This window comes from Netta rufina (genome assembly GCF_964035555.1).
Source record: "Netta rufina genome assembly, chromosome: 10".
In the NCBI taxonomy this organism is placed as follows: domain Eukaryota; kingdom Metazoa; phylum Chordata; class Aves; order Anseriformes; family Anatidae; genus Netta; species Netta rufina.
This window is the reverse complement of record NC_140133.1, coordinates 22,509,920-22,637,139: the sequence shown is the minus strand read 5'-3', so window position 1 is coordinate 22,637,139 and position 127,220 is coordinate 22,509,920. Positions and strand designations below refer to the sequence as shown.

The following is a 127,220-nucleotide window of genomic DNA, read 5'->3' as shown; positions in this document are numbered from 1 at the left end:
GATGTCACTTAGATAGTGAGAAAGGAAAACACAAACACATTAGAAGTACTGACTTGAGTCAGGATCAGGACTCTCAAACAGCACTGTTGTCTTTCTGGAAATTACCGGGTAATTACAAGACTTTTTCTGTATGTAGAAAAAGCACGGTCATCAGCACGGCTGCGGCTGGCACCACGCTGTGTGGCTGTTACCTGCAGTCAGTACAAATTTCGGCGTCGTTTATTCCCTCCAGCTCAGTGCTGTGTGAGACCCTTTCTGTTCCCGACAGGCCACAGATGCGCTGTTTTCCAGCTGACTCGCTGCCGGAGGGCAGAGGAGAGGACCCTGGAGCTGGGACTTGCCCAGTTTCCTTGCTTGAATCACTTCTGATTAACCCAGGTATGGTGATCAAAGGCCTTGTTGTTATGGCAGCATGAAGGCTCCGTAAAAAGGCCTTGCACATGGTTTTCTGACCTCTGGATCGTTTGTCTTTTTTTCTCTGATTGTTGCTGTTGGAGGTATCCTGAACGACTGTCTTAGGGTTAGAGAACTGAGTCCTGTCCTTACCTCCCTGTCACTGCTTCTCTCCTGGCACTGGGTGGCTGTTAACGCACATCTCTGGGGGCTGTCGGTGGCTGTGATGGCCCAGTGACCGAGTGCCTTTAGGAACAAGCTGGCTTTTGTCATTGCTCCTGCTCCTGCTGCAATAGTACCAAAGTGGTCAGGCATCTGCCTTTGGGTTTAAGCATACACACTGAGAAGTGAAATCCACTGTTTGCTCTTCCCAAAGCTTATGAGCTGTACAGAAAGTGTTTCGGTGAATAATGTGCGTGGGGGTGTTGGGCTCTTCCCTTCTGACACCTCTTGAAGAAAGCACAGCTCTCAGAGGGCCGGGTGATGGTTTTACCACTTCCTCTTCAAATGCTGCTCGTGTGGCACGCGCTTCAGTACCGTTTGTAATCCCTCTCCTGCTGATCTTCACTGCTGCACAGAAAGCTCCTGCAGATTTAACACAGAAGTCAGGGTTGGGGCTGCGTTTCAGGATTTTTGTAGGCAACCTTGTAACCTACAAGCACCTGCTAACTAACCCGCAGTCAGGCTTACTTCAAGATACCTTTGTAAACGGGTGCTTCTTACACGGACATACGGGAATAAAACAAGGCAGGGGTGGAGGAAGTAGTTCACGATTCCAGATTCTTCGTGGTGTGTTAACTTCAGCCCGCGCTGGTGGCGGTGCCTGAATGCAGTGCCAGGCAGCCCATGGTGTACGCTGCCGGGCAGCCGGACGGGCCTAAAGGGCTGGAGACCTGCGTGCTGTGTTGGCAGCCCGTGTGGGGAAAAGGAGAGGTGGCGGAGCTCAGGGGCACGTGTGGCTCCAGCCTGGGGTACAGCTTCAGGGCTGGGAGCCCACGTGGACAGGCAGAAAGTCGAGATGTGTCAGAATGCCTGCTGAGCTGGAGGAGTGGCATGCACAGCCGTGGTTCTCGTGGTAGGACACCCTGTGGCAGCGCCTTTGAGTAAACAGGGTCACCCATCTCCCACCTTTCGCAGCCCAAGGCAGGTTTGTGCACTGCTCAGCCCGTCTGCTGCTGAAGCTGCCTTCCCCAGAAGTGACTGAGGCAGCGCGGGAGTCCCTCTGCATAAATTACCATAAAGCAAACCCTCAGTCCTGCGAGCAGAGGGGATGGCCACATCACTGCAGCGCGTTGCTGTGCCGCTCTCAGGACTTGCCTGTGTCTGTAGGATGTCTCTCGTTAGCGCTCCCCTCCTGTGGTGCCCCGGCTCATGGGGCCGCGTCCCAGCTCGGCCAATCCTGCCCGCGGCCGAGGGCTCTCATTTCGGTCAGCACTGCCAACCCAGCGGGCTGTGTCTGTGGGCCTCAATTAATGTGGCGTGATCAGGGACACCACGCGAGGGCTGCAGCATGAGACCACTGCCGTGGACTGGGGATCATTGAAAGGCAGCTGCAATAACGGAATCTGAAATGGAGACGTGCTCGCCCCAGTTAATGCTGTACCCGTTGCCCCTGGCCGTGCTGAGGAGCGCACCGTCACAGGGTCTGCACCTTCCTGAAGCTGAAATCTCTGGAGATTTTTCATGAGGCAACCTTTTAAGGCCAAACATTGCCAGTTGGTCTGATTGTAGCACTAGTGGGAGGAGAGGGGAATACACAGCTCGTGGAAACCTTTTGTTTTGAGGTGTTTCCCCCAGCTGCACCTGCTCCTGTCCTCCAGTAACAGAAATTCTGCCCGACCCACGTGCTCAGAGCCCCGTCTTCGTGCCAGCCTGCCCTCCCCAGGCGTGCCGGCCGAGTGACAGCACAGCCAGACCACCGAGCCGGCTGGAGGAGGTTGGTGTGCAGGAGGGGGGTGAGAAGGTTTGGGGAGAAAAGCCGTTCCCTGGGCATAGCAGCATTGGTACAAATGGTTGGTGCCGGCGGTGGGTCAGCTGGAGATTCTTAAAAAAATGGGGAAGTGGTGCAAGGCAAAGACTGTTCCCCACGCTGCAAGCACCCCATGGCACACGTCGCTGGGTTTTCTGTTCGCACGCGGTGTTTGAGCAGTTCCAGCAGGGTACCGGTGCTACAGGGATATACAGCCTCTGTGTGAGACCACAAATGCCGAAGAGCATCTTCATAGCTTGCACCTGCGTCTTACTAATACCTTTCATGTGAATCTTTGTTTTCTTAACAGCTCATTTATTAGCAAGTAAATTGCAGCTTGCATATTAAAAGACCTGCCAAATGTCACCTGGGGGCCAGAACAGACTAATAGACTTATAAAGTCTCTCTCTCTCTCTCTTCTTTCCTTCAGAAAAACAAAATCTTACAAAGTCTTACTAAGCCTTTTATTTATTCTCTGGGATGGACTCTTACGAGGTCCATAACACATGATAATATCAAACAATTCCTATGAACTTACCCGCTGTTAAACTCTCCGTGACCCTGCTCTGGCAGGACAGAGCGAGAAGCTGAGACGTCCTTGGCTTGGTGTAAGCACTGCTCTGCAACAATTAAAACATCGGGGTGTTATCAGCACTCTTCCCATCCTAAGCCAAAACACAGCACCCTGCCAGCTGCTAGGAGGAAAAGGAGCTCTGTCCCAGCCAAAACCAGGACACACCGGCTGATGGAGTCTCCAGCTCAGCCCCGCACTGCCGCAGGGTCGGAAGCGCGGTGCAGGGAGCAGCAGGATGACAAAGAGCAATGTGTGCACGCTGCATTTCTGCCGTTTGCTCCCCTTCCAAAGAGCAGTTCTGAGCTCCTGGGACTCGCCCTCGCACACAGCGAGCTGCGGGCAGTGCATGTGCCCCGTTTCTGTGCTGCGCTGACTTCCCTCGTCTCGGGAAAGACGTGAGCCCAGACAGCAGGTATGCTGGCTGCTGCACCTCCGTGCTGAATCATTTTTAAAAGATCTCAGAGCCACGGAAGCGCCCTGCTGTTGGCTGCAAGGGGCCTCGTCCCAAACCTACAGCCACCCTTACAGGCTCAGCACCACTGCTCTGTCTGAATTCTTTACACGTCCCTGAGCTTTTCTAAGGCCAGAAACACCCCCCCTGCATGTTCTGCTCTGCATGTTGTGACAAACTCTCTTTTTAAAGAGGTGTCTGCATTGTTACAAGTGCTTACGATTCTAGAGCTGTGTGTTTTCAGGAGGGCACTGGAGAGGCTTTCTGCGTTAGGTGCCGTTGGACTCGGTGAAAGCCACGGTGGGGAAGCTGGACTTGCCCCGAGCCCAGTTACTTGGCGCTAAATGGTGACGGTATTTCAAGGTGAGGCTGGGAACGCTGTGCATTTCCACGGGGAGCAGAGTCTAGGAGGAACCTCACAGGAGGGCATGCAGGCGTCTGTATTTCTGGTGACCTGGGTCTCCTTTTAGACCTGGGTGCTTTGTGACCCGCCGCTGTTTTGGACGCAAAGTGATGGTGGAGGGAGCGAGGAGCAAAAACTCCTTCCCCATGTAGGAAACGTAACTCAATTTCAAACCTGAACCACATCTGTGTGAAAGGCAGTTATAGATCAGTCTGTTTGGTGCAGAGTAGGTCAGAGCAGAAGCCCTGAGGGGTTGGTGCGGAGTTTGGGGAACCTTTAAAGCCCATTTGCAGTCGAGTGGCTGCAGTGTCCTGCGTGCTGCTCTATGGCCTGGCCCAAGTCTGCTGGTTATGAAACCAGTGACACTGCTGATTTTCTCAGGAAATAGCGCTCCCTCTGTCCTGGCCCGGGCCTGTGCTCATACAGCATATTCTCTATTAGGCTGCAGCAGGCTCTGATGCTGGTGTCAGCTCAATTTCCTCCTCTTAAGTGCATGCCAAGGACTAGCTGCCAAAGGCTGGCAAGGAAACAGCTCAGAAGAACCTAGACCAGGAATGAAAGAGGACATGGGAAGGATGCCAAGGCTTAAAGAAATAAGATAATGCAGCCATCGGGATGGTGACTGGGGAAGAAGTGCATCTCCCAGCACCGTTTCCCTTAGCCTTGCAGAAGAGAAAGGAACTGTTAATGCTAGGCACAACTTTTTGTGCAAGTATTCGATGGTTCCTTGACTATTTCTGGGCTATCTGCACATCTGTGTGGGGGAAAACAAACAACAACAACACCAAAACCACTAAAATCCCAGACGAAACCTCTGTGAAAACACCCAGTTCCACGGGTACATCAAGTGAACAAAGACCAGACTCAGGGTTGGTGATGCTGTGTGATGGCTGCAGGAGGGCAGTGGGGCTGCTCACAGGGTGGCGAGGACGCGCTAAGCACCTGCAGAGCTGGGGTCCGTGCTGCCTGCAGACAGCTTGCTCAGAGAGCAAAAGCACCAGTGCTGTGGAGCAGTTGCCCCATAGCACAGGGCCGTGTCCTTGCTGACAGGAGGTGTGATTTTGCAGAGCTGCTGAGCCCTGCGGTGCTGCGACGTCCCGGAGCAGAAGGCACCGCTCGCTCCTGAGCTCCCTGCAGTTGGCCAGGGCTGCTCCATATTTCCCAGCAGTGGAATTAATTTAAACATCCACCTGCTGCCTGTGAAGTTGAAAGCTACAACAAGTAAGCTACGTTTCTGCTCCGCCTTCGGAGGCAGCTAGCTCCAGCTTTTGGCCCTGGGTGTCGGGGAGGTCAGTGCCGTGCTGTGCCCGTGCTGCCAGGGAGCCCCTGCAGACGGAGGTTCCCGAGGTGCTGCCCCTCTGCGCCTGCTGCTTCGGGCAGGGCTCGGCCACGGGGCGCGGGGGAGAGGTGGGAAGGTGCCACAGGCTGCCCTCGCCCCTCAGCCCCCAGCAGGGATTTGCCTGTGGGCATCCCCTTTCTTCTGGCAGGGAACAGGCGGTGGTGCCCTGGGGCCGGTGGTGCCCTGGGGCCGCTGCTCCTGCACCCGGCTGATCACCAGGGCAGGTCTGACTCGGCTTTTCATTCCCCGGGGACTGCTGCTCTGAGCATCGTGTTGCTTGCCTTGGAGGCTGGTCTTTTTCCTTGAGATGGATAACTACAGATACTCAAAATGCACGCTCATTTTTCCCTAGTACTGTTAAGCCAGAAGCTTTTCTCACGCCGTACATGTTTTATTGTCTTATGACAAAATATCTTTTGTCCTCCTTCTCTTTTCCTCCTCGAGGCATTGTATCAAAATAGGTTTAAGCATCTATGAATCTATATGGATTTAAATAATAGCAAATGGATACGCCACAGTCACTATAAAACAGATTTTTCTTAGTGATTAGGCGGATGGTAGGGAGGAAATGTATCACAATAATTGGCACATGGGAAGTGAGTGCCAAATCGGTGCCAACACAAGTTTGTGCAGCTTTTTCTCTGGAAAGCAGTCCTGGCTATACTTAGCACATGCTGGGACTTTCCTGATCTGGGCTAGGATGACAGCCTCGTATGAGCCTCATCGAATGGCACCACCGAGGACCGACCCCTTCTGCGCCCCGGGGCTGCAGCGTGCGCCGCTCCTGGGGGCGATGCAGCTCACTGCAGGTGACTGCGGGGACAGGCCTGGGCTGACAAACAGGAGCTCAGTTCCTCTGCCCACCTTCATGTTTCACAGAACTGCAAAAGAAGCACAGTCGGTCGACACATGATGAGTTTAAAAAAAGGGAGAAAAGAAACCAAACATCAGGGTGTAACTGAGCAACAGCGGGGCTGCTATTTCTGACGGGAGGCTTTGAGCCGTCCTGACCCAGTCCCACGCACTTGCAGCATCCCCAGCAAACGCAGCGTGTCCTCTGCAGAGTTCAGCTCCCCAACCAGAATAACCTGCTCAAATAAAATTGGTTTTGGGCTATAGCTATAAGTCCTCCCTGCGTCTCTGGGCTGTGAGAGCTTCCTCAGCCTATCGATGGACTATCTGTCGGGTGACACTTGCCTTCATGCTGGAGCCCACCACACCGGGCCTGCCCCTAGCTGCAGTGGGGCAGGATGCCGGGGTTAACCGGGCTGTGTTGGAAGCGGGGCACCCCGGGGAGACCTGGGCTTTGCGGTCCTGCCGCAGTGCCCTCAGCAGAGGCTGTGACTGAGTGGTGCGGGAACACCAGCAGCGCCTGCCGTAGTTTCTCCGTGTGGGGCGAGGGCCTGGCTTTGCTTCAGCCAAACCCAGTGCTTTGGGTTGTGAGAGCTTATTAGCTTCTTGAGGGCCCTCCCAGAAATGTGCCTGAAGCTGCCCCAAGGCCAGCTGGAGTCAGCGGGAGGTGATCTATGGACTTCCATGGCTTTGGATCCAGCCTCCAGCGATGCCCTGAAGCACGTTGTCTCTGCAGGACTGCCCTGCTGCCGCCTGTGAAGGCACCGAGGCACGGCACGGTGCTGGCTGCGCGTCCAGCTGCTGCCCGAGCCTTTGCCCAGAACCTCTCCGTGTTTTCCAATCCAGTTTAGCGGCTGCTGGCTGAGGAACAGGAGCTGGAGGAGAATCAGAGGGGTTCTCCAGGGCTCACACAGATCTGTTTGGGGATGATCAATCCGCAGCTGCCGTTGATCAAGCAATGTAATTACTGCTGCCCAGCCTCCATTGCTCACCGTGTTTCCTTTGTGCTTCTCCACTGGTTCTGGGGGAGTTCCACCTCTCCCGCAGCTTGTTCCCGCTGCCTTCCCTCATCAGAGCAGCAGCTTCAGCTCTAGGTAACTGGGAAGGGAGCCCGTGTTCGGGCAGCGCTGAGGAGGGATGGGATCACCACCACGGGCTGCACCGGCCCTTGCCCAGCCCTCGCTCAGATGCCCCAGAGCAGCCCACGGAGCCGGCCCAGCCCCAGGTGGCTCGGTGCTGCCTGGCGGGGCTGTGCCACCCCCGAGCAGCCACGTCCCTCGCCACGGGGCAGAGCGTGCCTGCAAGCCCCCCGGGCACTCCAAGGGTTCCAGGTTCCGCTAACCTCGAGATTTCTGCAAACACCCCACTGCACAAAGGCACCTCCGGCACCGCACTGCCTGCCACGAGCACGAGAAGTGAGCACAGGCGGACACGGGCACACCCGTGGTGTGCTGCCCGGTGCCACAGGGAGCGTGCCAGGAGCTGGGGCAGAGCCTCGTGGCACTGCTGGTGGCAGCACGCGTGTGTCCCGGCCCGGAGTGGCGCTCGTCGGCATGACGACACGGGCATTGCCCATTTTGAGCTCTTTCTTTGCTGCACTTTTCTTTCTCATGTTTTCCTCTTTGTGAAGGCTTTTCATTGTCCTAAGCAGCAGAGCAAATTTTAACAGGAAGAGAGTCTCCTCTGCCAGGTGAAATTGAGCTTGGACAGATAAGCGAGATCCTCTGTGATCAACCTTTCTCCGAGAAGAGATTAAAAAAAAAAAAAAAAAGAAAGAAAAGGGCAAAAGCCCTGACCGCTTTCCTTCCCCTCCTTTTGCACATTTGGAGCGCTGTGTGGCTGAGCCATGAAAGGGAGGAAGGGCTTCCTCCTCAGGCGTGTTGTACTGAGAAGGGGTGCTTCAAAAAACACCCAAAGCTTTCCACTCTCATTTCAGGAAATGACACTGTCGTGCTGGAATTTACAATGAAGCTGTGAATGTAGCTGGAGCCCTGGGCTTCGCCGGGAGAAGGCCCCTTTGGCTGGCTGTATTCAGCTCTAATGAGAGCGCCGAATTCTCCCTGAAAGCCGTGCTTTCCATTTGGCCCCTTGCTCCATCAATTGCTGTCACCCTGAACAGAAGGCCCTGCGTGCCGCTTCCCCTCACCGTGCGCCTCGCGGCGCCGCGCTCCGCAGAGGACAGCCCGGCCTCCTGGGGCGCAGCTCTGGGCTCACAATAGCGCTTTGTTGGCCGAAACACTGACCCCGCAGTTTCCCAGGCTTTCCCTTTCTCCGCTCCCGCTGGAAGCCCCCGGCGATGCGGAGCAGCGTGGCCGGGCGCCGAACAAAGGGGTGAAGGCTCGGGGAGCCCCGAGCACCGGGGCCTGGCTGTGGGTGCCCGCGGGGCTGCTGTGGGGCCGTGGGGCCGCTGCCGGCCAGGCCTCCAGCCACGGCCATCCCCGCAGCGCTGCCCAGGGCGGCTGGCAAAGCTGGAGCGAGAGGTGACGGGGTGGTTGGAAAAAAAGACAAATGTGGGGCAGCCCCTGTTTCTGTGCACTGCTGGCAGTGCTGCCAAGCACAGTACTGCGCTGTGCTCCCAGCGGGTTTGGGTGCAGGGAGCAGGAGCGTGGCACCGCGCGGCCCCACCAGCTGCAGGGGGCTGCTCCCGCTGGAGGGGCTGCGGGGGGCACAGGGCTGCGGGAGGCTGTGTTGTACGTTATGGATCCCAAGGCGCTTCAAAATACACTAGTAAGTTTGCATTCCAGATGGAAAGATAGAGGTGATGTGGGACTAAATGAATTGCAGTCAATAAACAGCAGTGACCCAGCTGGCAGAAAGCAAGTCCGTGCCCCACAGCCGCTGACACGTGAGAGCATCTCTTTGGCTGCGGCCGGCCTCTGAGGCAAACCATTTTGAAAGGTCTGCTGGCAGGATGAGCCCAGGAACTGCTGCCGTCTGCCTTCCATGCCTTGCTTTCATGAGCTACCATGCTGGCTGCATCAGCCAGAAAGAAAGTGGTAGGAAAAGCTGTTTCTTATTTATAGGATGCATAGTCACAGGCAGTCCTAATCTGCAAGGTGCAGAGCCAGTGGTGATGTAAATGGATCAAGGAATAGCTGCATCTTGCGTGTGCTGAAAACGGGCTCAGTGCTACAAAAGAAAATTGCTATCGTACAACCTGCAGAAAGCAGCTGGAAACACGGCTCTTTGTATGATAGGCTTCATGTCTGCGGGACATGGCCTTGTATCTGTAGTCATTGATACTGCTAAATGTGATTGATTGTTCATAAACAGTAATTCAGGGATGATAAAAAGACATTGTTAAAAGAGCAGCAAGCTCCTCCTCTCCTGCAAGTTCTTTTTTTGGTCTGTTGCTACAGCAACTCTGTACTAAGAACAAAGATGACAGCAAGATATTAAATTTTGCAGCAACTCAATTGACTCTTGATTTGCCTTCTTTTTGCCTTCAGTAACTGAATCCTACTCCACTAATTGTGTTAGATTGCAGATAGAAATCATGCCTTCCTGTGGCAAGAATTCCTCTGTTGCCTTTTCTTCCTTCCCCTTAGAAACCAATTAAACTGAATTAACTTATTTAAATCCAGTGGGTGATTATAAATGCTCGATTTCTCGGATTTGTTTCTTTTACATGTGGCCATCACGTATTTTAAGCCACAACTCATGTTCTTTACCCAAACCTCCAAAGCCTTACTGTTTGTACAGAGAGACAAGCAGCTCCTGGCACGTCTGTTTTTGTCAAAGCGCAGCTCACGCCAGTGGCACAGATCACAGCCGTATACTCAGAATCGCTGTAACGGAGCTCATCTGACTTTGTGAATGTTAAAATCGCCTTTAAAGGAATAGCGCGGTTTTGTTCCAGTCCCCTACCCCCCAGTCTCAGTTTCTTTTAGGGCAGACCCTGAGAAGGTCGTTCCCTGTGTGTTCCTGGGTTCGCTCCTGCCCGTGTGAAATCACCAAATCCTGGTACGAGGCAGTCTGCAGGGGAACTGCCGTCTGCAGAGCCCCAGCCCTCGGCTGTCCGAGGCCAAGCACCTTAAATGTAACAGATTTACTTAACTATTAATTAGGTAAATTATTAATAACCATATAGCTCTGGCATCCTCAGATTCGTTGTGCTGTGCAGAGCAGTGACTGGCGCAGGCAGAGGTCTGTGCCACTGGAACAGGTGGGGTTAGCACGAGAATAGATCTAAGGAAGTAGAGCAGCAGAATGAACCAGAAACAAGGTTCCTCTGTCTTTTCCTTGAAAGTTGGTGTGCAAAAGCACTTAGTTGTAGGGTTAAATAGTACAGGAAAAAGGACTCCGACCTGTCCTATGTGCAGGACCTAAATAGCCTCGCGGATTTCAAGTGCACACCTTGGATATTAATTTGCAAATGACTGCTGGACAGACGATGCCCTTCCTAGAGAGGCTGAGGCAAGCAATGGTCTCATCTTTCACTGGGCCGCCTCTGAGCATGCCGCCAGGGAGGGGTTCCGGGCTTGTTCCCACACGAGGGGAGCAGATCTTCGGGCACCTCTCGCTGCCGCCTGCCCCCTCTGCGCTCCGTGCGCCTGCTCCCTGAGGAATAAACTCTGCATTGCCAGCAGAATCTGCAGAGCGCAGCAGAGAAACGAGGTGCAGCTTTGACCGCACGGTCTCTGTAATCTCCCTGAGGAAATGCGAGGTAACAGATCTTCTGCAGGAAACTGTTAGCAAGAGACCTTTCACAACGGCTTAAGCAACATGCAAGGCAACTTTGGCCTTGTAGAGTTACGCCAAATTCTGTGTAATGACTCAAATACCTTTTACAGGAGAATTGTAGCTACTGGGAAGAATTGCTCTTGGCAAGTTGTTTATCATAACACCTCACGCTTTTAGTCACAAATAAATATTCTCCATTTCTTAGTGGTTTGAATTACTGAGCAGTGCAATGCTAAATTCTACTGTTACTACAAAGGCTTAAAAATGGTAACAGTGAAAAGCACAGCTACACAGACGGGCTCATTTTGGAGTTCTGGTTTGCTTCTCTGGATATTAACAGTTTTGAAGATGCTACACTCATGTATTTGAAGATATCCTACTTCTGATTGAACTGTTGGAAGCCCAAAGGAAAACAAAACAAAACAAAACAAAAACAAAAACAAGCTTCTGGGATGCTTTACCTGAAGAACATACTGGCTCCCAACTTACATCCTCCTACACAAGCTGTTTGGAAGGCACAGAAGCCCTGCGTAGGGCCCCTAGTATAAACAGGCTTGTTACCAATGCACGTTAGTGAAGGTAAAACGCAAATCATCTGGAGAAGAGATGGTGCTAGCTGCTTGCAATGCTCTGCTGCAAGAAGTCTTGCTTGGTGCTGTCCACAGAAGGGTTCCCAGTGCTGTGTAGGCTCGCGGCTGTCGCAGGGCACAGAACTCCAGGACAGGCCGGCCTCTGACGGGACCACCAGCCCTGTTAGCATGGCTTGTGCTGAGCGTTGTGCTCAGGACAGCTCGTGGGTCTGTGCTGGAACAGCTGTAAGAAAGGCCATGGATGGAAATGGCAGCAATTGGCTTCTGGTTCCTGTTTTGTTTTGTTCCCCCCTCATCTGAGCATCTCAAATGGCTGCAGAATGTCTAACGCCTTGCAGCCTCCCGGAGTTTTCAGGTGGAGAACCTAAGGCCTGTAGAAATCGGGATTTTCTGCTTTTTTTTTCTTTTGTACGCAGTTATTTTGGGTGCAAAGGCAGGATACATCCATACAGCTACGTCAGTGCCAAGCTGTGATGGCACTTTACTACACAGATAAAAAAGGGCACGGAGGGAGGACTGGTTCTCTTGTTAACACGACAAGATAACAGAACTTTGCTGGCAGAAAACAGTACATAAGAGTCTCAAAACCAAAGGTGATGTCGTGTGGTGCAAACAGCTTCCATGCTGCCTGCCTCCAACTGGTTTATTTTTACACCGGGAAATTTATACGGATTTTTTTCCAGTGCTATTGCCCTGCAGATATACGCGGAGCAGAGAACCACCAGGGCTGGATTCTGGTTCCCTACTCAACATTTTGCAGATTTTGTTCCACGGAGGATCCCACTGACACCGTGAGGGCAGCCTGGGCTGCTCTCAAGCATGGGAGCCCAAGGACGAGCCCCAGCTCCTAACCTGGCAGAGCTGCGGCTGCCGAGCCGGGGCCCACAGCAGCCTTCCAGACGGGTCGCGAAGGGTCCTGCAGCACATGGGAGGTGGGGGCCGGCCCCTGCCCAAGCTGCCCCACACCGCGGACGGGGCCGTGGCAGCGCATTCTGCCTCCCGGACACCTCAGGGGGCAGGGAGAGCAAGGAAGCCGTGGGGCCATGCGGCGCGGCCGCCACGCTCTGGGGCAGAGAGCTGGTGGCAAGGAGCAGCTGATAGTGTGTGCACAGCACCGGGAGGGCTTCACAGCCACGGTTCTGTCTGTGGCAGCGCAGGCCTGGCGTGCCCTGCCCGATCAGCCTCCTCACGGCCAGGCAGGGCCGCGTCCCGGGGGCAGCCATCGCCTGCGGGCTGAGGCTGCCGTGCACGCGGGGAGCGCCTCGCCAAACACCCGCAGTCCGGAGCTGGAAACAAAGAGTGCAAGGAGCTTCTGCCTCAAGAATTTTCCTTAAATTAGGAATTGCTTTAAGCAAACATTACCTCTGCTTCCTGAGCACACACAAGGCTACTGCCCTGGAAATAATCTGCATTAGCCGTACTGGAGTGGCCACGTTGCCATAGTTACCGTTGGTTTCTCTGTACCTCGAGCCTGAAGTATTTACTGTGATTAAAGCCCATCCCATTCTTCCTCTAAAAATTGTGCTGAAAGTGTCACAAAGTGAATTATAATCTAACCCTTCCTTTCAGAAAGCCGTTGTAAGGATTCCAGGAACAATCTCAGGCTGGTGTGTGGCAGAGATCACTGACCTCTGGCTGGACTATCTCTCTTCAGACATTGCTGCTGCTTTATTTGTAGTGATATCTGAATAACAGAAAATCCTGACTAACCTCATTTCAGCTTTGCTTTTTTGCCTTGCACCTTTGTGTTGCAGGTTACTTAGACGAAAGATGTTTAAGGTCCTCGATAGGGCCATAAGCTCGGACTAACCTGGCAAGAAAATCAGAGCCTGCCCGGTGGCATAGCTGGGTAGTAGGGAACGTTGCTGCTCACTCGCCTAGTAACTGTGAGTGTTGCAGGGAAGAGCAACTGGCACAGGGATGGGTATTTAGAAACGGCCCAGCCTTCTCTTTTGCTGCGGGGTTGTTTTTTGGAGGGGGGAGAGGCAGCAGACAGGCCCGGCCGTGCCCCGGCAGCGGCGGCGCCCCCCGCGCACAGCCCCGCACAGCCCCCGGGGGCGGGGCCGCAGGGGCGGGAGGGGCGGGGCCAAGCGCTCGGCCCCGCCCCCTTCGGTTCCCCTCTCCGCCCTGCCGCTGAGGGCGGGGCCGGCAGGCGGAGGAGGGGCGTGTCCGCGCCCCGCCCCGGCCCCGCCCCCTCCCTCGCCCCGCCCCCTCACCCCGCCCCTCTCCGGGCCGGCGGCGCCGCTGCGGGCAGCGGGCAGGGGCCGGGGCCGGGGCCGGGGCCGTGCGGGGGCCGCAAGATGTCCTCGCAGGGCAGGTTCAAGAAGGACAAGGAGATCATCGCCGACTACGAGGCGCAAGTCAAGGGTGAGCGGCGCCGCCACGGCCGGCTTTGTGTGCGGGGCGGCCACCGGGAACGGGAACGGCACCGGGAGCGGGAATGGGAACGGGGCTGGGGCTGGGGGCTGCAGCGGGCGGCGCGCTCCCGGCCGGGCAGGGGCCGGACCCGTCCCGCCCGGTCCCGTCCCGTCCCCGGCAGGTGCCCGTGGGGGTGGCGGGGCCGCGGCTCGGTGCTCCCGGTGCTCCCGGTGCGTCGCCGCCGCCCCCCGCCCCGCCCCGCCCCGCCCTGCTCGGGGGGATGGCGGCACCGGGGCCGCACCGCGAGGCCCCCGCGCCCCGAGCCGGGCCCCGAGCCCACCCGCGGAGCGGAGCGGAGCAGCGCGGGGCTCCCCGGGGGCTGCGGGGCTCCATCAGCAGCCAGCCCGCAGCTGCAGCCGCCGGGCAGCCCCGGAGCCCACGGCGAGCCCCGCGCTGCAGCCGGTGTGTGGCCCAGCGGGAGGCAGCCCAGCCCAGCCCAGCCCAGCCCAGCCCAGCCCAGCCCAGCCCAGCCCAGCCCCGCTGCCCGCTCGCAGCCCCCCGCTGCCCCGTGCCCCGCGGCTCCCCGCGCTGCGAGGAGGGGGCTCCCTTCGGGCCGGTCGCTCCACAAAGGCACTGCTGTGTGAAGCCTCTCCTTGAGACCGAATTAATGCCAATTAGGACGTGGCTTTTCTGAAAATCGGCCTGTGTGTGTGTGTAAGCTCAGCCCCGGTTTCTCTGGAGCTCACTGAGCATGCTGGGTCTGGAGCTGTGTTCGGCGATGCCTTGTCTGGTCTCCACACACCCCGCTCTGGGGCCGCAGCTGCGTAAATCCTGCAGCGCGGTGCCAGATGGAAGGGGTCTGGGGAAGGGGCTGGCTCTTGGTTTTGTGCCATTGTTTACTTCCTTGCGTTTCAGGCTTTTGTAGTTGGCTTTGAGGAATGATGTAACAGTCACAACACGCGCTGCTCGGTGCCAATTACCTTTCTGCTTGTGTATAATTTGGGCAAATTGATGTTATTGCACCCTGCAGTTAAGCAGATGAAATATTCCTGTAGGCTGCGGTGCCGCTCCGTGCTGTGGGAGGGGAGGGGAGGGAGGGAGGGAGGGAGGGAGGGAGGGAGGGAGGGAGGGAGGGAGGTCGCCGTCACCCCCCGCACAGCCCCACCGGGCCCGGGGTGCTCCCCGCTGCAGCGGGACGGGGCCTGGTGTGCGCTGAGAAGTCGCTGCAGACACCGCTGATGGTTTTTGTCTCGGCGTTTATAGCTGGAATACTCATTTGCCGTGATCATTCTTGGCCTGACATCTGTCGTGGCCTCCTGGTTTCCATATGGCAGATCACTGATGCTGTAAGCGTGGCTTATTGCACCGCGGCCATCGCATTTTGGGCCGCGTCTCTGGGCAGCCGTAACGCAGGCAGTTTGCTGGTGGGATCGTAATCGTTGTGTCGATGCTGTCTGTGACTGACTGCATCTCCAGAAACATCCACGGCTCAGGGCACCCGCTCTGCGTTTCCATCTGGGTAGCTCTGCCGGAGGCTGCGCTTCCTCCTCGAGGAGGCAGGCAGAGCTGGGCAGAAACGCAGAGCAGGGCACCTCTGTCGGGCTGCTGCAGGGCCCGAGGAGTGGGGTTCCCTGCGGGGCCGCGTGCCGTGAGCGTGGCACTGCTGTCGGCTGTCGGCTGCCGGCGGTGTCGGCGGGGCTGGCGCAGGGCTGCTGGGCCTCCAGCCTCACGGTGCCCCGGGTCGCTGCCCTTCTCCTGGCTCGGCCTGGGGATTCCCCATGGGTCGCCCCGCTGTCCCAGCTGCCCTGTTTGGTTGCCCGGGGGTTTAGTCCCTTACAGTCCCTGTTCTGCTCTTACCTAAGCCCGTAGTGCCCTGGTGAAGAGTCGTGGACACCCAAATCTCCTGAGATCGTCTAAAAAGGAAAAGAAATGGGGGAGGGGGAGGAGTGAGAGTGAAGGAGGCCAGCGGAAACAAGATGTTGGCACAGAACAACTGACAGATGAAGATGATAAAAGCTGAACACTTGAGGAAGTGGTGTCTTGTGATGGGGGTCGGGGCTGGGATCCCGGCACGGCGCTGCTCCCCATGGCACGGCCGGGCGAAAGGCAGGGGGAAAGCTGGAAAACCCCAGCCATGAACCGCGGGGAGTGTGTCTGCGTGGGTGCAGGTGAAAGCAGCTCACGGTGCTGCAGCCTTTAAAAGGTGTCAGAGAGAGAAACGGCTGCGTCCTGGCCAGCACACCCTGCAGGGCACACTGCAAGGTGTCACCAGTGTGCGGGGGCCTCGCGGGGCTGTAACCACCCAGCAGTGCCTGAAGCGCCTAAAAACTGGGCTCTGCAGCTAAAGACCTGACAGGCAACTGGGCATAACATGGCAAAAAATGTAGATGTTTAATGTAAATATATATATATATTGCTTAGACTGATTTTTCGGGAAGTTGTGCTGAAAGCCTTCCTGCTCGGGCTGTTGAAGAGCAGAGCAAAGGCCCCGGGCGGGCAGAGCACATTGATAAGAGCGTGGAGCCGAGCCCTGCCCCGACCTCCTGCGCTCCGGGGCGCTGCGGGGCCGGCGAAAATCGATGAGTCCACAGTTTGTGTGGGGAGCGCGATTGGCGTAAGTGGAATTTAACTGGTGAATAATCGTCGTGCGCAGGGGTGATTTATCAGCCATGATGACTCTGTATCTGCTTTCCCTCTCTGGAGAATCCTATCTGCTTTCCTCACGGCGGGAAAGAGTCATCCCGAAAGTGCTTAGGGCAGATAAGGGCACGGGGTGTGTGTGTGTGCGCCTACACGTGCACAGGGGTCGGCCCGGTGGGGATCAGTGCCTGCCGAGCACACCGCTGGGGGCTGGTAGCGCGGGCACGGCTGCGCGTGGCACGGGGCGAGGCACGGCGCCCGAGGCTTTGGGCTGCTGCCTCTTCGTTTTGGGAGCGGAAATACCCAATCCGTGCTGCCCGTGGGGCCTGCTGCAGGCTGCCCGTCCCGTTGGCTCTCTGCAGCGGGTGCCATCTGTCCGCGCGTGGGGACCTGACTCCGCTCCCTGCTGCCAGGCACGGCCCCGCGGTGCGCTCCCTCCTGCCCCTTGGGTCCCTGCTGTCCTGCTGCTGCTGCTCGGCGTCCTGCTGCAGCTCTCAGATGAGAGGGCTGGCAGCAGGTGCTTGTGTGACGAGACAAGACAGAAGGTACTTGTATTGAGGGTACCTTTTAGGAGGCAGGTTTTCTTATTTGTCTGTCTTGGATTCGTGGACAGGAATGGTTGCATTAAAAATAAATGCTAATAAAGCTGTGGCCACATATTTACAGCCACCACCTTGAAGCTGCTTGTGGAGTATTGAGTACAGGAGATCCTCAGACGCGTGCTTTCAGACATACAATTTTAATTGGTCTATCTGGGCAGAGTGATAAACAAATGTCGTTTCTTCCTCATTACTGTCAAATGCATGATTTGTTGCTTTAAATACAGCAAAACGAACCAGTCTTAATTACGTAGATGGAACCAGCTATGGTAGAGCATAATAAATCTTGCAGAAAATGGAGCATCCTGTTGAATGTCTCTTAAATTTCATACTGCCTCCTGAAGCTATTCCTTTAACCCCAGCAGAATTCAGGTCATTGTGTGATCTGTTGGGTTATGTGGGCAGGAAGGCCGCTGTGATTCAGTAGCATCTCGTTCTGTGCGTCGGGCAGGTGCAGAGCATCCATGGTGATCCTCCAGGCTGCAGGCTTCGAATGCTGCGTCTGGCTGCAAAGTGGTGAAGAGAGTTTCTTGTACGTTAAGGACTCAGTTGTTTGAGTTGGGAATAGATCTAGCGTCTTGATGGATTTAGCATGCAAAAATATCAAAAAGGTTTACAGACCTGGGGCCAAAGAGAACCAAAGTGTTTTTTTTCCCCATTTTCACAGGAGAACTGCAGGTTAGGTTAATTTATCATTGCTCGTTAGCTTCATTGTATTTTTCTATTGCAGCTGCCGCATCCTTTCTTTTTTGTCTCTTCTCATTTCCTGCCTAATGGCCTCTTTCCATCTTGCTCAGAGAATTTTGGGAAAACTTCCATACCAGGCTGTTTTCTGGGATTATGGCTTGCTTAGGTGGAAAGCTTGGCTGCGCTTGGAGGAGGCATCGAGGCTTGAAACTCGACAGCCCAGATAACACAGCAGCTCTGTGCAAAGAGGGGTGAGTTCCGCCCTCTGGACTGTCCCGTACGTAACTGCTGGACATTCGTGGAGCCTCGCTTGTGGAGCCACGTGCAACAGACAGGAACGAGATCCGATTCCCTACAGCCAGCCCCTGGGCTTCAGAACACCCCTCAGCGGTGCTCCTCGTTCAGCTGGCTGCGGTGTGGGTTTGCCCCTTGTTACCGGCCATTTACCTTTGTGTTTCCTCGCTGGGGTCTGGTGGGGTGGTGCTGCCAGATGGATTTTACACGGGACCCCCACCCGCCAGGGCTGGGAAGGCCACGTCTGGAGGAGAGCAGAGGCGATCATCTGTGCAATTCGTGATAAAGATTAATTGGTGGTCTCTAATGGAAACAAATGGGATCCATCGGAGATGTTTCCTGCCATGCTAACGTCCAGCGTGCATCGGCAGAGGCTGGGGCGGTGCAGCTGAAGGCAGGCTCCTGCCGGAGGCTGCAGCTGGCAGCGCTGTGCCTCTGCCTTGCCCAAAGGCGGGGGGCTTGGGCCTCTTCTGTGCTTAGAGGGGAGAAAGAGCCAGCGGCTCGCGGGGCCTGGTTGTGTGTGTGTGTATATGTGGATGCCTCGTATCTGTGTGCCTGTCTGCATGAGGCCCGGTGCTGCCAGCTCAGAGTGGGGATGGTACTGGGTTAATTGGTTTTAAAGGAAAGGATTGGCATCACTAACATGTATTTTCCTTATAGCACAGAGCTCTTCAGCACTAGCAGCTTTTGAAGCTCTTTCAGCAAATGCTGCAGAGTGCCCCTGGCAGGGTGAACCGGGGAAGCCCTGCTCTTGTTTTGCAGATGGAGGAGCTGGGGAAGGGGCAGGCCGTGGGTCCAGGGCCTGAGCTGTGCTGCGGGGCTGCGCTTCCTCTGCCCGCACCTCGTCACTCCTGCCAGGTTATCAGCCAGGTTACGTGTGCTGGGCTTCTCCTCGCCACGTCCTGAGCTGGAGGGGGAAGCTGAAGCACTGGACTAAAGCTCTGTGGTGTGGTCTGACCCCTCGCAGCAGGGCAGGAGTGGTGTTAGCAGCGGGACTGCTGGGGGCCTCCGAGGGGCTCTGGGGGCAGGTGGGGCTGTGGGGTGAGGCTGGGCGCTGCCCCCACAGCCCTGCAGGCTGCGCTCCCTTCAGCCTCCTTGTCACTGACTTTCTTCTGAAGCATGGGAAAAGTGAAATCCAGCCGTGCTTGGAACCACGCTGTGGTGAAGAGAGCTCCCTTGGGCTTTATCCTGTTAGGAGGCCTGCTTCATGTCCTTGAGCCCCTGCCTCGGGCTCAGGGCGTCGCGGGGAGCCGGGGTGGGCGCACACACACCTGGAGCACCCTCGGCAGCTCCTGTGGGGTGAGCGTGTCCTTGGGAAGGTGTCTGCGCTGCGAGCCTCTGCCCCAGCGCTGCCTCTGCTCAGAGCCGTGCTCCAGCAGAAAGCGAGGGTGTTCCGAGCTTGTCAACCCAGTCACTTTCTGTTTGAGCAGCTGATGGGTGTCTGGGTGTAGTGGGTGTCACTTATCAGCCTGCCCTTCTTGTGGTGGTAATGGAAACCTTGCTGCCCTGCCTCGTGGCCTGCAGCTAGTCCTGCTTGCAGGCGAGGAGTTTTACGGGCTGTAACTGCAGCACCGAGTGTGCTCCGGGCACTGACAGCACCTGTAAGCCTCTGCAGGGGCTGTGTTTGCATTGCTGTGTGCATGCGTTCAGCCTCTGTTGCGAGCAGGGTTTACTCCCATTCTGCTGGCCCACTGAAAGTGGGGAAAAAACCCAACCCTTTGAGCTCTTACATTTTTGTTGCCTGGCTTTGGCCTTGTGTCAGTAGCTGTTCTGCAGCCCACCACCCGCAGCAGCATCACTCGCTCTCTGAAATGTGTGCACCGACCTCAGAGGCGTTCGTGGTCCTGACGCGGTCAGCGGCTGCACTGGGGGGCAGCGGGGTGGGCACTGCCCTCCTCCAGCACATGCAGTGTCATCTCCCCTCCTCACAACCTGGATGGCAATTTGATCCTGAATGTTCATTTAATCCCAGAAGGCTTTTGCTGCGCTGCCAGCAAAGCTTCCTCTTTAACGAAGATGAGTGTTTCTTACTAACAAGCATTGTGCTGCTTGCCCCACCTCTGTGTATTTTATTGGTATGTATCATAGCAGCAAGGGAGGACATAGAAACGAATAAACAGCACGAGCCCACGCAATGACAGTGGTAATAATAGTTTATGCCTATCACTGATGACCTCCTTCGGGTTTCCAGGCTTCTCCCAGTGCGCCTGCTTTGTGCCTGCAGTTGCTGGATGCACTTTAAGCTGTTCACATCTCCAAGAGCTCGTAAGCTGTTCTCTGGAAAACTGGCCCGAGCTGACTAATTTTGATGTCCCTTTTCTCACCTCTGGAAGGCAGCTGCAGGGGTTTGGGAGAGGCAGCTCTGAGCAGCATGTTGCAACATGGTTTTAGGAGAGGAAGCGGAGCATCGAAGTCAAATTGCTGGGGCAATCACAGGGTGGTAGCACTACTCCCCAGTCTGGGATGGAGTTGGTGTGATCAGAGGAGTGTGCTTCTGAGTGCCACAGTGCTGTGAGGTTGTGTGTGATGGTGAGCGCTCAGCACCTTGGGTTTAGAGTTCGTGTGAAGAATGGCACCAACAGCACAGCATCCCTCACGTGCCCGGCCAGGGAATATACAGCCTCGTTATTTACCCCAGCATTGTCGTTACTCAGTGAGCAGGCAGCTGTTAGGATCCCGTCCATGGCAGGGAGGGAGTTTTAAATCACCCTCTTTGTTTTAAATCATACACTTTCTGTTAAATCATCCTCTTTAATTTAAGTCTTAGCCTTTGTTTTAAAAACAAAGATACGAAAAGAGGTGTAGTGTTATAGTTCCAGTGTGGAAATTGATGCTTCTGTGGCCGTGCTTTCTGGAGGGCTGGTCCCCAGGTTTACCTCTGCGGGTGCTGCCTCGTTGGAGGGGAGCAGCAGCCGCAGGGCAGCTTTGCCTGTGCATGCAGGCGCTGGTGCTGGCGGGTTTGTTGGGACGTGGCTGTGCAGTGGTGTCTGTCTGTCCTGACGTGACTTCCACAGTTCAGGAGCCCCTGCTACAGGACCAGTGAGGAGGCTCAGGGATCTGGGTGCTGGGAGAAGGGTATGGCTGTGGGATTCTTTTGCTTATGCATCTTGTGCTGCGGTGCTGGCTCAAACCAACGTGCCACCCGAAATGGTGGTCGCTAGCGACAGAAGAGTTCCTGTGAACTTTACTGATGGCCTCCGAGTGCTGAAGCCGTGCTGACGTGCAGGGGAGGCGCTCCCTGACAACACCAGCGCTGCAGGCTGCTGGTCCGGGCGCCGGAAAGTTTAGGAAAATTGCACAGCCTCTGAGTCCAACAGCCCCAGGGAAGAATCTGCATTAGTGTCTGTTACTCTTCTTTCCTTTGGAGCTAAGGAATTGCTTTGAAGAGGGAGCGAAGAAAAAAAGGTTTTACTCTTTTACCTAGGCCTCTGGGAGGATCTGCCGTGTGTGCAGGGATTGCAGTCGCTGTGCACCTTGCTTAAAGAGGCTCAGTAACACACTGCTCCGTCTCGTAGGCAGTCCGACTCTGCAGGGGTTCTAACAGAAAGTGTCGGAGCTTCTGTGTGCTCCCCATCGCCACAGCTCCTTGTGTCCTCGTTGGACAGGCACAGAGGAGAGGGGGTTGCTCCTTAGCAGAATCTTGTTGATTTTTAGGTTTGTTCCAGTGCCCCAGCCTCTGAGCATCGGGGCCTGTGCACAAAACAAATGTCAAAGAGGGGATGTGGCTGCCTGGATGGCCACGAACACTGCTGCTCCTGGGACCGCTCAGGGCTGCGGCTCTTTAGGGCAAGGATTTTATCTGGGAAGCTCTTGGTTTGGTCATAATCTAGACAGCAAAGCTGGCGGGAGTGGTGAGGTGAGAGTCAGTGTTGTTTTACTGTCTGGTAAGACTAAATGCTCGAAAAGAAAGCGGAACACAAAGCCATGTACATGCACTGGAGTCCCCGCTTTCTGCTTTTCTTTCTTCAAGGACATTTAGCTCTGGTGCTATAATTTAATCACTGACGTTCGAGAACAACTTGTAACAGGGTGAGAACCGAGGGTGAAGCTGGTGGTGCTGCGGGTTCACGCCGGGGCTGCAGCGTGGACGCGCGGTGGCTGTGGAGCGGGGTCGGGTGGGGACCCCTGCTCTGCCCTGGCCCCGGGTGCTCAGACCACTTGGCCTCAGGGGCGGAGGACACGCTGATAGCTGGGGACACATCAGGCCCCCCAGGAAAGCATTACTGCAGGCAGCCATTTCTGCCCCTGTGCCCTTGGGAGGCTGTGCTATCTCCTCCGGGACACAGCGTGCCCGAGGTGACAGCGTACGGGTGGGCACGTCCCGCTCTTGTGTAGGGCTGTCTGGGAGGGACTCGGCTGCTGCTGAGCACAGCTCCTCCCGGAGGGCTTGGGGCGAGGCCCCCCGAAGGGCTGAGATGCCTCCATCAGTGCTGGCACGTGCTGCTCCGTGCCCTTGGTGCTGTGCCAGCATCCTTGCTGGCAGGAGGAGGCAGGCCGTGTACACTGCGAGGCTCGGAAACAGTGGCAGTGAATCCTTCTCCTTGCTGCTTGTACCACGGCCACTGAAACGTCGGCCCCGGCCTCCACAAAGCAAGAGGGGAGGCTGGCAGGGGTCCCCTCCGTGCTGCTCTTGTGGTGGAAAGCCTCGCTGGCTGCCACGGGGAGCAGTGCTCCAGGGGCAGCGTGCAGGAGTGCTGATCTCTCGCTGGGAGACTGTTGGTGTTGCTGCTCAGCAGGGTTAAAATCTGCCGAGTGTAGGCTGGAGCATTGTGATGTGGTTTTGCACTGCGGCCCAATGATTGTTTCTTTTTGGAGACGGGCACATTTTTAAAGGGCTGAGTACTTTTGCAGTCGATATTATGTACAGTTAAGCATGCTGAAGTCAGCACAATCAAACATCATGCTTCAGGGCTGAATGTGATTGCTGGAGAGATCAGGAAACAATTTCTGCTCCCGTGTAGAGCATTACACAACTGGCTGGGTACGTTATAGCTTCCCCTGCAGCATCGGAGTGCTGCTCTGAGAGAGGCCGCTGGATCAAGTAACACCGGCGTCTCTGTAAATACCCATGGAATTGTTTCCAAATACGTGAGAGCACCAAAGGCTTGGTTCCCCTGCTTTGAGAGGCAGGGGCAGCGCTGTGTTCAGCAGCTCCAGGCGGCAGCGCGGGGTGGCAGGAGCAGGAGCTGGCTCCTTGAGCCTTGTGTCCGAGGGACGGAGGCTGCTCGGGTGCCGGCGGGTTGCTTCCATCGGATGTGTCCTCTGTGGTGCCCCAGCGGCCAGGTGCTGTGTGTGCTGTGTGATCTGCCTTCAGCCTGCTGCTCGGCTGCCGGTGAGGTCCCACAGCCCCGGGCTGCTGGCAGTGGTAGGGCTCCCGGCACCCCGCTGCCCTCCCCGCCGAGCCGAGCGCTCCCCAGCCACTGCTTCCTGCTGCGGGGCCAGGGGCAGGGACGGGTCCTTGTCTCCGCCACCCCGGGGACCTGTCCCCAGCCGCGTGCTCCGGCTTTGCTGCAGCCTGGGCTTAGACCTGGCACGGGTGGGGAGACGTGAGTCCTGTGGGTGTTGTGGCGACACCCCGGTAACTCGGGACAGCCAGCCTCGCTCTGCTGGAAACTAGAGCTCTTCACACCCCAGGGCAGCCGGAGGGCGTTTTGTGGCTGGGGCTGTCTGTGTGCATCCGCCAGAGACACGGCGAAGGGGGTGCTTGCGTTGGCTTTCTGCAGCACGTGGCTGCCGAGTGTGCTGTGCAGGTGGCAGCACCTCCCGTGTGCCCAGGGAGGCTGGGGCTGTTGTCAGCCCAGTCTCACGTCTCTGTTTGGGAACTCTGAAATGGCCGTAGCAGAGTTAAATAACTCTATATAAGAGAAACTCTGCAAGGCCAACCTTTTACTGTGCTGCATTTTCCTTAAACCACTCTTTATTTTACTTTGCACTGAATACAGCCCATGTTTTGTAGGGACTTTATATTGCCCGTTCGTTTTACTACTAGAGTGAATGGAACTTCTACTGCTGGAATAAATGGAACTGGGAATTACAACGGAGATTCTACGTGTATTTTGGGGTAGTTGAGGATAAACCCGAGGAGGTATGGTAAAAACTGAAGAAAAATAGAATAGCAGCGTTGAAGCCTTTTTAACTTAGAGCACACCAAGTGAATTGGGAATCACGGTCTCAGCAGCAGGTTCTTACAAAGCCTTTTCGTTTCTTTTAACACTCTTTACATGATGGCATTCCAAGTGATTCATGTTTTAAAAGCAGTTTTTTCTGTGCAGCGCTTCTCTGCTCTTGACCTACTCTTGCTAAAATCTCTAAAGAGACAATAAGCAAACATGCTGTAAGTGAGAATGTCATATTTATAAACCCCTGGAAGTGAAACCATAACAAAGAAAGTATTTACGCAGCCATTGTTCTTGTGGGCTGGCAGCTCGAGGTACTCTGCTTCATCTGGTCAGATCAAAACTAAGGGCGAGGAGAAGAAAAACACCCGCACCTTCTTTGCCTCTCCTATCACACGACAAGTTCCCGTCCATCTCGGGCTGTGCTGTTGATGTGGTTCCCTGCATTGCTGCGGAAAGGGGCACGCAGATGTGTCACTGCCTCGTAGGTGCTTCTGGATGCAGCGAGCTGACTCCGTGGCAGGCAGGAGAGGGCTTGCAGACGGCTTGCCTCTCCCGAGGGCTGGGGGCAGGAGACAGTTCTGCAGGTCACAAAAGCAGAGGAGAACTTCTTTAGGAATAAACTTTCATTGGGAATTTAAGAAAAATGTTCAGGAGGCCTTCTTGGGGATTACTCCACACAAGTTCATAGATAGGAGTGTTTGGCTGCTGTTCTGGAGCACCCGGAGAACGAGGTTAGCGATGCTGGCTTTTTGGAAGAGAGGTTTCCTGAAGGGGGTAGGTCGTGCTTTGAGGGTTTAAGGCGTTGTATTGACGATGAGGCACGCCAGCAGCACTGGTTCCTTGGGTGAAAGGTGGTGAAATAGGGCTGTTTTCTCAGCCACAGCGAGCTCTTGTGGAGGTTGTCCAGTTGCTCTGACCACTGGTTTGTGCAACGCAGCGGAGATGAGCTCCGTCCGAGGGCAGCTGCCGGTTGTGGCAGTAGCCATGGGATTCCCTCGGGTCCTGCCGTGGGGTCAGAGCACCGAGGGGTGGCCCAGCTGGTTCCCGGAGCACTGAGCATGGCCAGCATGCCAGGGCCTTATCTGCAGGCTGGTCACGGCACCGGTGGGAGTGGTTGCTGCAGCATCCTTCTGCATGGTGTAGTTTGTGATGACAATTAAAAAAAAACACAGAAGGCATTTATGGCCCCCAACCTAACCCCTAAGCCTGCAGAAACTCCCGATAGTAATATGCCTTTGAAAGAAAGAAAAATCTCCGGTGAACACTTCCTCAGCTTTTTTGGGGCTTCACCAGCCTGCATGTGTGCAGAACTCTCTGGAAGGAGCTCAGCTCCTCGCCCCCAGCCCCATCCTTGTGTTTAAGCCTGCCCCCAGGTCACTCGGTACCTGCCCCTTGGCAGGCTCTGCATGCCCAACGTCTTTGCTGTGGCCCTGTGGCGACTTGGGTGGGCGTGAGGCATCTGGGAGGGGGCAGAGGCCGTGCTCCGCTCCGTGGGCACTCTGATGGCACGGCCGGCTCTTCCTGGCTCTTCCCTCCTGGATGGCTCTGTCCAGGCTGCCCTGGTGTGGAACCACGCGTGTGCCATCGGTGCTGCTCCTGGTGCCCTCCTCGGCTCTTGGCCTTGCCGTAAAACCCGTTCAGACGCTGGCTGGGGGAGCTCTGCGCTCTTTAATTGTTGTTTGTCGTTGTGGGAATTGCTTGTTCTAAAACCAATTACAACCTGACAAAACTGATCTGTCTTATTTACAAATACATCCATCTGGTCGCGGGCTGCCTGCTAGCGCTGCCAGGACAGTGCGGGGTAACAGCGGGCTGCCGAGCTGCTGGAGGGGGCGCTGCCACCGCCCCGAGCCGCACCGGGGCCTGTGTGCGTGGGGGTTGTGGGGTAGGGGGAGTTAATTTCTAAACTGATAATAAATTCCGTGTGAAATGAATGTGGAGAGAACCTAGAGTGCTGGAGCTCATCGTCAGCTGGGGTGTGTGATATGGCCGGGGCTGCTGATGCTGAAGGCAGCTCCCAGCTCCTCTGGGTGCCGGTACTGGGTGCGGGGCCCCTGTGCAGAGCTGCGGGCCCCAGGGCAGCGTGTGCTGAGGGCTGGCTGGGCTTTGCTCCGTGCTGAGGGCCGCGAGCTGCTGCTGGAGCCAGGCTGCCTGCGTGGGACACGCTCCGTTTGGGCCTTGTTTTCCAGAAACCTGCTCGGTGATCGACGCAGGGCACCAGTCCTGCCTGCAGCCTCCTGATGGGCTTCGAGCAGAGCATGGGCAAGGGAAGCAGGCAGAAGTGTGAGGAGTGAGACTCCTGTGTCTGTCTGTGTGTGTGTCTCCGTGTTCTTGGAAATCAATTTTGCAAAGGCTCAAAAAAAGGAAAGAAACGGATGACTGGTGTCAGGAAGTTGGAACTTAAAAACCATCACCACTGGTAGCCAGCGCAGTTTCCGGCTATTTCATTTTTTCCATGGATGTTCGGTTACAGCTGCAGAGAGAGGCGAGGCGCTGCGAACCCCCCCGGTCTCACCTCCGGCCAGCCCCCAGCTGGGCACGGCGAAGCTCAGAGGCGTTCCCTGAGCTGCTGCCCCTTGGTCGCTGTGCGCTGCCCACGGAGGGCAGGAAGCAGGCTGATGGATGCAAACACGTGTGGCAGGAGGGGAAGAGGGAAGAGTTGCCCCCTAAATTAAGTAATTACAATTAGCACAATGAGGTTGGAGGTTAGTTATTGTGAACAACGTAGGCCTGACAACCTCGGGCCTATTTTCGTTTGTGATGCATCTGAGGACGAACTTCAGCGCTGGTACTTACACGCCCGTTTCTGCCGAGTGGTGAATCAGCGCGAGCTGCAATCCTCAGCCCTAAATCTGCCTGTGGGAGCCCGTCTCCAGAGCTGGGTTTTTCTCCATCACCATGGCAACCCAGCGAGCTCTGCAGCAGCCGCTCCTCGCACTGCAGGGCCCTGGTGGTGGCCTGAGGCGGGGTGCTCTGGGGAGATGGGGTGCTCCAGGGAGATGGGGTGCTCTGGGGAGATGGGGTGCTCTGGGTGCCCACCTGGCACCGTCAGCCCTGGGGTGCGTCACTGCCCGGGGCCAGTGCTTGGGGTGGCACTTTGCTGCTCACCCCTTGGCAGGGGTACAGGGTGCAGCCCCCAGCTTCTCTTGGCTCCTTTGGAGATTTATGTCGGATAAGGACGTACCGCTGGGTGCAGAGGAGGACGCGGGGTACCATTGGGGAAGGGGAACTTGCCAGCAGCTCTCGCAAGGCCAGCTCTCAGCTCCGTCAGGGCTCAGCTCTTGTGGCTGAATAGTACTGCGTTTCTGTTCCTTCTCTTCATGCAGAGCTGTGCATCCGGGGTGGCTGTGTCCCACGGGGTGGGTGACACCCCCGGCTGGTCACGACGCTTGTGGCTGCCCTGCTGTGTCTCTGCAGCGGGTGTTAGCCCCGGCTGAGTCACTGCAGCCCTGCAGCCGAGTGCGTCTGCTTCAGCTCCTCCAAGCAGGCAGAAGCGTGGAGGTACTCGGAATGAGAGGTTCTGCACTTCAGCATTGGGGGTTAAATTTATTCACTAGTGTTAAATCTACATGGAAAACCATTTTCTTTGAAACATAATTATATCTCTGTATAATACAGCTGTTCTTCATCCAGTAGTTACTAAAATATCCTAGCTGGAGGCACCGTTTTGGACACTAACTTATGTGTAAAGGGATCTCGTGACATTTTTTGGAGGGAGCGAAAATAATCTATTAATGTTTACAGTAAAACTGTTACGGTAAAATCCAGATATTAAGAAAAAAGTGACTTTGCTTATAATTATTAATACATTCTATGGCTAAATTTGCTTATGACTTGGCTGGACAGTTTCCCTACCCTGTTTATATTCAGCTTGTGTTTGAGTCACAAGACTCGAGTCAAAGGCTTCTGAAGCTAAGGGGAGATTTTTGACTGGATTCAAGGGTTTGGAATCAATCCCTAAGAAGTTGGACACACAACATTTATATGTCTGTTATTGCAGGGAAACATTGATGCAGGACCTTCCACCTCTTCACTACCGTGACAGCACTGTTATTCATAACTTACATTTTAAAAACTTTTGAGAAAAGTCTCAATCTCCGTTGTGATCTCGAAATGCCTTGAGCGGCGCTGGGCCAGCCCGGCAGCCCGCAGGGCTCTCAGCTGTTTTCTTCCCCGCACCTTGCCTCCCCCAGGTTCTGTCCCTACCCTGCCGCCTCCCCCGGCTGCAGCATATTCGACTTAATGAGCTCCCCGAAGGCCATTATGCGCTGTTTTGCCCAAAAAGGGAAGGAGCACAAGGCCATCAAAATGATAAAGACCTTGAGGCCGCTCCGGCTGTTGTGTGGCATTACCATGTGAATGGGCGCCCGCTGCTCCCCGTGTGTGGGGCTGGCTGGGGGCTTCTCCCCACCCGGCCCCCCATCCCAGCCGCTCTGTGCCCAGCGCGTAACGGGCCAGACCAGGCAGCCTGGCTCCATGCGTTTCCCTGAGTGCTCATGAAAAGCAGTTGGCTGGCCCTCACAGAGCAGCGCTCCCTGTGCCTTACTTCTGCCCTGCCCTTCCAACGAGCACAACTTTCCTCTTGGAAGGAGGCCGTGAGCACTGGAGCTGTGTTTTTAGCACGCTTTACTTTTACCAGCTAGGTAGGCCATGGATCCAAGCCAAGCATGTTTTATTCCTCCTGTAATTCAGATTGATGTGTGCTGAACAGAACAGACATCCTCTGGGAGAAGAGAAACACAGCGCACACACACAAAAGCAGATAGCTACATGGGTTGAAATGTTGTTCCTCTGATATTCAAAGAATTAAAAGGCGGTATAAATCTCCTTTTATGCTCGTTACTATTCTGTGACCGAGGGGGGGAAATATGAGTTGTTTTTGCTGGACCAGATGAGTTGGTTTCGCTGAGATGGATGACGGGCGATGCCTTCACAACTCATCATTCATGGAGGTGCACAAATGGCAAGGCGGGAGTGCCTTGGTTCATCAGCATGTGCATTTATCATCTAGTTTAAAGCAGCATCATTAGTTGCATTGGCTGTTGTGCACTGTGTGCTCTGGTGACTTGGTAAGAAGTGAAACGTGGCCTGGCCTCCGTGCTGGAAACTACACGGTAATGAAACACGAGCAGCTTTTGGAGTGAGCCTGCACTTGGAGACAAAGGGCAGCACGGGGAAGCACTGTGCCCCAAGGCGAAAACCCCTTCAGAGAGACCATTAAGCAGTTATTAGAGTCCCGTTATATCCTAGGTGAAGCGAGCAAATAGTTATGGTGATCCTCTACCTGAAATGTCCGACTGACACGTTGAAGGCTTCATGTTCCTGAGCAGGGGCAGTGATAGACCAGCCGGTGCTGCTGGTCAGAGGGAGCTCACCCCTGGAGAAATGGGCCAGCAGGAGTCCTGTGGTGCTCAGCAAAGGGAAGCCCCGTGGCATGCCTGAGGGGAGGAACAACCCCAGGCACCAGCACAGGCCAAGACCTGCTGGAAGACAGCCCCCGAGAGAAGGACCCTGGGGCCGTGGTGGACGGGAGGTTGACCAGGAGCCAGCAGGTGATGGCAGAGCAGGCCGGCAGCACCCTGGGCTGCGTTAGGGAGGGCTCATCGGGCAGGCTGAGGGAGGTGGTCGCGGTCCCTTCCCTCTGCTCAGCACGGTTTTAGATGGTGATTGAACAGCAGGGTGGCTGCCAGGAGGGGTTGTCAGGTCCCCATCCTCGGGGACTGGGCCGGAGGGTCTGCAGGGATCCTCTGGTGCTCCTGGCTGAGACCAGAACTCGTCGGTGTGCAGGTAGGCAGGAGGACACGGGGCTGAGCGGCTGCTTGGCTCCCCTGCCGCCTGTTTTCTGCGGATGTGGGGGACGTTTCCCCCAGGGCCCGCAGGCTCCCCGGCCGGCGCTGTGCCTCCCTGCGCTGAGCCGCGGCCAGGATCAGCTGCTAGGTGCTGCCTGGCACTGCTGCAGCCCTTCCCTCTGCGGTGTGCAGCCTCTGGGCAGCCCGCTCCAGCGTCGGATCGTCGTTTGGAAACAGAAAACCACCAAGCTTTGTGGTGGAGCAACCGTGGCACGCTGCTGGCTGCCATCCCCCTGCGCCCCTTCGCCTTGTCCCCCAGCACACGCCGCAGCGGGGGGCTGTCGGCAGCCTCGGGCCCGCCTCGCCGTGCTGGGGGAGATAGATAGGGCAGGATGATGTTGCTAAATACTCGTGAAGTACTGTAATGCAGCTTGGAGGACTCGTGCTTGAAAAAAAGTCATGTGCCAAGAGTACCTTTGAACAAAATAAAAACAGAAGCGTTAAATCTGAGCGAGTGTGCTCCAGAATTGGTTCAGGATGCAGGGAGGATGAGAGGTGGGTCTCCCAGTGTAGCAGGAAACTCTTTATGCCCGCCACTGATGATCAGTTGTTCTTTCCTTAAGAAAATAACTACAGATTACAAATGTAAACAATGCGGAAATTGGTTTCCTGCTTGCTTATTTAAAGCGTGATTGAAATGGTCAGTTCCAATCAGCCCGCTCAGACCCAGACGGGAACGTGGCCGCTCGCAGCCTTGTGGCTGAGGGCGTGTTGGGAGGAGATGGTTTTGGGATTGGGCCTTGGTAGGTTGGTGCCTGTTCCAGGCAGCTGCTGGGAGCTGAGGCTTAGAGAGCGGGGTAGGCCTGGCTCTTAGCTGTTAGGTGTGGGGGAACCGTGTGGGGAACGGGGGTGGTTTTACGTGCTTAGGAACAGACAGAAAGAACAACAGCAGGGAGCATGATCTGAGGGTGCTTCAGCCTCTAATAGACTTAGTGAATAGTGTCTGATGAAAATTCACAAACTTGAGTCTCTTTCTCCATCCTGCTTCCTGACAAGCTGACTTCCTGAACCGTATTTATAATCCTCTTTGGAAGGAGATGTGCCAAGGCAGTGCAAATGTGAAGGTTGTGCGTGGCTTTGGTTTTTTCTTTTTTTTCCAAAGACAGAGGCAAAAGTCCTTTCAGATTCATTATACCTTTATATGCTAAACTTTTTAACAAGTGCACTAATAAAATGGTGACGGGCTGGGTTCCATCTGCGTTTAAAATACTTCACAGAATTCACTCGTGTCTTTCCTATCGTGATGCCAGAACATGTGTCACGACTTTGGGGAGGCAGCAGCTGCAGTCTGGAGGGAGTGCCAAGCAAGAGTCCCACATCTGTGCGTTGAATGAGATCTTCACTGGTGGAGCTCCCTACCCTTGCTAAGAAGGCACTGAAGCATCTCTTCTTCTTCTTTTGTGTCATTAAATCCAACCAGTGTGCTGCAGCTCCCTCTAAAATAAAATCTGACAGAGGTTGCAGACGTTCAGCTCTCGGTTGTGGCTGTGCCGTGCTGGGGCAGTGTGTGCGGGGCTTGGCCTGTGGCTCGAGCTCCTTCAGGCAGCTCCCGTGGACACTGCGCTCCGTGGGCTGGACGAGGGAAGCTCCCCGGAGACCCTCTCCCCCAGCTGCTGCAGGGCCTCTGGCTTCGTGCAGCTTCGGGCTGGCTCTTAGGAAAGGCAGGCCTGGGCCAGGAATCGTGGCCTGCAGCAGCAGGAGCTTGTCTCGCTGCTGTGCTGCTTGTGCTCCGAAGTGGTAACCCCGTGTCAGACTGCAGGGACTGGAGAATGCAACCCACACACGCCTTGTGCTGCTGCTGCTGGCGCCTGGTCACACCGGCCGCGTGCTGAGCAGCACCCGGGGACACCGGGGGCTTGGAGAGGTGCTGACGGGTGTCTGCACCACTGCAACCTTCCCTCTTCTTCCTCTGCTTGGGAATAGCCTCTTCTTCTTGGGGATGTCTGCTTCATTTTCTCGGTAATACCTTCTTCCTCTTTTTTTGGTAATACGATGTATTTTTAACAATCCCTATTCCTACAGCGTTTTGCTAAGAGAAAGCAGTATTTCGCTGGCCACTGTAAGACTGTGCTTCAGACAAGGAAGTGAGGACTGTGCTTCTGCCATCCTCTGCCACATGGAGGAATTCTTCACACTTGCAGTAAGGACGCAGCTGTCCTCCGTGTTTCTTTGCCAGTGCTCAGTAGATGCTCTTTTAGCAGAGAGGGTGTCATGAGGAGGAACTGTTAGTGGCAGTAAAACTTAGCATTTTGTCCTATTTTGCATTTATTAGCATGCACTAATTATTCATAGAGATAATTACCCTTTACCAGTTCACATTAATTTAGAGCGCTTCTGAAAAGCAATCAAGAGGAGCGGGGAATGATAATACATCAAAGTGAATAAGAATATGGCACAAAGGAAATATGGTGCATTTTAATGTAGGAGACCACATCAAGTCACTGTCAGCCTTTTCCTTCAAACTGTAATTATTTGAGCTCAGTTTGATGGTCGGTGCTAAAGGCCACCAGTTAAAGGCATTCCCTGTTCCTGAAGTCCATCATGCTCTTCATCTCACGTGTCTCTTCAACAGGGAAAAATGTTATCTTACGGGGCCACGGTATGGGGTGGGACAAAGATGTGATGGGTCGTTCTGCCATTCAGACGCTGCTTGCCTGGCCCCGAGCAGGTAGGTTGGATTTCCGAGTTGCTTTTGTTGTCAGGAGCATCTGAAACTTGTCAGTAACTCCGAAGAAATCCCCATTCGGGAGCAGCTGTGGGTGCGCTGGGTGCCCGCCTGCCCTGCCCTGCTGGGATGGCAGCCCGGCTTGTCCCACATAACGCAGCGGTGCGGGGCGGCTGTGGGACCGGGCAGTGCCTGCTGCTGCGGTTCATTAGCAGGCGGCAGCACGTCCCACCTGCATTACTGGTCTCTGAATAAGGAAGCAGCATCGGGTATTGGTTCACTGCCTCATCTCTGTGCTGTCAATGCAAATAAGGGTGCTGTCTGGAGTGCCGTGCTGTATCCGGAGATGTGCCGATCGTTCCACCAGAGGCTGGTGCTGAGGGAAAATCACAGTTATTGTGCGATTACAGTCGTCTGTTTATTCCCAGCCTTGATGGCAGGATGTAATCATAAAATTAGGAATTCGTGTGAGGAACGCTCAGGGCATGTTTTCATCTAGGTACAAAATCTTACATTAAAACAACAAATATCTATACACAGCATAAGGACACGAGGGACCTTGGGTGACCTTCACGTAAAGGCTTTCTCTTCAGCTCCCGCCGTGGTCTCCTCAGCCTTCCAGACTTCACCTTCCCAGCTCTGCACCGCAGCAGCAGCAGCCTGCAGGCCGGGGGCTCGCTGATCACACTGAGCTGCTCGGGGCTGCTCCGGGAGCGGACAGGAGGGGCTGCGGGGCCGGGGGCTGCGGGGCCGGGGGCTGCGGGGCCGGGGGCTGCGGGGCTCTGCGCCGTGTGTGCCAGACGGAGACACCACGGCGGGCAGAGCGCTGTGGCGGAGGGAGGAGGGCACGCTCCTGCGCTGGGAGCTGGGGGGACGGAGAGCAGATGGTGCAGGGGCGGGGAGGAAGCGTCCGCAGCTCGTGTGCTAAAATAACTCGCTGCGATGACGAGCCTGTGCTGCGTCCTGATCCCACCAGCACCCAGCCCGCTCTGTGTCCCAGTCCCACCAGCACCCAGCCCGCTCTGTGTCCCAGTCCCACCGGCACTGCGCTGCCCGGGTCCAGCTCCCCGCTGCCGGAGAGGTGTCTGTACAGCAGCCGTGTGGGCCCAGGGCTTAGCCCTTAGGGCAGGCCAAGCTGTGGGGGGGAGAGATGGCACCACACAAATCTCAGTGGCGCAGATTTGGGCTAGTCGATGCGTGGAAGAGCAGGAATTACACACAGAGCAAAGCAAGGAGGTGCTGGCCCAGCGAGGAGCGGGAGGATGCCTGTTCCTTGAGAGCTGGTCCAGGCTGGGGGTGATCAGGCTCTCAAGGGCAGGGGGGCACGGTGCTATGGAGCGAGCAGATGTGCCTGCTGTGAGAAGCGGGGTGAAGCCTGCTGTGATGCGGCTCGCCGGAGTAAAAGGTGGTGAAGTGATGTGCACAGAGAACTCGGGCTCCGGGAAGGAGAAGGGAGATGAGGTGGAGCCTGCTGGTGAGCTGGAGAGGGGTGCTCACAAAGGAGGTCTTGCACCGAATTGTGCAGTTTTAGGATGGGTAATGTTGTGGCTGATCCTTCAGAACAACAACCAGCTAGCGCAGGAAAGATAACGTGTTTGGAACTGGAAGTCTAATCTGAATAAATAAAAAGGAATTTGGAGTCTTTTAATTATTCCTGACAAATAGATGAGGTAAGTGGGATAGATGTCAGAGAAGCCTGTGCTGGATTCCAGCAAACGCTGTTTGCTCAGCTTGACCCATGTGCTGGAGCAGCAGTGCTTGCAACAGAAGAGCTGGGCGTTGGGAAACCGAGGAGAAGGCAGGGGGGAGCGGGGTGCCAAACGGGGTGCTGGGGAGGGAGCTGGGAGGGCTGACCCGTGGGCTCAGCGGGGCAGAGCCAGGGACCGGGTCTGGTATTGACCCTTTGCATTGCACTGCCCTGAGCGCCCCGGGGCTGCCCGTGCGAGCAAAGGTTGCGGGATGGAGCATTGCCATCGCTGGCCTCTGCTGCAGGGCTGCTGTGAGAAACGCATCTCAGAGCTCGCCTCTGCTCCCCGGGCACGTGGCCAGCGCGGTGCCCTGCGGCCAGCACAGCAGTGATGGGAAACGTGCACATGGAAAGGGAGCAGAAGCCGTGAAAAATAAATAATAAAAAGAGTCCTGAAGCTGGGGAGAGGACTGGGAGATCCCTGAAAGCAATCTTCAAAGTAAAGCACGGAGCAAAGCGAGGAAGTACAGCGAGCCTTAGATAAATGGGAATATTTTGACTAATCCTCAAGGCTTGGAATTTGTGCTCGCACCAAGAAGGAGCGGGGGAGAAAGGAAGAGAGCTGTCTGCTCTCCTGAAACAACTCATCAGGGAAGCTGGAGGCTGGGGATAAGGCATGGTACTGCTGTGATGTGTTTTGCAGCTGTCTCGGAGGTTGGAGCGCTGCCTTTGGGGACAGCTCAGATTTCCTGCTGTAGCTGGCTGGGGAGGCACATGAATGCCGAAATGTGGGCTTGTTTTCTGAAAGCGTTGCCTGGTCTTAAAAACAGTAACGCGTAGGGTCCCAGCAGCTACAGACGCGCTGATACTTGCCAGGATTGTGGCAGCAGTGGTTTAAGGCTAAGTGGTCTGCTGGGGAGATCGCTCTGGGGAGGGCAGTGGTGTGGTGAGCGCGGCTGATGCGTGCCTGGAGAGCGTGGTGCTCCCTTGTGTGCCCGGTGCTGGAATTTCTAAGAACTTGTCCAGGGGAAGCACTTGCCTTTTTGTTACCCCTGAGTAACTTCAGGGCTTTTCTTTGCGGTGAAAGCATCTGCATCGCTTATTCTTTCTTTGTTGAGCTTTCACTGGCCTATGTAAGTGCTGACGGCAGGGCTGCCTTGTCTCAGTGCCCGGGCAGGCGGGCAGGGCACCCAGCCCAGGTGTGCCCACACCTCCTGGCCATGGCACTGCCCTGCTGAGTGCCCGAGTCCAGTGTGTCGGTCACCTCAGCCACACGTACAGCCACCCTTGTGCTGCCTGTGCACGTGCTGTGTGCTCATAAGGAAGGCGTTCGGGCGGCTACCTCTGCAGTCGCTCTCGCTGAAGGAGCAGTGTGCAGGTGTGGCCACGTGTGTGTTGTGTGAGGCAGGTAACTTGGCGATGAGGGGCTTCCCGACTTCACGCGTGGGTTTCTCCTGGCCTGATGTGGTGGTAGGTTTCTGTTCGATGGGAGGATGTGGCGTTTAATGGCTGGAAACCAGCTCAGTCCTCCTGCAGGGAGGTAAATGGAGGAATTGGTGTTCCTGTGTTTGGAAGCGGAGATGGCTGGCAGGGATTTTGGAGCAGTGTGCCTTCGTGCTAAGTGGTGGGTGTGCGTTGAGGTTGTCACAGTCACAGCTGACAATTCAGGAAGATAAAGGGAAAACTGTGTTTTGATCTGCTTTTGCTATGGAAGAGTATCTGGCGATACAGGCATGAGATGTGCTGTGTGAGGGGTTTGTTTGCAGCGAGGTTTGTGTCCATAACCACGCCTGCTGCTCGGTGCCACCGTCTGCAGCTGCAACCTGCAGCACGAGGCTCAGCCCCGCGGCACGCTGCTCGCTTTCCCTGCGGGGCCGTGCCACCGCCGAGCCTCCCCGTGCTGCCCCAGCCTGCTCTCGGCGATGCGGGTTCCTGCGCGTCCTTCTAGTCTTCACTTCCAGCACTGCTCTACCCTCCATAAAACCCGTGGCTTTGCAGAGAGCAGTGCCCGTGTGCCCCTGCAGCCTGCCAGCACATCACAGGGACCAGGGGCGCTGCTTGGGGCGTGGGACGGGGCGGCAGCAGAGCCATGGGTGCTCAGAGCCCCCACAACACCAGCTGACACAAGCCAGGGGTGTTGTGCCGCATGCAGGGCGCAGCCAATTTGGCATCAGCGTGGGGTTCCTCCCCGTGCTCCCTGACCTCGCTGGGTGCTCGAGGTTCCTGTGGACGCGGGGCCGCACCGCGCTGCGAGGTGTCCGTGTGGGGCTGGCCCCGGTGTGCGGCAGGAGCCGTGCCCGCGTGCTGCGCCTTGCTGGAGCTCCAGGTGGGCGGGCAGTTCATCAGTCCTCCTGCAGCATCTATGCAGATTGCAGTCTGAGCTTATTTTAGAAGAGCAGAAATCAGGAGCAATTAGCAATCTGCTTCGGGAGGAATTTATAAAAAGCAGACAGCAGCTACACCGCACGCAGCGCGCGGGGCTCCTTGCTGACTGCCAGGCCCCGTGGCCTGTGGGGCTGCACGAGCCGAGGCCGAACGGCATCTGTGTGCCAGCCGCTCTGCTGACAGCCCGCAGCTCACACAAAGCAGCTGCAAATGACTAACACGGGAGCTCCTGGGCTTGCTTTTTCTCTCGTGTGTTTTAGCTGCAAGGTGCAGTTTCGCAGCCTGAGGTACAAGGAGGGAGCTCTGGCAGCAGTGCTGTCAGCTGTGTGCGGCCCGGGGTTCAAACAAGGCTGCAGGAAGCTGAAGGGCAGGGACTGCTGCGGGCTGTGCTGCGGGGCTGGCCCCGCGCTGCCCGGCACGGCTCGGGTGGGTGCCAGCTCCCAGGGGGGGTCAGGCAGTGGGAGTTCGGGCTGGCACTGGGCAGGGTGTTTGAACGAAGGTCAGATCTGCTTCCAGGTGGTTAGTGTGCAAAGAATCAAACTGAAATCTTTATTTGCTTCACCCTGCTAGGATGGCACATTCTTTTTTTTTTCCTCTTTAAAGGCAATGTTATTTGATTTGTACCTCAGTCAGCCCAAAAGCCCCGTATTTTTTGCTTTGCATGAAGGGATGTGAATTCAGAGAACCTGAGAATTCTGCACATCTGAGTGTGAGCGGAAAAGAAGGAAGGTATTTGCTGTTTTTCTGCAGTGCTTCAGCAGAAGGAATGCTTACATCCAAACCTTGTCTTCCTTGCAAGTGCGATGAAAGGACAGCATGGCAGGAGAGCCCTCCAGAGACAGCACTGCAGACCTTCTGGCTATGTGCATACCAAGTGGATGCAGTAAAATATTTGTGGGATTATTTTCTAGGGGTGGCAGACACCTGCAGAGCCAGCTGACCTTAGCCAGAGCTGTAGCTGCTGGGAGCACGCCTTGGTCCGTGGTCCTTCGGGGAAAGCCACGCGTCTTGGTGCACATCGCCTGCATTTGCCTGCTGCCTCTCTGCCTCTCGTCAGCTGCCCTATTACCTTTGGAGCTTTAGTGCCCTTTGGTATTTTAGTGCCCTTTGGTATTTTCTGGGTGGGAATTTAATGCTTTCCTTTCGCTGCTGGCCCAGGGAGGGGTCCGCGGGAGCGTGCCCATGCCTTGCAGTAGCTCGGGGGTCTCTGCACAGTGAGGCGGTGCCAGGAGAAGGAAATGGGTGAAGGGTGAGCACAGAAGAACCAGTGTGGTCTGGGGACAAAAGTACAGTGTGCACCCGTGCCATCCCGCTGGCAAAGACAAGCGCAGCACGAGGCTGACCTGGCGCTGGGGCCAGCAGGAGCTGAGCTGGGCTGGGTGTGGAGGCGCCTGCCCTGCTGCAGTCGGTGCCGGCCCCTCCTCTGCTTGCTCTCGAGGATGCATTGTCTGGGAGGAGGAAGAGCTCTGTACCGACAGGATATTTCTGTGTTTTCATTCGTATTGTTTATCCATCTCCAGCTGGTTCTGTGCCCACTAATAAATAAAGCCTGGGATGCTGGGGAAGATGGTGAGAGGAGGCAATATGCTTTATGCTGATCTTCCTGGGGGAAGGAAGTAACGGGATCGCTCCGTGCCACAGGAGCTGAAGGCTCGTACAGAAACGAAGCGCTGAGGGTGATTCTCCCTCTGCTTTGTGGGCGGCAGCTGCACAAGCCAGTGATCCCAGTGCAGGGCATATTGTTAGCCTCCAGCTGAGCTGTCTGCAGCCTGAAATGTACTCAAGGTCTGTGGTGGATGATGAACTCGTCATGGAACAGTGCAGTGTGTGTTTGGGATCCTGTCTGGCATGGAAAGCCCTTTAGAGAGGCTCTGCACCTCGTGGTTTCTCCGTGCACACTCTTTGCCTTCTGAATGTCCGCGCAGTCCTGCAGTACCGCAGTGTGTCCGATATCTCAGGGAGTTTTTCTCAGCTGTTCCATTCAGCTGAAGCTGACCGTGCAGGTGCTAGGGAAGGGCTGTGCCGGCTCCCTCCTCTCACAGAAAGGCACCGAGGATGGAATTCCTCCTTATCTTCCTGCTTCCTTCCTGCAGTTTCCAAGCTGGCTGGGCCTGCGGACAGTGTTCTTTTATTGGCCATGGCATGGGTTTCTCTTACTTCTTCCAACGTGAGGCTTTTTCCAGGAAAGGAGGAGGAGTGCAGAGCAGTGTCAGCCTCGGCCTGACGTCTGGCTGAGGCAGCAGCAGGAGGAGGAGGAGGAGGAGGAGGAGGAGGCACCGTCGGTTCCCCAGATGACTGCGCGTGGTCGCGTGTGCCGCAGGGAGGTCGAGGGGCAGATCCCGGCAGCAGGCAGTGTGCGATGCGGGTTCTGCTGGAATCACACGGTGGGGATAATTCACCAGGAGGACATGGAGCCTTTCTAGGTGGTTAGGACATGCTCCAAGTGAGGTACCCTCAGCCCCTGGTGGTGCACAGGACGTTTTGGAGCGGGGGCACGATCATCTGCAGGGGTCACTCCGTGCCGCCTGGCTTCCCCTCCGTGGGGTCGGTGCTCAGCAGTTGCACTGCCTGGCCATTTGCTTTAATGCTCTTCCCGAAAGATGTGCCCGTTTCTTGCATTTCCAGCGCGTGTGCCTTACAAGCCTTCCTGCTCAGCGCTTTGCTCGGAGGTTTCACAGGGAGGATGCTCTGATCCCCTTGCCCATGCAGGGCGCACAGGCAGCGGCTCTGCTCGATGGCCCGGCCGTCCCCACCTTGGCAGCTTCCCCGTGCCCCCAGCCTTGGGCAGCGGCTGTTGTCAGACACGCCGAGTTCTTCGTGCTCCCGAACTGGAGACTGCTGTTCTGCACTTTGTTTTTACTTGTCATTTTCTGCGGCCTTCCCAGGCTGTGAGCCGTTTGGCCTTGGCGCAAAGCACGAGCGCATTTGCACGGCAGAATGGCACAGCCGGGGGCAGGAACGGCGAAGAGTGAGGAAACAATTTATTCCTGATCTGTAAAATTGGCCTAGCAATCCCTTCCTCCTCCTCAGAGGCTGGGTGAGGTTTGCAGTGCTGCAGTTTGCAAGTTGCTTTGAGATGCTAGACGAAAAGTTCTGCAAGGAATGATTGCACCTTACTCGTGTACAGACACAGAGGGGCAAGGCACCTGCCTGCACGAGGCTCCTTGCGGTGGGTTTGTGGCCGCCCAGACCCCTCGGCTGCCGCGGGGTGACCCGCACAGAGCTGGGGCTGTGCTGGGGGTGCTCTGCCGAGGGCTGGCAGCGCCCTGCCCGCAGGTACCCGCGGTGGCTGCAGCAGCCTCTGCCCCTGCAGCTGTGCAGCTTTCCCTGCCTGGAGTAAGGGGCGCGAGGTGCTGGAATGAACCACTTAATGATCTTCTTCTTCATTCCCTTTCGGTGGCTCGGGGTGCGATTCACATTCTTGTACAGCTCCCTTTCTTTCTCCAAGTTTAAATAGACTCTCTTTTGCATTTTAATAGCCCAAAGCAGAGAGTTCTGGTGACGTCAGCGGGGGCATTCAGCGCCTGAAAGGCTTCCTCCATCCGAGCTGGCAGGGACAATGCCCCTGGGCTGAATGCGCTGGTTTCTCAGCCGGGAAGGGGCCTCAGAGCTGCTGCACCCCCGAGCCCTGCGCAGAACGCCCTTCTCCCCAGGGAAAGGCACGCCATCTGCTTTCGTGGCACTTCCTTTTGTTCTTCTTAAATCTTGAGCAAACACAACAACTGGGCTCTTTGGCTCCTTCTTTCTAACGCTTTAACCGGCTCTTATGGATGTCTTGCTTCTTTCTTGTGTTCCTACCAAGCAAAGGCAGCGGTGCAGCAGCCAGCTGCCGGCCGTTCGGCTTTCCACCTCCCCTTCACGCTCCCGTTCCTGCATCCCTCACCCGGGAAAGCGCCTGACTTCGTAACCTGGCCTGCCTCCTGTCCAGCAAACCGAGCTGCTCGTGTCCTCTGAAAGCTGACGGGTCTGGTTTTGGCTCTGTTTCTTTTGTCAGACTTGCAGAGCAGCACAGCAACCTGCGTGCTGAAAAGCTGTGGGTGGCTGCTGCATGCCCCTAGCCCAGCACAGAGCTGGGACTGTTCTTTGTGAAGGGCTTTGCAATTCTCTTCTGAACGTTTCAGCCGGACCTGCTCTGACTCCTTCTCTGCCCCTTTGTAAACTCCACCAGTTTTTCCAAGGTGGTCAGAGAAATGTTTTCCTGTAGCTTAGGCCAGATCCGAATCAAGCATTCGTGCTGCTGGATGTCTCCTCCTGGCTGTGTTTAGTGAGGGATCGGCCTAACCCAGTCCGGGCAGTGTTTGCCTCGCCTCCTCTGTTGCGTTTATTTCCTTTTGTGTGTGCAGATGTGCGTTCTGTTCAGGTGCTGTGTAGTCACTACATCAGCACGCTTACAGCTGGCTGCGGGGCGCTGCGGGACGGGGCCTCTGAGGAGAGGCAGGGGATGCTCAGGAGGGTCCACGGGATGGGGGCTCGGAGCTGGCTGCTTCCCCGGGGTGGTGTCTGTGGGCTGGTGGCAGTTCGGCTCGTTGGAAACCAAGACAAGCCAAACCAGGAGCCACGTCTCGCATTGCTAAGTGCTTCCTTGGGCTCGTTCCATCCCCAGTCCCATAAATCGCAGCCCCCGGTACCTCAGTGCAATCAGTGCGGGGCAGCGTAGCCCAGACAACAAAGTGCACGGGGAGTAAATGAGATTTACGTCCCCTGTGTCGCTCACGGTCAGACAAAAGTGGAGGCAGATGCAGGCAGTTCAGCCTGTGGGGAACTGGGCTGTAGGTCACAGAGGTACTGGGGCTGCCCACGGTGTGCCCTGCAGCTGCTCAGCGCAGTGCCCCTCGCTGCCAGGGGATGCTGTTCTCCTTCACAGCTCTTGTGCTGTGTCCTCACTGCTGTCCCTAGGAGAAGAAGGAAAGGAAAGGTGGAGGCAGTGGGTGGTTACGGGGATGGTTAAATAAAGGAAGGACGTGTCCAAGCCACGCAGGGGAGGTGAGGGGGTGCTTGGAACGGGGCAGTCTCGTGGCTGGCAGCAGCAGGGCACTTGCTCAGCGTGCTGGCGTGTCAAGGTGTGACCCAGCTGTGGCAGCCTGTCCCCAGGCAGTGGGGCTTGGTCTTTGCTGTCCGTGCTCACCTGAACTCTGCTGGCCGTGTAACAGCAGACCCGTTTCCTAAACACTGCTTATCTCTGCGTTCAGGGAGATGGTATGTTCTTGCTCCTGCTTGCTTTAAAAAATAATTATAAAACATAATCTGCAAGTCCTGTTCTTTGCCGAGCTCCCACATTCATCTCCTGGGCTTGGTGTCAGGGTCTGAGGTCCTTGTGCTCCTTTTTACATTTTACATTTGTGTGAGCTGTGGCTGTGCTCTGCGAGGTACCAGACTAATCCTCCTGCTGGCTGGTCTCCTTACAAAGCAGGAGAAAACTTGAAAGTATAGAATCATAGAATCATAGAATCATAGAATATCCTGAGCTGGAAGGGACCCTTAAGGATCATCAAGTCCAACTCTTGACACCGCACAGGTCTACCCAAAAGTTCAGACCATGTGACTAAGTGCACAGTCCAATCTCTTCTTAAATTCAGACAGGCTCGGTGCAGTGACCACTTCCCTGGGGAGCCTGTTCCAGTGTGCAACCACCCTCTCTGTGAAGAACCCCCTCCTGACGTCCAGCCTAAATTTCCCCTGCCTCAGCTTAACCCCGTTCCCGCAGGTCCTGTCACTGGTGTTAATGGAGAAAAGGTCTCCTGCCTCTCGACACCCCCTTACGAGGAAGTTGTAGACTGTGATGAGGTCTCCCCTCAGTCTCCTCTTCTCCAGGCTGAACAGGCCCAGTGACCTCAGCCGTTCCTCGTACGTCTTCCCCTCCAGGCCTTTCACCATCTTCGTAGCCCTCCTCTGGACACTTTCCAACAGTTTCATGTCCTTTTTATACTGTGGTGCCCAGAACTGCACACAGTACTCGAGGTGAGGCCGCACCAGCGCAGAGTAGAGCGGGACAATCACCTCCCTTGACCTACTAGCGATGCCGTGCTTGATGCACCCCAGGACACGGTTGGCCCTCCTGGCTGCCAGGGCACACTGCTGGCTCATATTCAACTTGCTGTCTACCACGACCCCCAGATCCCTCTCTTCCAGGCTGCTCTCCAGCGTCTCATCGCCCAGTCTGTACATGCAGCCAGGGTTTCCCCGTCCCAGGTGCAGGACCGGCACTTGCTCTTATTGAACTTCATGCGGTTGGTGATCGCCCAGCTCTCCAACCTGTCCAGATCCCTCTGTAAGGCCTTTACGCCCTCATTTGAGTCCACAACTCCTCCAAGTTTGGTGAAGTATGTGCTTTGGCTGCCTAGATTTAGCCCCCAGAGCTTGTCTGGTCTCGGCAGCAGCTCGTGGTAAACCACAGCTTGGAAGTGAGGGTCAGCCGCAGCTCCAGCATCCCCCCCGGGGCCGTGGGTGACGACCTGCCGAAGGGGCTCTGCGTGTGCACGTTTCTCTTCCTGCAGAGAGGAAGGGAGAAGATCCGATTCAGGTTAATTTTTTAGTTTTCTGTGGAATGCAGTGAAATAAACCAGACCCTACTCCGAATGGGGGCAGCCTCAGGAGTTACCCAGGCTGGGTCTGAGGAGGCCGGCCCCGTGCCAATAGCGGGGTAAGGGTGATGCTCTGGTGAAGAATCGCAGCGCACACAGCTTCTCCTCTGCTGCAGATGTTTCTGGCCGCAGCCTCCCCAGCCCTGGGTCCCCTCCCACCACGATCCAGGGCTGTCACGGTGCCTCCCGGCCATCCCGCGGCGTGAGCAGCCCGCGTGTCCTGGCGGATCCCGGAGCTGCTGTGTGAGCGCTGGCTTTGACTCCTCGCTGGGTTCCTCTGTGCTTTTGTCTGGTCCCATTTAAACGGTTGCATTGGCACTACTGTATGTCCCGTATAGCTCAGGGGCTGCTGTAAGAAGTAGCTGTATTCTAAGATCTGTTTAAACATCCTCTTGCTGTAGTCCTTTTGGGCCAGGCCCCACCTTCAGCAATCCTGGGCTACTCCTGGAGTAACACTGCTGCTGCCCAAAGCCTCGGCCCCTGCCAGTGGCCCCAGGGCTTGCAGTGCCCAGGTTGTGCAGGGAATGACGGCAGGGCATCGATCCCACTGGGCAAGGAGGTGTTACGGGGTGTACAGAGGTGTTACGCACCGAGGTGGCACCTTTCTCTGCAAGAGTAAAGACTCATGGCTTTAAATGGATATTGCTGGCTTCATCCGCTGCCGCGGGCGTTGTGTGTTTTGAACCCAGAGCACCGCTGGCATCCCTTCTCCTCTGGAGGAGGGGGCCTGGCTGCTGGCTGCTCCCTGCTGTGTCCCCCTTCGCCCTTCCCCACCATGTTCCCAACGTGCTGCCGGCCCTGCTCCCGGCGGGGCGTTGTGAGCCCTGTCCTGACCGACCCATTCAGTGCCTGTGCTTCAGCTCCATTCTGCTCTGCGTGCTCCGCAGGGGTCGGACGTCTGGGCTTCTGGCTGCCCCCAGCAGGACGTGCACACCCGCGAGGACACGCACAGCTGCACATGCACGACTCCTCTGCTGCTGGCTGCATGACCGCCCGCTGTGGTTGGAGGTGTGCTGTGTGTGCAGGAGGCTGCTGCAAGATCCTGGGTCAGTTCTGACTGACAAGGCAATTATTGTGAAGAGAGAAGGAAAATTACTCTCCAGAAAGAATTACTGACTACAGGAGGGAGGCTGTCATACGGCTGGCTTTTCTGGACAGCTCACAGTTTAGGCCAAGGCTTGTTGGAGACTGAAGTCAAAGAAAACTTCTCTATGGCGAAGGTGAACTCGATATTGTACAGACTGAAAACTGGACCTCTGAGAGCTGGCGGCAGCCGGGCCATGAAGCAGGGGTTTGCTGCTCTGCCCCAGTTCGTAGGTGGGACTGAGCTCGCCGGGATGGCGCTCTGAGGAGTGACTCCCTGCTGGGGGAGGACAGCAAAAGCCTCTCCTGAGGGACTAACGAAAACTGCAGGATGCCGCCGATGTCTCTCAAAACAGCTCTGATCCCTGAGTGCTTCTGGTGGGAAGTTTGGAGCCAGGTTTGTGGAGCTGGCTCCTCTTGGCATCAGGCCCTCCTGCCTCATCTTCCGATGGAAATGTCTGCAGTTACCTTGACACAGCATGGGTGTTTCTTCAGTTATTGGAAGAAAAGGTATAAAATGACTAAATTCTGCTTTATGTTTTTCCTCTCTTCTCTAATAATGCTGAACATCTTGCCAAGTTCTTTAGAAAACAGTGCAGTCATCAGCGCATTGAATTCATTAGGGGCTGGCATTTAGGCGCTCAGTATGTGAGAGCTGCTGACGCCCCACGGAAAAATCTGCAGTCCGTTCACTTGAGGACCAGTTTTGCTTATGGATTTATCTGGGTGTTTTTTTGTCTATGCTTGAATTCATTTGGAAATTTGAAATTCTGTTTCTGTTTTTAAATCAAACATAATTGCAACACACCATCACATTTGTTGTCAGACAGTCCTGATCCGTGGAAAGTTTTGGTCCTGAGGCTATTAATATTAATACTATTTTTTTTCCCAGTTGCTGTCCAAGGAAAGCAGGCTTTCCAAGCAGGGAGAAGTTGCGTGCATTTGGGAGCGCTGCATGCTGATGGAAGAAAACGGGCTGCTTTGCTTCACCCAAAGCTTGTCCTGCATTTCTGCTGCACAGTGCCTTTCCAGCGCGAGCAAGTCTGCTTGCAGCTGATGGTGTGTGAGGAAAGCAAGCAGTCGGTGGCTTCTGCAGGTGCAGCCTGCAGCAGCCCCTGCCAAACGCCACCTCCCCGCCGGCCGAGCAAGCGCTGCCGCGTACGTGGCTCGCAAGCAGAGCGGGCTGTGAGCAGCAGCCTGTGAGATCCTCGGCTGTGGTCCTTCTCCGTGGGAGAGGTTTGACTGGTTCAAGTGCTTGACCAGCTTAATGACTTCAAGCCTCCATTGTCGCCACCTCAGCTTTGATCCGTGTTCCAGGGAGCTGTCTGGGAGCTGCCCGGCTCTGCCTTTGTTCTGCACATGGGCCGGGCGGTGCTGCGCAGAGCCTCTCCCCGGCTGCGGAGGGGCTGAACGCCACCAGCCTGTGCCAGCATTGGTGGCGTTGGTAGGGGCACAGAGCCCTCCCCGCTGGGGAGGAGAGGCTGCTGGAGTCCTGTTGTACCTGAGGATTTCTTCCCTCCTGCTACGTGGGAGCAGTGTGCTGGGGCATCTCCAGGGGCTCCGACAAGGCCGCTCGGTGGGTAAAGGCCTGTCAGAACAGTGCGACCCTGGGTGTGCTGTGACTGTCCCAGCACCCTGTTTTGAGCAAAACCGTGGTTTTTTAGGACTGTTCCTACATCCCCAGTGATAGTGTTCTGGACACGTTCTGCTGTCAGTTGTCTCCTGTTAGTACTTTAATTCATAAAATCATAATGGTATTTAGGTCCTGACAGGGGCTTTATGGAAGGGAAAGTGCAGAGCTTCAACTCTCACTTCAGCTCTGCCTTGTCAGAGACACCTGGAGTGACGAGGACTTGCCCAGCCCTGACCCCAAACTCCCCTTTTAAAAAAATTATTTTACAAAGCTTTCTTCAAGCCAGCAGTTTTTGTGTGCTCTGGTAGGAGTGCTTTGGTTTGAGGCTGCCAGTGGCTGCAGACCAAATGTGATGCTTTTTGCACGTACAAAGCAGGAAAAGGATGATTTTATTTTTTTTTCCTCCAGGATCCTCTCTTGCTGGCAGCCTTTGCAGCAAGCTCAGCCAAACCTCTCCTTCCTGAAGCAATGCCATAAATCGGGGCTGGCATTTGTCTTTCTAACACTACCGTTGCAGAACACAGACACTGCAACGCATCTGCTGCGTGCGGGGGAGTGTTCGTTAGGAGGCTGACTAACGAGGTGCATCTCTGAAGCAGGAAGGACACAGTTGTACTGGGGCACTGGTGTTAGTTGCAAGAAGGTGTTACAGGCAAGGCGGTGTTAAATATGCTTCTGAGCAGGAGGCCAGGAACAGCCCTGCGGCTCACTGCCATTCCCTTGTCACTTGAGCTTGTATGTAAAAAAATAGATTTCTCTTTGTTCATCATTTGTTGTGCGTATTTCCTTTCTGACCTATAAAGAAGGCTAGTAGACGTGCTAGTGCAAACTGCTCTGAAATTCTTTGAAGGAAGAAACAATGATGAGAAAGAGATGTTTTTCGTAAGATAAGGCGAACGTGAAGTTTCTTTTAACCAGAAAGAAACGAACGCAGTTTCCTGGAAGCTGTGTCTGCCAAAGCAGCGTGATGCCGCTTTGTCTGTAGGAACAGTGACAATCACAGGTGGCTTTTACAAAATAAATCACTTTTTGCCCCAGATCTGTTCCCACCAACTTTTCTTTGGCGTAGAGCACTCCTGTCTGGCGTCCTGCATGCCTGCAGATGGCCTTGGCTCGCGTGCTGTTAGGCGCAGAGCCCGTGGCCTGGAGGGGAGTGGGAAGTGAGGTGGCTGCAGGCAACTGCTCTGGAGCTTCCTCGGCTCCGACTATTTCTCTGGATCGCTGTGCTGATTGCAGCTCTGGTCTCTCAGGATGCCTGGTCTAGTTTCTGCAGGCTGGAGAGGAGGGGATAGGAAGAGAAGGCTGCCATGGCTGGCAGGGCTTTCTCTGCATGTGGCATTCCCTGTTACGGTGCCGCTGCCCGCGGGCTGGAAGGTTGCTCAGGCAGACCTTGGGCTTGTGTCGCTTTGCAGAAGGCTGCTGCTTGCTGCCCCAGTGCAGAGGCATTGGCGTCTCGGTCGGGGAAGGCACAAACGTCTCCCTGCACCCTTCTGACCAGTGGTTGCGTGTGGGTGTGCAGGACCTGTCTGTACTGGGATGGAGGAGCAAACACATCTCATGAAAATAAGACTCCAAAGAGCAGGCCGTGCTACGCACGCTTGTACACTGATGTCTGTGTGCATCTGTCAGCAGGGCTGCTGCTCCAGGAAGTGTGGCCGGTGGGAAAGAGCTGAGCTGGTTTATTTATCCGCTGGGTTTTCTGCGGAGGCGTTAGCTTTGCAGGGGAGTCTCATTAGAAACAAACCCGGCAGGTAACTGCAGAGAATGGGGAGGAAGACGGCCCGTGAGCAGCAGCTGGAGAGCCACAGTCATGTTTCTTATGCTGGGAAGCCGTGGCCCAGGGCACTCCTCATGGTGCTCCTCGTGGCTGCGGCCTGGGCTGGGGACACGCTGCTCCCGGCCTCCCCGCGCCCTGCGGGGCCTGCAGGGCAGGGAGTTTCTTCTGAGGAGGAAACTACTCAATTTAAGATCTAGTTTCACATGTTTTCACTTCCTTTTTCAGCAGTTACAAGCCAGGAGGTTACCTCAGAGCCCAGCACATGGTGCCCTAAGAGCCCACGTGGGCAAGAAGGCCCAGCCCGGCGGTGTGGTGTGGTGTGGTGTGATGGAGCCCCCCGGCCTGTCTCCTGCCGCACCCGGCTAAACTGGGGGTTAAAAAAATGCACGAAAAAAGTTGAATGAAAGAAAGCCAATGCTATAGGATCAGGGTTTGGACTTGAGCAGTGTTTTTCTTCCCTATTTTTTAATTATTTTCTGAAATCTGAAACTTCCAGCTTTGGATTAAAGGCTTGTCTCTGTGTTGCTAAGAGCCAAATACCTTGTCTGCTTCTGGACAGGATTGCCAATAGCAGCACGTGTGAGGAGGGAGACATGGTTACTCGCCGTGAGCCATTTGCTCTGCTCCTTCCCTGGGTCTCTCAAGCACCTCTGCCACCAGGGGTGCTCCGCGGGCAGTGCTTTGCTCCAGGTGCTCCCGTCTGTGTAGCTCCAGTGGCCCCACTGGCATTTTAATTCTGAACCAGGCCCAGCGCTGTGTTGGATGGTGTACATGTATGCAAGGGCTCTGCCGAGGGGAACGGTGCATATGGTTGAAAAACAGGATGGCAAAGTGCTAGAAAATACATAAGAGGCAGTTCTGCTGGAAGAGGGTTGGGTGTTTAGTGAAAGAAAAACGTGCTCAGTCTGGAGGAGAAAATAAAAGAAGCTTGGAGTCAAGTAGCCCTTGCAGTGTATTCCATATTTGTAGAAGAACTGGATTCTCCTTTGAGTCCAACTTGCCATATTATATTTGCAATAAACTATTGGGTCTAATCCCAGTTGTGAGGAAAATAATGGGTTTTGTTGCCAAGCATATTTTCTCACTTGTCACGAATCAGTGGGGTGAAACATATGTTACAGGAACAGCTCTCCTAGACTGTCCATTTTGGAGATCAGCTGAAGACATTGTTCTCCTGGACAGAGAGTTCAGCATCTTCTCAGGCACTAGGTTTCCTTCAAAATCACCTGTGTTCTTTGTGTGTATTGTTCAGGGCAGTAAATGCCGCAGTTCTTGTTGATCTCTGAGCCTTAGAGGCGATTCTATTTTATGGTGTTTAAAAATAACATTGTAGGTATCTTCTTTTTTTTTTAATGCATTTCTGAGTTTTTTTGCAAGCAACCTGTCTCAGCTCTGGGCTGCAGAGGTGCGGTGCAGGCCAGAGGAGGCCCAATGCCACTGCTGCTCCGCTCCGCGGCCAGGCCCAGGCCTGCTCCTGCCACCCCATGGGCGCTGAGCCCCTCAGCTTGGTCCCACTGTGCAGAGGCAGCCGGGGCAGGAGGAGGTTCCTGGCAGCCTTCATCGCGCCCCGTTGCCAGAGAAACCCTGCTTTTGTCCGTGGCATCCGAGCAGCTGCCCGACGCCGAGCCTGGCGCTGGCGGGGCCCTGCGGCGGGGGCCTGCCGACAATGGGACCTCCTGGGGAAGGAGCGTGCTCGGCCTGGCGAGACCAACCCTGCCAGGAGGCCCCGCGGGGCGAGGACAGAGTCACACAACTGTAGGGCTTGGAAGGGCCCTCCAGAGATCCTTGGGTCCAACCCCTGAAGGATGGGCAGGTCGCGTCGGCTGCAGCACCGCTGCATGGCGGGGACCGTGCTGCTGGCCCCAGGCTTCCCTCCTGGCTTGTGCTGCCCTGCTGTGACTCTCAGTTTCAGTACAGGCTACCGACCCTCACGAGCTTTAACTTTCAGGCTTCTTCCACTGCAATTTTTTTACCTGCTTTTCCCTGTGTAGGATTGGTTTTGCTTCATAAGCCTGTCCAAAACTTGCGATATGATGCTCATTTGTGGACTTTGTAACAGGTCTGTTTTATTTCAGATAAATTCTGAGTTACTACCTTACTCAAATTAGAAACTTTCCTCATTAGAAACTTTGCTTAGTAGATAAACAGTGAGAAATGCCTTCTTATGGCATTTCTGAGCCAGCAAGTGGTCTCCAGAACAGACAGGACTATTCAGGTATGATAACTCCTGCCGAACATAAAGCAGTTCTGGAAGGTGAGGTGACCTGCCAGCACATGCCGGTAGCAGTTCACGTCTGGGGGGATTATTGCTTTTTTTTTTTTTGTTCACTTTTCTGCAGATGAAAGTTGCTCAGCCGCTGTGGAGGAGGGAGTGGTGTTTCTCCGCTTGGTGAGTCCATCACCAAGGTTGCCTTGGTTGGAATTTCCCTTGTTCTGCCCTTTGCAAATGCCCTAAGCCTTACTCAGGGGTGTTTCCTTCTGTGTTTCTTATTACCTCATCTCCCCATGAGACCAATTTTTTTTTTTAACCCTGGATTCCTAAAGAAGCCAAGCACAGGCTGTTGCTCTGCGTTCATGTGCAACACCCGCCAGTAGCTTTGGTGGCCAGAACCAGGGTTCTCGTGTCTGTCTTATGTATGGCATATTCATGAGAAAATATGGCTGGGGAGGAAAAAAATATCTCAACTTCCTCCACAAAATAGCAGCAGGAAAATCTCCCCCAGGAGCTCACTCCTTACTAGACACCAGAGAGCTCGTATGGGTCAGAACAACCTTGAGTGCCCCGGCCAGGGACAACTCCAGCGGGCACCCTCTGGTGGGGCTGGTCCTGCTGCAGTGCCCGTGCTGCTCTCTTTGGGCAGCAGGCTCTGGCGGGATCTGCCTGAATTTGTCACACTGGGGCAAATACACAGATTGATATAAAGGTTGGCAGGTTGTGAGCTTCGTGTTACAGGTATGACAACAGAAAGCGCTGCTATTCGTTATCAGGTTGTTTGCCCTCAGATGCGATGAGGAAAGGTGCAATTACCAACAGTGATTCTGCTGTTTAGCTTGCAGTTGTTTCACTCAGACTTACTTTGATTTTTTGTTCAAGATTTTACTGTTTATGAAGAAAGTAATTGTTAGAGTAGATGTACATGGCAAAGTAGGGTGCCAATCAGCTTACAACCATAGCATCATTTAGGTTGGAAAAGACCCATAACATCATCAGGTCCACCCTGGATTTTGTGGGTGTGTGTTTGTTTCCATTGTGGTTGATGCCAGTTAAGGAGCCTGGCCTTTATCAGCATTTGAGGTAAGAAGTATTGGAGCCAGGGGTTACTGGAAGAGGGAGAGACTTGCAGTATAACTTCTGGAGAATGTGGTTGTCTCATTTACTGCATTTGCTAGGATGAAATCCTAGCTCCATTGAAGTTGGTGGGAGTTTTGCCACAGTTTCATCCATGGCCAGGATTTCAACATCGTGTTTGTGAGTTTCTGAAACTCAGAGTTTCTCTTGCCCAGGAGAATATATGAAATATATGAGGACACAGTAAGGGAATAATAAAAACAGACACCACTGGTAAAAGTTGCATTAAACTAGCAGCATTCATCTGGGGGTTTCATTGTTAGATTAAAAAAAAAAAAAAAAAGAAAAAAAAGAAGGAAAATAACCTTCAGTAAACTGAGGGCGGACCCGGTGGAAGTAGCAACACGTTAATAATGACCTGGAACTGAGCGTACTGTATTCATCTTGACCTCTCCACACAAGCATGTTACTTCTCATTTGAATGCTCAAATTGGCCACAGTTAGCCCCAAAGAATTCTGTTCTTTGTAAAGCACTGCATCAGCTGTGTTGTCAGAGGTATGTTATTTGAACGCGTGTAATCACACTGTCTCTGTGCATCCTGCCAATATTGTCCTCACTGGGGAAGGGATGAGATGAGCAGTCTAGGATAGGAAAAAATGAGATTTAACCTGATCTACTGGCCAGCACGTCAGCATCAACCCAAGCAGCACTGTTCCAGAGCCTTGAAAAACCTAGAGAAAGTGCCTGTTTTCATTGGCACGCCTGTGGATGCCAGTTTCCAGCCCGAATGCAGCGCTCCCTGAAGATGGGAGGGTTGGTCTTGCTGTGGTGTAGTCACACTGGCTCCAGGATTTCTGAAGGTCCGTGTCTGAAGTCAAACACCAGTACCTCAGGTTCAGTTGGTTCCATTGCTGGTGCGAGCTGCCCTCACCCCGGGCTGCCGCAGTAAGAGTGGGGCTCAGCCGTTGTCGTGCTGCCAGCCCCGTGTGCTGTAGCCAGAGAGAGCACTTTGGAGAAGGTCTGTGTCAAGAAAACGATGACAAAAACACTTTTCCCTGGAGATCTTTCTCCCACTTTGTGCAACCGACCTCTCTGTTGACACTGGTTGAGCTCTGCCGCTGCGCGCGGGCATCGCGGCGGCTGCTGCCTGATAGATGTCTGAGCAGCTGCAAATCCTCGTGTGGCAGCGTGGGAGCAGTGCCTGGTGTTACAAAGGCCGCATCAGAAAGGATTGCTTCCTCTCTGTAGCTCTTTGCCATTGTCTGTATTAGCCCAGTGTTTTGTTGCGAGTCATGCACAAGATTTCAGCCGGGTTCAGTTTTGTAACTGGGTTGTAACAATCGCAATGTCAAAATACAGCTCCCCTGAGCCCACGCCTCCTTCCACCGGCGTGTAGGGCCGCCGAGGAGCTGCCACCCAGACATCCAGCCCAGCTGGCCACGAGCAGCTCCATGTCCCCAGCACGGTGTCATCAGCTGCCATCCTCAGCGCAGCGACGTCGCGTCACACGCCTCCGGCTGCCTGGCCCAGGACACTACAGTTTTTTGATTTCTCACCTGACTTTCTTCATGGCCCGTCTGCTCATCTCATGCTAGTACTGATTTAAATCATTGCTTTCTTGGGGCTGTTTCCACTTTGGGGCTGTTTCCACTCCCCTTCCTATATTTGTACCCAACAACTGCATACCCACTCAGCTCTCAGTTTTCTGAAAGGTTTTGAATAACTCCAAGTTTCTGGGTTGTGGATTTTTTTTTTGATTGCAATTTTTACTGTTGCCATTCATTTATAAACCCACCGTAGCTTAGATGTCTGAGGTTTTTCTCGTAATAAGATTTTCTGGTAATCTTGGATTGACCGTGGGATCTGTCATCCAGGCTCTGCAAGGGCCGTAGGCTCCTGCCTGGGGAGATTTGAAAGTCTTGGAGGCTGAGGTTTTGCCCGGCTAATATTGGGTGTGAAGACACCAGAGCTCTGTGCTGCCTGGTGGGGTGTCCCGTCCCGTCCCGTCCCGTCCCATCGTGTCCCGTCCCGCTGGCTGCCCTGCCAGCCTGTCCTCGGGGAGGGCTGCGGGGCTGCCCTGCGTCCCCCCTGACAACCCCGTCCCTGCTGGCATCTCCCCTGGCCGGGTGCGTGGCCTGGTAGTAACGAGCAGTCAGTGGGTGCGGGGTGGGGTAATTAATTTGAAAATAGTTAGCAAAGCCAGCTCCCCAGGACTTCTGAGTGCAGATGTTCCGTGTCTCGGCTGGATTAGCAGTCCTGCCGTTTGTCCGGAGCGTTGTTGCTGTCCCTTCATTTGCCAAGGAATTTTGTTTTCTCCGATATCCCTGCCATTGTATTTCAGAAGAGCTGAGGAAATAATTTGTCTTGCTTTTGCTGCCTCTGATTCTGCATTTTAAGTGGCAGGACTGCTCACACTGCAAATTGCTTTCTTACAAACAGAGCCAAACAAACTGGGGGAAGAAGCAGCAAACGTGGAGAGCCGGTCGTTCGGCGGAGTTCAGGGAACTCGGGGGGCTTTCTAGCACACTTGTTGGGAGAACAGCTCATTTTGGCCTTCTTACTTGGCCCTGTTTGTGGTTTCATATATTGTGTATGGAACTGTGGGATTATTTCACACGAACGGGTGTGGAAATGTGACCAGCCACACGACTTTCTTCATGCTTTGCTTTCTGCTTTTTGGCAAATGCTTTTAGCTCGTCCTAAAGCAAACGTTCCTGCAAATTTCATGTTCAACAACACAAACTGTGAGGCAGCTATACTCCTGGTGGACTTGTGGTGTTTGTGTTTACGTCCTAATGGTGATGGATAAAAGCCAGAGCTGGAGAGTTTTTCTAGTGAGGTTTGCTTGTCATGGCAAGGAGCCTTTTTTTGTCCTAGCAATGAAAGCCATAAGCGTGGGGTTTAAAAATAAATAAATAAGAATATCATTTTGGAACCAAGACAGAGTCCAGGCAGGGCTTGGGCTATGTCATTGAGACATGTTTAGCACCGTTTAGACGGCCAGGCAGGGCACGGGCAGGAGGGGTGCTGTCATGGCGAGCCACGGGGTGGAGGGGACGGTCCCTGAGTGATGGTGAGCACCCGGTGGGCTGCCAGCACCTCGGCTCCTGCTTGTGGCCTTCGCTGTGCCTCCAGAGAGCGTGAGCTGTCCTGTGCCCAGCTGCCTGTGCTTTGGGCTTGTCTTACTCAGGTCTCTCCTGAGAAGCATTTCTCCGTGAGGTGAGTCGGCCGAGTCGAGCCAGGCAGTGTGAGGCCTGCACGCTGGGCTGGCGCCCATCATGGCACCCGGGGTGCTGGTTGTGCCCTCCTCCTGTCCTGCCTGGCTGCCAGCCCCGAGGGAGGCCGCAGGGCACCGGGCGCTGTCGGCGGGGCTGGGCCCCAGCTCCACCTCGAGGCAGGACATACGGGTGTCCTCTGAGTGCGCCGTGTTCCCTAGGCAGCAGGCAGGAAGGGTGGAAAAAGGCTTTTCTGCCGGCCTGGATTGTTCATTATTTTCTGAAAAGCCTACTTAAGAGCAAGTGCATTTTAATTGAAACGAGGGTGCCTCTTGCATGCAGCAGAGCAGTAACTATGGGAGCGGGGAGCAGCGAGGAAGGCTCTGTCAGGTGCCGCGCTCGTGAGTGACTGACTCACGGAGCCCTCTGGAGCTCAGAAGAACGTCGTTTTCTGTGTTATTGCTGCTGCCTGCTGCATCAATGATGCCAGTAACCCTTAATTTTGTTTTCAATTGCAACCCTTCTCCGTTTAAAATGCACCATGAGTCCTAAGGGTGAGTGGCCGTCTCCACCTGCCTGTGTGGCAGCTCGGCGCCCAGTGGCTGCGGGGTCGCTGCTAATGGGCTCTGGGTCTGCGGGGGCCGCTCGCTGCCGCGGTGTCCTCAGGTGCTGCTGGCCCCAGTGAACTTGTGCAGGGGAGCTTGGAAATGTCACAGCAGTGCCTCACAGGCAAAAATTCTGCTGAAGACAGTCAAAATGTGCCTCTCCTGGTGCCCGGCTGACCAAGAGCACCCTTGCTGCAGCCTTGCTGAGGTGCTGCGTGTCGCTGGTGGCTGAGCTGCCTTGAGTGACCACTGCCAGAGATGAGGAGACATTGTGTCAGACACGAAGATCAAATGGGCAGCAGAAGCTCAGATCTGGGAAAAAATAGGGAGATTTTGGAAACTGAAAAGATTGGAGAAGCATTATTGATATTCTTTGTATTTCTGTGCATTGCCACAATTGTTAAGAGCTGTTCTAGAAACCACCTCAGGCTGTAATCCTCTATGACGAGGGAACTAGAGACCAAATTTGTGTTAAAAAAAAAAAAAAATCTATATCAAACTTGCTCAGCAGAGCAGAGAGCTGTAAAGCAAGTCCTGTGTTGGCACCAGCAGGAGTGGGAATGTAAAATCCATATGGGATGTAATGAAATTTTCACTGACCTTGTGTGGGAAGGAAACTCTTGTCAGCAGGGGAATGTGAAGGTTTTAAAAATGTTTTGTTACGAAACCGGTACCTTTGTATCCTGGAGGAACGTAGCAGAGATGTTTAGGAGGCTTAATCCACAGGCAGCTCCCCTTTCCCCCCGAGCTCCGGTGAATGCCACCGCTCGCTGCCCAGGGCTTGGCGGCGCGGAGCAGCGCCGTGCAACCATCGTGCTGCCCCAGGGGAGCCGTCTCCGAGGAGCTCTGCGGATGACAGCGCCAGCTGGCCATCTCGCATCCCGTCCCTGCTCGGCTGCAAAGCTGGGGGCTGCAGGAAGCCACGGCTGCGTAGGTGGCCGTGAGGTGTCACCGCTCAGAGCAGGCTTTCTGATGACAGCAGAGCTGCAGTGCTGCGTACACGAGACCTTTCTGAAAAGCCTGGGCTGTTTTTCAGCAGCAATTGCAGTCCCAGCTACCAGGGACGGGACCAGCCTTCAGGCGTGACGCCTGACTTCTGCAATGTGGAAGCTTCTCCGGGCGTTGTGGTCCATGTCTGTAGCAAAACCAGGGTTACTATTGCCCCGTGGTGTTAAAGCATCCTTGCCCCCACGTAGCAGAAGCAGCAGTGAAGCGCTCCGGGTGCCCCTGTGCGGCTCCTGCAGAGGAACCCTGCAGCACCACAAGCTGCGTGTGGGCCAGGCTGTGGGGCAAATCCCAAAGAGGTCAGCGTGTCCTCAGTGCTGGCTCTGTGCGGGTGCCCAGGGGGATCCCGCGGCAGGTGACTGATTAAATTTGGAGTTACCTTTTTGTTTTCAGCACGCTCATTATTTCCAAGGAGCTTTTGCTTTTAGGTGACCTTCATGCAGCCTGCAGCCTCCGGTCCCGTTCCTGCCCTTGCCAAATGACCCAGTAATGAGGTTGCTGCGGGTGCCCTTGTTCCTGCAGCTCTCTGAGCTCACCTGTCAGGCTCGGAGGGGCTCGCTGTTTGGTATGTGAAGGGATGTTGAAGAAGAACACATCCTCACCACAGCAGTTTTAACCTCCTCCACGTGGGATCCTTGCAAATTTAAAGAGCTCGGAATTGTCCATAAATGGTTTATGATTTCAGTCAGTGCTCTGCATGACTGTTATGTAAAACCTTGCCAGTTCAGCAGCCAGCACGGAGCAATGACTGCTGATGTGCCACTGCAGCCACCAGCTCTGCAGGGCAGGGGGTGAGGAGTGCCTCTATAGCGCCGGCTTTCTGCAGTTCCTTGTCAGCTCCTCTGCAGGTGTTCAGGTGACAGGGGAGCAAACAGCGAGTTGGTTTGTAAGTGAAGAATTCAGAATTTCAGGTGGTAATAGACAAATTGAAGCATCGTTGTCTAGTTTCAAGTAGGCGGTTGAACAGCTCTGAGGGTCTGTGTACTTATGCAGCTGTTTATGTTGACAAAGAACAAGGTTTTAATATGAGGCTGGTGAATGAAATTCTTCAGCTCTCACTTGGAAAAAAAATCTGTTGACTTTAATAAGCCTTGGATTAAATCTCAGGCGCGTGAGGGAGCCTGCTCTAGCAATGCCTGTGAGATTTCCTCTATGACAAGACAGACAACCCTCCTGTGAGTGTTTGTTGCTTACGCTGTGTTTTCTTTTCCTCTTGTGTGCATTCAGAGATCCGCACTCAGCTGGTGGAGCAGTTCAAATGCCTGGAGCAGCAGTCGGAGTCGCGCCTGCAGCTGCTGCAGGACCTGCAGGAGTTCTTCCGCAGGAAGGCTGAGATAGAGCTGGAGTACTCCCGGAGCCTGGAGAAGCTGGCTGAGCGGTTCTCCTCCAAGATACGCAGCTCCAGAGAGCACCAGTTCAAGTAAGCAGCGTTTGCAGGAGCAGGGGGGTGCAAAACCAAGGGTCAGAAACTGGTTCAAGTGCTAGGTGTGAGAGCTTTTCAGGACTTCTGCTGCAGCAATACTGAGCTGTGCTGCTGGAGTTGGGCTTCCTAGGTACTTCTTTGAGCAGTAGAATAAAAAATATGGATTGGGGGCTTGGAAAGAGTCATGGCCCTTGTATTTTTTTTTTAAAGGCTTGAATTCGGTCACTGATTTGATTGTGTGAATAATGGTAGGCCCATTTCATAAACCCTGGTTTCTGTGTGCAGCCCAATCTTTCAGTGTCAGAACGCTTCCCATTGCTCATAGATCTGCTTACAGGCTCAGACTTGGAAGCAGCTGCTGGAAATCTAATTTATTACAGTTTTTTTGAAAATGAAATATGTATGCTTTCCATGTAAATATTTTAAAACAAAGCTTTGAAATGGGACGTATGAGTTGGATCTGGAATAGTGTGAAACTCAAACTGATGATGAAAATTACAAAATCCCTGAATGTGTGAACGTGTGCAAGTTTTCAAAAGCAGTCTCTTCAGTGTAACCACACTTTCAAGCTTGCCTAAAACGAGAGATCCAAAAAAAGGAAGCTCGAGGCAGGATCTGAGCCTGGAGGTGAGCGGGTTTTGCAGCCAGGATCTGGAGTCAGTGCTGCTGGTGGCTGGGACTCCCAGGCTCCTGGCCACGCCGCGGTCCTCTCGGAGGAGCTGCTCCCTGGTCTCCTGCACCCCGCAGGTGTGCTCCCTGTGGCCTGTTGGGGACGGCAGGCTGGGGTCTGCAGGACAAGGCTCTGTGAGCACATGTGCAATTCAGCAGCCGCCGAGCTCATCGTCGGAGCTGCTGGCCGTGTTCCTCACAAGGACCAGAGAGAGAGGGAGCCAGGACCAGCCCTCCCTGGCTCCTCTTGGGGCACGGGGCTCCTGCTGGCAGCGCGAGCGGTGCCCCCGTGCCCTGGCCGTTGGGGTCTGGGTGCTGGCACCACGCAGCAGCACTGCAGCACGGAGGCTGGTGCTCCCCGTGGCTGGTTCCCCTGCAGCGCTTTGAAACTCCCGGCCTTTGTCTCCCCACTGGCTGCATCCGTAAAATATTCTTTCATCAGGGAGCGTGTCCTTTGCTGGAGATGAAGCTGGTGTAATTGGCCAACAACTACAGCCACTTTCCTAGAAAACAGGTCTTTGCCTGCCGGATGCACTTAGCTTGCTAGCCCCTGGCACTTTGTGATCTTTCTGACCTCCCGTGATTATTTTTCCCCATTTCAGCCGCAGCAGCAGCAATTTCTGCTGTTTCATTACCGAATCCTATTTATTCCATATTACTAAATCCCATTTAATCTGTTTACTCGGTCTCTCCAGTGAGCAAGGATTTGCTGTTGTCTTATGCATAAGGCTGCTCAACACGAGCTGCCGTTCAGGTTCTCTCTGTCCTTTCTGCAGCTGGCTGCTGCTTGCCAGCTGTGCGCTGCTGTCTCGTATGTCAGGGATAACGATCCTGGGGAAGGAGCTGTTGGGTTTGGGCTCACAAAGTTGTTCTTGGAAAGATGGGCACCTGCGAAGGCCGCCTGTGTGTGTGCCTCCTGTCAGCTGAGAGCCGCATCAGGGCACTTCTGAGAGAGCTGGGGGCATTGCTTATCTTATGTAAGATGCCAGGAAGGCGCTCTGTACTGTACAGTGTCTGCAGGTGACTGATTCTCTGCTTCTGTAAAACACCCAGGCCGCAGGGCCCAGTGCTTTGCAGGGTATTGGCAGCGTTCATAGGGTCAGCTGGATTTGTGCACGCTTCTGCCCAGTCCTCGGATGCCTCGCTCCGTCTCAAGAGAGGGACACCAATGTTTTCTGTCCAAACCTCTTTGTCCCTGCCTGTTGGTAGGTTCATGTGCAGCGTGTTCATTGCAGAGGAAGGCAGTGCAATGCCACGGCACGTGCTCACTGGTCTCGGAGCCCAGCCCCAGCACAGCACGGCGGTGTGACCAGAGGAAGTGGTGTAGGTGAAGTGCTGGCAATGAATCGTTTCAGCTGCCTTGTTCAGAGGGTCTCAGCGTGTGGCTGTCACACAGGGGTGTTCTGCTTTGCGTGTATCATTTTTGAAAATTTTGATTTGGTTTAATACTAAATGCAATGCGTGGGAAAACAGCGCAGGCTGGTTTTCGTGTTGTTGAAACGGAATGTGTCAAGATTACTCGCTCTCATTATGTGTGAAATACTCACAGAAATTTCCCTCAGAGGAGAGTTTTTCTGACCCCCTCTGGCTTCCAGGCGGGTTGGGGGCTCGGATGCCCCTCGGCTGCTGTCCCGGCAGAGCCAGGCGTGGACGTGCTCGCTCTCGTGGCTCTCTGGCTCCGGGGCACTTCTGGGTTTCCCAACCCGCCATGTGCTGCAGTTCACGGGAGCCTTTGTTGTCTGCAGCGTGGGCTGGATTAACGCGGCGGTAAATATTCAGCATACATGAATATTTTCATGTTGTGCACAGACACTTCGTGTTAACATTGGATTTAAAACGTTTTCTCCAGCACTGTTTAGCGGACTAAATGCGATGCAACAGATTGCGTGGCAAATGGGCTCTGTTCTGAGAGGAAAGTGACAGCTGTATTAATAGCACGAAGCGGAAAGAAGCAGCAAAACTCCCCTCCCTGGCAGAGCCTCGAAGGGATTGCTGCCTCCCTGACCTCACTGCTTCATCGTAGGGAAGAGGCAGGTTTCCCATCTCATCCAGACCAGTGGATGGCGAGGAAGGGCGCGCTCCTGAATTACCAGCCAGCTCTGCCGGGCTGTGGTTGCCCTCCAAGAGCCCTCCCTCTCCTTGTGGCCACCAAGTGGCCATGTCTTCCCCCTGTGCAGGGCTCTGGGGCTGCTGGCCATGCAGGGCAGCTCCACGGGCTGGCAGAGGGCACGTCCCAGGCCATTTCTTCTGGAGCCCTACCAAAACTGGGGGCAGTTCCAGCTACACCCGCCTCAGCAGCTGAGTTACAAGGTGCGGGCATTGCTACAGCTCAGAGCTGACCTGGGCAGACGCAGCAGTGATGGGGAGACGTAAGGGTGAGCAGGAATTGCCCTTCAGCAAGGGCCAGCGTGAGTCACTGGCGCTGGGGCAGGGGAGGGTTGGCTGGAGCCAGTTATGCTGCAAGTCGTTATGCCAGGGTAATTAATTCACCTGTGTCTGGTGCCATATCAGCATTGTGCTTGGGACAAGTCCAGTGCTCAAAATAAAACCTGTCAAAGCACTGCAGATAAGCGGGTGGCTGTCGTCTTACTTGTCTGGGATTCCAAAGGTTGGGGAAATTGTGGAACCGCTCTCAGACTTTGCTTTCTCCCTAACAAGTAGGGCAAGATCTGGCCCCCTGGTTTAGTGGCAGAGAGTGGGGCTGCAGCCCTGCGGGGTGGGTGCTGGCGGAGAGCTGGTGCCTGCGAGGCGCTGGGCTGAGTTCTGGGGCTGGCAGCTGCGCCCTGCAGCCTGTGCCGCGGGGAGCCGAGGGGCTGGCAGGCAGCACGCGGGGCTCGGGTGGGGACACGGGGCTGCACCTTGCCGGTGTCACCTCCACTTTGCCGCGTGGTTTCTTTCTCTGCAGGGATGAACATGAGACTCGTGGTGCTGTTTTCTCATGAAAACTGCTTCTCTGCGATGTTTGTATCTGGGGGATGGAGCTCGCAGAAGAACAAGATGTCCTGGGCCGTGCAGTAGGGTCGGTGGCCGGCAGCGCGGTGAGGGACAGCACGCAGCAGTGTGGTGGTGTTGGAGGGGGATCAGCTCTGATCTGACCAAATCTGAATGAACACAATGAGACGAGAGTTACCACCTTTCCCCCCGGTACATATTTAGATGGTGGCTGTTACAATAAACCCCTGATACCACCAAAATACCGAGCAGTGAGCTCAGTGATCCGAGCTAGTGGTGTCTAAAGCAGAAGGGCTGGAGGAGCTGGCATTGTGGCTGCTGCAGGGTCAGGTGCTTGGCCGTGTGCTGCAGTGTTTCTGTGTGAGGAGACGAGAGCAGCTCATGCTTTTCTCTGGGGGCATGGTGAATTCTGGCAGCTCTGTGCTGTTGAAGGAGGCAATGTTAATATGCTAACAGCATTCATTTGAAAATCGTGTGCCTTCTTGACTTGTCCCCTTGACATTTTTGCTTCTTTCCAAATTTCCCTAGGAAAGATCAGCACCTGCTTTCCCCTGTGAACTGCTGGTACCTGGTTCTGACACAGACCCGCCGAGAGAGCAGAGATCATGCCACCCTGAATGACATCTTCATGAACAATGTCATCGTCCGGCTGTCGCAGATCAGTGAGGATGTCATCAGGCTCTTTAAAAAGGTAACCCCCGCTGTGTTGGAGAGCCCTGCACAGGCAGAATGTGTCCTTATGACTTAGTGTGTTTTGTTTTTGTTTTTTAAAGAAGTCTTATGTGGACTTCTACACAAGTTGGAAACTTTTTTTGAAGATGGAAAATGAATTTACTTACTGGGCATTTGAATTTTTGAGACTGCTTTTTGCCCTGTTTTTGGCATGGGAGTGTTTAACATTATAAAACACTTGGAGACGCCCTAGAGAAAAGCCAGACTTGAAATCAGTTGGAGAATAGCTGGTTTTTGATCGTGGTCCAGCAAGGCAGAGGGGACAGAGTCCACAGAGATGGAGTCAAAGTTGCACCCAAAGCTGCAGCCAGCAGTGCTGGTGTCTGGGCACAGCCTGTCCCCTCTGCCCAACAATGGTGTAAGTGGGTGTAAGAAAGCCAGCGTTGCTGAAAAGCAGAGAAGGGTAACGAGACTTTTTAAGAAGTGTAGGTCACCTCTGGTTTTCTCACTGAGACAGGAGCTTGAACTCTGTAATGTGACGGTGTAAAGCCATAGGACGGCAGGCCAAGTAAAATTCTCAGAGGCAACTTGCTGAAGAGATGGAGCAGGGCGAGCCCTGCGGGATGGCTGACTGCACAGGAGAGGAGCTCTGAACTCAGTGGTTATCTTGAAATTTTAGCCACATTTTTAAATGTGATATTTTTTTTGTGGCTAGTTTCTTCTAGTTTATGGATCTAACCTGGAAATTAAACTGCAGGGGCAGGCTTGGACTTCCTGTTGTGATCTGGGATGTCATCCCTTTTCCTGTCCTGGTTAGTTCTATGTTGGTCTCAATCTCCCTCCCATTTGCACTTTACTCTGAACCCAGTTTTGAGACGTATATCAAGACTATCCTTCCACTTCATAAGACTGTGGTAGTATTTATTGTTTTAATCTGTAGGACAAATCCAGTCATCACTTAAACAAGGGCGTAAAATGAAGTATTTTGACTGTGGTAAGTCAATCCTCTCCCATGTGACGGTGAAAGTATTTCATCCATTCAGCAGGATTGTTTATTTGGTTTTCCTCAGTCCTCTCCATTCTTCCTCTTTTTGGATTTTAACTTTTAAGACACAACACTTACATTGCATGAAGTTGTTGCTCCTTTTTCATCCCTCCCCCATCCTCTGCCAAGTGAGGTGAAGTAGCACCGACTTCATCTGCAGCCTGCACAAGCCAGCCCCTGTTTTAATCAAAGGGAGGCTTTGCAGTTGGGTTGTGGGGATCTGTGATTTCACTGGCATTTGTCCCTTGAGGCTTGAATTGTAGCAGGACTCACATGTCCCCAGGAATAATGATCAGCTAAATCACTGAAAAGGCCTATTTTGTGTCATCGTTTGCCCTTGATGTGGGTAGGAAGGTTGACGTTTTTGGGGATACTCAGGTTATTTTTTTAACCTATTGCACACTGTGCCCAAAGTGGCATCGGGCAGCACTTTGCAGCAGTGCTTGGTGAGAAACGTGTGTGGAAATCAGAGCATCCTGATAAAAGGTTGCTTTAGATACGCAGTCCAGCCTTGCAGCTGGTGTTAGACTGCTCAGAGCAGGCGTCTTTCAGTATTTTACCCACTCTGCCTTTGAGTATAATGGCCAAAGCTCCTCAAGCACTCCTCCTGGGGAGACCGTGCCGCACAGGGCTGACAGGCAAATAAACCAACACCAGAAGGGTTAAAGGCATCCGCATCGTGGTTCAGCTGTTTGGTTTGGTCGCAGATTGCTTTTTGATGGTAAATTAGGGTAACATTTTTTTCCAGAGATGTCACTCTAAATTCCTCCCATCTAGAATTTATTAATGGGTTGTGACATGCTGCGGGAACGTGGAGGGACGGGCAGGTTTTGTGCATTGTGCTTCCATTATGTCAATGTAAACAATGGCAGCAAAGCAGCAGCTCCGTACTCTCTGGGCTTTGAGGACGGGCATAATTGAGAAGCAATCGATCATCGCAGCGGTAATTTGCCAACAAAGGTGCTGAGCGCTGCGATGCCTCTCCCCGTGACTTCCCCCGCTCTGCTCAGTGCTGGTGTGGGCCGTTCGTTACTAAATGGGGGCTCTGTGTTTTGTGCAGCTCCACTCAAGTGTTGTGCCCTCCCCGTGACCTGCAGCGTTTGCTCCCTTCCCTTCCCCTCGTCCTGGCGTTCGCCATTCATCGGCTGGACGCGCGTTTCGTGGTGAGAGCCAGAAAGCCTTCTGGAGTGACCCAAATCCAGGAGAGGAAGAAGTATGAGCTGCTGGGCTTGGGTTTGCAGCGTGTGAGTGGGGGCTGGCGCAGCCAGGTGTCTGCAGGGCTGAGCTCACTTCAGCTCAGGTCACTGCTGGCTGTGCTGGCTGCCGCTGGCCTTGCAGAAGGTGTAAGGTGATTACCAAACGCCAGAGGAGAAGGTGGTGGCTTACAGCGCTCGGATCACTGGTACATCACTGGGACATCACTGGTACATCACTGGGACATCACTGGTACATCACTGGTAAATCCGCTCTTGCAGGCTGTGGCTGTGGCTGGCCAGCTGTGCAGGTTGTGTGGCTGCAGGGCCACCTCCGAGTTGCAGTGGTAGTGGCTTTGCCCAGAAGGGAAGCTGCGTTCCCTCCAACGCTGAGAGGAGCTCGCTGCCCTGGTGCTGGATGAACCGAGGGCTGTGGGTTTCTTCTGCGGAGGTTCAGCTCGGGCTGGTGGTGCTGGCAGCAGGGAGTCTGCCCGCTGCGTCCCTGCCATGCTCTCCACTTCCTTCTTGGCTTAGTGAGGGACAACTTGGTTAGCTTTGAAAGTGAGGAGGAAGCCTTGTAGGGAAAAATGCAACCCCTCCTCTCATTGTTCGTTTCTTTTTAATATCACAGAGTGTTGTGAAATAGAGGGAAAAAAAAGAAAAGAAGACTACAGCCCCTGGGGGATCAAGTTAGACTGCAAGCTGGAGAAGTCCGTGGAGGACTCAGCAAGGGCTGGTTTTTCAGGACAGTGATGAGCTTTAGGGTTTTGATGAGGTTTGGTGGGGTGGAACATGAGTGTTTGTCTGCAGCCAGAGTTTGAAAGTGCTCCTCCCTGAGCATTTTTATACAGAGTCAAAGAGAAATTATAAAACCAGATGTCATGCTGGTAAATCAGGGTACATCGCTGAAATCAATGGACCCACTTTGTCCATGGGCACTGCAGGCAGTATATATCCTGTGTTGTGGCTTTAAAGCATAGATGTGTTTAAGTTGTTAGTAAGGTGGTCCTGATATGTAGAAATAGCTTTTATTATTATTATTTTAATTTTATTTAGGTTTGGCTCATCCTTTGAGCTCACGTCATGCAGCTGAACCCCTGCAGACTGAAGCGTAGCGAGTAGCAGCTCGCTTGGGCAAACGTCCTTGGAGCTTCCAGTCCGAGCTGCGCTGCTGGGGCAGGAGGGGATGATTAAGGCAAATATTAGCATAGCAATCGGCAGGCAATAAATGGAGGTGCCAAGGCACAGAACTGCAGAGATCCAATTGAGTTCCTCGCTGGGCTGCATCGTGTCCCCTCGAGGCCTTGCAGCACTCCTCCTGGCGAGCCCTGGGCACGGGATGTGCTGCGGGGCCGGGCAGGCGTCCCCCCCTCTGCCTCCCCCTGCGGCTGCTGCTTCCCGGCACAGGACAGAACTCACACTGCAGACAGCATTGCTCTGTCCGAAATAACTGTGCCGCGGCATTCCCCAGCGAGAGGTTTAATTACGTGCCGTGACAGTGGATTTAATTATGTCCCGTACTGCCGTGCCCTGGATGGGGATTTAATGAAGAAGCGGTGTCTGTCTGGAAGGGAGAGCTTTTCTTCTTCTTTAACCAAGTGTTCTTTGTTGTCCGTGCTCATGGTGCTTCTTCCTGTCCCCGTGTCTGCAGCAGCAGGGATTTTAACAGACCTGCTAACTGAAGGAGGCTGTTCCACTAAGCAGCCGTGTTTTTAGTGGGAATGGCAGGCATGAAGCAAACAGCTAGGTTGGAGTTTGGGTTCGGTGAATGGTGCCAGGGGGTTTGAGTGTGCTGCAGGACGTTCTGGCTTTGTCTCGTGAATATACAAACGCAATCTGCCTGTTACAAAGAGGGCGGGCAGCAAGCTAGGAGGAGAGGTGAGGCTGTCAGCTTCTACCTGCCGGAGGTCGGGACGAGGCTGGGTGCTGCTCTGCTGGGAGGCTTCTGGCAGTGCTGCAGGTCCCTGTGGTCCCCATCGGCGCCTTCAGAGGCTGGTTTGCAGTGTCTGTAAGCAAACAGGCCCTGAAACGTAGTGCATGTACACACCTGTGGTCCCTCAGTGGCAACGTGACTCATGTGAACGCCAACTGAGCCAGTTTTGTTGCTCTATTTAAGAGTCCAAAATTAGGTTTGAAAATTACAGCTTCGTGGACGTCCCCCGGTCGCACAGGAAAGCTGGGGCAGAGGCAGAAGCTGCAGCTGCCTCTGGGCCCTGGCTCTGCCCACAGGCCTGTCCTCCGGCTTGGGGAAGGGCTTGGTTCAGGCCCTGGGGGCTTAGGTTTGTGCAGGGGGGTCAGCGGAAGGGTTAGATGTGATTGCTCTGATCCCTTACAGCCGTGGGGTCTTTGGGGTCCGAGAGCCCGCTCTCTACAGCCCCTGACTGAACAAGCCCCGTCCTGGAGGTGCCCCCTGCCCGGGGTGCTGCACGCCTCCAGCAGTGCTGCTGCTTGTGAGCGAGCCACCAGAGAGATCCTGGAGACGAGGCGGTGAATGCTGGCTCTGGTGGCAGGGGAGAGGGGCTGGGGTTTCCTAGCAGATGAGGTTTCCAGATGGCTGGGGGTACTTAGCACCTCCTGCTAATTGGCATCTTCTTGGCACCTCACGGGAGTGTGAATGGGAGCAGCATGCATCGGTCCTCTGACTCTTCCAAGTGCTCTGACACTAATTCACAGATAAACTATAATTACTGCATAATTCACCGAATGCAGAGCGCTTCTAATCCTTAGCTTCCTCACTTCCCTCTCTGCATTAAATGCTAACTTTTAATAGTCTAGGATTAAACTTGTACTGTGTGTGGGTTGGCCAGGCCTCTGGGCCATCACCCACCCAACAAGCCAAGCAGACCATGCACAAAGATGTTTGAGCTTAGCTGAGAGAAATCTGAAAGGAACTATTTTTTCTAACTTTGTTTGGTGTTTTGGTGGGGATCTATACTTAGTTTAAACACATCTTCCAGTTCCAATTAGCATTTCCTAGCCAGGCAAGTTCCACGGAGAGATGTGGGGTATAATTAGGAGGGAGGGCAGGAAGGCAGTGCATGCACATCTGCAGCAGCATCCTGAGTGCTGAGGAGGAGCTGGCCTGACCCGCAGCCAAGCTTTAGCGAGACGGGGGCACCGGGGGCTGCTCCGTCCTGCAGGGAGCGAGGGGGAAGCGCAGGGAGGCGAAGGGATTTCCACAGAGAAGGGGGCGGGGGGAGGAGGATGCCAACCTCACAGTCAGCTTTATCCTGAGCCTGCTGAACTTTGGCTGTCGCAGTTGGGAAATTGGAAACTCCATTATATAACCGTGGTGTGGGCATTTCGTAACCGTGTCCTGCCTGAGACAGCCTTTGGGCTGCTCTGGTCAGATCAGTGAAAATGAGCTACTGAGGACAAATAGAAGAGGGAGGTTAGGTCATGGCCGAGGTGAAAGGAAAAGGAAATATTCAGGCTGGGAAGCCCTGATAATCTTCACTCTGAAATACCAGAGGTGGTGGGAAATTGCAAGTCCAGCAGCAGGTGTCCTTAATAAACCTATCACAGCAAGCTGGATTGGCAGGTGGTGCTGGGTGGCTGGAGACTGAACTGAAGTGATTAGCGTGCCCACGGGTGTTTATGGTATGATTTATTATACAGGAGAGTCCGTCCAGTGCTAACGCAGCCAGCTCTGCCAGGAGAATGCAGCAGCCACGTAACCACGCTCAGGAGCGCAGCTTTTGTTGGGAAGTCGGCAAAGGCAGGCGGGAACACACTCCTCTGGCAGGAGACAAGGCTCTGCTTCTGTGCATGCTGCCAGTCTGCGTGAAACAGGTCACCAGAAGGGAGGAGAGGGCACGTGCTAGAGCCACACGGGGGCTGACTGTGGACTGGAGATAAATTTTGCCAATGGAAGGGAAAACCAAGATTGCTGGTAATTCCTGCTTCATCCCTGTGTGCTGGCAGGAGAAATAAATGACACCGTGTGTGAGGTTCTGCATTGGGCTCGGAAGCCCAGGCTGGGCGATGCATGGACAAACACGGACCAGAAGTGAAAATGCAGCAATTCAAATAGCACGAGGGCTTGCTGTGCTGCGTGTATTCCTGATGGTAATTCTGCGTTTTATTTTGTAAAGGGTTTGTAGGAAATTAAAGGAAATCAAAATGCTGGTTTATTTCTAAACTTCACTGTCACAGGCAGATTGGAAGAGGAGGCCATCTGTATTTTGGTTTTAATGTTTAGAAATGGAAAAAACAGCCCAGATGTGGGTTGGCAGCCCTATTGATGCTGTCTTTTCAGCTTCTGGAGCAGGAAGGATATTAGACAGGATTTGTGAAGTGTCGTAAATAAGGCCCCTGGGGCATTTCTCATGCTGCAGGGCTGTTTCATTAAAAAAAAAAATGTCTGTAATTAAAATGTGCATAGTTTAGTTAACTCCAGTGCAGGGCAAGGAGCAGGCAAGTCGTGTGTCTGGCAGGGGAGCCAGGAGAGGGCAGGTCTCGGAGGGGCAGGAGGCATTTAAGGCAGGCATTACCAGAGCCCAGCTGTGCTGCCAAGGTCCACCCACTGCACTGTAAACTGAAAGAAGGAAAGAAAAACCCTACAGGCATGAAAGCAATGTGAAAAATGCAGCTAGATAGTGGCGGCATAAATATGTTGCTGTGTTTTTGTTCTCTGTGGGATGGGTGTGAACGCATTTGCTGGGGATTACCAGGATTCTCTTGGACGCAGGAGCTGGCGGGGCTTGGAACAAACCCTGCTCGCTGCACAGGGATCGGCTTCGCCCTCGGTTTGTGAAAGTCAGGGGAAAACAATTCCCTGCTTCCTGCTGGCCAGCCTGGCAGTGTTCACGGGCTGTCTGCCTGCTGCTGGTGCCCCGAGGTGCCCCGAGGTGCCCCGAGGTGCCCTGAGGTGCCCCGAGGTGCCGCGGTGCCGCACCAGCGCCCTGCCAGCGCTCCGAGCCTCCCGCACGCCTCTGCCCAGCTCCTCAGAAGTCTGTGACCTTGCTGCCTCCCAGCCTGAGCCGCACGTTTGTGTGGTTTCCCTTCCCCCTCTGTGTGTCTTCTGCCTGCCTCCGCAGTTTGTTCTGGTGCCCCTCACGTGAAGTCCTCTGGGCCGCGGGGTGCTGGGGCCGTGGGCCCGTTGCAGAGTGCCCGAGCTGCGTGGGGCCGGGGAGCTCCTGAGCGGGGTGAGGGCCCGTGGGGTCGGGCTGGCACAGCGGGGTGGTGCTTGGGAACTGTGCCAGGGGAATGGGATGGACAGAGGTGTGTGGAATGGTTGGCAGTCCTGGAGTCTTACTGCCTGCTCCAAAGCGTGTTTTCCTTCCCCAAATGCATGTTGTGAGCATAAGAGTCTCAACCTTTGCTCTTTTTGTCTTCCAGAGCAAGGAAATCGGCTTACAGATGCATGAAGAGCTCTTGAAAGTCACCAACGAGCTTTACACGGTAAGTGATGAACTCATCCTGCTCACGGCTAACCTGTGCAGCGAGGGGGGCTCAGGAGACTGGTTTGTGAGAACAAAATGTCTGTTAAGCATTAGTTACCTTAGGAGTCTCTCTCACCCTCATGCCATCACGCAGTACAACACACTTGCTAGAAACATTTTGCTCTTGGCTGGTTTTGATGGAAGCAGGGAAGAAATTCCCAGCTGTCCTGCAGGAAAGAGCTTCCATGTCTTCATCAGGCAGTGGATCCTGCCATCTAACTGTGCCACCTGAGCACAAATAGAGATGTCTTGGGCATGATCCAGGACGATCCCTGGTGTCTGCAGTGTTCTCACCTGCCCTGCCTTCTTCACAGAGTTGCCCCTTTCAGTTTTCGCTTGCTTGGTGCTTTCTGCCAGGTGCTAATGGCTCGTGAGTTGTGCTCTGGGTTGTCAGTGCTAATTTGTGGCTGAAACTTGACCTGCTCATGAGTCTGGTAGCCTGTGGGTGCTGGCTGAACACACCCTCTGCTGCTGAATTCACAGAACTCCTTACTAGCATGTGCTCCTCCTCATCCCCCTGCTCTGAGCGCTTTGGTGGCAATGCAGTCTGTGCCTCCAGGTGAAACCCTGCTGTTACAGGACATCGCTCTTCAAGTAGGTTTTCATAGTAAAAATCTTTGTGTTGCTTCTGTCTCTTGCCCCTTAGGATTTTGTTTTATTTTATTTGTGCTTTAAGTTTAATGAAGCAATGTAACATCTGTCTTATACATGAAAGTTAAGATGATACATGGCTTTCTTCAGTTGTAACTGTTACTGGCACAGAAATGACACTGTAGTAGGGTTACTCCTAAACAATGATTTTATTCCATTTTTTGAAAAATAGGCCTAAACAACAGACCATGAGTGACATTACTTGATATTTCTGCCACAAATCTTCCTCTTAATAGTTTTTTTCCTGCACTGGTTGTGGGAGAACTCAGCTCTTGTGAGTCCCGCAGTGGGGGTGGACAGCCAGGTTGGATTAAAAAGCTTGCAAGAAGGTTGGGTGGTTGGTTGGTGGATGTCACAAGGTGTGTTAGTGCTAGTGACTAATCCAGATTAATTGCAGCAGCATGACAGGTGCAAAACAAACAACGAATAACAGGGGTTGGGCTGACCTTGGTGCACGTGGACCGGTGTACTCAGAACCCACATGTGGGACAGGAGCATGACTGGAAGCACACAGTGCAGTCAGTCTGAGGATCAGCAGTGAGCTGGGGGCTCAGCTGCAGGAAAAGGGAACTGCAAGGAAAAGCAGAAATTATAATTTTGGTCCTCTTGGGTCTGTGGCAAAACTCATCTTCAGGGGAACTGAATTTTCTCTCCATTTACTGCTTTGCTCCCGCGTGCAGAGCAGAATGTGTTTGAATGGGTGGAAGAGCTTTGTGCTTCTTTTGAGCTGACCTTGCTGCTAAGATAACGGGGTAATTATGTCAGAAACACAGAATGGCTGAGGTTGGAAGGGACCTCTGAGGATCATCTGGTCCAACCCCCCTGCCAAGCAGGATCACCTGGAGCACGTTGTGCAGGGTGGCAGCCAGGCGGGTTTTGGACATCTCCAGAGAAGGAGACTGCACAGCCCCTCTGGGCAGCCTGTCCCACTGCCCCAGCACCCTCCCAGTAATGAAGAGCCCTCTCATATGCTGGGTGCAGTACTCCAGGTGGGGCCTCCTGAGGGCAGAGCAGAGGGGGACAGTCACCTGCTGAATGGCAGCAAGCCCTCTGGTGTCTGCCATCCTGCTGGGAAAGAGTGTGGGGAGAGACAAGTGAAAACTCACAGTGAGATGTGAACAAAAGCAGGCCTTATCAGGCAACCAAGACCATCTTAAATCTCTGCAGTACAGACCAGCTCTCCTCCAGTCCATGGTTTTTTGTCCCGGAGATAGCCGGTGGAAGAGGCCTGACTGCATGCCTGGCTTGCAGGTTGGCCCACTGTGGTTGTGTCGTTTTGGGACATCTCTGGGGCTGGACTGCTGCTGGCAGGTCCCTCACAGCATGTTGTGTTCCCAGGAGCTGCACGTTCAGTAACTGTGACTCCTGACAAAACCAGGTGCAGAATAAGGACAACTGGCTCACAGGGGCAAAGCTCATTCTTGTCAAATGTCATCCATCTGTAGGCCACACCAGGAAACCATTTCCATGTATCTCGCCTGTGGCTGAACCATGTATCTGTAGTTTGTGCCCTGGACAGGCTGCTTTCTCGGGCTTTGAGAGGGGAACTCTGTGCAGAGTGTAGAAATAATATAATTTTTTATAGGCTTCTGAGGCATTCAGTTTCAAACTTAAACCAAAATAACTCAATTCATTTTAGTTCAGCCTCGTTGCTGTTTTGATGCAAGTCACCCTGCAGACTCTCTCTGCGGCAAGACATAAACCCCCCAAACCACCCCGATTTTAATTAAATAGGAGGTAGATGACTGTCATTCTGAAATAGGAGTACCTGTGAGCAGTTTTGTACAGAAATAAGCTCTGAATTAAAGCCGGTTTCATTAATTTGATTCTTTTTTATAGACTCCTGCAGATAGGTTGTCAGGTTAGAGTCTGCATGGTCTGATGTTGTATGCTGCTCACGGGCCGCTTTCCCCATTGTAAGCATTTGTCTTTGAAGAATTCAGGCCAAAATTAGGGCAAGGAAAAAGAATGGCCCCACAGCAACGTTCTAGTGGTGTTTCCTGTAAGCGCTGTGTAATGCTGTGCGATCTGATGTATGGCAGTGCCGACGGGCCCTTTGATGTATGGGGCTAGCCACAGTGCAGGCAGGCTCTGGCTGAAGGCGGCACGCTCAGGTTGGTGTCTGTGGTACGGACTGGGGTGGTCCTGTGTCAGGAGGAGATACGGAAGGGGATTAATAAGTGTGAAATGAATTGTATTGCCGTGCCGCCCTGCTGAGCAGGTGTTTTCTGCAAGGGTCGTGCTACAGAACTCACTGACCGGCTCACACAGCAGAAATACAGTGGTGCACCACAGAAACCCACTGAAAAGGCCTCGTTTTTCTTTCTTAAAAGAGTGGTTTGGCTGCATCGCGGGCAGGGAGGATGGCAGTGGGTGCCTGTCGGTCTGACGGATGCGCCCCTCTCGTAGAACAAAGAGGGGACGGGGCCGGGGCTGTGCTCACCTCTGCCCTCTGGGGCCCCTTGACCTCAGCAGGGCCCGAGCCTGTGCTCAGCAGGGGTCAGGCAGCCTCTGTCTGAGCGCAGTTGTGGGTCAGGACCTAATGATGAGCTGTGTGGGAGGATGAAGCAGCCCCAGCTGCAGGCAGCACGCAGCGCCGTGTATGGCTGGTGTTTTGGCGGTGGCCTTTATTCAGAACTTGTTATTAATATTGGAAAACAACTTGTGTTGTTAAATAACTAATGAACATTGGAACACATTTTTCTCCTTCCACTGCAGCTAATTAACTTATTTGCAGAGCAGATCCCGGGGACGCAGCTGTGGCAGTTTTGCTTTATGAGACAATAGCACAGGACAGGGGCAGCGCCACTTTGTTCCAGGCGCTGGGAAGGCATCGGGGAATTGCGGATCAAAGGGCTGATTGCTGCAGTGTGGGCAGACCTCATTCAAAATCCGGGCAGATATTAAAACAATCAGAAATAGCCCCTGCATTTCCAAGCACAAGCTGCGCCACATGGCAGCAGAGGAGGAGCGTGGCTGGCAGCGAGCTGTTCCAGGAGTCGTTTCAGCCGTGTGAGCGCCGAGCTGTGAGGACAGCGGGTTAGCTGCCGGCCCTGTTCAGTCCTTCGCGCCTCGTTACAGAGACCTTCAGGGAAGCTGTACCTGTGGCTCCCGTGGTGCTCCTTCAGGGGCAGGCGGGAGGAAGGAGAACCCTTCGGAGCTCCTCTGGCCATCACAAAGAGCCAGTCCCGTTGGGGCAGCCGGGGGTGGGCTGTGACAGCGCAAAGGTCGGGGCTGCGGGGGCCTGGGGTGAGCGCAGGCAGCTGGGGGAGTAATTCAGCTTTTCTTGTTAGGGAACTGGGTCGTAACCTTGAGATTTCACAGAAATTGTGCAAATTGGTCCATCACCCAACCGCTGGGCTTTGCTGTTGTGTTGCCTTCTGGGTGCTGGAGGAACCTTCCTCGTTACTGCCAGGCTGTGCTGGAGTGCAGGGCTTCTCTATTTCCTCTATTTCACTTTCCTCCGAGATTTGCACCAAAAGGCGGTGGCAGACGATAAGGAGGTCTCAGGGAAGCCCTTCGGTCCTTCTCCTTAGGAAGAACCCAGAAAGTGCCTGTTTGATGCGTGCTGTGATGTTCACTGCCAAAACTGCAGCTTGAAATCTGTGGCTCACGTTTACAGGATTTTGACACTGACCATCTCAGAAATCAGGCACAAGCCTTTGCTTGCTGTCCCTCGCAGTTGCCTACAGGAGCTGGCTCGTTTGTGCAGTCCGTGGTGCGGCATGTGGAGCTCATTCGGAGCTGACGTCGGTGCTTGGCGGGAGAGGCGATCCGATGCTTCAGGCTGAACGCACCGCAGCTCATGCTGCCAGCCGCAGCCGAGGAGAACTCTGTTTTCCTCACCCAGGGTTGCGTGAAGTTGCTCGGCATTTGTGGGATCGTGCTCCTTTTTAACTCGGGGGTCTCTGACCCTTCAAGGCTGCTCTGGCACTCGTGGTGTTGCCGCGCGGTGCTGGGCTCGGTGCTGGGCCGCGCTTCTGGAGCCCAGGGAAATGTTTGCCTTGCGGTGCTGACACTCAGCCGACATCTGAGGGGAGCGTTTGCTGAGCGAGGAGGGCGTCCTTTATGTTCAGCTCTGCCTTTGGCCAGCCAGCACCGGGTGTGATGTGACCACGCCGTGCCTTCGCTCCCCTCCAGCCGCTGTGCCCCCTGCCCGCGGGACAGGCACGGCCGCTTTCCTTGCGGTGTGACAGCACCTCTCCTGCAAGGGATCGGCGCTGTCCTGCTCCAGTCAGAGAAGGAGAAACGCTGAGGTGGAAAAGCTCGTCAGAGGGCACGGTGCAAGGACGCTGAGTGCAGCTCTGGGGGCACAGGCAGCGTCCTGGCCCCCCCGTCGGCAGCCACCGTGGGGCTTCCTGCAGCGCTTGGTTGCCTTCAGCGCTAAATCTGGGTCCTGCTGGCATCGTGGTGATCGGTAACGACAGAATGAAGGATACAGTTCTGTGGTAGTTTGAATAATTTGATGTTGTTAGAGCCTGTGTGTAATGGTGCAGAAAGGGGAAGGAATCAGGATGTTTGCCTGTGGGGTTACAATCTGTCCTCAAACCTCGTGGCAAGGGAAGTTATTTTGGTTCCAGTCCCATTTGCAGCCATCTTCCTTAAGCAGTTCTAGCAACCCCAGTTGGAGGCTTTAATTATTTTTGCATTGCTAGCTGCTTGTTTGCAGGGGTAACATCAGTGCCCTGGGACACCGTCCGTGTCGGGGGGCTGTCTGACTGGCGCTGGCTGAGTCCCTTGGAGAGGGGCTTTGGATCATTCCCTAAACCTCTCAGCGGGGTGCCATCGGTTGGTAACTGCCTGGTGGTTTTGCTCCCCGCTGATGCCCTCCTCAGCATGGTGACTAACGTGTGGGGTGAAATGTTCACAAACCTCGTTGACCTGAAGTTGTGTTTAATCTTGGGCCATTCCAGGGGAATTCTGTGAGATGAAGCCAAGTGATGCTGTGGGGAGAGGAACGGGGTGCCTGCAGTGGATCAAACCCTATCACAGTGCCATTGCTGGGTTGGACCTGCTGGCAACGGCCCCCACCCTGCTGTGCGGGCCAGCAGGGCTGTTCTAGGACCTTTATGTGCCCGATCCTGTTCCCTGCAGCAGTGCTGTACGTACCTGGCAGAGCCCTCACGGCGGCCGTGCCGCAGCTCCCCTGTGCTGGGCAGGAGGCAGAGCCGTGCCGTGCCCCAGCGAGGAAGCAGCAGCACCAGTAACAGCTGGGGATGTGGAAGGGCAGGGGGCTGCTGCCGTGGGCTGCCCTGCACCTCTGCTTCGTCCAGCCCTGGCATCCACACCCGCACCAGCCCCAGTCCCACAGCTGCCAGCACCCAGGCACTCAGAATGAGACCGATCTTCAGCGAGAAGTCGGGCATCTCGGGCCTTGTCAGGGCAATGTGAACTAAGGCATCCGGATCCTGAAGGGAGATGATACAAGGGGACAATGTGACTAACGACATAAAGGGAGAAGAGCAGATGCATTCCTCTTGCCAGCTCTAAAATGATCACTGCAGAGCACTGGAGGTGATTTCTCATTTCCCCACAGGAAGGTGAGCAGTGCTCGCTGAGTGCAGGCGTGTGCTGGAGTCGTGTCTTAGGCTGTTCCTGCAGCAGGGACTGAGCAGGGTGTGGAGGTTCTTACACCTGCTACAGAATAGTGATGAGGTGGCTCTGTGATAGTTTTCTCCTCACCTTGTTGTTCCTTAATGCCAAAGTGGCCTCGGACAGCCCTGGCAGAGCAGAGGCAGTGCTCCACGCTGCCCGTGGCTGTTGTCCTCACCTGCTGCATTGATGCATCTCCTGGCCATGGAGGAGGTGACTCACAAAGTCTCGTTTCCTCAGGTGATGAAGACCTACCACATGTACCATGCAGAAAGCATCAGTGCTGAGAGCAAGCTGAAGGAGGCCGAGAAGCAGGAGGAAAAGCAGTTCAACAAGTCAGGGGACATCAGCGTGAATCTGCTGCGGCACGAGGACAGGCCGCAGCGGCGGAGCTCCGTCAAGAAGATTGAGAAGATGAAGGAGAAGGTGGGTGAGCGGGAGCCAGGCATGGGCTGTCTGCGGGGCTCCCTCTGCAGTGGGGGGAGTTTGGCTCCGGCCCATTTCATTGCACAGAACAGCACTGCAGCTTCAGCAAATCCTCCTGGAGGTTGGAATCTCCAAAACTGTTTAATTCCTGTGTTAATTTCTGAGAAGGAGCAATAGCTTCCTCAGCTGGGAAGCATTCTCATGCGTGCTGACCCAGCACTGGGATTTTGTCCCCCAGCAAGCCTCCGTGAAGGGTTAATCTGTGCTAAACCTTCAGACTAGTGATCTTTCTGAACAAATGCCCCAGATCCAAGCACATCTGCTATTGTACAGAGTCTTGAATTCTGGGCCCTGTTCTAAATTCTGTAGCTTGGGCCTCTGGGCTGGATTCCACTTTGATACAGCTGCATAAATCTGGATTTAGTCCAGATGCATGTCAGCATATCTGGGAGGAAAATTTGGCCCTCTAATTTTGATTGATGCCAAAACCTCCATGACCGTACAGATAAGGCAGAACAGCTGTGCTTCGGGTGCACGGGGTATGGCTGAGCAGAATGCCCTTACTGTGCATTGGCTGGTTGTGTCCGTGCTCAGATGTGCTCTCCTCCAGCCTGGCAAGGGTGTCTGTTATCACACCTGATACCAAATGTTATTAATTAACATGTCACACCCAGGCTCTGGGATGCTGTGGGGCCCTGCAGGAAGAGAAGCTGTGTAAGGAGCATCCTATTTATGCTCTAACGCTCCGTTTTGCTTTTTCAGAGACAAGCCAAATATTCTGAAAACAAGCTGAAGTGTACAAAAGCCAGGAATGACTACCTGCTGAACCTGGCAGCCACCAACGCAGCTGTCAGTAAATACTACATCCACGATGTCTCCGACCTCATCGATGTAAGTGCTTCCTCCCTCTGTGCGCATCCTACTCTTTTTTTCTCCTGACAAGTGCAGAGCTAAGTCTTAGGCATGGTTTGGTTCTTAAATGCACTTGCACTTAAACACGCTTTCACTCATACATGATGGTAATGAAGGGGGATTTGCTGAGGCTTTAAAATATGCTCAATTGAGGCCTGATAACGTGCTGTAAACTTGGATTTTTTCCCCTGTTTTTTTCCCTTGCAGTTACACACATACATTTGACTTCCCCCTCAGCTGACATAGGCATATATGGGTAGAACTGGAGCTGCCATTATATGGGAGTCAGCCTTCTCTGAATTTTGTGGTGGCCACATGATCACACAACAAAGTAATTGATTTTTATTTGTGCTCCATAGAACCTTCTGTCATCAGTGTCTGGAAAAAAAAAAAAGATGGATTTTTTTTGTTATAACTGCATGGTATGAGCCAGCATACATGGCAACACCTTTGTGAGAGCATAAGCAAGGAGTCCAGGTTTGGATCCAACTCTGTGGTTCAGGCACCTATAACATACAGTTACAAACTAGAAACTGCTTGGATGTTTTCTTCATCTTTCATGTCGTATCACAAGCATGTTGCGGTCTGGTTGTCAGTGTATATTGCATTGGTTCTTGCTTTGGGACCGTGGAGAAACAGTGCTTTCCTTCACGTTAAAGTGACAGCTTCTTATCTCTGGCTCTCACTGGGTAGGATTTCCTGCAGCTGCAGCTTTTCCAAGTCCAGAGCTTCGGGAGTAGAATTTGCCATGGGGCAGGTGATCCTGAGCTTTCCACCTAGCACGTTGATTAGTCTGCATTTCCAACAGATGCTCTCGTGGAATTGCATACATTTTCAGTTTTGTTGTTGAAAACAGAAGAAAAAATCTTCCTGTTACAAATATCTGCAGCTTTTACCAGTTTGAATAGGTGCTCAGCCCTCTTCAGCTGTGGTGGCAGCCAGGTGTGCTGGCAGTTAAGCAGGGGTGGGAGAGCTTCCTTGGCTAGGGGCGGCGCTTGCTGAGTTGAATGCAAAGTGTTCCCTGAACAACATAGCCTCAAGGCAGCGACTCCTGGAAGCAAGTTTTGTAGTGATGGCAGGAATTGAACCTGTGTGTTTATCAGTGACTCCTACAAGCTGCCTTTAAATGATTCAAGAGCAGGGTTTTCCACCTCCTCCTTTGATAGGTGTCTTCATGGTGGTGTAGATTGCACTACGCAGTTTCTTCCTTCTGAAGTTGCTTCAGTGAGCACATAAATTACTGATCTATAAGTACCGGGTTCGCCTTCTGGCTTCATCATTACCTAAATGTATAATTTAAAAATGTGCTGGAGTGTTTATTTTTTTTCCTAACCAACTGACATTTATTTATTCTTTCAATCATTAATTAAAATAAGCCTGAAGCAAAACCCCTGAGGAATATCAAGATTTTAAGATTTTAAATAGATTTAAGAAAATCTATTCTTGGTATGTCCTTATTCTCTTTATTTAAGATGTGTTCAGCCATCTTATAAAATACACTGAACAACTCAGTCATGGAAGCAGTTGAACAGCGAGGTGTGATAACACCTTGATTTATTCATGGGGTTTCCGTTTCTTGTTGTGTATTTTCTCTCCCTCCCCACACACCCCCTTCCCTCCTTCATTTTCTTCTTTTTTTTAATTTTGTTTTTGTGTAGTTTTTGAAACTTAGATTTCCTGGAGAATTGAAGAGTTCCAGTCTAGTTCTGGCTGTTTATATTACTCCTCCCAAATTTATTCCCTTGTGCTGACACTGGAGCCTGCACATGGCTTTTGTTCCGTGCTCCAGGAGTCCCTTCAGGGACTCAGAGGCAGCAGAGCGGCGCTGGCAGGGCTGAGCCCCGGCGCTGGGCTCGCCTGATGGGAGGAGTGAGGCTGGAGCAGGCGAGTGATGGTGCCGGTGCTGCAGAGGAGGAACACTGTTTTGTTTCAGCTTGCAGTCTGGCTGGCCGTGCTTTAATGGGACCCCAGCAGGGTGGGTGCGTTGCGGTTGTGCTCATTCTCCCAGCTCCTCCACGCTGCCTCGCCGAGAGGGATGATTAACGATGTAAGGGGCTGTTGTTCGGGGACACAGGGGGGTGATGGGGCTCTCGCACACCCTTCACATCAAGCGCAAATTGCCATGTGCAGTTTTTTGATTTGTACACAAATCTGAACCGTCAGAACACTGGAGCAGCTAATTTAGCAGCGTTTTCCCCAAATCCCAGATGGCTTGGTGTCATCTATTAGGCACAGCCTTGACATTTCTTCTGCCCTCAACATCACCGCAGAATAGTGACTTTTATAACAAAGCCTTTCTGCTAATCTCCTGCTCTGGTGAAAAACGAGGTCCCAGCTGCTCCGGGAGAGCAGAGAGTCCTCCCAGCGCTTCGCTTTTAATGAGAAATGTAAAACTCGATCAGAGGAACCGTGAAGTGGCACAGGGCGTGTCTGTCTCCTTCTGTCTCCAGTGGCCTTTTTGTTTCCTCCTTTAGAAAGGAGAAAAGGAATACGGAGACAGCTCAAATGAGACTTGCACTCAAAGTGCACTGCTCGCCTCTTCCCTTGGAAGGAGCGCGTTTATATCCAAACACCCGGTTCGTCCCTCATTTCTGCCATTAACCGTGTGACCGAGATAATCTCTGTGGTCGCGTGTGTAAAGCGGAGATAAAGCTGTTACCATCTCTCTGGAGCTCCGTGTGAAATAGCTGTAAAATATTTTGAAGTGTTCACACAAAAGATAACGCTGGGTTTAGGAGGTACAACGAGAGGATCGGTGTGAGTACGAGCTGACCACCACACTGGCTCGGGCTCTGTTAAATCTCTGTGAGACGCAGCGTGCCTCCCTGTGCGCTGGGGTGTTTGCCATAGCTGAGGCAAACAAGCAAGTAAAGGAAAGGAATTCTTAGGAATTTAATATTACTGCCGAATCTTTTGGACACTAGGAAGGTTAGTTGGTGGCATTGTCATCTCAGGTGCTCTTTAGCCCAGAGAGGAAACAGAAATGTCAGAATTGTTACGCCAGGAATCTGCAGTGAGCGTCACTTACATCACAGCAAAGCAGGGGCCAGAAAAAGGAACAGAAAATATCTGTGTGCTGAAAAGAGAGAGTAGAGGGAAATGGAGGGGACTGTGTGTCTCCAGCTACTGTTGGGGGCTGCAGGGTAGGGTTGTGCTGCTGTCCCCGTGTGAGTGACGGGGTGGGAGGCAGCAGGGCTGGCTGCGGGGCACCTGGCTCCTGCTGGGGAGAAGGGGTGCTCGGGGTGCTGAGGCCAGGTGCCATTTCGTTAGGATGTAATTCTAGGCGTCTCTTGCAGCTCTCCTTCTTGTCGTTTCCATCACCAGCTAACTGCTGGGGCGCCTGTGCCTGCAGCCCAGCAGCTCTGCCGGGCAGTGCTCCCCTGCCTGGGGGCCGCACGCGCCTCCGCTGGCTCCAACAGCAGGAACCGGCGTGTACGGGTGGCAGGGCTCTTCTGCGGGGTGCTTGAAGCCATATTTCCAGCATGAAGAGCCTTCCAGTTGCACAGAGGTACAGAAGTGCTGCCTGCGCTGTCCTTCGAGCAGAAACAAAACGTGTTTTTAGGAAGGGCCCTCACTAAGCGTCGTGGCAGCGAGCTGTGGCTGGGGAGGCAGTGGTGCCAGGCGGCTGCACAGCGCCAGGGCCGTGCTCCGGGAGGCTGCAGCAAGTGGCGGTGACACTCGGTGACACACATGGGCATCCCAGGGTACGTGCCGGGGCTGCAGGGCTCGCTGGGGTGCCTGATTTCCCGTGGTGCCGTGAGTCAGTTGAGATGAAAAATCTCAGCTGTTGTGGTTGCAGAGGTGACCTGCGAGCTTTAAGGCACGCCTGGCCTCACAGACAGCCCCGGGCAGCATTGCTGGGGCGTGGGTTGCCCAGCCAGGGCGGGGGGTGTCAGTGGAAGCAGGTGAGGAAATCGGAAATATCTGGTTCGTTAAGGGCTTTACGTGTTGTAAGAGAATAAATGGGTAGGGATGTGCGATCCCTTTCAAAACAGGGCTTGTGTGGATGAAGAGGAGGGGAAGAGGTGTGCTTGCTGGATTTTCTTTCAGGAGTTTGACGTCTTTTGTTCGTACACTAGTACCCTGCTTTAGTAAACTTACAGTCTAATTCTGTACGCAGGGTATTAATAATAGCTACCAGAGCTACCCGTTTGGTGGGGAAACCGTAAATCACGGCACTCTGATAACAATGGGTTTTTTCTAAGCTGTTCTTAGAGCACTGCATTAGACTAGCAGAATCCAGCCAACACAGATCTCCTACGTTTTGTCTGTCCTGGCTTTAATAGTGTGGCAAATCTGCATTTTGTGCAGACCTTTGCACCTAGCAACAACTTCTTCCTCATGCGGACACTGTGGACGTTGAAATTGGCTTGCTAAATTAATTAAGCCCTGGTGCTGATTGTTTGATGGCTTAGAAGTATCGCGCGGGCTGTAAATTTTACTGCCTGGAGGCAGTGAGCAAGGTTCGCTGGACCTTGTAGTTTATACAAAAAAGCAACAACATTCCTGTGGAAAAAAGAATTCTCTCCCCATGCTTTTTGCTGCTGCTTTTCCCAGTAGCTCGAAAGAATAGCCTCGAGGTTTTAATGTCCTTTAAAAGATTAATTTGCCAATGAGTTCATCTTGGAAAAAGAAACGAAACAACACACGCACAAAAGAAAATGCACACAGAAGAGGGGTTGCTATAGAGAGATTAAGGAGCAAAATAAAATGTGGGTTAAAGATCCTTCAGAAAGAAACCCACTCCAGGGAGCAGAGAGTTAATTAACTATAGCTCGGTTCTGAAAAGGCCTACATAATGTCGGGCTCGGTAATATTTGCAGTTAAGGAACCTTTGATTAGAAGTAATCAAATCTCACGCTTCAGGGTGTGAGTTGATGACTGTGTCGGGAAGGATCCCGTGCTCCCCCTGCCCCCACCCCTACACGTCCACCCTTCAGATTTGGCTGAGGATGAATGGGATGTGCGGGGGGTTTATGTCGCCGTGGCCGCCTCAGGCAAAGCGCTGAGCTCGATGCACCACGACTGTTCCCTTGGCAGATTTACAGTAACTGCTGCTGGTGGCAGGCCCGGCCACGGCTTGCGCTGGGGCCACGCTCACCCGGCTCAGGACGTGGCCGTGGGCTGTGGCAGAACGGCACAGGGGGTTTCTGTGCAGCCATTCATCATCACGGGCTGAGCAGGGTGCCTGTGTAACGCAGGTGGTCTCAGCGCAGTGGCTGCAGAGCTGTGGCTGTTTCTCTCTGCGTTTTCGATGCCTGGCCAGGAGCCGCTCCCCACGGAGGTGGCCGAGGACAGCAGCAGCGCTGGGTGCTCCCGGTGGGCGCTCCTAGGGCCTGGGGATGCTTTCAGGTGTGGTACCCGGTGTTATCAAGGCCAAGGGCAAATGTTACCCTGGTAAAACATGGTTTCATGCTCTGCAACAGGCAGGTTAAATATCTTTAACCGTGAGGAAGAGATGGATGAGCTGGTCACTTAGAAAACATTTCAGTCTTTCTACCACTTTGGCCTGATACCAACACCCTCACGTTTTGCCTGCCAGCAGGGATTTAGTGTCCCGCTAGCTCGAGGCCCACGTTCAGTGCCCTGCTTCTCACCAGCTGTCCTCCTGCCCTTGGGCACACCTCCCCATTTCCCTGCTCCTCAGAGGCACCGTGTGCTGTGTGCTGCAGCGGCCGTGCTGTGCCTCGCCTCGGGGCCGCGCTGGCTTTGGCCGTGTTGGGGGCACTCTGACCAGAGCCAGCCTGCTTAACCTCCTGGGTCTCACTTGGTTCTTGGTTGAACACTGTAATATTTCCAGCCCTTGCAGGGGTGTTACGAGACTTAATGAATTAATATATGAAGGGCTTTGAGCTCTCTAGATGAAAGGCACTGCAGAAGCACTAAGGATTATTATTTGTGCTTCTAATTTATTTTCCATCAAAGGGGATGAGAGGGGTGAGAAGATGCCGTTTGTTCTGGAGCTGGGAGCAGGAGTTTGAAGTCTGTCTTTTTTTTTCTTCCCTGCCCTTTGTGCGTTTCCCTGAGAGTTGTGTGAAAGTTCATGCTCTGCCTTTCCCTCTCTGGGCACCAGCGTGTGGAGCACCAGGCTCAGCGCTAACCACCAGAGCCTGCAAGGGCTGCTCCGTGCGAGTGAGCTGGCTGCCCTGCCTGTCCTCTGCAGCCGAGTGCTGGCAGTGCCGATAGCTGCCAGCTTCAGCATGAGCCCTGCATTCAAAGTGAAGGAAAGATTTCACATTGCCTTTCTATTTTTTTTTTCCACAAGCATCTGACGTTACCTTGAGCTCTGTCTCCTCAGATCCTGCGGCATTCAGTGATTTTCCTCTGTAGCAGCTCACTTTCGGAGGCTCTGGAAGCTCCCACCCCGTGCCAGTGGCAGGTATTTTCTCCTGGCATTTGTTCCCAGGCGAGCAGCAATCATTTTCCAGGGAGCAGAACGACCGGGGCAGGTTTGGAGGGGCGCTGAGAAACCTGTGCAGCCCCGTTTGGGGAGCAGGCCTGCAGTCACCTGGCCCTGGTGTTTCCTCTGCCGGGTCCTGGCCCCGTGCCCTGCTGGGGACAGCTGCCCTGGGGCTCCTCGGGCAGGGCTGAGCTGGGCAGGCTGCATCGCCTCGGCTCCTTCCCTTTCTGTGCGCTGCCCCAGGGCGGTCGAGCAGGAGTTTGTGCTAAAACTGCCCTGTGGGAGACACTCCTGGGCCTATGGCTAGGTTTTGCCCTGGGTTCACCCCACTTCCCCAGGAGCTAGCTTTCTGTGTAGCTTGTTGGCTTATGGAGGCAGAGCTGTACCAGTCCTTAACCACCCACATTTTCAACTGATCACATGAGGAGTTAAGCAGGCAGGGTAACTAGTGGGTTGTGAGCATTCGATCGTTCCTGCAGGAACCCCGTTGCTCCATACGCGGTTTCAGCTGCTTTAAAAGACTGGATGAGGACAGGCAGACCGTGTTCGTGTATCTGCAAGCAGTTGTTGTCCTGTTTTGCTGTTACTGCTTGTTTTAGCACAGACTGAACCAAGTACAACTCTGTGACATGATCCGAGCTGAGGGTTGTCTCCTCAGATGGGCAGAAAGAGCGAGATGACTTCTTCGGCTGGAGCTGCTTGTGGCACCGGCCGAGTTTTCATATTTCACTTCAAGTTTATCAGTGCTGATGTGCTGATGCAGAGTCACTTTTTGTGCCTTTCTGCCTTGGTTCAAAGTAATTCCTGTGGACACTGCAGAGCTGGAAAAGGTGTCCCTGACATGGCAGCCCCGAACAGGGAGCCCTGTACCACGAGGCACAGCCCGGTGGGGTTTGGGGAGATGGCTTCATACTGCCAGGAGCAAAAGGGAACCTGGTAAATGATCCGGGTTCTGGGTGTGTTTGGTTATAGCTCAGACAATGAGGATTTTCCTCTTATTCTTTAATTTGTGTGGCAGCACAGCTTCACAGCTTCTCTGACAGAGCTTGTCCTGTGGCAGCTCTCCTGCCCTTGGCCGGCAGCGTTAGTGCAGGCTGCTCGCCACGGGAGGTGTTTGTGGTGGGGTGCCCGTCTCAGCAGGCCTTCCCCTCTGTTCCTCCTGCCTGTGTCCCGCATCCCTCCTGCCCTGGGATGCATCTCTGCAGCTCACAGCTGGGGGCGTGCGGCACGGGGCTCTGCTGCGCTGGCAGGCAGAAACAAGCGTCCTGGGGACATCTGATTGCGAAACTCCTGGCGATGGATAAAGCTGTAACTGTCCAGCTTGGTCCTCTCCCAGGAGCTTCAGCCCTCTCCTGTCCCAGGAATAGCTGTGCTGCATTTCTGGAAGGCAGCCCTGTGGTTCTCCGCAGTCTCCCTGCAGCCCCTCTCGCAGGGCTCAGCCTGCTACGCTGCTCTCCTCCTACTCCCAGCCCTCCTGCCTGTCTCGCCGTGCCCCTCCTTTCCCCGCAGAGCTGCTGCTGGCATCCACACCCTGGGTGCTTCTCCGGGCCTGGCTGCGCCCCCGCTGCAGTGCCGTGGGCAGGGGCTGGTGGTCGCACCCAGCGGCGCGGGGGCTCGCTGTGCCACGGCTCCCACCCGGCTCCCTTGGGGACTGGCAGGGGGGGTGGTGCTGAGCTGTGATTATGCATTCGTAGCAGCAAACCCCCGTGCTGGTGCTATACTTAGCATGCCAAACTCAATTATATTGAGAAGAGAGTTTAAAAACAGGCTTTTGCTGCCAGAATACTGTACATGAGGCAATTAGCTCAGAGTTTTATCATTTTCTCCAAGGTGAACGTGAGAACGATCAGTTATGCACGAGAAACTGCTCCATGGTGAGCGAGGCAGGCAGCTCCCTAGCCGGGCTGGAAGGGCTTGCACATGCTGCAGGGCATTTCTCAGCGCCACCCTGCCTGAGCACCGTCTGTCCGTGAGAACCTGGGGAATGGTTTCTTTGCACAAAAAGTACCTGCAGGGCTGCTCCCCGGGTGAGAAGGAATGCCCTGGGACAGTCCGAGGTGTGGGTCCTCCAGCCCTTTCTTTTCTGGGTACCTCTGCAGGGCGCAGGAGAACCGTGCTTTTCCCTGATTTTTAACTCTGTCCTGCCTGAGCACCACCCGCGTCCTTCCCTGTAGAACCAAGGCCACCAAACCCCAGTGCTGTGGCGAAGGTCCCACAAGGTCACACCATCCGGCTGGTTGTGCCCCTGGTGCCTGTTCTCCTGCAGTCTTCTCCTGGCCTTTTCATGTAGAATTGCAGTATGCTATTAAACGTATCCCCGTACAACAGGGCTGGCGTTTCCCTGGGCCGTACGCTGCTTTCTGTGTGTTTAATGTGTGCCTGACCCTCCAGAACAGGGATGGCAGTGCTTGTGTGATACCTGTGCTTGTGTTTCTCAGTGCTGTGACCTGGGGTTCCACGCCAGCCTCGCTCGGACGTTCAGGACTTACCTGTCTGCAGAGTACAACCTGGAAACCTCCCGCCACGAGGGCCTGGACATCATCGAGAACGCCGTGGACAACCTGGATGCGCGCAGTGACAAGCACACCATCATGGACATGTGCAACCAGGTCTTCTGCCCTCCGCTCAAGTTCGAGTTCCAGCCCCACATGGGGGACGAGGTACTGTGCCTGCTGCCCGGGGCTGTGGGGCTGCCTCACGGCCTGGCCTGGGCTGGGTCTCTCTTGTTCTCTGTCATCGCCATTACGTTATTCCTTCCCTTTCTGTTCTGTCTTCACATGCTGCTATTCATGTTTCCTTTCTTAATGAGACATTTAGCTCATTAGGGCTCCTCCTTTCAGCGTGCCTCTTGCTCCTTGCCTTTCCCAATTAGAATGCCTGTGGCTTGATCCTCAGCTGAACTGCCCAACAGATTTGTAAAGCGGGGCTTTGATTTACCTGCTGTAATTGGAAGACTTCAGAGCACAGCTTTAAAATGCTGGGTAGGAATGCCTTGTGCTGGCCCACATCCAGGGCACTGCTGCGTAGAAACTGGGCCACGCTGCCCTGGGGGATGTGAGGAGCTGCGAGAATCGTGTAGGTGTTCAATGCGTGTGTCTGCTCAGTGCGTGACCCACTGAATCCTCTCCTGTCTCTGGCATGGCTCTGCCCCAGGTGTGTCAGGTCAGCGCCCAGCAGCCTGTGCAGACCGAGCTGCTGATGCGGTACCACCAGCTGCAGTCGCGACTGGCCACCCTCAAGATAGAGAACGAAGAGGTAAGGACTGCTCTGGGTGTCGCGGGCGGCCTCACAGGCAGCATTGCTCAGCCCACGATGCAGGGGGTTTCCTGGATTGGGTTTGGGATCCGTCGGTGGCGGTGCTGAGGGCTCCCCTTGCGGCTCATGCATGAGTGAGCCCAGGATGAGCTGCTTGTTGGCCAGTTGTTTTGGCTCAGGATGTGGTGTTTTCCAGTCTGCTTCAAGAACATGCTGTCTTCTGTGTCTGATAGGTACGAAAAACTCTGGACGCCACAATGCAGACTTTGCAGGACATGCTGACAGTGGAAGATTTTGATGTTTCAGATGCCTTCCAGCACAGTCGCTCCACTGAGTCGGTCAAATCAGCTGCTTCAGAGACCTACATGAGTAAAATAAACATCGCCAAGAGGAGAGCCAACCAACAGGAAACTGAGATGTTCTATTTTACAGTGAGTCTCATCTCATGTGATACAGGACACAAAGCATTAATTGCTAGGGCTGAGTCCCATTTTAAATGCTCATTAGTGAAGAGCAAGAACCAATTCAGTCTCTTCAAGTATTTGTCTTCTGGCTGATTTGGGATTGGAATGCATTTCACAGTGGCAGGGCAATGCACAGGGAATGACAATTCAGTGTCTGCCTTGGTTTTGAAGGAGCAACTGGAGCAACCAGTTGTGACCAAAAGCTTACAGAAGCCAGCAGGAGTGGCTCAGAACTGGGCAGCAGGCTTGTGATAAATATGTACACATAGGAAAGCTGCTAATTTCTCTAGCAGTGTTGTTATTCCGATTTACGAGGGGAGGGGGATCATTGCAGTTTAGAGTTGTGCTTGTTTTTGATAAATTTTGCAAGAATTTGCATTTTTTCCCGTGTTTTTGTCTTTCATTTTCTACATCTGTTTCCCTTACTCCTCCATGAAATTATTGCCCTGGGGTGTTACTGGGCGTACAGCAGGCTCACAGTGGCCCACGAAGCAGCGCTGCATGGTTTGTGTCGCCCAGCTCACACTGCCTGACTGCCTGGGCAGGGCTGAGCTGCACTGGGTGTGCTCGCTGCTGCATCGCTTGCATGCACAATGGCAAAGCCCCCGTCAGTGCAGGGAAAACCTCTTTGATTTTCCAGCCTGTTCTCAGAAGCCTGACAAAAGAAAGCTTGCTTTGAACTCTTTTCTTTGGAGCTCCTCGCGTTCCCAGGCAGGAGGTGCAGCACCAAGGAGACTGGGCTAATAAGATCATCAGGGCTGGGGCTTGGGCAGTGAGAAGTGATTAGAGCGTGCTCCATCCTGCGGTGCATCTGACGCCTCGTTTGTTAGAGCCTGACAGCTCCGAGGCCCTGTCAGTAGCCCCAGGCAAAAGTGTACATCAATTGCAGATGATTTTTGCTGGGAGACTTAACCCACCTTGTTTGTTTTGTTCTTAATTCCAGAAATTTAAGGAGTATTTGAATGGCAGTAATCTTATCACGAAGCTCCAGGCTAAACACGACTTGCTGAAGCAGACTCTTGGGGAAGGTGAGTTGCAGAGTTAGGTTCAGAGGGAGATGTCCCACCACGAGCAGTGATTTTAAATCAGGTTTCATCTGCCCATCTGACCTGCCCTCTGTGTTCCCTGGGTGACTGATGGCCTCCATGTTCGGCTGCTATGCTAAGTTTAACTACTGACATGCAAAATAGTTATTTCCATGGAATATTACTCTTTTTCTAAGTTTCTTTGGGAGTGTGCAGGGGAAGCAGCCCTGTGTAGAAGATACAGGGCTAAGACTCCTATGGATCGGTGCAAGAAGTGATCGTCTCTTTGAGATTACCTTGGTCACCGTCCTGTCCTCCCACACAAAACAACTCCTGCTCTTCTTAGGAGGAAGAGTGTGGTGTCAGTTGCTTTAATACTCCAGGAGCTGTGCAAAAGCATCTGTGGAACGTTTTCACATGGAAACTTTCTGAATTTCTTCCAGGCCATGGGATTGTCCTGCTACGTAGACATTCAGCAAATGCTTAGCCCAGAAAGGCAGAATGCTGTGTTTCAGCATGAGCTGATTCTCCTTAGGAAAAAATCTGGGTTTGCAAAACACTTGTGTGGAATTCTTTGCTTTTTCAGCGAGGAATTGGCTGCAAGCTTGCTTTCTGCAGGTGCCAAGGGAGAACAGGAAGGAGGCATGTGAAGCCAAATGCTTGCTTTTATGTGCCTTAGAAAAAGGAAGAATAAATCAGCTTTCTTGGCCTTGGGAGAAATAAACAGCATGTGAAACGAGTTTAGTTTTTTTCAGTGGATTGACAAATACTTTAAAAAATGAACAGATCTTATCACTGGTAATATGCTGCCATTTATATGAAATCCAAGCACTAAAAATACACGAAGGGAATGAGAATATTGACAGCCAGAAGAGCGCCTGCCTGATTATGATTAGATGGGCTGTTATCTCATAGGAAAAGCCAAGGAGCAGAATTACTCCGCTGTATTCAGCTGCTATTAGTGGTCCTCCACGAGGCAGTTGGCTAATCTCAGCAGCCTCCCCGGGGGCTTTAGCCCTTATCAGACTCCCCCTTTCCTGTTCGAATTTGGCCAATCCCCAGCTAGTGTAAATGAGCACTTAGTGCAGAGGACCTGTGGTGCATCTGGTTATTTTTTTTTTTAAGATGAGCTTCATATTGCAAATAAACCTTTAATGTCAGTGGGAATAGAAGATGCTTCCCCCCCCTTGTGACTGAGCCTTGGACTTGTAACGTGCCTCTTAGAGGGAAGGGTTCGCATGGCAACCAGCTCGGCACCTCCTGCAACCTGCAGGGCTTTCAGGCTCACTCGGCTTTGCCACAAACAATTAACTCAGGGCTTACAGACCCAGAAGCAGGGGCGGGAATGCTTGTGCATCTCTGTTTGAACAGCCATTTTCTGGTGACTAATGTGCAGACTTGATGGAAACTTATGGTTTTTTGTAGGTGAAAGAGCAGAATGCGGAACAACCAGGTGAGAAGTTTCTTCTATTTGATCTGCTTTTGGGAAGGACCTTTGGCTCGTGCTGGCAGGAGGAGGGTGGTTGCCTTGGCTGCTGACACAGCTTGGTGGGGCTGAGAGTCAGCTATCTTCCAGCTGCCCTGTGCTGGCAGGCTGGAGGGCAGGCAAACCCAAGCTCTCCCGATCACTGACCTGCTTCTCGGCTGCATTGCCTGAAGTGGAGTAATGAGGGTGATGACGACCAGGCCCCTGTTTTTGCTGCAGTGTAATTTCTAGCTGGCTGGCTTGGAAGTGCCTGGAAGCGCTCTGTCAGCACGGTGCTCTGCAGTGTCTTGTAGGCACAGCTGAGGCTGTGTTGTGTTCAGACAGAGCAATACAAGTGTGCCCACCTGCTCCCTGCCATCCCTGTTCTCTTAAGGACTTTGATATGTCTCCTGAAAACCTCTCCCAGCTCCGGCTTCTTTACCCAGGAGCACAGAGGGTGTTTTTATTCTTAGACTTTCATCCAGTTACAGCAGGAGGTATTGCTAGGGGTGAATGTAACAGGCAGGAGGCTTTGATCTGTGTCCAGTCCATAAAGCATCTCCACAGAGCTCTAGTGGCTCGCTCTGAGTGTGCTGGTTTCCTAACAGTAAGACATGGGCCAGCAAAGCCTGCAAAAGTCTTCCCAGAACATTTTGAGCCTCTTTTTACATCATCTTTTTACAATCCTATTTCAGCGTTTAATTAAATCTGCAATACCAGGAGGAAAAAAAAAAAAAAAAAAAAAAAAAAAAAAACAAAACCCAAACAACAGACATTCCACGTGAGAAATGCTGAAGCAGGTGGTGATGGCTTGGTCACTGGGCTGCCTTTCCAGGCAGGAAGGAGGCTGCCTGGACAGAGAGCAGAGGCCAGCGGGTGCCCTGGCCTGCTGCCTCCTGGCTGGAGCTGGGCTGTGCTGCTGCTGCCAGGCTGAGAGCGGCTGGTGGGGCTCCAGCACAAGGTGGGGAGGTGCCACTGGGACAGAGCCTGCCATGGGCAAGAGAGTGGGGACAGGCTGAGAAACCCAGGCGGCCTCATGTCTCACTGCAGCAGGATGCTCCGAGGAGCTGCTCTTGTGTGTCCTGAGAGAGCTCCTGTGGCACTGCTGGGTGCCCTGGGCGGGCTGGCTCCATGCAGCCCCATGCTCACAGGCCCCCTGGATCAGCAGTTAGGGCAGCTGCTCCCCCCCTGTGTCACTGCCTCCCCAGAGGGTCCCAGGGCTCTCACCAGCTCCCCAGTGTCTGCCTGTGCTTGGCTGCTGAGCTGAGCTCGGGGCCTCTGGATGCAGCAGGCAGGGTTGTCTGCAGAGCTGGCAGATGAAAGCACGCCGAAACAGCTGGGTAAAATCTCACAGAACTGGCTCGAGGACTTTCTCAGGAGTGGGTGCCTGTGGCCTGGTGCTGTGTGTTGCAGGCCAGAACAACCAGAGGAATGAATAACAGCCTCCTACATGAGGGATGATGGCACGACTCCCTGCTGCTTCTGTTTGCTTTTGTTTCAGTATTTGCTTTTACTTCACAAAGGAAAATAAACACGAGACAATCTCCTCCTTGTGCAGCAGCACTGCAGGCTGGGTCACAACAGCCCGAGGAGCTGCCTGGCTCCAGGGCATCACCCAGCGAGAGGAGATCACAGCGCAGCAAGCTCTGGGTGCCTTTAGCTCGCACACATGGCTGCTCAGCTGAGAGTCATGCGGGCGCTCCACTGGGCAGTCCTCGTGTCTGCTCCTCAGTTACCAGGAGTTGTAAAGTTGGAGGAATGGTTATAAGCTATAGGAGTGCACAGTCAAATCCTTTTTTTTAATTAAGGATTGTAAATTGTATGTGTCCATTCAGCTCTGCAAGAACTTTTGCATGAAGGCTCCTAGCACCCATTTTCATCTGCAGTCATCATCTGTCCTCTGCAGATGCTCGTGTAGCCTGGGGGCAGAGGACAGATCAGAAATCGCTTGGAGAATTTCTGCTATTTTTCTCCCTCTTTTAGATCTGTGTACTTGAGTCTTAATGTTCTTCGCTGTCAGAAGAAGAAATCAAAATGTAATTGTAATTAATGGAAGCAGCCCTCCAGACCCCTGATCTCAGCACTAAAGCGTTGCACATGCCCATGGCTGTGTTCCCAGAAGCAGGAGGTGTCCCCAGCTCTTGCTGGCATCAGGAGGGTCCCTGGGATCTGTTCCCTCAGACCTAGCCCTGTGGTCCCTAGCTGCTGGGGGTGGGACACGCCGCTTCCCATGTGGGTGCCTGCCGTTGTTCCTACACAAGTGTGGGTGGGTTTGCTCTTGTGTGTTGTCTGGGCTCGCAGTTTTGCTTGTGTCCTGGATCCCTGGCAACTTCGTGAACACCTGCCAGAGGGACTAAAGACCACTCACATTCCTGGGAATGTCTCCCAGACAAGTTAGTTACAGAGGTTTTCCCACTGACCTCTTTCAGACAATCTATGAGCAGAACGAGGTCCGTTTAGGAATAAGTGGGATTGTCCCAGGGTTTTCCAAGGCCCGACTGGTTCGTGTGGGATACATCGAGGAAGCAGCTGAGCGCTGTAACTGCTCGTTGTGCTTTTTAAGGCTGACAGAGTGCTGACGTGGTAGAAATAGAAGGCAGGTGTTAAAAATCCTGCTGAGCACCAACGCCTTCATCTTACTTCTCAAATGTCGTGCCATGCACTAGCTCAAACAGGAGCAGCGGTTGTGGTAGCCGGCACAGCGAGGGAGAGCTGTGCCTGCGGGCTGGGGGTGCCGAGGGCAGTGCCGCCGGCTGCCTCGAGCAGCCCCGTTATCCTCTGGCCTGAATGAAGCCAGTTCTGCGTGAAGAAAATTCCTGACCCCCCGTCATTCGTTCAGGCGGAGGCTGCTGGCATGCTTACTGCTTTGTCACTGGAGACGAGGAGCCTTCAGCACACCCGTAGGACAGGGCAGCAGGGTGCTGTGTGACTGCAGCGGGGCGCAGCGCCCGTCCGACAGGCAAACACCGGGAGATTGGAGGGATGGAAAGTAACAGGCAGGTGGGCTTGTTGCTGCTAAATGTTTATGTTATTGAGATTAATTCGAATGCATTCTTGAATGCAGTCTTGACCTTGACTTGAACGTACGCACAGCTTGCACTGAACAGCTCTGACTTTGCTCCGGGCTGACTCCGCGTTAGCTCCGCTGAACGCTCAGGCGCCTTCCAACCGCATCCGAGCTCAGCTTGGCCTTCGGGAGCTGGAAAGCAAGGTCACCTGGCAGGGGGTCCAACGTTAGTTAGCGCCAGGGTTGCCTGCCCCGGGCCGTAGCAGGGCTTTGGGGTGAGCAAAGGGCTCGTCCCCAGGGTGACACCGAGCTCCTCGGGCTGTCAGCCGAAGGGGGAGCGGCCGCAGAGTGCCCGGAGCCCGTGCCGAGCCCTCGCAGCGGGGATTTTCTGTTTGGTTTATTTTTTGTTCTCAGTCATAACCGTTGAGATCTCACCCGTTCATTGCATTTATGTTGGTGTTTTGTTGATTTCTTTTGTTCCATTTTCTCCCAGGCCCCCATGTCTTCCCCCTAAGCCACAGAAAATGAGGAGACCTAGGCCTCTCTCAGTCTATAATCATAAACTCTTTAACGGCAATATGGAAACGTTCATTAAGGTACTCGCTGGCTGACAGTAAGAGTTTATGAACGCTGTGAATGTAATGGTGGCTTTCCTGTCCTCTCTGCTGACTGCTTCCTTCCTCGGACGGGGGCTCCCCGCTCCGCCTGCACCCACTCGGCGCGGCCAGCGTGCGCTTTGCCCCCCTGACGATTCCTCCCCGCCCGCGGCTCCTCACCCGGCCTGTCCCGGGACACCCACACCGGGACGGGAGGCTGGGGGTCCCCCGGGGGTGGCAGAGGTCTGACCCGGGGCAGTGGGCAGAGCTGCAGCCTCTGCCCTGAGCCCCCTTGGCACCGGGAGGAGAAGCTCAGACAGCGAGAGGAACCCAGCCGGCCCTCAAGGTGCCGAGCCCCTGGACCTAAGGAACAGAGGGTGGCGTGGAAGGGTGCAGAAAAATGCTTTCTGACAGTCCTGTAGAGCTGAGGCTGGGAAACCACTGATGGTTAAACACATTTTTCAGGTGGATTTCCCAGGGATGTGCCTGTTACTTGCTGGGCTCCAGCCCCGCACGGTCAGGGAGGCGTAAGGTTGTCTTCCAGTGCTGGAGCAGAACGGCTGTCGGGTGGTTCCCTCCAAGCCATCGCTGATACTGTACAGCCCTGGTAAACCTTGACCAGCACATTTTCTGTATCTAAGTGGGGATGAACTCAGCTGATCACAGCACGGTCCCAGTGAAAGGGGCTTTTGGCCCTGCTTGTCCCAGGAAATTACCCCAACGGAGAGGTTTGGGGAGCAGGGTGAAGAGATTTGGCCCAAAGGATGCATCCAGTTGCCTACCCACTGGTCCTCTCGCACTTTGCTATCTGGCTACAGGAGGGATTTCTGCAGGAAGCAGTGCCAGTCCAGGTGTGCAGTTTCAGGCCTGCCGTGAAGGAAGTTTAACAGCAATACTGTAGGAAGCAGCAGTAGGAAAACGTTGGATTAGGTAAACTCGTAGGCATTGCCTGGCTCTGGTTTATTCTTCCAGTGCAACCACAAGCCTAAAAGCAGTATTTATAAGCAGTGCCCTGTCCCAAGTAGCACACAGGCCAGGAATCCCTTTAACACTTGCAGTGGTTCCATGTTTGAACCGATTTTTCAAAGAGCACACTCAGAGCCCTGCTCAGTGTCAGCGGGCAGTTAGCTGCAGTGCAGGGGGCCCTGTGCCAGCTCCGGGAGCAGCGAGGGGCACGGCCCCAGGGCCCGGCACGGGGCTGGGCGGCTGCTGGAGCCCCCGTGCTGGGTGCTGGTTGTGGTGCAGGCAGGGAGGAAATCCGAGGGGCCGCTGGTGGCCGGGCTGGGTGCAGCGCGGTGCCCACGGGGCTGGGGAGGGAGGGAGGGCGGGCGGCCCGACGGCTGGGGTTGGACTTTGCTAAGCTGCCATTGCATTTGAGCGTTCATGGCCTCCGGAACAGATACTTACCTCTAACTGAACTCATCCTTGCTTAATCTTTTCTTTTCTTCCCGCTCTGCTGCTTTTTTGTGTTCTCAGAGGAAGGAGGAATGCGCGAACAAGAAATCAGGTATTTACTGGAGGCCCGTCTGTGAGACGGAGCAAATTAAGCAGAGAGATGCGACTGTACTCTACTGGAAAAAACAGCCAAACAAAGCCCCTAAGGAAAACAAACATCCACTTAGGAAGGCAGGCACAGCTCACGTTCCCCTTGGCTCCTTCCATGCTGGAAGCAGCTTTGAAAGAAAAGCCAAACCCACTGTAGGTTCAGGCGCAGGCAGTTCATTTCACACACCGTGGTGTGTTTGTTTTGTTGGTTTTTTTTCAGCATCTGCTGACAATAGCTCTTTCTTCAGGTAGAAATACTGCTGTAAGCTCTGTTACTGGAAGCTTATTTCATCAGACAGGTGCAGCGCAAGTTTTATTTTGACTCAGCATTACACCCTTGGAATGGAATAGCTGTGATCCAGTTGCATCAGTCCCCTATCTCAACCAGACAGTGAGCAAGCCTTTGTCATACACGTTAGTGAAAGCTTTTTTTTTTGTCAGTAATTGAGCGCACCCAGTGTATTGAGCAGTTAGATGGCTTGATGTTTGTAACGCCTCCTTCTCTTGCCTCTTTCTCTTACTAAATTCAATGGCACTGATTTTTCAAATCTCTGTTTTTGCGATCTTTAATGCTTTTTCGGTGCAATGTTATTAATCCACCAGTAAATTTTTTAATTTTTACTTCTTTCTCTTTCCTGAAGGATTCAGGACAAGCTATACCACTTGTAGTAGAAAGCTGCATTCGTTACATCAACTTGTATGGTAAGTTAATTCAGTAGCATCAACAGAGAAATGTCCCGCGCAGGTAATTAGGTACTGTAGTTAGCAGTGAAATGCAGAATAGATAAATAGATGCCCTCAGCCCCTGCTACATGGGCTCAGGTTATAATTACAATGGTATTAACTGTGATGAAACGTTGCATGACTGACAAATATTTAGGTCTTGTTAGTACTTATTCAGGTTAAATTGTTTGCTTAGGCCCCAGGCCAACGGGAGCTCTTTTGGCACTTTGATACAGGTGGCCTTGGTTAGACAGCATGAGCAGAACTGCCTCTCGGTAGCCTGCTCGGTCCCCTTCTTGCTCTCGGAGCCCTTTTCTCTGAGAGCATCGACTTCTAGTTTCTGCTGTTGTTTTCCAGAAGGTGCTGCATGGCAGTTAGGTAAAGCTTGTCAAACTGATTGTTCTTTTCCAGGCCTTCAACAGCAGGGTATTTTTAGAGTTCCTGGCTCCCAGGTCGAAGTCAACGACATCAAGAATTCCTTTGAAAGAGGTGCGTTGGCAGGGTGTGTGGGGCAGCTGGGACGGCCGGGTCTGACCCCCCTGCCTGTGCTCTGGGGGGCAGACAGTGCCCTGGGGGTGTCGGTGTGCTGGCCTGGAGCACTGCGTGTTGTGTAAATCCCGTGCTAAAGGCCTTCCTGTGAAGAGAAGCTAGGAGGTTTTCTCTTCTTCTAGATACCCTAGCAATGTATCTCCAGCAATAGCAAAGAGTCACGCAGGGGCAGAACATCAGAAACAGGGAGGTGCAGAAATCCTTTCCCCAGCCTTTACATAACAGCATGGCAGCCTCAGATGAGAGCCATAACGTAGTTTGTTGGGGATCTGTTTTCAAGGAACTTTCATCAGTTCCAAGGACAGCAAGGGTATCAGAGAAGGTGGGAACATTATTTCTCTGCTTTTGAGTGTATGTTTAGTGGTTCAACAATATTCATGTGGTATAATGGCATCCAGTGCTCTAGCTGGTGGAGTACAGTCATCATGTGGGGGTTGCGCGGATTTTGCCTCCTCCCTGCAGTGGTTTGGCACAGAAGGAGCAGCAATGCCATGTGTGTCTGGTGGCAGTGTTGGTTACAGAGCTCCTGATCGTTCTGCTGGGAAAACAGCATCAGAGGTGTCAGGCTGGCAAGTCGGAGCAGAGTGATCCTGCTGTCACCGAGGAAAGCCGAGGCTGTGAGATGGGTGTCGGAGAGAGGAGGGCAGCGGCCTCTGTGGCGCTGAGCTTCGAGCAGCTTGGGAAGGGTCAGAGTGAAGGTGGCCAGGCCAGTGAAGAAGGTAGTGGTGGGATTGCCAAAGACTGGAGGATTTGCACATCCAGTTAGAGGAATCAGTTTCCAAATCCCGTAGCTTTTGAAAGCCGTTTCTAGATTTAAGTTGATAAAGCGCTATCCAGAACTCTTCGGTCTGTTCCAGAGGCACGCTAGGCAAGCCTGTCTGCTCGGGCTCACCTGCCGTAACTGAGATCTGTTCAGCTCTCCGAGCTGTTGTCTTAAATGCAAAAATGCACTGGGATGGAAATGGTGAAATAGAACTGATTTTGTTTTTCTACTGAATTAGGAAAAGCCCTTGCTGCGTTAGTCCAACTTGACGGTAAAGCTGGAAATAAAAACTGTTTTTATTTATAACTGGGCAGGTGAAGATCCCCTTGCTGATGATCAAAACGAACGTGACATTAACTCAGTGGCTGGAGTCTTGAAGCTGTATTTCCGAGGACTGGAAAACCCCCTCTTTCCTAAGGAAAGGTTTCAAGATTTGATATCTACTATAAGTAAGTATATGTGACGTGACTTCTTGAAGCATAGGTGGGACAAGGAAAGCTAGAAACAGGGGGCAAATACAGCAGTGTTTTGCAGCATATGCTGTGAGGAGGGCTGTAGGGCTCCAATGGAAGTTGTGAGGAAAAAGCACTAAGGATGTGCACGAGCAGCAGTGAAGGTGAGCGGGAGGTAACCATCTGGCTGTGGCTCCTCTGAGGTCTTCCTAGCACCATGAAGATCACCCAAGAGTCACCCTCAGCCTTAGGCCAGTGGGCTGTACACACGTTTGCTGGTTGCTTGCTTGAACATAGCGGGCAGCTTCCTGCACAGGTCCCTCTGCATGTCCAACACGTTCCTGTGCTCCCAGCCCGTGCCGTGCAGCTGTGTTTGCTGGGATCCAGCTGGGCTCTGCTGCTGTAGCTCAGGGTCCTCTGCTAAACACACGAGAGGTGAAATAGCCATTGGCTACTCAAAAAGCTTCTCTGTGGTGTGAGGTCTGCACAATTGGTTTCAGCTTCCCTCAGTCAGCTGTTCTCAGAGTATTTGCTGTTTGGTTTTCCTGTCCCAAGGAAAAACAGAAACTGCTTTGGGATGTGAACAGAGGTGGAAGCTGAGCTTTTTATTGTGAAATGTCTGGGGTTGATTTCAGGGGAGAACCTGGTTTCTTCTTGTTCTGTCCTGAATTCTGCTCCCAGCACCACTCATTTCTCTGCAACTGAAGAAACAAACATCCCAGCTGGGCTTTATTTCTCTCAGAACCTTGTAGTGATGACATTTATTTATTGGCAAGTCATGGAAATTGCTCCCCGAGGGCAAAGGAAGAAGGCAGAATGAATTCGATGCTTCAGAGATGATGGAAGAGGGTGTTGTGCACTTTGGCTGCAGGATGACTTTATGTTACCAGAGATGTGCTGGGGGTGCCTGGGGGCTCGAGTGCCGTTCTGGGGGTAGCTTGAGGGGGGAGGTGGCTGGTGAACACGTGCCGAGTCCTTCGTTTGGCTTTCAGTGCTCCCTCCCCCTTTTAATGTCACCGTGCTGAATTGCTGGAGACTGAGCAACGTCAAAAAAGACAGATGATATCTGGAGGGGAATGACGCAAGGATGAGCTTGTTCCAGGAGGAGAAGAATGTGCTTTTATTTTTCAGGAACAGTTGTTTTATAAAGTAGCTTTAGGAAATTTGCTGTTGCCTTTCACTTTTGATGTGTAAAACAGTGCTGCACACCTGCAAAGCCAGGGAAGCTCGCTCTGTGCTAGCCGCGTGCCCCAGACAAGGAGTTTCAGTCTGGCTGGCGAGGGGGCTCCGGCTGCACACCTGAGGGACTCCGCAGCAGGGAGTGGAGCCTGAGGGGGTGCAGTCTGCAGCGGGAGAGGACGGGCCCCCTTTGGTGCCAGGAGGTGTGCCCGGCCCTCAGCGATGTGGCTATCTGTGCTCGCAGATAGGCTTGTGCTTTGGGGCCATCCTCCAGCACTCAACGTCTGAACAATTTGCTAAGCTCTTGGCAGCTTTTCATTGCAAACATAATCAGTTCACTTTCTGGGTAGTATTTTCTCCTACCATTCTCTTTATTTATTTATTTATTTTTCTTTTTTAAAATTTGTTTTAACAAAGCACCTCCTTTTCTTATGTTTCTTTTCTTTTCCTGCTGCTGTTGCTACCTTTAGATTAAGGATGGTTTTAAAATGCTTTAAGGTGCCACGTTCCCACTGACAACCTGAGCTCAGCTGCTTCTGATTCTCTGTCACCCCAATCCACTTAGTGTAGTAGCTGCTAAGTGAAAGGCCGTCCGTGCTGTAAGAGATTCTGTTTCGTTTGGTTCCTGGGGGAAGGTTAAACTCAGCTGAGAGGTTTTATGGGACGGGGAAGCCGGCGTTGCTGATGACAAATGAAAGGCTGTTTTTTTTCCTTTCACTGGATGGGGGACTGAGAGTTTACATGGAGACATTCCTCAAATGCACATGAGAAATGGATGGGCAGAAAAGGCACTTGGTTTGCAAAGGTTCACACAGGGGTGTGCCTGTGTTGTAAAGTGATTGATGGTCACTCCATTAATTCCTCTGAATTACAGCCAGTCGAAGCATTTTGCTAAGTGAAAACAGGCAAGTGCTTCAAGACAAGTTGTTCCTCTGGGTTTCAGAACAGATACCTATCGCTGTAGTTTTTATCCAGTGTTTGTTTATTTGATTTTTTTAAACAAATGTATTCTTAAGTAAAACCAAACTGAAGAAATAGCGAGCCCAGTAAGCATTTACAGGGGATAGATGCATTCTTCAAAAGGAAAAGATTTCCAGCGTGGAATTTTATAAAGATTTTTGAGCTGAAGCCAAATTTTGTTCAGAATTTTCAAAGAAGCAGCAGCCCAGCTACGTGTTGTCAGGGAATTTTATTTTGATGAGCAAGTGTCAGAGTTTGAACCAGCACAGTGCAGCAAGCAGCTCTCCACTGGTGTGGTTTGTTCCACGCATCCGAGGCTGGTCTCAGGAAAGCTTTGGTGCCCTGCCTGCTTTGAGTCAAATAGAAGCTGAAGGATTAAGTATCTAGGCAGCATATTGAGCAGATACGGGCTTCAAAAAAAAAAAAATTGCCCTGGGGGCTGTGTGGTGCCAGCAGCTGCAGCAGCAGCGCCGAGCCCCCCGTGCTGGGACATGGGGCTGGGCCCTGGGGCTGCTGCGTGGCGGCTGCGGCGTGTGCTGGGCTGCTCCCTGCGAGGCTGGGGGTGAGCAGAGGGCTCTGAGCGAGGGGTCTGGCACTGAAAGCAAGGCAGTGTAACATCAGCCTCCTTCCAGCAGAAGGAAGTTGTTTTCCTTCAGCAGCTCTGGGCTTTGTGCGCTGCTGTGGAGGGGAGAGGAGAATCTCCGAGTGCCAGCTCGGATTAAATTCCTATTAAAGCCAGTGGGAGACTTAAGCAGAAGAGCTGAGGAGGACCTGGTGGTTAAACCCACGAAGGAGTAAAGTTAATAAAAACCTCATGTTAAAATCTGGACTAGAACACCAAACGGGGCACAATTTTCCAGTGCCATATTTGACTGAAGTTTTTAAGAAATGGGGTAGTTGTTGAGGAATTAACTAAATGTATAAGCAGGCACTTTAAAAATGTAGCCGTGGACATGTCTTTATTTGCTGTGTAAGCTAAACCTTGACTATACGTATGAATTCATCTGTGGAAGATAGGTATGCCTCCTTCTCTACTTGCTGTTAGTGCCAAACCCATGGATCAAACTGGGAAAAGCACTATTGTTATCCTTGGATAGTAGGCTACAAGATCTGGAACAAGTCCCTCTGCTGCTGTGTTGTCTGGTCCTAGGAAGGTTTCAAGATGTGCTTTCTATCTGTGTGTTCCAGAAACTGAGAATCCCACCGAGAGAGTGCATCAGATTCAGCAGATCATCATCACTCTGCCCCGGGCTGTCATCGTTGTCATGAGATACCTTTTTGCTTTCCTCAATCAGTGAGTCTCTTTCTTTTTACGCTCTTTCACTAAGTTGTTCGTGTCTGCCTTTTTTCGGGCTTCCCCTCCTTTGTTACATGAGTTATTTTGGAGCATTGTATTTTGCTTCTTCCTCAGCCTTGCCCGACTGTGGCAGTGTGTTCAGGGAGGACGTGCAACTCAGTGATGATTTTTGGGCGATGGGGAGTTTGGTGGGAGATTTTTCTGAGCTGACAGGGAAGGTGGGCACTGCACTTCCCTAACACTTGCTTTTGCAGCTTGTCACAGTACAGCGATGAGAACATGATGGATCCCTACAACCTGGCCATCTGCTTCGGGCCCACTCTGATGCACATTCCAGACGGGCAGGATCCGGTGTCCTGCCAGGCCCATGTCAATGAGGTCATCAAAACCATCATCATCAACCACGAGGGCATCTTCCCCAGCCACAGGGAGCTGGAAGGACCTGTCTACGAGAAGTGCATGACTGGAGGGGAGGAGTACTGGTAAGGAGCGGGGGCAGAACTTCATTCATTGCAGAACTTAGCAAAGCCATCTCCCCTCCTTGGTGATATCTTGCAATGTAAATTAAGAGTGAAGCTGTGCCAAAATGCAGGGCTTTGCCTTGATTCCCTGTAGACAGAGAATTAACTCCAGCTCACATGAGTATAGGAGAAGGGTTCTGGGGGTCCCTGAGAGGATGGACTATGAAGAGGGCTTGAGGAAGCTCAGACTTGATATTCAGGACATCTGAGCCCAGGCTGATCACAGCACTGGGATGAAGTTTTCTCTCTGCAGAAGCAGCATGCCTTTTTACATCTATTTCTGTTAAACATCACAAATTAGGTGTGCAAGAGTTGAGTATAAAATGCTAAAAATCATTGTGAATGAGTGAGTGGAAAACTTGACTTCTTATTTACACTGATTCGTTCTGCCAAATATGAGTAAGATGCACAAGCAACAGAACATGAGGTTCTGGGCCTGAAGGTTGTGGTGCAAGTGTCTGCTGTTCTCAAAGCAAGTCCAGAGATCTGCTGTGATTTAAAATGAGTATCTCAGTCCTACAAAAATGAAAAGCAGAACTCCTTGGGGCCAGATTTTCCCTCAACTTAATTTTGCTAATTGTATTGAGAACAGAATCTCGTTCTTTCCTTTAAAGCACCGTGTATTTTATTTCAGTGACAGCCCCCACAGTGAGCCAGGCACAATTGATGAAGTTGACCATGACAATGGCACGGAGCCACACACCAGTGATGACGGTAAGCACAGGCAGCAGCAGCAGAGAGCTGGGTCCATGTTGGAAGAGCTATGCATGCAGGGAAGCACCGTGCCCTTAATGGCATTAAACTGGACTGGCGTCCCAGCGTTAGTGGGGGATGATGCCTGTGGGCTTGGTTATGCACACCAACATTACTTACAGGTTTTTGTCACAGGATGTGCGTGGACCTTCCCTGCAGTCTGACTCTGTGGGAGGATACAGGGGCTGGCTTTGTGCAGCTGTCCTGTGAGATGCCATTAATACCATGTATGATTTTTTTCTTCTCCTCGTCGTCTTTCCTTACATGCTGTGTGCTGGTAAGGACTGGCCACGTGAAATGGCTCAGAAGAGCCGGGGGGAGCCAGGGGTGTTACCTGTGCCTGGGGACCAACTCTGCTTGCTCTAGGCCCTGGGATGCTTTGTGGGAACAGAACTTGAGCTCAGCAGCCCCGCATACAGTCTGTTCAAGAGAGGGAGTCTGCTGACTTTGTCAGGCCGTGGATCATACCCTTTCACACAGCCATCTTCCTGGCACAAACAGAAAGAACTGTGCTCAGATTGCTGCACCCTGGTTTTGTTCCCAGTCAGTTCTGTTTCCTTTGGTATCCGTGTGCTCATGTTTCCTCGTGTCAGACCTGTGGAGCTGGCTCCGGAGGGCAGAGCAGGACGTGCTGCGAGCTGGTTGCTCCCAGCTGTGCTCCTTTGCGGCTGGGTGTATCGGTGTCCCACAGCACTCTGGAGAAGGCTCCTGCCCAGCTTCCTGTAAGCTGGTGCCTGCCCACACGTCTGTGTAAACGAGCCACTTCATAGCTCTCGGTAAGCTTGGAAGCTCACATGGATCACAACGGTGAGCATGGAAATGGAGCGCTGGCAGTGTCGGACAAGAAGTGCGTTCGTCACAAAACGCGGTGCCCGAAGCAGAGGAAAGCGAGGGGCTGCCTGGGCCCTGGGGGCACCTGCAGCTCCGGCACAGGGTGGGGGCAGCTGAGCTGGTGCTGCGGAGGGACAGCAAACGTGCAGCCACATGGCAGCGTTTTCATTGTGGGGCCTTGCTGCTTGGAAGAGAGCTGTGGAGCCGGACACCTCGCTGTGTGCCTCTCCTGGTGCCTGCTGTTCCCTCGCCCCCTGCCCTTGACAAAATCTTGGTGCTGTCCTGAGGCTCGCCAGGGTGGCAGGAGGGCTGGCTGGCTAACATGGGGTCAGACAGCTCAAGGCACAAAAAAAAAAAGGCCCTCCACGCTTTTGCATGCTAGGAACAAACGGGAGCCGTGAGGATGAGAAGATGAAGGGGGGAGAGCAAGCTGCAGTTTAGCCAATTTTATGCCTGGGTGGTCACATTAATAGCTCTGATTGGAGTTTCTGGGTGATTAACTGTAGTGCAAGTGTGGAGAAGAGGAGCTTTATTTTGTGAATTCCCATATTCCTCCTTCTCCTCACCTTGTGCACCCTCCCTGCTGTGAAACTCACTATCTTATCAGGGCCCTGAAAGCCCTTCACCATTTGTCCTCAAGAGAGCATTCTGCACCGGTGCTGCGGTGGCGGTCCCGAGCACTGTGGGGTTTGCATTGGTGCAGACTCGTATTTTAAGCTGAGGAAAACCTGTCTGCTGAAGCAACCTGTCTGATCTCAGACGGAGAAGAGGGTATGGTTCAGACCCAGTGCTTCCCACGTCCTTTTCCGATGGCTCCCCCTCTGCAGACCTTGTGGCTGAGCAGAGCAGAGGGGGGCATCCTGACGCTGAGCCCATGGCTCAGCAATGAGGCAGATGTAATGGATCAATCTTCCCTATTTTTAATGAGGGCATGGCGAATCTAAGGCAACTGGGCCAATTTGCTCTGTCTAGCAGGTGTCACAGCCTCATTAAGTCCCCGTGAGGGTTAAAAACAATCGGGTACCTCAGACAATGAAGTTAGACTATCTCTACTAGCTGTTAGAGCTGGCTGGGTGGTGGAGCCTGCTTTTTTACTTCAGTCTTGGATGGGAAGTGAGCATAGATCTCCCCCTTCCCGTCCAGAGAGAAATGCTTTCTGCCTCGCAGTCAGTCACTGCAGCCGTTTCTCTAGGGTTCAGTGCTCCCAGCTGGAAACAGATCTGCAGAAGAGCTGTGCCCCTCCGTGGGCAGCTAAATGCAAACCAGGCACGTGCTGGGGTGCGCCAGCAGCTCCTGCTGTGACGCCCTGGGCCAGGGGCTCAGAGCTCCTCACGTGCTCACCGAGCTCCTAAAGAGAAGTCCTGCCTTGGCCCTCTTGAAATTTAGGCCCTGAGCTCCCAATTTGTAAATCCTGCAAATTTGTAAAATTTTGGCATTTGGTAAAGCTTAAATCAGAAAAAAAAAAGTGTGAGGTAGAGAGCTGGGAAGGGTCTGCAGATACGAATGAGTTTGTGGTGCTGAGCAGCTGCCCGGCCAGAGCTGGTGTCATCGTTTCTGTGGGGATCCCCAAAAGGGGATTCATTATTCATCAATAATTCAGGCCAAACTGCCTCCAGGATAAGGGAGGGAATTGAAGAGAAGGTAAGTGGGGCTTTGATTGCTGTATCTGACACGGCTTGACAAGTTCCCAATCTGGAAGATAATGGGATTCTGTAACCAAAGAAATTACTTTGTTGGAAGAAAATATGAATGCAGTCGAGGATGCCATATGCACACAGAGAAATTTCAGCTGCTCCCCATCTGGTCTGCAGCTTTTTGTGGCTGCTGGAAGTCTGTGAGTTTGAGAGAAATTCTAAGGCTGGTAGAACAAAAGGAATTGATCAGTCTAAAAATAAGGTGGTTTGTACTCCACATAGGGTGTTTTTGGAAAGCTGGGGCAGCAGGATTAGAGCTGCTCAGGTGAGGTGGCTGTTTCTAGGATTTATTGTGCCCTCATCATGGTTGTACTGAACTTTCCTGCTTGTGCTTCTCTCCTTTGCAGAAGTGGAGCAGATTGAAGCCATAGCAAAGTTTGACTACATCGGACGATCTCCACGAGAGCTGTCCTTTAAGAAGGGGGCCTCACTCCTCCTGTACCATCGGGCCTCAGAAGACTGGTGGGAAGGGAGGCACAACGGTGTGGACGGTCTCATACCCCACCAGTACATCGTGGTGCAAGACATGTGAGTAAAGGCAGTGTGTAGACTCAGGATGTCAAAATCTCCTACCTACCCAAGGTCCGTCTTTAGCTACCTAAGCAGGTGGCCAGATTTTCCCAGGTTTAATGACTTCAGTGAGAAATCTGTATCTGTTCTCGTATTGGCTGTAGATTGTAGTGCAAGCTGGTAAAGACAAAGAGTAAATACTGCACTTGGTGTGCCTAGACCCCGTGTGTCACTGACTGCTCAAAGCGGCTCGATGCAGACGTAATATTGGTCTTAGCCTGTGCACGTACCTGGCATTGTTCACCGCTTGCTCTGCCTCTAGGCAGGTTTCAGGGTCCTTTGCACACACCAGCCTGAGGGGGTTCTCCTTTTCCCCAGGGATGATGCTTTCTCCGACAGCCTGAGCCAGAAGGCAGACAGCGAGGCGAGCAGCGGGCCTCTGCTGGATGACAAAGCCTCCTCAAAGAACGACATCCAGTCGCCGACAGATCATATTGTGGACTACGGCTTTGGCGGAGTCATGGGCCGGTAGGGAAACTCTCTTTCTCCTGCGAACACAGAGAGAGGTGGTCACGGTCACGTGCAGGGACAAGTCAGTGTGTGGTGCAGGCCAGAGAGAAGGGAAAACTCCACTGTGTTCTGTGGAATAATGTGAGCATGGAAGGGGTTTTCGTGTGGATTGCTAATGTAGATCTTAACAACTAAAAAGGTACAATGCTGTCGATGCTGTCTCTTTCTTGGCACTGGCTAAAATGTCTGTCTCACCTCTTGCTTTAGTCTTCTGGAGCTGAAGGGCTTGAGTTCGGTTTGATCTGCCTTTTCAGAGCTGAGAGATTGTCTTGCAGCATGCAACCAGATGCTTCTGTCTGACGGACGGTGACCTAGTCTTGTGATGAATTCTTTGCAGAGTGAGATTGAGGTCTGACGGCGCAGCTATCCCTCGCCGTCGAAGCGGGGGGGACACCCACAGCCCGCCCCGAGGGATGGGTCCTGGCATAGACACTCCTCCTCGAGCAGCTGCCTGCCCTAGCAGCCCCCACAAAATACCTCTAAACAGAGGCAGGATTGAGAGCCCCGAAAAGCGCAGAATGGCGACATTCGGCAGTGCAGGGAGCATCAATTTCCCAGACAGGAAGGCCTTGTCTGATGGCCACCCGCTGAGATCGACCTGTGGATCGACTAGACACAGTAGTCTCGGAGATCAGAAATCTCTAGAAGCAGAAGCGCTTGCTGAGGTAAGAGGGTTGTGAAGTGGCTCTCGGTGCCCAGGGACCAAGAGGTAAAACAAAACTCACTGGGTGAACGCTGCAGAGCCCCTCTCGTCGCAGAGCACTTCAGAGTGGTGCTGCTGTTGCAGCTGTGCTGGTTTAAAGACAAAAACGAGCAGCCAACAGCCTTCCTGCTTTTCCAGCTGTACTGGTGTGTCCAGTAAGAGATACTGCCTCTTCCCACGAACCTTGTTGCTTCGAGACGATAGACAGCAATGTTCGATCCACCGCTGGCAGCCCCTGGCTCCCCCAGGGAGGGAAGTGCATTATCTCCTTCAGGCACTTCACAAGGGGGAAAAACAGATCTGTCAAATCAGAATTTGGTAGGCGCTCAGTGCATGGAGGAAAACGTTTCAGGTTCATTACTGGCTGTTGGGAGCTAGGACCTCAGTAGGGTTCCCCCAGCTGTTCATCACCATCATTCGCCATCAGTTCCCCGGTGCTTGTTCCATGCATGTTACCTCGGCATAGCCTGCAGGCCTCCTCTGCTCACTGCTCGCTGGGGCCCTCAGCCAGGCCACACTAAACCTATTAACATCTGGGAGCGTGGTCCCTGCACGGAGCACAGTGCAGGACTCTGCAGTGTCTCGGTGTCGGGGGGTGGGCACAGTCCCTGGTTCCAGCATCTCCCAGGCCTTGGCTTCGTGCCGCGCTCAGCCAGGGGTGGCGGCGGTGGGGCAGCCGGTGACAGCCACGTGGAGAAGGGCAGCTGCTGGGGACACCACTGCCCAGCACACGGCAGGAGCTCGTGTGGGGTTTGGCAGGTTGTTGTGTGTAGAATCAGCTGTTTTCAGTGGGATAATTAATGATGATTGCAGAAAGAAAGAACTTTCACTGTCCTGTCTGCTTTTCCACCAGTCATGCTCCTTGTTCGCTTGCTCTGCAGCACGCTGCCCAGCTTCTCTGTTCATCAACAGCTTACACTTGGTGCAAACAAAGTCACAAAGTTCTGGTTGTAGCCCAGTGCACATCCCAAGCGGGGGTTCGGGTGGGGGCACCACGGCAGGGCTGGGGCAGGGTAACTGTGAGCACCGGTCCCTGGGGCTTGGCGGACGGCAGCGGCCTCCTGCCCTGCAGCGGTGCCCGTGCTGCTGACTGCCCAGGGCCCGTTTCCAGCTGTGGGGCAGCAGGTGCCTGCGGAGGAACGGCCAAATGCCCCGTTTTGTTCACTTCTTGGTTTTGTTTGGTTTTGTTTTAGAGCTGTGGGAAGCATTCCCGCTCAGCTGATGTAAATAAATATTTACCTTGAAGTCTGTAGGACTGCTGAGCTTGGTAGTCCTAGGGCTTGGCTCTGGGAGTTTATTTCCACTCATTTTCTGCACAGTTTAATATAATTAATTGGAGCTAACTTGATAATTAATTTCCTTCTACTGAACATTACCTGAGGCTTACCGAGTATGCTGTATCCATTAGAAACATGAAGGGCTTGTCTACACAAGGACAGTGAGCAGAGTTGACTTGGGGTTACTTTTTAAATGATCGATTCAGTTGACTTCAATCACTTTGCAGATGGGCTCTGACTTAAAGTGGCCTTAATTCGGCTGAGGCTGAAATAGGTGAAGGCAAATTAGGGCCTCTTTATTTCTGAACGAAAAGATCGGCACTACAGTTGTAGGCACTTTACCCAATTTGCTTTAAATTGACATTTTTCATTTTTCATTGTAATTTTTCATTTTTCATTGAACTGGGCTCCCTTTGTGGCGGATCTCTTTGGGCAGACCCAGGGATGCTGCGCCCCAGGAGCACGGCCCCGGTGGTTTGGGAGGTGCCCCTCGGGGGGGGCTGGTTCCTGCAGGGCCCGGTGGGCAGGGTGTGGGGGCTGGTGCCACAGCAGCACTCACAGCACACAGGGTTTGCTCCTCCTGGAGCTGGTGACCAAACTCCCATTGACTTCAGTCAGTGGGTGCCTTTGTGCTGCCAGTTTGGGCTCCGAATCTTCTTCACAAGCTCCTGCTCTGCCCAGAGGCCTGAGAGACCCCATCCTCGGTCAGCCCCCCCAGCCACCCCCAGCCACGCAGACACTAGGATGGGGGCATCTCTGTGGGCTGGGCCGCGGTGCTGACCTCCCTTTCTCGGTGGTGCTTGCAGGACATCGAGAAGACCATGAGCACGGCGCTGAACGAGCTGCGGGAGCTGGAGCGGCAGAACACGGCCAAGCAGGCTCCCGACGTGGTGCTGGACACGCTGGAGCCCATGAAGAACCCCCCGCTGGGCGCCACCAACTCGGAGCCCGCCAGCCCCCTCCACACCATCCTGATCCGAGACCCCGATGCGGCCATGCGGCGCAGCAGCAGCTCCACCACCGAGATGATGACCACCTTCAAGCCAGCCCTGTCCGCCCGGCTGGCCGGGGCGCAGCTGCGGCCCCCGCCCATGCGGCCGGTGCGCCCGGTGGTGCAGCACCGCTCCAGCAGCAGCAGCAGCTCGGGGGTGGGCAGCCCCGCCGTCACCCCCACCGAGAAGCTCTTCCCCAGCAGCTCTGCGGATAAATCGGGCACCATGTAAGCGGGCAGCGGGGGCGGCGCCTCCGCCCGGCCTCGCGCGGCCACCCCGCAGCTCGGACCGGGCCCACGAGCAAACCCCGCGGGGGCAGCGAGCGCCTCGCCTCGCCTCAGCCCGGCTGGTGGCACGTGCTACAGACGTGTGCGTGTGTGAGTGTGCACGAGTGTGTGCGCACCCCCACCATGTGGAGACACCTCCCACGCTTGCAGCCCTGCGGCAGGAGACGGCGGGTCTCCGTGTTGTCACTGGAGAATACACATCCTATGTAGAAGTATATATTACAGAAGTGTACAGAACTGGGTGACTTTTTATAAAAAAGTAGATTTACCTCAGAAACTGGCTCTGAAACGTCCTCGCTAGAGATGCTGGGTTGTGTTTTGTTTTTTTTTCTCTCTCCCCCCTCCCTCCTCCCAGGCTATTTGCGTGTGCGTGCGTGGAAATACATCGCAACTGTGTGTCGAGCAATACAAGGCCAATCCTGGGGTTACATCCTGCACCTCTTGGCATTTAAAAAAAAAGGATGATACAATGGGTTTTATTCACTACTTGGCCTATGGAGAAGAGTTGAAAATGCAGAAGTGCCAGCAGTGTCCGTCAGGCCGGCGGGATGTCATCTCCAGCCGAGTCCTGAGACTCCTTCGTGCGCAGCTGAGGGCCCGGCCAGCAGCACCGGGCGCTCCCCAGGCTCTGCAGGGCGAGGAGCAGCGCTGGGGGGCGAGCGGGGGCCTCTGAACTCCAATGTTCTTGAAGACTTCAAAATGAACAAGGACTGGTGACAAACCTGTGGTAAAGCATAAATAGAGTAACTTATACAGGTCTGAGATGCTTCATTTCACTCTCCCCATACACTTTTGTTTTGTTTTGTTTTTTAACTCACGAATATCTCAACAAATGGGACTAAACAGGCAAGGAGGCTTTGGTACAGTAACGTTCCTTTATTTAAAGTTGCACAGCAGTACATGAGGGTCTTGATTCAGATTGCGTCTTCTTGCATGAAAAGCATGAGCCATATTTGACCATATCAGATGCGTAACCGATCTGATGGGGCAATATTTTGCACTTTCTGTACTGTACTATATAATACAACAGTTTGAGTTTATGCAAAATAATTTACATTTTGTTTTTCCTCTAAACATTTAACCCAGAGAAAAAAAAATATGCAGAAAGAGCTGGGGATTGCATGGTATTTCGTCTGATAACCAAGTCTCTCTGTAATGCTGAAATCAAGACACTCTGTGCTTCTCCTGCAGTTTTCTTTCTTCTTGTACAGATTTCCACGCAATGACCCGTGCTTTAATTTGGTCCCTTCCACGTGATCACACACAACCCCAGCGTGAAACCGGCCATCGTGAGTCTCAGCTGCACAGAAATCTGCGCTAACAGCTCCTTCACGTCCACGCCCTCCTCCCAGTATCCGGCTCCTGTCTGTCCCTCCGCAAGCCCTCCTGCCTCACCCAGCGGCCATCTGCCCCCGTCCACCGCTTTTTTTCTCCCATCAACCTCCTCTCCTCTCTCTCCGAGCCCGCGGGCGATGCTGGGCTGTGCTCTCAGCCACGGCCGCCCTGGGCGCGGGCAGGAGGCTGCTGCTGTCCGTGTGCGGTGCACGAGCATGTGTCCCTGCCACGCCTGCCTCTCCGGCCGCCCCTCGCCTGGTCGGGTCCCTTTCTGTATCGCTGTACTCGCTTCAATGCTGGAAAGTAACTGTTAAAATGTAAGCTGTACAAAATATAGGGTAAGATTAGATGAAAGCCAATGCCACTCACCAAATCTTTGCACTTAGTAGATAGATCAATGTAAAAAGTAATGTTAAAGAAATAAAAAACCAGAAACCTAACCTTTCGGTGTACAGTGTGGGGGAAAAAGTACTGTATGTAGTGGTTCTGTCATTGTTCCTCAGTATAATGCTATAAGGGGAAATGGTGTTTACGTACTTGTCTATTAACATAGTTGACATTTGTAATTACCACAATTAGTTCATATTGATGTTTATTTTTCTTCATAGTTTTTCCCCCCCTTTCCTAAACTTAGACTAACCCCGAGGTCAACGCCTCTGTCATTATGGGCAGCAGATGTTCACACAGTCTGTTCTAGCAATGAACCAGCAAATGGGCTCTTAGGGGAGGGAAGAAACCCACTTGGCACGAGAGTTGTGTATTCGTTGCCAGTAACTTCTTTTTTTTTTTTTTTTTCTTTTTTCCATTTAGTTCTTGGAGAACATTCACTTTGCCAGTCGTCTGTTTTTTTTATATACTTTCAAAGATGACTTGATAGCAAAACCATGTTTATTGTTTGTTTTTTTCTTCCCTTCTTTTAAAGATACGGTACAAATTCCAGTGTTTTTCTATTAAATTATTGCCTTTTGTTTTCCTTTGTTTTGTTTTGTTGTGGGTTTTTAATACAATTGTTTTCTTATCTTTAAGTGCCTTTTTGAGCACCAGAACAAATGCTTGGAATTAATGTACTTGGAGCTGTACACATCATGATTTCCTTTGTACAGTTATGTTGTGCTGTGGGTGATTGCTTTTAAAATCCTTTTAAATTTTTTTTAAAGAAAAGAAAAACCAAGACATTTTGTTGAAGAATAAACTACCCCTTTTTAATACGGTATTCCAATTGTAGTTTTAACTACTGTAAATTTAAGGGGAAAAATGTATTTTTCTGTAACTTGGCACAAAATTTAAACACATTGTAGGAGTATCATAACTGGAACCCACTCACGTTTTATGAGTGACTTTATCCTGATCCTTGATACCTCTTTAAAGGCTCAAAGACTGTAGGCTTTAAGAGTTCCTAGAGCTGTTCACTCAAGCTGTGAAAATTTGCAGCCTGGCAGCGGTTAGGGGACGCCGGGCAAGCCCCGAGGAGGAAGAGGAGGGCAGCTCACGGGGTCGTTTCTCTGCTGTGCAGAGCCGGTGCCACCCTCCTGGGGGTCCCCGGGGTCCCCCGGGACTGCGGCTGCCCCCGCCGAGCTGCTCCCGAGGCAGCTCCGCGCTCGGCCCCGGTGCCGCTGCAGGGCCGTTGTGCCCCGGCCCCTCTCCTCTCTGCCTGGCTTCGGCGAGCAGCGCGCACACCTCGGTCCCGGGCGGTGACGGCAGCGCGTGTTCCTTCCTTGGGCTGAGGTACACCCGACAGCTCCCTTCTGTAACTCCTGGGCTGTTACTGAACGAGCAGTGTTGTGGTTTTCACGGCGCGGCACTAGGTGTCCCGAGTCTGATCTGCTGCTGAGTGGCTGGGTTGCGTAGTCTGAGGGGTTTTTTGGTTGTGCCAGGAAACCTTAGGACCCTGCTGGTTGGCTGCCCTCCCTACCGGTCGTCGTCCTCCCCGTGGGTGTTGTCTCTGTAACGTATGGTGAGATGCCGTTCAGCTAGAGTGTCTGATGGGGTCCTCTGTCCTGTATGCTGATGATGCCATGTAGATGGAGCCACTGGTCGGATGTGGACTCATCCTGTTGAATAAAACTGCTTAACTTTTCTCAAAAACACCCGTTGTGGTTTCAGAGTGTTCACCGCCTCGCTGCCGTCCCGGGAAGCCGCGTGTGGCTGGCGCCGTGTCCCCGTCCCTCCGTGGCGTGTCCCTGCCTGGTGCCGGTGGCTCTGCCGAGCTCTGCGTCTCCTCCCCGGCCCCGTGCTCGGAGATGGGCCTTGGGGCTGGGCAGGGGCCCCGTGGCCACCCGGCTGCTTCCCCTGCCCGTCCTGCAGGCAGGCCCGCTGGGGGTGACAGTGATGTACCTGGCGGTGGGGCGCTTGTTTAGATGAACCGCTGAGAGCACAGATGGACGCTTGCCTTTCAGCTCTGGACATATGGTGAAAATACACGGGGAAGGAGATGTAGGCCAATTAAAAAAAAAAAAAACACCGCAAACTCCACGTGGGTGTAAATTCACACATTCCCATGGAGGTGGGAGGACCTCTGCTGATTTTCAGCAGTACCCTGCATTCCTCATTTCTTTATTTAAAATGCATGTTGGAAAAAAAAAAATAAAAAAAAAAAAATGGGCACACTCCCTGTTACTTGACCCAATCTTTGCCTTGACATTCCCTGCAGGAACTGGGGTGCGAGAAGGGGAGGCCCCGGGGATGCCGTGAGGCCAAGCTCAGCCCTGGGTGCTCACTTCCAGCCCCCGCTCCCCCCGGCACTGCCACGCGCCCCCGAGACCTGGAGCTGGTGCAGGCTGGCTTGAAACCTGCCACGCTTGTGTGGCTGGGATGGGAAAGGAAAGAAATGGAGAAAGATCAATGAAATAAACTTGTTAATTTAAAGGCACTGAACCAATGGCAGTTTAGGCTGAAGATCATGGTGCAGCAGAACATGTCCTGCTCAAGCCTGAGGCCTGAGCAGCCTCTGGGCGCTGGGCGCAGACGCCGACATCCCCCTGAGCATGGGGAGCCCCCCCGCTGCCCCTGCCCATGTGAGCAGCTTTGTGCTTGGGGCAGCCGCACAGCACAACCCTGCAGCACCCTCAGCATCAGCCGTGCCTCCCCCTGCTCACCCCGATGTATTTTGGGGGGATTGTGACTGGACTGCCTGGCGCTGCTCCTACTTTTCCCCAAACCCTTCACTCCGTAAGCCCCTCTAAGCAGTTTAGTGCATTAGCGCTCGCTCGTGTAGGAGTACGAGATTAGTACTGCTCTTGAAATGGAGAGAATTGCTTTGGCAGCGAAGCACTGGAGGAGTGGGGCTTGCTTTCCTTCCGAAAGCCGATTACGTGCGCACTAATTATCCCCGGAGGGGCACAGGGGGACAGCAGGACTTGCTCCCGAGCCCTGCAGCCGCTGGTGCGGGGTGGGCACCCGGGGCACTGTGAGGGGCCGCGGGCCGTGGGCCTCTGGCCGCGGGGCTGCTGCCCCCAGCACGGACACAGCCGAGGCCCTGTGCTGCCTGTCCCACGGCTCCGGGCCCCAAATCCCTGGGGGTTGAGCTCGGGCACCGCCGCTGCCAGCCCCTGCCCAGCCCCGCGCTGCCGGCCCCGCGCCCAGCAGGTGGCAGCGCGGCCTCGGGCTGGAGATTAAATTAGCCCCGGTCAAGATTTATTGAAGATCGGTGGCTGAGGTCAGGGGAAGTACGGGGACGTGGCTGGCGGCCCCCTCCCTTCCCCGGGATGCTCCTCCCGAAAGAAGCAGAGGGGCCGTGGCAGCGGGCGCGGGCTGGGCGCTGTGGTGGTGCTGGCAGTGCCATGCAGGGAGCCAGCACAGATCCAGATCCTGCTCCCAAAACACAGCCTCCAGCAGGCCCCGGGGCAGGGCCGTCTCCTGGGCTGGCCTTCTGAGACACCTGAAATCCATCAGCACTCCTGGGCAGGGATCTGGTGCTGCTCTTGAAGGGAAGTTGTTAAGGGGGGGCTGGGGAGGGGTGAGCATGGGGTTGGTGTAAGTGCTGTGGGCTGTTGGGCTCTGCAGTGGGACGTGAAGCCAAAACAGGGGAGTGAAAGCAGAAGAAAGGACGGCTCTGTGCAGTGCGTTGGGTGGTGGGAGCAGCTGCCCAAGCAGCAGGACGTAACGCCAGGCCAGGCAGCACCCTGCATGTTTTTGCTCTCTCCTCCAGAGCGTGGTGCAAGCCCACAGCCTTCCATCTCGACCAAGGGCAGCTCCTGTCCTGTCTGGAAAAGGGCCATGTGCAGGTGTGGGTGTGTGGGAAAGGAACCGAGCCTCCTGGAGGGGCTGTGTGGGGCTGTGCCCAACACAGGGGGCAGGAGCCTGGTGCCCCAAACCGCAGCATTGCTGTGTCCCCAGCCAGCAGTGCCTGCATGGGCTGTGCTGTGACCGCCTGGCTTCCTGACCGTGCTGAGCAGGAGAAAGCAGACCCTGGAGCAGAGCTGTTCCTGCAGGTGTGCTGCTGGTGAGCTTGTTTGCCTTCTTCTTTTCTCCCCCAGCAGTTCACAAAGCAGAAAGGGTGCTGGAAGCACAGGGAAGGGCGTTCGTATGGGTGGGAGGCGATCACCTGCAAACCAGGGCATGGCTTTCAGATGGCATTTCAAGACTTGAAGTTGGTTGAATCACTGGGGACCATTAAGGAAGAACTCGTGGTATTTTTGGGAACAAATCCTTCAATCTGTCTCTTGACTGAAGCTGGTGACACTTTTATCTGAGAGAGGCAAGGCTTCAGATAAAGTTTTCAAAGCACTTCACAAATGAATTAAAACTGGTTTTGAAAGATGGGCATTTTTATCTGCGTCATGTTGCAGACCCATTCCGTGGCTCCCATTACTGCAATGTGTATAATCACAAGAGATTACTCTGGGCCCAAAGAGCCTACGGGCACCAAAGCAGAGGGAGGCAGCTTGTCCAGGGCCACGTGGGGAGACTCAGGCCTGCAGGCGTTAGTGTGATCAAGACTTGCAAGCTGAAAGTGATGGGGCAGAAACAGAGCTGTGAAGGAAGGGTGAGCTGCAGCAGCCAGGGTCAGGAAAGCTCTGGGGGCAGGAGCTGCAGAGGAGGAAGCGTCTTCTGGTTCAGTATGCACGTTGTGTGCAGGAGGATGAATGGGGTCTGTGTGGATGGGGCGGTGCCATGGCTGCCGGGGTGCAAGGCAGCAAACGTCCACAGTGGCCGTGCTGCCAGGGCTGCTGCTCCCTGTGGGACATCCCGGTGACATCCCTGTCACATCCCTGTGGCACAGACACGGCTGCTGCTTGCAGGGGGGGAGCCTCAGCAGCACCACACCTCCCTTCGCTGCTACACCACGAGCCCGCGCTGAAGCACTGGAACGAAACCTTGGCCTCCTCCAGTGATCTTTTGGATAATTAATTGCTGAGAAATGCTCTGAGGGTAATTTGGCTTTTATTTAGGTGGATCCAATCATTCAATATTTAGGTGGAGCCAACGATCGTTCGCTGCATGTGCTTTAAAGATGCACCTAAGGGCAGCCTGTCAGTGGTAATGCTCATAGATAATGAATGAAAAGATGACACAGAAGTGAAATGGAGAAGAAATGTTGGCGGAAATTAGAGTGATTAATGCTTTGAACCTGGACTCAGAGTGCAGCAAGTGCTTTCAGTCTTGCTGACTGAATTAAATAAGCCAAATTAGTAATATTTTTAATTTTTCTTCCTCCTGTTTAAAGACATCGAAGTGCTTTTAGCAAATGAGGTAAAGAGTTTCCATCTACGTTTAGAGCAAAAACGGAGCAGTGTGCTGTGCCACGTCCAGAGCCTGCAGTGAGCTTGTGGCACAGGGCCACGCACCCCATCCTGCCCCCCACGTGGCCTTGCTGGTGGCGCAGCCGTGAGCCCGGGTGGCCCCAGGACAGCTCTGTGGGTGCTGCTGGGGGTGGCCGCTGCACGCAGGGCAGCGCGGTGCCGGGGGTGTTCACGCTCAGTGGCTGCGCAGCCCCTGCGGGGCGGTGGGACGTGGTGGGGTGTGCTGTGTCCTGCCCACACCGCCTGGCTTTGCTGCCAGGCAGCTTGCTGGGTGTCGGCAGGGATCTGTGTCACTTGCACCCCCATCACTTGTGGTGGGGACTCGCCTGTTTCTCCCTGATCCTTCCACATACAGCATGCTTTGTTTGCAGCACTGCGGCCCCCAGCAGTCCTCGGCATGGTGGGGTGGAGGCTGAGGCTGTCCTCTGTGCCATGCGGCCTGGGGACATTCCCTGAGGGCCCACATTCACCCCACTGCGGAGAGGGGAAAGGAGCTGACGGATGAGATCGACTCTTGAAACTGGCAGTGTGCTCTTCAGATAGCAAACTGCCCTGGGTTTGCCTGGAGACAGCTACTCGGTGTGGGGAAAACCTGGCACCAGCTCGCGCCGCTGTGGTTTGTGCTGGGTTTCAGCGCGTTCTTTTTGGAGTTTTAATTGCTTTATTTTTCTTCAAACGTCTCCCTCCCGCTCTGGTGCGTGACCAGAACGGCGTCTCCCCAGGCTGCCTCCTTTCCCTCTGCCCTCCAGCCTGCCTGGCCGCTGGGTCGGAGCTTCCCTGCTCCATCAGGGAACTCATCTGCTCCTCAGCTGGGCTCTGCAGGGTGCACCCCGCTGCAAGGGAGAAGTAAGAGTTTTCCCCACTTTGGTTAAAATGAGAAAAGAGGGGAAAAAAAAAAAAAAAGATTGTTAACACACCCCTACAGGCTCACTCTCTGTGGAGACATTGGAAACCAGTTTTTAGCAGGCTTTAGGGATTGCAGCGTTATCCATCTTCTGTAAATACTGCAGAGCTGTGGAGTTGGGAGCGTGTTTATGATTGCGGCTAGGGCTGAAAGACTCGTCAGCGCTGATGGCACGCGGAATCGCTTCACTGGGTACCCAGCTGGAAGACAGCAGCTGTCCAAGCTTTCTGCTCTGAGTTTTTACTGGGAGCGAAGCACAGGATATGGGATTTGCAGAAGTATTTAAACACACATCGAGGTAAGGGTAGCTGTTGGAGGTAAAACAGCATTGCTGCCTGCCATAAAGACACCTCCTCCCTCCCCAGAAATCTGAGCCCCATGCTCGGAGTGCTTAAGCTATGGAGTGGCCACTGAAGCCATGGAGTTTGTGTCCTAGAATTGAAGCACCAGCACTGGAGTAAAACTTATTCCAGACCTTTAAATAATGCAGGTGGTCAGCATCCAAAGGCCAGGCGCCCATGTGACTGCTAATTCTGACCCGGGCACCCACCTGGCTGCTAAATTTGTGGGGACACCAGGCCTTGGGAGCAGCAGGGTACGAGGGAAGCCACAGCGGGAGCGGAGCTAACAGGATCAGCAGCGCTGCGTTTGCTCTGTGGCTTACAGGCACTGTGGCTTGCAAACAGCGCTCAGCTTTTGGGGCAGCAGCAGGCTGTCAGGAGGGGAGAGGCGCTGTCTCGGGGTTTCTCTGAGCGTTTTGCACTGGGGTGTGAGCTGGCTTGGGATGAGACCTGACGAGGTGCGAGCTGTCTCGAGGCCACGCACGCCGAGATGTGACTCAGCTGTGACGGAGCAGAGCCCCACGCCAGCCGTTTCCTCCACAGTCCCAAGGCTCCGTGGCAACTGAAATAACCCAGGGCAGGCGTCACTCGGGGAGCCTCCAGGGTGAGATGTAGTCTTTTTTTTTTTTTTTTTTTAGGTAAAAATTTATTTATTTATTTATTTTTAAGGCCTTACATAAGTCAAAACATCTGCTAGTGCATGACTAATGCACCCCCTCCTCCCGCAGCGCGGTGACACAAGTTCACAGGAATTACATAAATGGCTGTTTCCTGTAAGAAGTTATAGGTTGTTCATAGGTCTTCTGGGGACAAATCTCACATTCAACAGTCCATTAGCTTGCTTTGTTTACAAATAGCGCTGAACTGACCTGATTAATGCACTCTGCTGCCCAGCCTGCACTTCTGCGAGGAGGTGACAGGAACGAAGGCAAGCCCTGCTGCTGCCTGAGGTGGGCCGGCAGGGCTGCGAGGCTGCTTTCCTTCACACCAACATCAGCCTACCCGGGACAACACACGTTTCCCAGAGCATGGCCTGTGGGCAAGCAGTGGGAAGGGCTGTGCTGTGTGGGCATGGTAGTGCTGTGCCGGGGTGCAGGCACCCCACTGAGCTGCGAGGGGCTGTTCCCCATGGGGGAGATGCTGGGTCTGGTGTTACCGGGTCCAGCGGGGCTTTCCCAGCCGTAGTGGCTGCTTCTGGGCCCTGAGGTGCTCGTGGCCCTGCTGTGGCTGTGCTCTGAGTGCTCTGAGCGGGGTGCCGGGACAGCAGGCCTTCGCCGGCCGCCTCAGGGGCGCGGGGTGGCCGTGGGGAGATGATGTAGCTGCGGATTGCGTTGGTTTAGTTCAGGGATGTGTACTGGCGAGCACCCAGAAAGCTCCGCTACAGCTCATTTGCCTTCTGGAAAGTGCAAGGAAGTAATTTAAAGAACTGCCAGCTAAACGGCCGTGAGACGTGACTTCATTCAGGCTGGTGGAGGGGCAGGAGGTGGATGAGGATGAGGAAGGTGCCGGGCTCTGTGGTGCTTGTGCCCCTCCTGCCCAAGCGCTGCCACTGCCCTCCTGGGTGCCGTGGGGTGGAGGGGACTGACTGCTGTGCTGGGTGTGAACGTGCATCTCTCTGGTTTTCCTCCTTGTTTCCCAGAGCAGATGCCACAATTCTGGTTGTTCTGGGCCAGACCTTTGTTTAGATGAGTGCAGTTCACGTGCCGATGGCAGAAGGGTCGCAAAGCATGGGCTTTAACTGCTGAGCGTTGTGTCCTCCTGCAGGGCTCAGCTCACCGAGCTGTGGGTCTGGCCATCCCAACCCCCCGGCGCCTTCAGTATGGGGCAGGCCCGCAGGCTGCCCATGGCCCCGACACGTTCTCGACAGGACGTGCAGCTCTGGAGCCGAGCCGCGGGCCCTCGTGGCTTTGTTGGCCAGATGGAGGGAGAAAACCAGAACCAGATGTTGCAGAGAATCCTGGCTGTTGTCAGCTTTGCTCTCCCCCATGAGGAGCAGCCCAGCCAGGCCTGCGGTGCGTGAGGGAGCTGCAGCTCCGCGATGGGCTGGCCCCGGCCGCGTCAGACGCCTGCTGGTGTAGCTGTGCGCGGCGAGGGAAGCTGGGGGCTTTGCAGGATCTCCTCCTTGGATGTCTGTTTTAGGGAGCAGATGACTTTGAGAAAGCATGAGTGGAGGCAAATTTCTGCATAAATGTCATGGAATTACACCTACTGTCTTTGAATATCAATCCCTGGGGATACTGGTCCTCAGAACAAGGCAGCACTTCGGTAGTTTAATGTAAAGCTTTTCCTATGCAATGTGGTTTCATAAAAAAGTTTGGATCTTGGAGGCTTGAGGACTGCTATTGCTCCATGAAGTTAAGACGGGTCTGCTTGGAGTTTAGCTTTGTGGCACACCAGTGGTTTGGCCAAGTGGTGTTCTCTGTACAGAGGGAGACTGGAGTCATAGCAAGAGTGCAGCATTTGGAGAGAGTTACCAAAGCTGTAGCAAAACTGGAGGTGGAAATTACACCTTGAGAATCCAGGGCTAATGCCCTAAAAAGCCTTTCTCCTTTGGAAGTAGATAGATCCTTAGATCTTACATGCAACCTTCAGTTTCCTTTATAATGTATTTCTGGTCTACAGATTTCTGTGTTGTTTTTTTTTTTGTCCCCATTATATCTTGGGTTATTTTCCAAGTTGCTTCCTAATCAGACTTTTAAATTGTTTTTACTATATTAGCTGACAAATATAGGCAACTTGAAGGTTTGACTTTTTTAGAATTCTAAGTCTTGTAATTTTTTAGTGAAAGCTGTAGAGTAATTCCCAAATTGTCTGGATAAAAACTAAATATAATTTTATGGGAGTGACATTTTCAGGGGGATTAGAAGATTGAAGATAATTGAGAAAATGTTTTCAAATTGCAACATTCAGTCTCTGCACAAAGCAGTATCAGATTTAGAGTCTGCTTCTTGGAGCTTTGATTACCTCAAATAGCATTTTTCTTTAGGAAGGAAAAAAAAAAAAAAACTTCCAGTGAGGCCTTTGTGGACGCCAGCAGGGGGATGGCAGTGGGCGAGGGCGGCGATTCGGGGCTGGGGCAGCAGCGAGGGCCCCTTGGTGGAAGCTGGAAATCCTCAGCTGATGATGGGCAGCGTGGCTCTCAGCACCCTCCTGCACCAAGGAAGGGCCGTGGGATGTAAGCTGCCACCCGCAGAGATCTGCACGGTGCTAAATCCACCCTGTGCAAGGACTCCATCTTCTCCCATTTCCTCAGTGTTAACTTAATCTAGACTTTTCTTCATTTTCCTTTAGTGCTTACCTCCTGTCATCTCTTTTATCCTCTTAGATGTTTGCCAGAGAACTGTGCTTTACTCAAAATGAAATAGTAGGAGTAGAAAAACCAGAGTCACTCCCGTTGCTGTTCTCTTTCAGCACAGGGCAGTAGGCAATATTGTTTGCTAGGCTCCAGTAGTTTGGCTTTTAGTCTGTTTTGCAGTTATTCACCTGCATTTCTCAGTTCCTGACTGCTGTCAGTGAGCTGATGCATGGGAAGAGAAGCTTCAGTGGTGAGGCTGATTAATGACAACAAATTATGCAATCTAGAAAATGTGTCAGCCACTGAGTGCAGGATGTCTGGTGGGTGGAAAATCTCATTACTGATCCAAGGAGAATGGCCAGACACCATTTCATTCAAAATAAAAATGTGCAAATTAGCCACAGTGAAAGGCCAAGCTGTCTGAAACACGAGCTGTTTATATTTTATTGCAGATATGAAAGCCGAACCCATTTGATTATAAAAGATGTCACATCCTGGGGACTGGTCCTGGATGATGGCCTTACTTTTCCAATGGGAAATTGCTGCTTGTGGCTGCGAGATCTGACCGTAGGGTGCACCAGGCTGAGCATTCTCCAGGTGCGAGCAGCCCTCCTCCACCAGGCTGCCTCGGCTGGACCCCTGGGGGCCCAGCAGCAGCACGAGGAGCTCTGCGGCAGAAGGCAATGCAGAAATTTTCCCAGATGTTGGTCATAATTCTCCTCCAAAGCTGGAGCGGATGGACTGGTTGAAGCCACCCATCTTGTCCTTGTTTCTGTGGACTCTGGCACTGGCAGTGACCCTGGTATAATTTAGAGCTGGCATTTAGGGTACTCACTGAAGAAGTATTTGGGAAAAAAAAAAAAGTGGGTTTTCTGGGCTTGGTTCTTTTTAGCATGCCATAAATTCACTCAGAAACAGTTTTTATTAGCCCCAAATTAGTTGTAAGATCATCTCAATGACCCAGACAGCATTGGTTGGGGAAAAGAGGGGAGGGGGGAAGGGGAAATAAATGACCCGTGCATGTGATGCCTGCTTGTGCAGGGTTTGAGAGGCTTTGTGCAGGTGCTGGCAGTGGTGCTTGGCTCCCAGCCCTGCCGAGGGGCTTCTCCTCTCCTCCTGCTGCGCTCCCCGTGCCTGGGGCACCCCCGCTCTTTGTGCCTGAACTCCTTCTGAAAATTCTCCAAATAGATATTTTCCCTCATAATTGCACATTTAATTCCCATTGAATCGGCACCTGGAAGCAGTCCTGGATTCGTAGATCTACCATGTGCAGGAAGTTTTCTATGCAGGCTGAGTGACTGGCATTTATTTATCATCCCCAAAGCAGCTCGCTTGTTCACTGCAAGTACCACAAAGTGGCCTGAGCTGTTTTTTCTCCAGGTGCTCTGGTTATAAATTGCTCTTTTTCCCCCTGTTCAGTTTCACTGCTGATATATAAATCTGGGCAGAGAAAGGCTAAGTTGACTGGGAGCCAAAACTGCCTGCTCGTAGTTCTCATATTCTAGCTATTTTACAACCCCTTTATTTGATGAGCAGCAGTTAACCCAGTAAAATGCAGAGATAAATGCATTGTAGATGACATACAGCTGCATTAGGAGCAGCAAGAGCCTTTGCTGAGGCACAGTAAGCAAAGCTGGGATTCAGGGAAACATCTCTTCAGTAGCTGCTGGAGACTCATCAGCATCTTGGCGAGACGATGCTGGAAGCGCTGGGGACCGCTGGTGTTTGCTAACTAGCGGGCTTGCCGGGGACAAATCCCTGCTGCTGGCAGCGTGGGCTATCAGGAGGGGCATGAGAGATTCATGTCCTCGGGGAACTCCAGGCAGAAAGTCCATAATGAGCTGTGCTCTTCGTGGGGAAAATTGTGTTCCTAATTAAAGTCAGAGAGGGCTGCAGGGGGTAAGAGCCCGGTGAAAAGATAGTCACTGTCTTGCACTTCGTAGTAATCAATGGTGGGAAAATAATCAAACATGTGATGGAGCAGCAGCAGGTTGGGGATCGATGACTTATTCACGTGGGAAGTGGCCTCACGGCCACCTCCTTCCTGCTGCGGGGCAGGGGAGGGCAAAGGTGTCTGGGCTGCTTGTTCTGCAGCAGCCCCCACTTGAGGCCGTGCGTGGCTGCTGTTCCTTTACTGGTCTTGTAAACACTGAAATTGCCTTGAATGAATTTCATGACTTCTGCTACATCTCTTTCCAGGTGTGTGAATGAAGTTGGGGAAGGTCCTTCAGTACGCAGAAGCGCTGCTCAGACACGGTCAACGCCCAACTGCAAAAGTTTTGGACTGCCCAAGAAGGCGAGATTTTGGAAGTGGAGCAGGAAATAAAGGTCTCCCCTTCTGGTACGTTAATCTGATACAGCATTTGGGACATTTTCTTCCTCTGGAACTCCGTATTTAGGCTACCATGAGACTGAGGTAGGTGAGCTCTGCTCTGCCACGAGCTCTGCTGCAGTTTCAAGGCAGCGTGGGTGCTGAAGCACGATCTTCAGCAAAAGGAGAAAGTCCCAGGGATGAGTGTTTCAGTGGCTAATCAACAGATGCATGGGACCAGAGGCAAGGAATAATTTGTATCCAAACTGTGCTCGTGCCAAGTCCTTCAGCTGAAAAAGGCTAAATCTATGCAGGAAAGCTGAAATGTCAACTGAGAAACGCTTCAATTAACATACAGATGTTTTTATCTTCATATTTTATTTATTTATTTTGCCCATTTTTCCTCTGCATGAGCATGCAAAATGTTTTTTCCTATTTGGTGGCTTCTGTCTGTTACCTTAATCGCAGCTCTTGCTGGGGTTGAATACAGAGCACTGAGCGTTATGTGCACACAGAGACATGTAACAGTTCCTAGGAAATCACCGAAAGAAATTTAGTACTGGAAAGTTAAGTAAGCTCATGCTGAGAAACGAAGGGTCTTAGCTCTGCCTTTCCTGGTGTTTGGATGCTAACTGTGAGGTCTTTCTGCTAGTACTGTTTCTCAAAAGCATGCAGTAATCCTTGTTTTCCTATAAGTAGCTAAATTATTTTTGTTCAGTTCTTTTTTTTTGGGGAAAAAAAAAAGGAATTGCACCTAGGCTGGGAACTAAGCAGCTAAAATTATGCTCTTAAAAAGCTGGTAAAGCAATGAGCTGCTGGAGATGATCAACTGAAGATGAAAAAAAGTCCTACCAAGGGGTCTAGCTCTGTACGCAGCTTATCAGGTCCATGGTGGTTGTACTGCAGTAACTTGGAGCTGGTGAGATTCCTTGTGATTTTCATAACCTTCATTGGATCAGAATCAGTGTCTAAGGGGAGGTAACTGTGTGTGCTCAGACAACAGCTCGCTAACGTCAATGAGCATCTGCTGCGGCAGAAGACCAAAATCAGCAAGGGCTCACTGCTGGCTGGTCTGTTATTTGAATTCCCACCCGTCCCTGCAGTCAGAGCTGTGACGGGTTAGTGTGCTGCCGGCTCTGTCCCCGAGCTGTCTGTTCCACACTCACTGGCATTTCACGCTGCCCTTTGGCCAGACCCATCTAGGTCAGCGTTGGTTTATTACCAAATGCCCAGAGTGACTTTACTCACTGTGTCTATCTCATAACAGTTCAAGAGAAACTTTAAATATTATTTCTGGCTGCTCCAGATGCTAACTCTAACAGCTTTGAGATGGAAGTTTCCACGCAGCTCTTTAGAGCTGTGACATTTTTTCCACTGATTTACATTGGCCCAATCCCACCGAAGGAGACGAACAGTTACATAAAGGAAGAAAGGATTTCATTTATGCTTTCGAGGCATTTCTGTGTGAAATGACCAGATATTCTTGGACCTGTGGCGTGGATAAATAGCAGTGAAATGGAGCTGAATGCAGCTCAGCGTGGTGCTACCTGCCAGTGTAACCTCTGCCGAGGGGGAGAAGGGATCTTTTGACACGTGGGCAGTGAATGCTGTGACTGAGAGGTGCTCCCCTGATGTCTTTGGGCTTGAAATGCACTGATCAAAACTCTCTGCACTGCTCCACCCGCGCTGGTGCAATTTGCTTGCCAAGGAAGTGGTGGTGAGAATTATCGTTAAACTGGAGGCTTTTAGTGAGTGGCAGGAAGAAAAAAATAGCGCCTCTGAATCAGACTGGACTGTCTTTGAATCACCAAGTGCTTTATAAATGCTCATAAAAAACAGCAAACAAACATTTTGAGGCTGACTAAGCATCCCCTTCTTAATGCCACTTTGATACTCTACCCACTGTGAAGTCAAAATCAAGCCTGGCTGAGGTGGAGCTGTGCCGGACCTCTCCCTCGGGGAGCAGTGAGTGCACCCGAGCGGGGAGCACAGCCCCAGCCTCCGGCCCCGTCTGTGTCCCCTGCCATGTGTCTGTGCTGCCAGCCGTGCGGCTTTCACCCCTGCAACATGTGCTGCTGCCCGCAGGTCAAGGGCGGCACGGAAACGCAGAGAAGAGGAAAGGGGCTGGAGTGAGGTGTCGTGTGGTGTCAGTTCGAAATGTCGCCCATCGATCTGTAAACTGCGATGAAAGATGAATAGCAGTTTAAATTGGATTTTGTAAAAGCAGCCATAAAACATTTTGCTTTGCGATGCCATCTCCTTTATAAGGTGCCTCATTGTGCAAAACGGCCCCGACGCTGCCTGCTTCGGACCAGGCTGTGTATGGCTGCCCACCGGGGATTCTTCTGGTTGCTCGCGGTACTCCACCTGCCCAGGTCAGAGTGCTCCACGAATTGACGGGGAGGCAGAATATCCCCTGTCAGCATCACACCTCTAACCTCCAGCAGTCCTCCTTGCTTCCTGCTGTGAGGCAAAGGTTGCTGCAGCCAAGGCCGGTGTAGGGCAGCAGCATTCCCTGACAGGCACTGCAAGGAAGCAAATAATTAGCATTCACAAAGTCTAACTTTCCATTCTGCCCCATTAATTGAAAGCTTAATTACACCATTTAGACAACGTGGGATCAATCACAGGAATGGGCTGCAGCAGTAGCTTAGCCAGCAGAACAGCCCCTTCTCTGTCTCTGCCACACCAGAAGCTTGTTTGGTCAATATTCCCTTCGCCAAGCTTGCAATATGGGAATAATCAAGCTATTTAATCAGTGGTTAAAGGCTGTAAACATTTCATGAACAGGCTTGTAATTTTTGGTCTAATATATTATCTCATTACAAGCCTTCTATTCATTTCAGAAGGAATTTAATCTATCGCTTGCTTAAACGAAGGAGGTCCACAGTTGAGAAATGACCGCGTTAAAAGGGAAAAAGGAGTGCCAGCAGTGAATGAAGTCATTGGCAAATCGGGAGCCCTGCGGTGTCCTGCCAGAACACATCCCTGCCTCCCATGGGCGTGCGGCCAGGGCAGGTCCACGTGGAGCTGCCCGCGCTTCATCCGCGGGTGTGCACCCGGGAGCAGCTTTTTGGCCAGTCGCCTCTCCCCGGCTGCACCCCCAGCGGTCAGCTGTAGCTGCAGGCTGTGCTCTGCAGGCAGGAGATGCCTTTCCAGCTCGTCTGGCAGCCGGTATCGCTGCTGGGAAGGTCGTCCCTGGGGCAGTGTCCCGAGTTTCCCCGTGTGCTGCGGGGATGCTGCAGGCAGGGTGGTGGTTTCCAGCCCGCACCACTGCCTCTGTGGGTGCAGCACAAGCAGCGAGGGGGCACACCGCCACGGCTGGGATGTGCTCGGCCTGTGGCACTGTGCAAAGTCCCTGCTCTCCTAGGAGTGACCCGTGTGGGGCTTTCTGCAGAGCTTGAGGCCCTTCTAAGCGTAGTGCATTTCATGCCCTTTGCTGCTAGTGCTGTTAACTGGAAATGGTGCCCAGCCTCTTTCGCGTGGAGTCCTTCCCTGATGAGCTTCTACCTCCACAAAATTCATTCTCCTGCTTTCTCACCAGCCTTGAACCTGGCCGGTGGTGCCTCCAGCCAGTATTCTTCCCTGGGTGAAAAGCACTACAGGAGCTCATTTGCTGTGTGCTGAGGACAAAGCTTCTCAAGTTCATGGTAAGATAATCAACCTTGGGTTTTGCTATTTATGTATTTACTTTTTTTTTTTTTTTGGCTTTGCTTTCTTTACATTAAAAAGATTGAGCAGGGTCTCTTACAACAATGTAAGCACATTTCATTCCATGCTGTTCTTCATCACATGCTGTTCTCAGCTAAAACACCAGTAATTAAATGGCAGAGCTGCTGGACAGCGAGTCCTTACGGTGCTGGCAGGCCAGGCGGTGCCGCAGCGCCCACGCTGCCCAACATCGCTCGTGTTCCTGCCATCGATCTGCTGGGGGGCTGAGCGCTGAGTGCTGCTTGGCTTCGCTGGGTGACTGACCAAGGCTACTCCAGGTACTGAAAAAGTCTCACCTCCCTTGCAATGAAGACTCCTTGAAGCAGAAATGTTAAAATTTCCTCAGCCTCCTGTCTCTGGAAAGGATACAATAGAAAACAATTTTGCATAATCTTGTTTGACTAATGCTATTATTTTGAATGAACCATTTCACACTGCGCCTTGATGGAAGAAGGCAACAAAGGAGAAAATTTCCCACTTCTGGTAGCTCATTCTGTCTCAAAAAAGAGAAATTTGGCAAAAGTACTAGACATTTGCTAGGAATTAGATATTGACAGCGAGTATAGGAATGTCCCAGATTTCCTGCCTATAAAAACAGAAAATGCTGTCTCTGTTTAAGGAATATTAAGAAGATATACACATCGTATTAACGTAGTCCTTCAAATATTTATGTCCCGGTCTTACAGATGTTAACACGTTGTGGTCTTGAGCAGATCCTGTGGAGGTCACAGAAAGGTGTTTGTACTCCTCCAAGAACCGTGGATGGAGAGCTCAGCATCTCTGCTTTTGTGGGAGTTAAGTTCTTAAAGCATCACAGGCCAGGCCCTAAATTTTTATGTCCTAACACTGAGCACCCTATTGTGGTATTTAAAAGCATAGATAAAGATTTAGCTTTGTAAAATGATACCACATTTCCAGGATGAACTTTTTAGTAAAGTAATTTATGTGTCTCACTTACATTCTTTTCTTCAGCTTCATGCCCGAGAATTCTGTCTGCATTTTTTATAGTCAATAGAAGTTCTTAACTAATGGTCTGGGTGATAGTGACAATTAGTGGAA

At 53.3% G+C, this 127,220-nt stretch overlaps 1 protein-coding gene across 1 annotated transcript; it reads left to right on the top strand.

Moving 5' to 3' along the window:
- Nucleotides 1–13,526: 13,526 nt before the first annotated feature.
- SRGAP3 (SLIT-ROBO Rho GTPase activating protein 3) lies at nt 13,527–108,952 on the top strand. Its single transcript, XM_084292976.1, has 22 exons — nt 13,527–13,621; nt 56,954–57,146; nt 61,299–61,461; nt 69,021–69,083; nt 75,608–75,793; nt 76,556–76,684; nt 85,544–85,765; nt 86,259–86,360; nt 86,594–86,791; nt 87,768–87,852; nt 89,275–89,302; nt 92,815–92,917; nt 95,104–95,164; nt 95,597–95,674; nt 96,812–96,946; nt 100,277–100,382; nt 100,640–100,867; nt 101,541–101,620; nt 104,532–104,712; nt 105,073–105,222; nt 105,602–105,929; nt 108,051–108,952. The coding sequence occupies exons 1-22, from the start codon at nt 13,555–13,557 to the stop codon at nt 108,465–108,467; spliced, it is 3,303 nt and encodes a 1,100-aa protein (XP_084149102.1). The 5' UTR covers nt 13,527–13,554; the 3' UTR covers nt 108,468–108,952.
- The last annotated feature ends 18,268 nt before the right edge of the window (nt 108,953–127,220 follow it).

What these genes read in the sequence shown, in the direction of transcription:
- SRGAP3 (XM_084292976.1), top strand. Translation starts at nt 13,555, where the DNA reads ATGTCCTCGCAGGGCAGGTTCAAGAAGGACAAGGAGATCATCGCCGAC. An exon ending in CAAGAATTCCTTTGAAAGAG is followed by an intron (nt 95,675 to 96,811) that starts GTGCGTTGGCAG and finishes ATAACTGGGCAG; the next exon opens with GTGAAGATCCCCTTGCTGAT. An exon ending in AGATTTGATATCTACTATAA is followed by an intron (nt 96,947 to 100,276) that starts GTAAGTATATGT and finishes TGTGTGTTCCAG; the next exon opens with AAACTGAGAATCCCACCGAG.